The sequence below is a fragment of the Euleptes europaea genome, chromosome 5, assembly GCF_029931775.1.
Source record: "Euleptes europaea isolate rEulEur1 chromosome 5, rEulEur1.hap1, whole genome shotgun sequence".
Lineage (NCBI taxonomy): Eukaryota > Metazoa > Chordata > Lepidosauria > Squamata > Sphaerodactylidae > Euleptes > Euleptes europaea.
In genome coordinates this window covers 28,268,810-28,412,988 of record NC_079316.1, presented here as the reverse complement: position 1 = coordinate 28,412,988, position 144,179 = coordinate 28,268,810, and the positions used below count along the sequence as shown (strand labels likewise).

Here is a 144,179-nt window from a genome sequence, read left to right as displayed (position 1 = left end):
ATACCAAATGAGAGCATAGACAGGAAAATTCTGTGCGCGGAAATACCAATTAGACATGATGCTGTTTGGTGGAAACATGTTTGGTTAGTCATAGGGTTGTGCCAAAAAAAAAAAATTCAGTAAATTTCGGGTTTGGGTTTATTGGGCCCAATTTTTTTTTGGTAAACCTGGAATAAGCCGAATACCTATACCGGTAAAGGGGTATTTCAGCTTTATTTCTGGGTTTACAAAATAAAAATAAAAATGGGTCCATTATAGTCTATGGGGATATTTTTAAAGCTCCTGTGGGGGCATTTTTGGAGGTAGAGTTCTGAAATTTTCGGGGTAGCTTTAGGGGACTCTCTTTGCACGAACCCTGGAGTTTGGTGAAGATTGGGTCAGGGGTCTGATTTTATGGGATCCAGAAGGGGTTGCTCCCCTCCTCCATAGAAATGTATGGTAAAGTTCACAATGTTTTTCTATGGGGAATGGAGGCTACCTCTTTGGGACCCCATAACATTAGACCCCCTGTGTCAAACTTTACCAAAGTTTGGGGTTCATGCAAGGAGAGTCCCTTGAAGCAACGCTGCAAATTTGATGACTCTACCTCAAAAAATGCCTCCCCCGGGAAAATTTTAAAAGTACTTACTTTTCACAGTCTGTAATGGCAGCATCCATACCCAAGAGTCATGGGAAAACTCTGTTTCCCATGAATGCTTGCAATGGGCCCACACAAAGCTATTAAGCACACTGGGCTTGAGAAGAGGATCTTAACTGGCAATACAGGAAGACAGTCCTAAAAGTATCCCGGCCTCAAGCCATCTAGGGTCTTATAGGAAAGAACCAGCACTTCGAACTGTGCCCAGAAGATGTAGATCTTTCAACTCATGGGTAATGCAATCCCTGTATCCAGTTCCTGGCAGAAAACTCGTTCCCATATTCTGGACCAACTAAAGTTTCCAAACAATTTTTAAAGGCAGCTCCATGGGCTAGAGTGCCTTATAATCATCCAACATGGATGTGATCAAAGAACGGCTCACCATGGCCAGATCACGCTTTTCAAAGAGGGACTGTAGCCAATGTATCAGCCAAAGCTGATAAAAAGAGCTACATGCCATGGACAAAACCAGTGCCTCCTACTGTAGGCCAGGATCCAACAGCACCCTTATTGGTTGTGAAACAGTTCTCAGTAAAAGAGGGAACCACACAAAAAACAAAATGGAGACAAAAAGCAATGATTGGTGCAAGGGAACAGAATTTAAAATGTAATCATTAAAGTACCCCTACGGGTTTTGCATGAGCTTCTTCAGGGGAATATGACAAAACAAAAATTAAGACAAAATATTAACATATATATCCATATAAGTTAAAGAAAAACACATCTTTGGAAATACCTAGGACTTAGGGTTGCCCGGTGCCCGCTGGTGGCGGGCAAACCCCCGGTAATGTACCCCTCTGCCTGCCGACCAGCTGTTTGAGTGGTCTAAGGCTCCTTGCAAGGCGGCACTTCCAGTTGTAAACCGAGAGTGCCGCGTCGGCGTGCATGCATGCACACACACGCGCACACGAGATCTGCAGAGAAACCTCCTGCCAAAGGTGAGTGAGGACCTGGCAACCCTACTAGGACTGTTCTCTAAGCATAAGCAAAGTGCAATGTCACAATTAAAGGATATATATGTTAATACAATTTGACATTGCACTTTGCTTATGCTCTGAGAACAGTCATGTTATGTCAAAATATTATGGAGGATCACATCTTGGAATGTTCCACTATGTTAACTCCCTGTGGACAGAAATCAGCAAAAAGAAGGGCGTAGAGTCTTTCTACTTGCTGTGGTATTTTTCTGTTTGTGTGGATCTGCTGAATTTGTAGACCTCATTCCTCTCCACAACAACAGTGATATTGGAGACATCTGAAGGGGTTCGTTGATATCATTAAAAGCTTAAATTGGTAATCCCTCTCTACAGAAATGTATAATATAGTAAAATAAACAAAATAAAGTAGAATAAAGTGGGCCTGGATACAGGATATATGGAGTGCTTCCTTGTTCCTTTTTAAAAAATTTATATGTTTTATTAATGAGAAATATTTTGTACCATCTGGACTGAGATTGTTTCTCCCCTGTAGCACATGTTTAGCCTGGGTGGGACCAAAAGCATGAACTGAAGGGCAGAAGGAAAGCTATGTTATCTGGCTGGCCAAGCAATTTTAGGATGTGCTTGTGATAACACGCATATGAAGTCCCAGAGGCCTTTTTGTGCACTTTGACATCAGGAGTAGGCAGAACTATAACAGACAAGACCCACCCACAGTCCCTCTGTTCATGATAGTAACTAAGCATAGAATTGCATAGGACCTGAGGGAATCCTGATAGCCTCTCTCACTTCTTTTTCTTTCCTTAATGCCTTATCCCTTTCTTGAAGCCATCTCTCTCTGTGCATGTCTCTCTCTCTTATATTTCCCTCAGATTTCTTTGTCATTGCCTTTGCCTCAAACTTTCTTCAAAACTCTGGTAATTATATTTGCAAATATTACTCTAAATTTTTTATCTGTCATAAATACCTGACATCTTTTATCTTTATTCTTTAAAAAAAAATCCCATCATTTGGTACATCATATGATTCGCCTCAGTACGCTTCTTTCTGGTATATTCAGCATATCAGACCTACAGCTTCTATGTCATTATTTCTGTTTTTTTTATTAATCAGTAAATTCCACTTTGGCAATTGGACTCTATGGCATTGAAAAGTGTAATCCCAAATCCCGCCCTCCTCAGGCTCTGCCCCAAAAATCTTCAGGTATTTCCCTACCCAGAGCTGGCAACCCTATCTATCAAGGTCAGTATCATCTACTCAGATAGAGGTAGAGATCTTTCACATCACCTAACACCTAATTCCTTTAACTGGAGATGGGGATTGAACCGTGGACCTTCGGCATGCCAAACAGATGCTCCGCCATGCTGTAGCCCCTCCCTGAAAGCAGGTTTGGGAAGTTAATCCATGTTTGTATCTCCCCAAGGGGGCAAGAAGAAACATGAGAGAAGGCATTTATGACAAGTGGCAGACAGAGAAACGACTTGTGGTAGAAAGTGCCGTCAAGTCGTAGCCAACTAATGGCAACCCAGCAGGGTTTTCAAGGCAAGAGACATTCAGAGATGGTTTGCCAAAGTCTACTTCTGCATAGCAACCCTGGACTTCCTGGGTGGTGTCCCATCCACATATTAACCAGGCAGGGCCGGATTTAGGTTTGATGAGGCCCTAAGCTATTGAAGGTAATGAGGCCCTTTATATGTCCAGCTGTCCTTTGTCAACAACAAATTGTCGCTGTTTTTTGTGTTGAATATATGCTATATGGTAATTTATGGACCTAATAGGTATCTAAAGCCATTTGCACATAACAAAATATGCAGACGGGGCCCATTACTTACATCATAGGAGCCTACACAATACAAAACACTGTTGCTGTATGTAGGTTTTGTTTTATTTGTTTTTTATCTTATATTTTGGAAATGTACATCCAGTTTTTTTCCTTTAATTTTTTTGGGGGCCCCCAAGAGAGTGGGGCCCTAAGCTATAGCTTGTTTAGCTTATACGTAAATCCGGCACTGTGAGGGCCGACCCTGCTTAGCTTCTGAGATATAATGAGATCCAGGTCAGGGCTAGAGAAAGGTCTAGGCGTCCCCCGCCCGCCGCAATACACACATTCTCTGCTTTGGGGGCCCAAATCATCCCCTTCTGAAGTTATGGTTAAGTTAAATGTAGTTGACCATAGTGTATATTTAGACCTTCAGACATGCTCTGAATGAAGAAAGATTATAAGAGGGGGGATGAATTATATTTTGAAAGCTCAACACTGTGTTTACTTCTTATTTGGAAGAAATCATGAAAAAGAATTGTCATTTTTCCACGGAAACAACATCAGTAAATCACTATATTGTGGAATTTCTCTTGTGTTCATTTGGTTAATCCTATGATAATTACACCTTTTGGAGAAGGGTATTTATATGGTCGCTCATTAAATCTTGTATGTACAGCACAGCATACTTAAATGCAAGCCACAGCGGAACCCACATTTTTTTTTGAAAAAGTACAATTGCTTTTCCAAACCACATTAATTATGCTGTTGGACTTTTCTGTGCTGATTAGTCTAGTTCCAACTAAAATACTGACTGGCATCCATAGAATTGAGAACTTCGGAGATCTATCAGCACCGAATGATTTAAGGAAACAACAATAGTGAAAAGTTGACTTTGGAATCAGTGTTGGACAGAGCACATAACCAAATAAGAATGTCAACCCCTGACATAGTTATGCAACAGAAATATGCCACATGTAATAGTTGTCTTGGTGCCGAGAAGCAAAATGAGCATTAGTTCATTCATTTAATCCAAAGCTAATGAAATAATTAAAAGACTGATGTTACTGATGGGAGAAGAAGAGGGGTTAAAAGCTCTCACAAACTGGGCTGGCAATTCAAGGCCACATAGAATTTTGGAATGCAGATAAGAAAACAAATTTACAGCAGAGGTAGACAAAATACTCAAGGCGATAAATCCAGCTGTAGCATTCAAGAAAGCAGCTTAGATGTAAAAAAGCAAGCTTTGGACAGAGAAAAGGCAGATTCTCTGTCTGTTAGGTCAAACCGTTGCACACACTTCTCAAACCATTTTTCCTGCACAAACATGGAAGAATATAAATCCCCTACATGGATGCTGGATTTTATCATCGCAGTGCAAGTGTGCAATCCTTTAAAAATCCAGTTTAAGTCGAAATGAGGGATAGAGCTTGGTGTCATCCAGCTGTTACAGGGATTTAGCTGTCAACATGTTTGCTTTAAAATTATTTAAAACATTTGTATCCCTTTTTTTCTCTCCTAAAAAGGACTCAAAGCTGTTCCAAAGTATCACTAAAGGACAATTTATTACATTTAATTATGATTTATTGTATATATTATGCAACATGAGATCTAAAGCACATTAGAATTATCCCTTCAACATTATAACTAATGTTTCTTCTACACTAGTAACCTACAACTCCATTCTGCTGATGTCAGAGCTTAATCTGGTACAAAGGGCCAGGATGCGAGGGACCATTTAGTCCAACAGACTGATTTAATTCATTTAATGCAGAAGACTCCTTACACTAGAAGAAAGCTCAAGAGTGGGATGGAATTACAAGATATGACCTATTGAATCAAAGTTACGTTCTTTTTGTGACCTTTCTGTTACTGACTCCAAGCTGGTTCACATATGAGTCAATTCCAGTGTGATGGGCTTGTATGGAGGCACATAAACACATGAACCGGCCTTATGCTCAGTCTGCCTAGAGGTCTATCAAGGTCAGTATCATCTACTCTGACTGGTAGGGTCTAAGACAGAGGTCTTTCGCATTACCTGCTGTGTACATAAGTGTCGTGAAGTCACAACCAATTTATGGCAGTCCCAGCAAGAGGCTTTGAAGCCAAGTGAAAAATAGAGGATGTTTGCCATTACTTTTCCCTGCAGAGTTTTTTCTTGGTGGTCTCCCATCCAAGTTCTGATCCTGCTTAGCTTCTGAGATCTGACGAGCAGTCTATACAGTGCCACCTTCCCTTCCATCACCTAATACCTTATCCTTTTAACTGGATACACTGGATAGTGACCCAGGTCCTTCTGCATGCCAAGCATGTGTTCTACCACTGAGCCATAGCCCTTCCCTGTTTCCTTGAATGGGCATCTACATGTGGATAGGATATAAATGTGTGTGTAAAGTGCCATCAAGTCACAGCCGACTTATGGCAACCCCTTTTTTGGGGGGGGGGTTCATGGCAAGAGACTGAGGTGGTTTGCCAGTGCCTTCCTCTGCACAGCAACCCTGGTATTTCCTGGTGGTCTCCCATCCAAATACTAATCAGGGCTGACCATGCTTAGCTTCCGAGATCTGATGAGATCAGGCTAGCATAGTACCCACATTTATGTGATGACCCAGGGGAGAAATAATGTACTCTTTAAGCAATAATCTAGGAACCATCTCATGTGTTAACCAGCATCCCCTCTTCTGCCATAACAGTTAATTTTATTTTGTGAAATCTACACAAACACACCACCATCCTCTGTTTTGTCTCTCTGCAGTTTCATTTTCCAGGAATTTGTCATGGTGCTCCTTATGCCCTAGGGTTGCCAACCTCCAGGTAATAGCTGGAGATCTCCTGCTATTACAACTGATCTCCAGCCGATAGAGATCAGTTCCCCTTGAGAAAATGGCCACTTTAGCAATTGGACTCTATGGCATTGAAGTCCCTCCCCTCCTCCTCAGGCTCTGCCCCAAAAACCTCCTGCCAGTGGTGAAAAGGGACCTGGCAACACTATTATGCTGAAAGCCTTCCCCAAGCCCTTTGTCCATTGCAATGAGAATTATCCCCACCAAAAATTGTTTCATCATGAACAACATCCTTTCAGTTTGCGGTGTAATATATTCACAATGTAGTATATGAACAGTGGGATTCACACCACAGAGTGCTGTAATTCCATTACAAAAGCTTATTCATACAATCTTCCTCTAACAAATTAGTATATGGAATTCAAGGGCACATGGAATTTGGAATAAAGATTATTGCAGTTTGTAGTAAACAACTGAGGTTAAAATTCCTTACAAAATTTTGAGGTTGAATTTAGTTTGTATTGGTGGAAGAAAAGGGTAGGTACAGTCATTTTTGTAAGATGCAAGCTGCATAACATGTGAATGTTCAATAGTATCATGGACATAATGAACAAGAAATAAGAATGTTGTTTGATTGTCTGAAATAAAATCATGTATATTGGAATAAACACCACATTAATCAAGGGAAGGGTGAAATAATAGTAGTACCTGGGGGAGAACATTGTTCTTGTGTCAGTGTTTCTCAAATGTATTTGATACATATTTATTAATTTATTAACAGCTGCTCTGTTGCATATTTCTACTCAGGAGACTTCCAAAAATAGAAAAAAACCATCAAGAAAGAAAGAAAGAAAGAAAGAAAGAAAGAAAGAAAGAAAGAAAGAAAGAAAGAAAGAAAGAAAGAAAGAAAGAAAGAAAGAAAGAAAGAAAGAAAGAAAAGAAAAGAAAGGCCTACACACAAAAATCCTTAATAAAATATACAGGCAGAATACTAGATAAAATGTTGGGAGATCTGTGAATGACTTGGCTCAGCACCTTTAAAGGAAAACGGTAGACATGAAAGACTCCAGTATGGTATTGGAAAAGAATGGTTTAACCTTTTCTGCTTACATGTGATTTTACCAAAACCAAGATTCCTGTGCTTAGGGCTGCCAGGTCCCTCTTTGCCACTGGTGGGAGGTTTTGGGGGTGGAACCTGAGGAGCGCGGGGTTTGGGGCGGGAGGGACTTTAATACCATTTTCTCCAGGTGAACTGATCACTATCGGCTGGAAGCAGGAGATCTCCAGCTAGTACCTGAAGGTTAATGGAACAAAAATCAAGCACTGATGGCACAGTGTGTATGCAATGAGATTTCCTTTTATCTAAATAATAAATATAACAACTTGAAAATCAACCCGACACTCTGTCATAATTACAGAACATGAAATACACAATAGGCGAGGCGGCTGCAAACCGGAGATCAAACAGCTTCTCCTAAGAGAGCACAAAAATCCGGAGTGGATTTCGGGATCCAAGTCGTTCTAACGATGTTTGGACTCTTCCAAATTAGGATATTGTAGAAAGACTAGTACAGTCTCAGGCCGCACAAATTAGTAGGAATTACTTTATCCCGAGATGGGAGACCGGTAAGACCCATTTCGCCGTGGCTTTATCCATCGGGAAAGTAACAGCATGAGATGGCGCCTATCTCTATAAAGTGATACAACATAATTACAAAGGTTGACAATATATACACAATTATTCCAAAATAAAACAAGGAAAAAGAATGTTACATACCATTGCTGAAAAGCTTTTAGCATACAGATTGTAGGATGGCTTCTAGCAATCTTACAGTAACGTAAAACTAACCCCGTTTTATGCACAGTAATTGGCAACAGGTGCTGATGCAAGAAATCACAGAAAACAGTCTTAAAGAAACATACTTAAAAGAACATACTGTTTACTGCTTGAAGTATATTCTTTTATGAAACTTAACAAACAAAGCGCAAGCCAACGGTCAATAACGGTTAAAGCTACAATGTTATAAAAAACAACTTAAATCAGAAGCAGAATTTAAACCGTTAGGAATAATGGTGTTAAAAAGAAATATGAAGCGTGATTCAGCTTGAGAAAGAATTCTATCAATGTTTTGTTTGGTGTAAGGTCTGGGTTTGTATTGCCAAATCACAAAAAATTGTATATCATTCTCAGAATGATGTAATGCTTGATAATGGGAAACAAGCGGAGCCTCAACTACGTTATTTTTTATTCTAGATTTGTGCTCACCTATTCTGAGGCGAATTGGACGTCTTGTTTTGCCCACGTACAAAAATCCACAGGGGCACCGGACGAGGTAAATAACATTCTTGCTGGCACAATTAGAAAACTGCTTAAGTTTGAAAACGAAATTGGTGTTGGTATTTTTAAATTCTTTTACAGGCATGGAGTATTGACACATGTTACATTCTCCACATCGGAAATGACCTGGAGGTAAGTTAGAAGTAGGTAATGATAAAACATCCGTGTGAGTAAGGTAGTCCCTGAGGGATCTAGTTTTACGGTAACCAAAACGGGGTGCTATCTGACATCCTGGTAACTCACGTACTAAATGCCAATGTTTGGCTATTATGGTTTGTATATCTCTTGTATATTGATTATATTCCAAAGAGGAGGTGATGCCAGTGTGTGTGGACTTATACTTATCTGAAAGTAATTGTGAACGGTCCTTTGCATCAGCTCTGATTCTAGCATTGTGTATGATTTGCTGCGGGTATCCTCTAGTCAAAAGTGTCTGAGAAAGACCAATTGCAGCCGAAGCATAGTGAGAATGTGAGGTGGAATTCCTTTTTAGTCTTAAGAACTGCCCATAAGGTAAGTTCTTACGCAAATGTAATGGGTGGAATGATTGGAAATGTAAGAGTGCCCCTTTGTCTGTAGCTTTTTTGTATGGAGTGACTGAAAGTTTTTTGTGGTCATCAATGACCACAGTCAGATCCAGAAAATTAACCTGAGTTGAGTGGCTGGCGCCTGTGAAAGTAATGTTAGAGTTCCGGGTGTTCAGCCACACAAGAAATTCTTGAAAGACAGTAGCGTCATCAGGCACCATGAAGGCATCATCAATAAATCTTTTATACATCAAAATATGCCGTGAGTATGGATTATTATTGTAAATATATTGTTGCTCAAAAGCTATCATGAAAATGTTCGCAATTGACGGGGCGCATGCGCACCCCATGGCAACGCCTCGAGTCTGAAGGTTGGCAACCCTGCCTGTGCTGCTAATAGTCCTGGATGTGAGTAAGACAGGCCAAGAGAAGATGTATGTGTGTGTAAAGTGCCATCAAGTCACAGCTGACCTATGGCAACCCAGCAGGGTTTTCAAGGCAAGAGACGAACAGTGTTTGCCGTTGCCTGCCTCTGCCTTGGTATTCCTTGGTGGTCTCCCATCCAATTACTAACCAGGGCTGAACATGCTTAGCTTCTGAGATCTGACAAGATCAGGCTAGCCTGTGCCATCCAGGTCAGGGCCAAGAGAAGATATCCACCTTTTTGTACAGTTTTGTACAGTGGAAGAACATGGGAGGTGTTCCATGTACACTGTTCTTCCACTGTCAAGCCTCCTGTTTCTCATATGCTGTGGACCCAGTCTAAACATAATTTCTGAAGGAGATTAGGATGCTAACTGAAACCAGCAAAATAAACTAAAGCCAAATCAACCATCAAAAACCTGTGAGAATAATAATAAAAAAAAAAACCTCTGTGATGCAGAAGCTAAAACAAAACAGAGTTGGAGCCTTGTAAATGTCTTGGCGGTGGGAGAGATTATTCCACAATGAGGTTACCATCCCAAAAGTGGCCTTGTCCTCAGCCAGCAACATTCTTAAATCAAAGCAAGACAGGAGCTAATCCTTATAACTGGATATGCTGGGGACTACAATCAAATTGTAATCTCCTGGATTACAATTGGATGTTACACGCTTCACCCTTACACTCAAGAAGATATTTCTTGATCAGCTCTCAAAAAAATTGGACAGGCATCCTCTTAGCAATTCCAGCACAGCCCAAATCGTGCTGCCTTCTAGCATCTCTTCCCTTTGTCACACAAAGCTCAGCCATGGGGCTCTGCTTTCCGGATAATAGCAACGCTTCTAGGATTCTCTTTTAGAATTCGTCATGCTCCTTAATCAAGAACTCGTTCTGTGATTACGGAATCACCCACACCCTGGCCATGATGAACAGCTGGCATATATTTGCAAGAAAATAGCTCAGCTTTCCATTCCACTCAAGAGAATCCCTCACCATATCAACCTGCTTGGAAACCTAATGAAGTCATTAATCAGCAAGATAATTCCATCTCCTTACCCACTAGCATCCTCCTCAAAATAACTTCAGTACCCCGAGTTTCCATTTTCCACCACTGCCAGAAAATTCCCCAGTTTTAAGTGTAAAAGCGACCACTTTGTCCCCGGCATTTTAACTTCCTACCAGCACCAACAAAACCATGTGCACTCTTCAGGACCAGCAGAGTATAACGTAACTTCCCCCTTTTCTCCACCTTCATGCTCACCATGCTTCTAGCTTCCCATGGTCTTCGTTGGTCTGCTCTGTTGATACAATTCCCAGGTCCTGCCATAGACTCTTCCTCTGACTCCTCCTTCCAGACCCCTGGATCCTTGGCTTCTGTCAGACACCCCCCCATAAGTTAGGGGGTTTCAGCCTCCCCCCCCCAATAAGTGGGTTCCCTCTTGGACTAACCATGGGCGAGACACAACTGGGTAATATAATTTGGAACTGACTGATTCAAATTTTTCACAGGCGTTTATTGTGATTTACTAATTAAATGTTCCCAAATATTTCATAAACCATTGCCAATTGAAATTGCATACCTTTCTTTCCTGTACTCAACCTAACTTTAGTCAATAACATCAACTTGTTGAAATACAAGTGTCTCTTTCTTTTCTTGGGAGAAATATCACCCCAATTTCTATCTGTGTATTCAAATACAGATTTGGGAAGTTCTTTGATGCAGGATGAACAAATGCTATGTAAAGATACTAGGAGAGGTTACTGAGATACTATTACCTTCCTGGAGGTACTAAGGGTTTAACAAAGCCAAAAACCCTTCCTTGATTGCAAAGGAATCATTTGCATGTGCAGAGATTCCTCACCCTATTCCCGAATATAAGGAGCTCTTCAGCAAACAGACAACTTCCAGTTTTAGCCCGCCAGATCCCAAAAGCCTTGAAGACATCTCCTTAGGAAGTTAGGCAAACAGCAGCACTTTCAAAACTGTGAAACAGAAAATCCTACGGAGGCACGTTCTACATGCTAGCCAAACACTTATCATGGACTCTCGCCAGATACATGCTCATTTTTTAAGTTGATAAGTAGGAAATCAAACTTGGCTAGCATGGAGAGCTTTAGTTACCTTATAAATTAAGTAAGATACCATCTTCAGTCAAAATGTCTACAGTATAGCCAGATGTTTACACCAGACAGTCATTAAAAATTATTTGTTTCTAAATAATACAATGTTTAAAGATGGTGTTCAGGAAACCTTGGCAGGCACATTGACCTGCTAAACAGTATATGATCAAATTGACCCAAAACAATATTGTATACATAATGACAAATGCACTGTGAGGATTACAGAGTGATTAAGCCTGACATTACCTACTGCTACTATAACTTGTTGTTGTTACTGCTATTATTTATAAAGAATAATAGTGCATCGCCCACTGTGAGAGCCACTGCTTTTCAACTGGTTCTCCTGTTGCTAGATGGTATCCTGGTGAAGAAAGCAAAGGATCAATTAAAGGGGCAAAGGTGACCAGTTGAGGCGGGAGTATTACGGAGAAAAATAGGTTGCTAAAGTATAATTCATAAATACGGAGCATTCCCAAGTGTAAACCACTGGGCTACTATTGAGTCAAAACAATAAAATCTGACTGGGCAATATTAAAAACACTTAAATTAAAAGGTTAGTCCTTTGATTGCCTTAGGGGACAAGTATGTCTATGCTCAGCTCCCATTCATTTCAATACAGCATGTGCAGGAGAACTAGCCAGTGGGTTATGTCCAGGATCATTTACACAGCCTATTCCATATCAAAATCTTATAAGCATAATGCCTTTCCCCCATCATTTCCCTAGCTATGCAGAGCACTGTGGTGACTTCATTTGTTTTCACAATCTTTTAATTTTTTTGTACTTATTTTCTTGGGAGCAAGTGCAGGTGGTATACTGAACGTAGACCACAAAGATCAGTTCCAATGCCACAAAATGGATTTCCCCACCATGTTTTCCTACCAAGCAGTGGCAAGGGTTAGAGGCTGCCCAGTGGGAGGTCTCCCACTATAGACGGAGACTTGGCAGCCCTTCACTGCCCCGAAAATTCACAGCATTTGATTTAATATCCTTATCTGATTGCATAGTTAAATTGTGGAACTCCCTGCCCCAGGATGTGGTGATGGCTGCCAACTTGGAAGGCTTTAATGGGGGAGTGGACATGTTCATGGAGTAGAGGGGTATTCATGGCTACTAATAAAAAAGGATACTAGTCATGATGCATACCTATTCTCGCCAGGATCAGAGGAGCATGCCTATTATATTAGGTGCTGTGGAACACTGGCAGGACAATGCTGCTGCAGTTGTTTGTGGGCTTCCTAGAGGCACTTGGTTGACCACTGTGTGAACACACTGCTGGACTTGATGGACCTTGGTCTGATCCAGCAGAGCCTTTCTTATGTTCTTAACTAAATTGATACTACCTCACCATTGCCTTTGTGACTATTCAGTTTAGAATCTCAATTAAACTTTATGAGATCACGGGTGAAGCAACTTTCCATAGGAGTCCAACCACACATTTGTTTTTTTCTGTGTATCCTTCCTTATGAAAGGACACATCACAGATGGCCATTTAGAAAAGGGATAACTGAAAGTCAATGAGTGGTATAATTATTTCGACTTCCACGGAAAACCCTGTTTTCAATTTTATTTGAACTTTCAATATTCAAACTCCAATGTGAACAACACAGATGCTCTCAGGATTCAATATTCTCTAGATTCAGAATGCAGCCTAAGCTGTTTCCTTCTTTCCAAAGCATAGTTTTAAATCTGAGAAACGGTCCTTTTTCTAAATCTGTATTATCAGTTTCTGTGGTTTTGTGAAAAAGAGGAAGAATGGAAAGAAAGGGGCTTTATTTTACTTCTGTCCTCTCATTCAGGCATCTATGCTTAAATGGTCATGGAGTCACTGCAAAACAAAAGCTAACGAAAAGCACAGTGGAGCAGTGTTAAAGTAAACACCAAACGTCCAAAGGGATTTCACATTATGATCCCAGCTGAAAGAAGAAGTGTCTGAACATAGAGTGGGGGGAAGGAGTTTCATGGGGGAACAAATACAAGAAGTCCGAATGCATCATATCATGTTCGAGGACACACTAGCAACATCTAGCCATATTGAGTTCCTGGAGCACAAGCTCATCACAATTCTAATTAGTAAGGCACAATGATCAAGAGGCTTCACCTAATAAGAAATTCTACCGAAAGCAGCTGTTAGGGTTAAGATCCTATTCACCAGCAGTGGATACTGAGGTGATTCATTGTTTTGGAGCACCAGCAGTCCCTATGTCGCACCAGAAGTGGAATTCACACCCTTTGCAAGAACAGGCGGTGGAGACCAGGGGGAAAACACTCAGAACCAAACAAGCATATGGTTGGTGAATGGAGAGTTTCCTCTGGTACAGGAGCAGATTGCAGTTGCCAACTAAAGGAGGGGCCTCCAGGTACTAGCTGAAGACCTCCTGCTATTACAACTGATCTCCAGCCAATTTTCTTCACCTGGAGAAAATGGCCGCTTTGGCAATTGGACTCCATGGCATTGAAGTCCTTCCTCTCCCCAACCCCCAACCCCCAGGCTCTTCCCCAAAAATCTCCAGGTATTTCCCAACCCTAACCCTGACTGAGGTGTCTCCAGCCTTCACTACCACCCCACTGTCTCGTTTCTAGATAAGTGTTGGAATTTTCCTCCACTCCTTGATCTTTCAGCAATGGTAGTTGGTGGTACTTAGGGTTGCCAGGTACCTCTTTGCCACTGGCGGAGGTTTTGGGGGCAGAGCCTGTGGTTTGGGGAGGGGAGGTTTGGGGAGGGGTTTGGGGAGGGGAGGGACTTAAATGCCATAGAGTCCAGTTGCTAAAGCGGCCATTTTCTCCAGGTGAGCTGATCTCTATCGGCTGGAGATCAGTTGTAATAGCAGGAGATCTCCAGCTACTATCTGGAGGTTGGCAACCCTATTGGTAATTCTGAAACTAGTGAACTGCCTCATTAGCTACTACTGGTCTTTGGAAACTTTGCAAATAAAATTTGACTGGGATATCTGGTGTTTAAGGGAGACATAACTTCTTTGCTGGCCTACTTAAAGGAATATGGTAGTTGAGCAGATAACTAAATATCAAATGGATCATAAACACACTCCTAAAACATGGCAGGTTGCTTAACATACAGTTGTTTACCCATCTCAGTGGTACCTACAGTGAGCATGTTGTAATTAGGGACATCTTTGTGATTCTGTTGTCTGTCAATGCAGTCCCAGAAGCCTTGTGATACCAATTCATCTGACTTGCTTTCAGAACTCCATTCCTGATACTGTTCAATAAATCTTTGGATTTATTGGTCTCTGTTTTAATTGAGTCTGTTATTCAGGGATCTATCCTATACCCTGTTCATTACTAATCTCAGCTGTCTTCAGTGTGGGACTTACACAGGGAAGATTCTGAGAGAGTCCTCCAATGCTGTGTTCTTGTAAGGGGAAAGGGCAAGTTCACAATATCCCTGATCACTCTTGCTGTGTTATAAACCATGCAGGTTACATGATGGTGATAGGAGATGGAACAAGGATAGCTAGGATGAATACCAGCAGGTAGCAGTAAAGAACTTCATGAATTCAGAAGAGGGATAGCTACATGGGAAGACACTAAGCAAAACGACTGGAGTGTAGGGCAGCCGAACAGAGAGCCAGCATGGTGTAGTGGTTAAGAGTGGTGGTTTGGAGCAGTGGACTCTGATCTGGAGAACCAGGTTTGATTCCCCACTCCTCCACATGAAGCTAGCTGGGTGACCTTGGGCTAATCACACTCTCTCAGCAGCACCTACCTCACAGGGTGTCTGTAAGTGATTGTAAACTGGTTCGATTCTTCCTTAAGTGGTAGAGAAAGTCGGCATATATAAAAAAAACTCTTCTTCAACACTCTTCTTATGTGCAACCTATCTTCAGGGACATTGGCATCCCACTTCATGATTGGTGGGTATTGATGGTATTGCTAGGTACTCCAGTACAGTTGTTGTGCTCTCATCTCCTTGAGACTGTTTTTGATGTTTATTTGCTGAGAAAGTATAGTGCTGACTAGCTACACTGGGATCACTCCAGCATCAGTGTCATGGGGATTTAGGAGTGAGCCTGAGTGATACCTGTGTCATGGGGATTTAGGAGTGAGCCTGAGACTTAAGTACAAATCAGCCAGCCCCCATTCTAAACCTTGTTTCTGCCATGAACCAACAAGATGATTTAGTGATCCCCAGTGTCACACCCATGAGCCACATTGGGAAACAATGGATTTCCTGACATCCATTTGCTTTTCAGCTTCTCTTCTCCAAGGCAAAGAGCCAGTCCTGGCTTTCCTCCTCCTTATTGGAGACATCCCGGAAATCCTGTGAAAGCTTTATTGAGGTTGTGAGGCTCTCCTGTCCCTAGGGTTGCCAACCTCCAGGTACTAGCTGGAGATCTCCTGCTATTACAACTGATCTCCAGCCAATAGAGATCAGTTCCCCTGGAGAAAATGGCAGCTTTGGCAATTGAACTCTATGGCATTGAAATATCTCCCCTCCCCAAACCCTGTCCTCCTCAGGCTCTGCCCCAAAAACCTCCCACCAGTGGTGAAGAGGGACCTGGCAACCCTACTAGGGTCTCAGACCTCTATTGTTTCCCCAGATGAAAGGAGGGTGAGGAGGAGGCCCTCACTCTGGCCTCAGAATTGGGAGGGAGAGGGGGTTCTGGAACCCTGGTCCTCTTCCTTCCCTGGGTTGGCTCTCTCTGGCCTTCTTTTTTCCCCTTCTAGGAGCTCAGTCCCTTCCATCCTCCCTTGCCTATGAAGATGAAGTCCATCATAGGTATCTAGTCTTTGAGATGCCACAATGATCTTAGGCCCTGATCCAGACAGAAGAGCATACTGTAGAGGTACGGTTGCCAACCTCCAGGTACTAGCTGAAGATCTCATGCTATTACAACTGATCTCCAGTGGATAGAGATGAGTTCACCTGGATAAAACGGCTGCTTTGGCAATTGGACTCTATGGCATTGAAGTCCCTCCCCTCTGCAAACCTTGCCCTCCTCAGGCTCTGCCCCAAAACCTCCTGCCAGTGGAGAAGAGGGACCTGGCAACCCTAAGTAGAGGGCTGCCTACACCCTGTTGCACAAGTATGTTTATTTACACTCCTCTTCCATAACCATTGTAGCTGCCAGGTTCTTTCATGCAAGTTTTCACTGAACCCAAACACACACAAAAAACATAACTAGGTTTTTAGCAGCTATGGGAGGGAGGAGAAGAGGCTGCAGAAATGGGAGTTGGGAATACATGCCATGTAGTTGTTTGTGACCCTCATAAGGGAAATAAACAGCCCAATCTTTTAAAAAGCTAGCATTACTACGTGTTTTGCCAGCAACCACACCTTTTACTGGTGTAATGATTCATTCCATGAAAATATGGAAAAATCGATAAGCAAAACACCAGAGTAAATTCCCAAGGACTACATGTTATAGCCAGAGAACCATGCAGTTTCCAAAACTAAAACAATAAAAAAGGCAACATCTGAGCCTGTTCTGCTTTTGATCTTTATTCATAAAATAGCTTACTGGATACATTTCAGCCAACGGTGTAATTAACAATGCTTAAAGCACTTTTTTGACCATGACGTCACCCTGTCAGTAGATATGCAAACACACTTTCCAACCATTCTCTGGATGCTAGAGCTCCAAAGCCAACCCGTATTTTCTAGATAACAGAATTTAATAATATAATATGATTTGTAGCACAGCGACATTATCTTTCGCCGAAAGCTGATTAAAACTTAAAGCTGCCAAATTCAGCAGAGCCCGACGGAAATGAGACAAACAATCTCGAGCCCTACTTGCTCGGCCTTATCTTTTAAGATTCATGAGTCTCGCGAACTCTTTGCTGCACCTCCCATGGCTTAATCATCTTTTTGGCTTCACATAATGATGGTCTTTGGGGGAGTCTGAATGCAAATGATAATTGTTTCGTACTCAACCTATCCCTTTTAAGTTAATTACTTGTTTAGCTTGGCTGCGGCGGATGTTAAATTCATGGCGGGAGTGAGGGAAACAATGAGCTCTTACGGACATAAACCAAAGCTGTGTGGGTGAAACAAGAATGACTCACTCAGACCACATGCTGCAAAAGGTCATATTGGACCAGTTTTGATGGGTTTGATATATACGGTACTTTGATTCTTAAGGTCTCTCTGCAATTTTTAAAAGTCTTTAGTTAGTTGCTCTCCTTAGAATTCTCTTTTTTATGTATAAAAAAGAAGCACACACATTAATGGACATTTGCTTTGTTTCCTAAATGGCCATGTTTCGTGTTTCAGGCAAGCTATGTGGGAACGAGCAGCCTAAATAGCCCAGACTGAAGCCAAGCAGAGTCAGCCCTGGTTAGTATTTGGATGGGAGACCACTAAGGAAGTCCAGGGTTGCCTCGCAGAGGAAGGCAATGGCAAACCACCTCTGAACGTCTCTTGCCTTGAAAACCCCAGGATAGGATTACCATAAATCAGTAGTGACTTGATGGCACACTTTACCTTATATGGGAACAATACTTGTTTAGCTTGACAAAATAGCTTGTACGATGTAAAACGGTTGTATATTAATCAAATCACTTTTGGGGGATGAAGTTGCAGATCGGATGATGTTGTGTGTGTGTAAAGCGCCGTCAAGTCGCAGCCGACTTATGGCGATCTCTTTTGGGGTTTTCATGGCAAGAGACTAACAGAGGTGGTTTGCCAGTGCCTTCCTCTGCACAGCAACCCTGGTATTCCTTGGTGTTCTTCTATCCAAATACTAACCAGGGCTGACCCTGCTTAGCTTCTGAGATCTAACGAGATCAGGCTAGCCTGGGCCATCCAGGATGGTGTTACTACAATTAAATTTGGGACTGGTACAGTATGTAGCTGCCAGTGCAATCCTAAACAGAGTTACAGCCTTCTAAGACCTTTGAGGTCAACTGACGATGAGGGTTTTCAGCAGCTGACTGGCTGATCCCCCACCCCCAAAGTAGGGCCAGTACAAATGTGCTATCAATCCAACTGAAAGGCCAACACTTCCCATAGCCTGTTGTTAATGCTGCATAAATAACACTACTCTCCTTAAAGTCAGGCTTCTGATTATCAAAATACATTTCGTGCTCCAGTACAATTAGGGTTGCCAGGTCTCTCTTCACCACCGCTGGGAGGTTTTTGGGTCGGAGCCTGAGGAGAGCAGGGTTTGGGGAGGGGAAGGACTTCAATGCCATAGTGTCCAGTGGCCAAAGTAGCCATTTTCTCCAGGTGAACTGATCTTTATTGGCTGGAGATCGGTTGTAATAGCAGGAGGTCTCCAGCTACTACCTGGAGGTTACAATTTCAAAAAGGAGGCACCTCTGTGCCTATACCTAAAGGTTTGGAAATCAGCACTGGAGATCCAATGTACAAAAATATCAAAGTGCTTGTATTGTGCTTAATCAACAATGACATACAAAAGTGAAATACATAAACAATGACGTCTTACAAATACATACACTATATACAATACAACATAGTTGGATGCAGTCTCTGTGCAACAGAATGATGCAGTCTTCTTGGTATATACTTGTTGCTAATAATGGTTTAAAAAGTCCATAAGGTACACATTTTAATAATCCCAAAGATTCACTTAATGGGAGTTGATGGGGGATGGCCGTTTCAAGGTCTTTTCTTCAGCCCCAAATCCATTCCTATATCAGACATAATGTTTACTAATATAATATTCAAAATCTCATGTGCAACCAAGAAAAAATATGGATACAAATCATACTTACAAGTTTATGTTTTCGAGTTAATTTTCTTTTCTGTCTAGTACATCATCAAAACTGGTTTTCTAGTTCCCTGAGGGATACTCCAAAGTGTTTCAGTAAGCTATGTTCGTCCTTTACAAACTCAATGCAAAGCAGCTGTGGATATAAGATCTCCATGCTCGTATATCCATGGAGAACTACCGTATTCTATCTACTAGCAGCAAAAATGTTTACCATATTTTCTCCAGGTGAACTGATCTTTATTGGCTGGAGATCAGTTGTAATAGCAGGAGATCTCCAGCTACTACCTGGAGGTTGGCAACCTTAATTTACAATAGTTTACAGTTAACACTCTGTGAATCAAATGTGCTATAGTGAACTGAATCTTGGCCCTCATATATTTGGGTCTAGATCTCTTTTAAAACTTGTGGGTTAGCCTTAGGCAAATTATTCCCTCACTCAGCTTGCTAAACCCCTTTGTGAAATGAGAATGTTAATGACCTACATCAGAGAGACTGAAGCTTGAAATAAAGATTCATAAAGAGTGCCATGTTTGGTGATCATAAACTATACTGGGCACATGGACATTAATTTCCCCCCCGACATTGGTTACTGATTTGTGAGTCATGGATGGGGTTTAAACATGTCTAAGTCCCTAAATTTGATCGCAACAGAAGTTGGTTTCAGGTAGCCGGCTCAAGGTTGACTCAGCCTTCCATCCTTCCGAGGTTGGTAAAATGAGTACCCAGCTTGCTGGGGGTAAAGGGAAGATGACTGGGGAAGGCACTGGCAAACCACCCCGTACACACAGTCTGCCTAGAAAACATTGGGACGTGACATCACCCCACGAGTCAGGAATGACCCGGTGCTTGCACAGGGGATCTTTACCTTTACCTTTTTTTAAGTCCCTTTCATTTTCATATTTTTTTATACACCGTTTATTGACAAATGAGTCTTGGGATGTGAAGCAGTGAGGTAAATTTTTAAATACAGTTGCTTTCACTGACTGCTCATCATTTTTAGATATAATTTTCAAGAGAGGTCTGTTTTTGTGACTCTGGGTGTTCAACAGTGGCTGTTTTCGGAAAACTGTTTCAGTAAAACCAGATATGCTCACAGTTGCTGGCCACAAATAATAAAAAAAGAGGTGAGAAGTATGCGTCCTTGAAAGGCAGCCCTCAACTGTTTGCTGTACCAGATCACTTGTCTGTTGCTTTGTCTGAGAGGAATGGGAGAAAAATTCCTTTGATTTTTTTTAAATACATTTTTTAAAATCTATCCATCAGGTACATTTTTATGCTGCCATTCATCCAGTTTTATTGATTTAGATATTTTTTCCTCCCCGTGGGAACCCAAAAAAGTTTAACATTGTTCTCCCCTTCACATAGGTGAAGCAGAGAAAGAGAGACTGGTCTTAGATCACTCAGGCAGCTTGTGGCATTCTTAGATTGTGTGTGTGCATGTATGCATGTGCGTGCGTGTGTGTGTGTGTAAAGTACCATCAAGTCACAGCCACTTTATGGCAACCCCATAGAGTTTTCAAGGCAAGAGACATTCAGATGTGGTTTGCCATTGCCTTCTTCTGCATGACAACCCTGATATTCCTTGGTGGCCTCCCATCTAAATACTAAGCAAGCTGACCCTGCTTAGCTTCTGAGATCTGATGAGATCAGGCTAGCCTGGGCCATCCAGGTCAGGGCCTTAGATAAAGTAGTAGCTATTAACAACAGGCTCTGGCCTTTATGGTCTAGGCTAGCCCAATCACATCAAATGTTGGAAGTAAAGCAGGGTCAGCCCTGGTTAGTACTTGGATGGGAGACCAGAAAGGAATTCCAGGGTCGCTATTAGGGTTGTGTATATCAATATACCTGAACTGAAAATAAACCCCCAAATTAGCCTTTTTGGCAATATTCGGGTTTTGGGTAGACTGAATACCAAAACCTGGGCATTTGTCCGAAGCCAAATAGGTGATTCCCGAAAAAGCTGAATAGATTTTTTTTTTTGCACTACCCTAGTCGCTATGCAGATGAGGGCAGTGGCATACTACCTCTGTTAATCTCTTGCCTTGAAAACCCTATGGTTCAGCCACATGATTCACAAATGGAAAACAAAGGGAAAGAAGGAAAGAAGATAACAGCAACATAGCCAACGAAAGTAGCCCCTTTTTCAGGCATGTTAGAATACTATCAAAGTCGCCAAGTTTACTTCTGGTTAAAGAAAAGCTACTTAGTAAGGTATGAATAATTGTTTCTGTGTCTACCATGGAAAAAATCAAATGAAGTGCATTTCCTAATACTGATGTAGCAAAAGATTTTGGAACTTTTGATGTCAGTTCTGAAACCTGGACATCATGAAGAGTATTTGAAAGAGTTCTGATGAAGTATGTTCTACCAGGAACAGAATAAATCATTAGCATAGTGTGTAATCCTTCTGTTTTCTAGTTTACTATGGTCACAGACAAGATACAATACATGTAACCCAATTTTTTGGAAGAAACTGAAATGTTAAGTGAATAACTTATTTCAAACAGCAAAGCTTAAAGACAGAAACATACCCTTTAGATCCACAATAATAGGAGTGCACAGAATGAACAGCAGGAAGAGTATGGTAAGTCATCTTGGTCAGATGATCAGCAGAGAAAAATCCTATTAGTGGGTGGGTGTGGCTGGGTGGTAAATTGCAGGAAACGGTTGCAACCGCACTTCCTCTTTGGAAGTTGAAATGGAAAGTGATGTTAAATATAAAAGTGATTCACTGCAAGGGATCATAGCCCCGGGAAATAATGCTTGTTAATAGATGTTGCAATTGTTTTACTTCCTTATAAGCAAAACATAGTTTTCTGGCATCTCAGATTTATTATAGTACAAATAACTGCTCAATTACAACGTATCAATACATTTAATAGCATTAACTAGGGCTTGTACAGAGACAATGCATATCTCAACCATTGTGTGTGTGTGTGTGTGTCTATGTATAAAGGGCCATTAAGTCACAGCTGCGACTTGAAGGCACTACACACACACACACACACAGCTTATGGTGACCCCGGCAAGGGGCTTTCAAGGTAGGTGAGAAGCAGAGGTGGTTTGCCATTGCAGAGTCTTCCTTGGTGGTCTCCCATTCGAGTACCAACCCTGTTTAGCTTCCAATGTCTGACAAGAGCAGGCTATACCATGCCACCTTCCCTCCCCTCTCACCCATTACCAGTGTCAAATTGTGTGTGTTTGTGTGCCGTCACGCCACAGCTGAGTTATGGTGACCCCGTAGGGTTTTCTGGGCAAGAGACATTCAGAGGTGGTTTGCCATTGCCTGCTTCAGTGCAGGCTGAAAGAGTTCTGAGAGAACCACAACTAGCCCAAGATCACCCAGCAGGCTGCATGTGGAGGAGTAGGGAAATCAACCCGGTTCTCCAGATTAGAGTCCGCCGCTCTCAACCACTACACTACACTGTTCCAGGGGAAAGAGTTAATTGCCGCACTATGACTTCAATCCAAATCCCCCCCTTTCTGTAGTTGCATTTAAGTAGAATTAAAGTGACTGGGAGCCCCGTGGTGCAGAGTGGTATGCTGCAATACTGCAGTCCAAGCTCTGCTCACGACCTGAGTTGGATCCCGACGGAAGTTGGTTTCAGGTAACCGGCTCAAGGTTGACTCAGCCTTCCATCCTTCTGAGGTCGGTAAAATGAGTGCCCAGCTTGCTGGGGGTAAAGAGAAGATGACTGGGGAAGGCACTGGCAAACCACCCCGTAAACAAAGTCTGCCTAGTAAATGTCGGGATGTGACATCACCCCATGGGTCAGGAATGACCCGGCGCTTGCACAGGGGACCTTTACCTTTAACGTGATTCAGGCATCTGCTCACAGATCTTCCATATCTTGTCTGATTAAGCCCTGTGCCTGCTTTTTGAAAGAATCCTGTGGCTGAAGATTGCGAAAGCAGAGGGCCCTAAACTATGAGAACATCCCTCTATGACATTGCGAGTAAATTGTGTTCCAAAGTTCAATAACACACTTGTTGATTCCTTACCCTTTTTTTCCTGAGCTACACTGCTTTCCCCAAGCAATTAAGGAAAGTGAATGTCTAGTGGCTAGGGAACACTTCCTACAATAACCATATAAAAACTGTAGAGGAATTTTTGTATTGCTAAAAATATTTGGAGGTTTGAGAGTCTCCTCGAATGTTTTCTTATACTGTAGAGCTCTGAACCACAGGCAGTTAACGTTTTACGTTAAAATGATTAGTATCCTTATCAATATGAACACCCACAATGGTAATATTTTTTTTAGGTTGAGAACACTTACAAAGATACATCAATAAACACCTGGTCTTGTAGTATACCATGAACACATGAAATTGCCTTGGTCCATCCAAGTTATTATTGTCTACTCAGACTGGCAACAGCTTTCCAGCCTTCACACTGGAGATGTCAAGAATTGAACCTGGGACCTTCTACATGCCAAGCAGATCCTCTACAACTGAGCTATGGCCTCTCCTGCCAATTTTTGCCTCTTAATATATAATCAAACTGCACAGGAGGTGCTTGAAAATGTTAGAGCATGATTCTAGCATATTTATGCACTATTGAATCCCATAAATTGTGCAGTATTATACACAATTTATACACGGTATTTCATCACACATGTGTATAATATATTGTATTCTTAACAAAATTATTTTATAATTTTAATTATTTTTATTGCTGAAATTTTTTTATGTTTTATGTTATATTTGTGTTTGCCACCTTGTGGACCCTGATTGGGTGGAAAGGTACCACAAAAATGTTTTAAATAAAATAATAACTTGAAAAAAAATGTGTACATTTTATAGAAAACCTTTAGTGCAAGGAAATAGAACATGGCACAAAAATGAGACTCACCAGTTCAATGCACATAAGTAGGAAAATCAAAACAGGTGTTTCCAGGGATGAGAAATTTGAAACCATCCCTAGAGAGAACTCAGTTTAAGCTAATGATCAACACCTAATCCATACTGAGACATCCTTTGCTCTGCATGCAGAACCACCAAGGGGGGGGGGAATCTGGGGGACAATATTCGGGGCGGGGGGGGAAGTCAGCTGGAGAGCCCCTGAAGCCAGTGACAGGCTGCATCCTGCAACCACAGGCAGGATGGTGCTGCTGCAGTCGTTTTATTTGTGGCTTCCTAGAGGCCCCTGGTTGGCCACTGTGTGAACAGACTGCTGGACTTGATCGACCTGGGTCTGATCCAGCAGGGCCTTTCTTATGTTCTTATCCAGCCGAATGCCTTTCCCAGCATTTTCCTTTCGATGCAGTTCCATCTGAAGCCACTAGGGGCGCAGGACAGTCTGAACACAGTTAAAAGGCACTCTGGGCTACACTTGCCTTTCTGCATGACTGAAACAAACCCCTAGCTAATGGGTTGTAGCAAGATTTTGAAAAATTACCTTCTCTTTTCCTTAATTTATCTCCCACTTATCCATTCTGTTCTCGTTCATTTTCCTCTCCCTCCCCCCCACCCCGCCCTGCCATTTATTTTCAAGGTTTGGTCTCAGCCTGGTGACAGAATATTCTTAAAAGTAGTTTAGTAGCAAACCTTTGTTAATATTATGAACAGAAGGGGGAGAGGTAATATTTCCCCATGATCTAATAGGGTTCTCAGGTCCTTCTTCGCCACTGGCGGGAGGTTTTTGGGGCAGAGCCTGAGGAGGGCGGGGTTTGGGGAGGGACTGCAATGCCATAGAGACCTGTTGCCAAAGCGGCCATTTCCTCCAAGTTGTAATAGCAGATCTCCAGCTACTACCTGGAGGTTGGCAACCCTATGATCTAAAAGTAGTAGAAGGATGCTTCCCCCCTCCTCCCCCCCTTTACATGTATTCTAATGGAACATATTCATCTGTTTTAGTGGTTATATGAGTGAAACAGAAGCTAGAACTCCCAGTTCATGCACTGGGAGGGGGAGCATGTGGCATCTTTGTCAAGGGGCCCATCGTGGCTTCTGGCAGACCTATCTGCAGGCAATCAAGGTGTTAATCTCCTGTTATCAAATAACTTATGAATTTTGGTTGAAGCTTGCCTCAGATTTGCCTGGTGAAGCTAAAGACCAGCTGTGGCATTCTGTATTATCTGTTTTGGTGACCCAAAAGGGTTTAAAATCATTCAGTGTGGCTTGCCAACTGGATTTGTCATGAAAATCATGGGATGCAGTGCTTTTGGAAATACAGGCCTTCACTTCGTCCTGAATTACTCGCTCTTCTCACTCTTCACCTTCCCCTCAGTAGGAGATCTGATTATTTTGGCTAGGAAGTTAAAGTTGCACAGTTGGTACCACCTGCTGTATATTCTTTAGTCCTTGTTATCTCTGCAGCAGCCCTTGGCCTTTTAAAAACCAATTCAGTTGAAGAAAGAGGAAGGGAGATGCGGCGCTTGATGATCAAACAGAATTGAGCAACTCTTCCAATTCAGAGATGAAAACCACATAGGAGACTTCTCAGTGAGATGCAATCAGCTGCTATAGCTATTAAAATATAATATGGGTCAAATTTTACTCTGTTACAGATAAGGTGGGTAAAATTGACAGGCGGTAAAATGGGGGCGGGGGGAAGAGATTGCCTTTATTCATTGGATTAGCAAAGTTTTTGAAAATCTTTAGATACATGAAAGTCTACCAAAACTCACACAGTAGAAGCACAGGAGAATAAATGGAAATTATATAGTACAATATTTATAGCAGCAACAAAACAGCAAGAAAATGGTTTTTATAAGATCAGATATTACATGAAGGCTCTAAGTAATATTTCATGTGCACCTGCTGTTAAATTGTTAATTCAGAATGCAGAGATTTGTGCCTATATTCTTGATTTTATGTATGGTTTCTCCTTTCTTTTATTCTATTTCTATATTTACTTTAAAGTTAGGACTCCCACTGCATGATCAGCTGCATAATGGCCCAAGGAAACTCTTCAGATGAGTTACATTTGCATACTACATTATTGTTGTGCACAATAGTGGCGGGGAGAATTAGTGAGATGCATAGGGGAGGGGATGTGGCTCAGTGGTAAAGCATCTGCTTGGAATGCAGAGGTTCCCGGGTTCAATCCCCAGCATCTCCAGTTAAAGGGTCTAGTCAAGTAGGCGATGTGAAAGACCTCTACCTGAGACCCTGGACAGCCGATGCCAGTATGAGTAGACAATACTGACTTTGATGGACCAAGGGTCTGATTCAGTATAAGGTAGCTTCATGTTTCCATCTATACTTCAGAACTGCTGGAATGCACATCTACAACCATATCCTGCAATGAGAAAGACAATTACATTAGGTGCTTTGCGTTCAAATGCACATTACTATGCTGATGTGAGCCCAAGTCAAACATCTGCACCCAATATGGATGCACAGTTTTCAAGCAAGCAAGGAACTGCACTTATAGACCCTTATGAACCAGCATGTTCAGCTATACCTCTGGTGGCTTTGTACCTTGGGCAACATCTGGACAGGCTACATATAAAATCTGTTGACACCTGTTTGACTTGTTCAGCATGGTGCATGCATCTTTATTTACAGGCAAACATTTTATTTACATGCAAGCTTCCTAATACTGAACTCTGATTGATAGTAGGGTTGCCAGGTTCCTCTTCACCGTTGGTGGGAAGTTTTGGAGCTGAGCCTGAGAAGGGCAGGGTTTGAGGAGGTAAGGGACTTCAATGCCATAGAGTCCAATTGCCAAAGCATCCATTTTCTCCAGGTGAACTGATCTGTATCAGCTGGAGATCAGTCATAATAGCAAGAGATCTCCAGCTAGTACCTGGATGTTGGCAACCCTAATTGGTAGACATGCAACACTTGGTTTTACATTTTTGGAAGAATTATTATTCCTATAGCTGTTGAATAACAAAAAACAATTGACATAATCCAGCCTAAGGTAAGATTTTGAAACGTTTGAAATGAGAAGTTTAGGCTATAACCCTTTTCTGAAAGTAAAACCCATTGAAGAAAATGAGACTTGCTTAGTAGACTTGTTTAGAGCCAGTGGTGTAGTGGTTAAGAGCGGTGGACTCTAATCTGGAGAACCAGTTTGGTTTCCCCACTCCACAAGAAGCCTGCTGGGTGACCTTGGGCCAGTCAGAGTTCTCTCTGAACTCTCTCAGCTCCACCTACCCCACAAGGTGTCTGCTGTGGGGAGAGGAAGGGAAGGCGATTGTAAGCCGCTTTGAGTCTCTTTAAAAGATAGAGAAAATTGGGCTATAAAAACCAACTCTTCTTCTTCTAGGATTAAATGTATACACTTAATTCGCCCTTTGAAATCAATGGGACGTGGAGCTTTCCTTTGGCTGCCTCATGCTCAAATATATTTGGGGCTGTTTTTCTATCTTTCCGTCCTTTGGAAGAACTTTTTCTGGAAGGGCTAGACAAATCCATCTGATGCCATCAGGCTTAATTTTGAACTGTGAGAAGAGGATTGCTCAGCTGCCTCAAATATCACTTGCTCATTTTTCTCTTATTACTTCATCTAGAGCTAGAATGAGAAGGAAGGTAGCAAATATTTCCCTTCAGCTGACATTTTGGCCAGAACTGAAGTATTCAGCAGCTCTATTGCCCATTAACTTTCATAATATTGATAGCCTGTTTTGTTGTGGCTGGAATGTAATGCTTATGCCCTTCTATGGGACTAGCCCCAACTGGAACATAGTTCTCAAGTCTCAACAGGAAGTAGTGCAAAGTCAGCCTAGCTCCTTATTATATTGATTTTGTTCTATAATTGATGTCTTCTGTCCTTTGCTGGGCCCTCAAGGTGGATCACAGCATTAAAATATCACACAAGAAAACACAAACAAATAAACAGCAGATGATGGAAGCAGAAAAATCACCTGTGTAAAGAATAATGAAATGAAAGAGTTGGCAATAAAAGACTTATGGCTCTATCCCCAAATTAACCCCAATTTTTCTGAATTTAAACATTAAATTGGCTAAAAGTCCACAATGAATGGGCCAGAATCAGCTTCCCTGGGGGCAAAGATTTTAAAGGTACTTATGGCTTGAAGAATTGGTTATGGCAACCCTATTCATGGCAAACCTGCTGCATATAACTGCATATAACTGGAGTAGGGATGGCAGAATCTGATCTTCTGCCTGTATTCCCCTCAGTCTGACCTTCTGACTCTATCTGCTCCCTATCTTCAAAGCAGTTGAGATGCCCATCATGGGGAAAGGAACCTTGGGTTCCACCTCTTCAGCTCATAGCTTTGCTAGGTGTGCTTTTCTAAAAAAAAAATGTATTCCTCCCTTTCTTCATCTCATACTTCTTCCATTGGTAATGTTCACTTGCTTTCAGCTTCTTAAGATCTATGTTCTTCCTGTTCACTTTCCCCTTCTTTAGCTCATTCCTTACTTTTATTTCAGTCAGATTATCATAGTCCTTTGTTTGTTGATTTCCCTTATCTCATTTTAGGCCTCATTTTTGTTTTTCATTCTTCTGCTCGTTTTTTCAGCCTGGAAATGTGATCATGCCATTTCTTGGCGGCATCTGTTCATACCCAGTTCAAGTTTTTATTATTAACCTTTAAGTGCATCCATTTCATGGCTCCTTCAGAGCTATCTGGCTTTGCTTTTACTTTATTCCATTCCATGATCTCTTTGTTCCTTAAGTCCTTTTCTGCTATCTAAGCCAAGCAATTCAACCTCTTTGTCACTTTGCATCTATTTTCTTTGATTTCTTCCTTTGTAATGTGCTGCTTATTGCAATCCAGGTCACTCCAACCATTAAGAAATATTTTAAAATACATTGTCTTCCAGTCAGCATATACTTGATTTTACCATCTGCCTCCTTTTCTTTACTTTTCTTTCTTTTCCTTTTCTCTCTCAGTTGTATTATGTTAATTTTCCATATTGTACATTTTCAGGCAGGGGTATTGTTAAAAATAATGTTGTATAACACCAAGTTTGTACTGGTGATACTATTAAATGAAGAACAGAGAAGTTCACTTGTCTTGTAGCCACTGAGGGAATCAGTGGTTGTAGTAGAATTTGAATCCACGTCCACCAGCATACTAGAGCAAGAAAAGTGTGGCAAAGAGAAAGTATTACTAGCATTGCTACTTGAAGAGCTCCAAAATAAGGAATCCATTGCGAGACATATTTCATCTGTCAGAATATTAACAACGTTTTATGAAATACCATCCTTGCACTATATTAAACTAGAGCTGCTTTTGCAGTTGTGGTATTTGTTGTTGACTTCATTGGACTTAAAAGGGTATAACTCATCTTAGGAGTAAAGGCACAGGCACCAATAGCACTGTATCACAGATGTTGCTCCAGCAAAGGTAGAAGGTGGAATGAGGCCTTAAATACCACTGCAAGGAGCTGGGGATATGGGCCCCTCCCACAAGAGCAGGCACCAGTATTTAAAGGTGCCATGTCCCATTACATCAGCGAAGACTGCAACAGGACTGGGATGATTTGGGGCCTTTGAGAGAACTGAGGGATGATGATGATGATGATGATGATGATGATGATGATGATGATGATGATGATGATGATGATGATGATGATGATGATGATGATGATGATGATGATGATGATGATGATGATGATGATGATGATGTTTTTATATGCTGACTTTCTTTACCACTTAAGGAAGAATCAAACCGGCTTACAATCACCTTCCCTTCCCCTCCTCAAAACAGACACCCTGTGAGGTAGGTGAAGCTGAGAGAGCTCTAAGAGCTGGGACTAGCCCCAAGGTCACCTAGCTGACTTCATACGTTGGAGTGGGGAAACAAATCCAGTTCACCAGATTAGAATACAACACTCATGTGGAGGAGTGGGGAATCAAACCTGGTTCTCCAGATCAGAGTCCACCACTCTTAACCACTACACCATGCTGGAAAGATCTCTGGTGCAGCAGCAGATTCTGGGGTAGAGGGTTCAAGTTTGAATCGGAAGGCAGGGCTGTTTCCCAGGGAGAACAAGCTGATTCTGATTCTTGGGGCTGCTCTTTAACATCACAGGAGGCTGCTGGATGTGTCCCAGCTGCCTCCTTCTGCTGTGTTAAATGCTCAGCTGCCTCCTCCTCTGAGACTTTGGCCTCTCTGTCTGACAAGGAGGAGCCTGTACTCTCTGGTCCATGACACCCATAGGCCATCATCCCACCAGAACTTTTCCCAGTGGCCATAAAGACCAATCTGCCCCTGCTGTCATAATGATATACCACAAGCACATTTAGCTTGATATTTTCTATGCTGACTGGTAACAGCTCTTCAGAGTCTTGGGCTAAGAAAGATCTTGCCACTTACTCTCTGAGATCCTTTACATGTTCATGTGTATTGGAGATCTCAGGAATTGAACCTAGGACCCGATGCATGCAAAGCATGTCACTAAGTCATGCTCTCTCCCAAGTGACTAACAGTGCAGTCCTTCAGTGCATTTACCGTACTTCATTGGACTTTGAAGGGTATAACTCCTTCCTGTGTGCATTTGTTTTGGAGTAAGCCCCTCTGAACATAGTAGGACTTATTTCCAAGCAAACATGCATAAGATTGGGTTGCATACGTGGCAGCCAGGAAACCCCTGGTCCAAGTCAAAGCTCAGTCACAGGCAAGCCATTCCAAGATTAAGCTATTGTAAAAATAAAGATATCATATATGAAACATTTTAAAATGCTTAGGAAAAGCATTGTTTAAATATGCTAGTCCTGGGTCCCTAGCTTATTCTACTGGACCTTATTGGCTCTGTTTTAAACAATCCCTCGCTTCCAACAATTTTAACAATACTTAGCAGGGGAAGAGACAGTTTATCACAGGAAATAAATCCATGCAACATGGTACTAACCTATAGTTAGGGTTGCCAGCTTTGTGTTGGGAAACACCTGGAGATTTGGGGGGAGGGGTTTGGAGCCTGAGGAGGGCAGGGTTTGGGGAAGGGAGAGACTTCAATTGGGTGTAATGCCATAAAATCTACCTTCCAAAGTGTCCATTTTCTCCAGGTGGACTGATCTCTGTAGCCTGGTGATCAGTTGTAATCCCAGGAGATCTCCAGCCACCACCTGGGGATTGGCAATCCTACCAACAGTCTGTAGGAAGCATGTTACAAGTTGGGTTGCTGTTCCTGTCAATCCACAAATCTAACTCGACACATATTGATGTTGCCAAACTCCCGCTGATGTTTATTATGAAATTCACAAGCAGAACAATGAGTTTGGATTGGCATTTGTATGTTTAAGCTCGTACAGTTTATTTGATTCTTTGAGAGAGGAAAGGAAAAAATACAATTGCACCTTGTCTGAATATCTCTTTTTTACATCTGTACGATGTTAAAAGAAGACTGGGTTTTTTTGCTTATTTGTTTTTGCAGTATATATTTACAATGGAATTGAGCCCTTTGCCGTTCTGCTGTTCTTGATAGACTTTGGCAGATTAAAAGAGATCTGGAAGGTTTCCACAATAATGTCAGAGACTAAGACAGCCTGACAACTGAGAAACATAATGCGCTTTAGCCTGAACATTCAAAATGTCTTTAACTGCTCCATTCCAGTACCTGAAAATGTTGGAGAAGTTTTTTGTTTAACCTCTAACTTCCAAAAATCTTCTACTAGGAAAACAGGGAAGATGAAGAAGTATAATTTCTAGTGCCATCTTAAGCAGTGTTAACACCCAGCTAAACCCATTGACTTCAATGGACTTAGAAGAATGTAACTCTGCTTCAGGCAGCACTGTTAAAGCTTCTAATATTTCTTTTTGAATAGTTCAGAGTGTTGTTTTTTAGCTCAGGAAATGTTTGGCTCCTTCTGCCTTACTTTTCTGTGTTATGTACAACTCTCATGATAATCAGCGTGGTGGGGCAGTGGGTTTCTCAAGGATGTAAGGTCAAAGAGAAGCACAGCTTACTCAAATATAATGTGCAGGCTGTAAAACTTTCAATGAACTTTAGAGCTTGGATGGAATCCACGTGATAAGGTGAGGTGGGGCACAGGAATTCTAAGAACAGTTCATATGCAGTAAAGTGTTTGTGGCAGGTTTATTACAAGCAGCGATTGTTTATCAGGAAGAAGGAAAGAATAACCAGTACCTTTTCATGAAATGATATGCAACATTGATGTTCTTGTATACATAGATTAATGCTTATGTCAGATTTTAACAAGCCTTTTCCCATCACCAGTGGTGGATCTACTATGAATAGGGTTGCCAACCTCCAGGTACTAGCTGGAGATCTCCTGCTATTACAACTGATCTCCAGCCAATAGAGATCAGTTCACCTGGAGAAAATGGCCACTTTGGCAATTGGACTCTATGGCATTGAAGTCCCTCCCCAAACCCTGCCCTCCTCAGGCTCCGCCCCAAAAAGTGGCAAAGAGGGACCTGGCAACCCTAATTATAAAACTAATGAAGCTTAAGCTTTAGGGCCTCTAATCCCAGAGGGGCCCTGAAGCAACTTTTTTTTTTAAATGAGTGAATTTTTCAACAAAATCAATGGAGTTTTTTTTAAGTGTTTGTTATTAAAATAAGGCTATTTTAGTGATAGAATCATAAGCCAATGGGTTGAAGTACTTAATATTGACCTTAGAATATGCTCTAATACCCATTTCATATGGCCTCAAAATGTCCCTGTAATTGGTCAAATATCAAAATTTTCTCAGGGGCTTGCAGCGCCCGAACCCCCAGCTGTATGGGCTCGCTGAGCTTGCCAGAATCTATTCATAGCCTACATTTTCACAGCTGGATCCTCAAATCCTTCGTTGGTGCGCGGCTTAATAGTTCTATAGCTCAGCCCATAGGCCAGAGCCAATCAGAATTCTCAATTCAGGCTGCACTCGTTTTGCTTGTACATTTTAGCACCGAAAATCAGATTTTCACCTCTTTCTCCTAATGAGCCCCCTCTGATAACCTTCTACCTCTCTATTACAGAATGAACCAATACATCTGCCATAGAACAACCCCATTGAAGAAGATAACAGCAGTTACACCCAAACCTCATTGCTGGTTGAGAAGGGGCTCCCATATCAGTTCAAGCTTCAGGGTCCCAAAAATGTAGGCCCACCTCTGCCTGTCACTTCAACAATGAGAGTGCTTCTGCACAGACATTCTAAGCATAGAAACAAAAGTGAATGCGGAAGCGTGCACACAGATGTAATATTCTTTGTTACTAGTCAAAGATCACATGGAACTTGGCCCTGACCTGGATGGCCCAGGCTAGCCTAATCTCGTCAGATCTTGGAGGCTAAGCAGGTGAACCCTGGTTAGTATGTGGATGGGAGACCACCAAGGCAGTCCGAGTTTGCTCTGCAGAGGCAGGCGATGGTAAAGGACCTCTGTTCATCTCTTGCCTTGAAAACTCTACTGGGTCACCATAAGTTAGCTGTGACTTGTCAGCCCTTTCTACCGCCATGGAACTTTGAGGTGGAGACATGACCTTCTAATGTTAACATTTAGATGGAAGGTGCTAAACATTTCTGAACCAAAATTCCATCCATCCTTATGTTAGTAACCTAATTGTGATATCTCTTAGAGCAATTATATGTGAATATAAGAGCTGTTTCTAATTTGTGAGCCACAAGAGAAAGTACTAATGTAGAAATGGAGTCTGCCATTACACAATAAGGGGAGAAAATGAATTCCTCACATGCTACTCACAAAAAATAGTATCTGGACCACTGGGACATTAACATTGTCATAGAGTACTTAATTGTCATGAGTACAAAACCAGCTCCGTAAAAATTAACACATTGGGGGGAGGGGGAGGATTGTGTTTATTATACGCAAACAAATTGCAGTTAAGATCCTGATTTTTAAAGGGGAGAATTTAAAATTAGAGCAAATTATGGCCTATATATCTTACAGCATGAATCAGTAACTATAAATAATGTCTCAGTACCTGAGGTCTGGTGCAGAGGCATAGTATGTGTGAGCCTTTCTGGACAGTGTGCAAACATGTACTGGCAAATGCCAGGTAGAAGAAATGTAAATGATCTCATGTATAATGCTAGATACCCTGACCAAGGGTAGAGCACATATTGTGTAAGCCATAAGAGCCCTCAGCATCATAGTCAACAATTGTTATCCAACCTATTCTCTTCAAACTGCAAAACTACCCTTGATGACAGCGGTTCCTGCTCACCCACACTCACCTGCAGCACCACCACCTCATTGGTGGGAGATAGGGTTGCCAGGTCCCTCTTCGCAACCGGCAGATTTTGGGGGTGGAGCCTGAAGAGGGTGGGGTTTGGGGAGGGGAGGGACTTCAATGCCATAGAGTTCAATTGCCAAAGCGGCCATTTTTCTCCAGGTGATCTGATTTCTATTGGCTGGAGATCAGTTGAATTAGCAGGAGATCTCCAGCTACTACCTGGCAGTTGGCAACCCTAGTGGGAGGGGAATGGCACCCACTCCTCCTTCCCACCTGCCACCTAGCTGCCAGAGGACAGGTGGGAGGGTTAGCTGCATCAGGGCATGTGGAGGTGCCTGGCTGCTCCATCCCTCCCCGACACTGGTAAGTTGGCATGTACACTTGTGTAATTGTATTCCTCTGTTTTGGGGGGTTGTATACCCTCCTCCTTCTTCTTGACTTTGCACTTTTCCTCTATTTCATCCCAAACAAGCCAACAGCGTGCTTACCGGGTGCGATTTGCTCCCTGGAGGTGGCAATGACCAGTTTTCAAGAGAGGAATCAGTGTTGGGATGAGGCTCTAGCATCCATTTCTCCCTGTCAGTTTCTACTCCTTGCAGCCCCCTCTACCTGAAGGCGGCCTCGCCCAGTCAAGACACCTGGCAGCGTCTTTTTTCCTTTCCAATTATGTTCCTGCTTCCTGATTTTATCAACATTGGGTGGATTTAAATAAATATTCATTGGAAATCTCACAAGCTGTGTGGCATTTTCACAACTCAGTCGCCTCTCAGGATTATAAATTGTGTTGGAACTTTACAAATTATCACCTTTAAATCGTGTTGGAACTGTACAATTCTGTGGTGTGTGGTTTTCTCCTCCGTGGAACTTGTTGGAGCCCTGTTTGATCTTTCTTCATGGACTCCTGCCTCTGGATTTGCATACCTTTCTACTTTAAAAAAACAACAACAACCAAGTTTGCTATAAAAAAAATTTTTCTTTCTTTCTCCATGTCCCCAATCTTCATATTTATGTATCCACAGGTGGGGCCATGTTGAGAGTTAGATATATTGATAACAATCCATGTATCAGGGGAAAGGCATAGAGACTTCTTTTTAATGAAAGCTAAGAATGTTATTTAATAAGCTGTTGCTGTTTAATATGTGATATATCATGATGGGTAGCCGTGTTTGTCTGTAGCAGTAGAAAAGAGCAAGAGTCTAGTAGCACCTTCAAGACTAACAAAATTTTTGGCAGGGTATGAGCTTTTGTAAGTCACAGCTTATACTGAAGAAGTGAGCTGTGACTCACAAAAGCTCATACCCCACCAGAAATTTTGTTAGTCTTGAAGGTGTTACTGGACTCTTGCTCTTTTCTACTAATATGTGATATGACTGACATTGAATTTTTGGTGTTCCAATTGTCCTAAACTTCTTCTTCCCTGTTAACATGGATCACCAAGGTAGAAAGGAACTGGACTGTCAATCAAGTAATCCAGATAGCTCTTGTATGTCCCACTGGTGATTAATTTCACAATGTGTATCTTTTTTAAAAGTTCTTGAGTGTTTAGGGGCTATTTGCTCTTGGATTAGATGTCATTTTGAGAATGTTCCATTTATTCTGGATCCATTTCACAATTGCTTTAAAAAATGTGCTCAAACAATGAGAACTGTTACGGCATCAAATTACCTAGCCACAAAATGTGAGTGTGATGTCCTTATTTACGTCACAGGAGATTTGATCAACTTTTCCTGGAGCTTATAAGCACAGAGCATCTTGATGCTGGCAAAGAGACAAAGCCCAGTCTAAAATATATCATGCAGAACAATAAGGATGTCCTTTTTCAGAGCAATGCATTACATTGACCACAGCCCCTCTCTTGTTTCTGAAATGTTGTTCTTCCCCATGAAACGCAATTAGTGTCTGCCTGGATTTGATGTTGGCATGAATTTCAGGAAGTGGCACAACAGTTTGCACATTTGTTAAGTCGTATGATATTTCTCATGATGAGCCTTCTGCGTGTCACAGACCTGGTTGACTGAGTCAGTTACAGCAGAAGCAAAAAAGAAATCTTGTGCCCCTTTCATGGCTAACAGATTGATTGTGAAATAAGGCATAAAAGTTATGTTGATAGAAAATCAGTGCTTAAGGAAGAGTCCACAAGACCCCAGATTGTTTTTGATTGACCAGTCCGTCTTTTTAAACACTCTCTGTGGTTCAAACGAGGAAAGCAGCAGGCCCCAAACTAGAGATCCTTAACAGCCAGCTTCAAGAACTCTGTGATGCCCAAGATTTCCCCTGCCAAACTAGCAGCCAGTGCTTTGAATGTTGACAATACTGAATACAGAATAAAGAAGAAGAGTTGGTTTCCTCTACCACTTAAGAATCAAACCGGTTTACAATCACCTTCCCCTCCCCACAACAGACACCCTGTGAGGTAGGTAGGGATGAGAGAGTGTGACTAGCCCAAGGTCACCCAGCTGGCTTTGTGTGTAGGAGTGGGAAAACAAATCCAGTTCTCCAGATTAGCTTCCACCACTCATGTAGTGGAGTGGGGAATCAAACCCGGTTCTCCAGATCAGAGTTCCTATGACATCCCAATGTCACTCCTAGTTACAAATCAAAAGTGATGTTATGATGTAGTTCCCCATCCCCCGCTTTTTGCTTTTGCTGGAGCAAATTGCCCCAGCAGGGCCTGGAGGCTGGGGCAGGAGCTTGTCCAGAGCCCCCAGGCAAATGGCAAGCCAAACACACATGTATGCATGGTACCTTTTATGCATTTATTGGTATATTATCCTGCTCTTACTGCACAATTTTCTACTTTTGTAATTCCATTTTCTGCATTGTTTGACATATTGTGTCTGATACTTTTTTTGCATTGTTTCTAATTTTTCACAGTGGGTAGCCGTGTTAGTCTGTTTGCAGTAGTCAAAAAGGGCAAGAGTCCAGTAGCACCTTAAAGACCAACAAAAATATTTTCTGGTAGGGTATGAGCTTTCGTGAGCCACAGCTCACTTCTTCAGAAAGCTCATACCCTACCAGAAAATATTTTTGTTAGTCTTTAAGGTGCTACTGGACTCTTGCCCTTTTTGACTATTTCTAATTTTTGTAATCCTAGTTCTCTTGCACTGTTTATTAGACGTCTCATGCTGCTTGATTGTATTGTTTTATGCTGTGTAATCCGCCTTGCATCTCACTGAGGAAGGCGGACTATAATAAAGTATACACACACAAATAATTGTCGATATGTCACTTTATGCATCTCAGACTTCAGCTGAAACCTCCCACCACAATAAATATATGAGTCTTGAAAATGCCACAGACCTCTTGGCTGTTTTTACTGTTAATCATGCTACTATTATTATACTGTGGTTGCAACAGGGCCCTCTTGATGTTATACTTAACTTTGCCCCACAGAGGTAATGAATGGTTGGACTGTCCATAATTTGCCAGATCTAAAATACCGACATTGCCTAGGATGGTGCGTTATTGTTTGTAAGATCATCTTAAGTTCACTGATGTAAACTGATTTCATGTTAGCTAACCTTGCGATGAAACTTAAAAACAGAAGGTGATAACATATGGCCAGTTTGGTGTGTAGTTCTTTTTTGTTGTTGTTTTACTGCGTGGACAAAAATGTGTGGAAGACCTTACATTATGAGTGGTAAATGTTAAGGTCTTTACCAAGTGATGAGATTTCTCTATATTTCTCACGTGGTTGAATGTATATATACTGTAGCTGAACTATTTTAAACAGATCAGCAAGGTAGAAAACATGTAAATAAAGTAAAACCATAATTCCTGGCTGGTGATATTGTACTCCCTGGACCGGCAGAATTTCAGATCTACCTTCTTAGGTCTAAGCTAGTCTTCTTTGCTTTTTCTCATGTATTCCAAATTTCACAGTTCTAAGGGCTCATACAGATGTGAAAATCATGCATAGGGTGGCCAGCTCTAGGTTGGGAAATACCTGGAGATTTTAGGATGGAGACTAGGGAGGGTGGGGTTTGGGGAGGGGAGAGACCTCATCAGAGTATAATGCCATAGAGTCCACCCTCCAAAGCAGCCATTTTTTCCAGTGGAACTGATTTTGGTTGCCTGGAGATCAATTGTAATAGCAGTTGTAAAATGTGCCAGCTGGTGATTGGCAACTCTATACATCTTAGTCCTTGATAAAATGCAAACTGTAGACCCATGCAGCCTCAATTTTCCTCAAGGCCATGCAAAGAGGAGAGTTTAACCACTCTTTCTCCTTAATCTGATGAAGGGATCTTTGGCTGTCAAAAACTTATATCCTAAAAACCTTGTTCGTCTGTAAGAAGCTACTGCAGACTAATATGGCTACCCACCCGAAAGTATATTTCACCTTTAAAATACTGAAAGCGGAGCCAGAGAGAATCGAACAAGAAAACGAAGGGGATGTTGAAAGTTTTATTCCCTGCATGGCCCTGAGACAAATGGAGGCCAAACAACATATATTTCATGAAGTTATACTGAAGTGTATTGTGTAAAGAGCCCTGACCTGGATAGCCCAGGCTAGCCTGATCTCGTCAGATCTCAGAAGCTAAGCAGGGTCAGCCCTGGTTAGTATTTGGATGGGAGACCACCAAGGAAGTCCAGGGTTGCTATGCAGAGGAAGGCACTGGCAAACCACCTCTGTTAGCCTCTTGCCATGAAAACCCCCAAAAAGGGGTCGCCATAAGTCGGCTGTGACTTGACGGCACTTTACACACACACATTGTGTAAAGAATGGGTGGGGGTGGGGGGGTTATATGCCATTCATCATTTTCAGTATGCATGGTTGCAGTTGTATAATTTTAAAACACATTTTTTCGCATTGTGGGATTAGTACACAGGTAAGTGTTAATAATATATTTTACAACGCTTTTTGATAAATTACAGTGAGTTGCGTCTGTTGCAGCTGGAGTCTTGTGGCACCTTAAAAGACTAATAGATTTATTGAAGCTTAAGCTTTTGGGATGACAGCCTCTTCATTCAATGCAGATAGAGAGCCCCTGGAGGGCAAATGGCAACTCTGTGAGGCAATTTACACCACAAAAATGGTACAGAGGGGAAGGATTAACTTCCCCTTGCCCGATGCTTGATCTGCATGTGTCCATCACACAACAGCTTGTCAACTCCCAAGCCAGCTTAAAGAAGTAAACTGGGAAAGTGTGTATACATTCCTAACTCCTAATTAAGAACTATTATCTGAAGAAGCTTATATGTATGACACAAAGCAATGACTGCCAAGAGAGATCAACCTCAGTACATAATAAACGTATTGATGCTTTTAAGAGAAACACCTTAGTTACATCTTGAAATACATAATATCTCTTGGATGTATCTACAAGAAATTCCTCATCCTTGTTTTTCTGATACCATCCCCTAAGCGGAGACAAACAAAACTTTTTAAAGTTTTACTTTAAACAGCCTCTCGTGTGCCACACAAAACCCTGAACCTTTTTTTTTTTTTTTACTTTTCATATTTTTTTCCTGAAGACCTGGAGGTTATCCCAGGGAGTATTTATTCATTATTTACTTAAAATATTTGTGGTCTCATGTTTCCCCAGGCAACTGAATCACAGAAACATATATCGAAGCCAGGGTGCCCCCCCCATGCAGATTTTTTAATCCATACAGGAGGACCACCCATAACTGTTAGATATGTGATAAGCCTCTGAACTCATTCAGCAGCTTTTCAGAGAGTTTCCTTCAGGCTGAGATATTAACAAGCCTGAAGAGATTAAATCAAGGCTTTTTCTAAATCTCAAAATAGACAATGTTCTGTTGATGGTGTTTCCATTTCCTATGAGTCATTGGGGCAAATTACCTTACAATATCAATATCAATCATTTATTGCGGTCAAAAGACTAGTTCAGCACAGACTTTAAAACTCTACAACATTCAATTTTCCCCCACATAAAATGTACAAATCCAGTATTATTTAAAATTCACACACTGCATAACAAACAGATATTAGTTCTGAAAAGGACTGACTAGTAAAATCATAAATCCCTGTCCTGCTCTGGGGTAAAAGTATGATTCAATTTGGACTTTCTGGTCAAATTACCTTACATGATAGTTCTATAAAGTGTTTCTGTAAAGCAAATAATATTAAGATATATACCCCCCATGGTATGCTGTAAGTTGCCTTTGAAAGCCTACTCAAGTGAAACAGAAGTGTGTTCTGGGGCATGGGAGGTGTTGGTCAAGACAGTGTCTTAGATCCACTAGAATTTTTCCAAGGATGGAAAATTGCTGCCTGTAGAATATTAATTCCTCACCTTCCCTTTCCCATGGTAGCCCAAAATATCCCCTGAAATCCTGTTCCTAGGGGACAGGAGACCCACTGTCACAGGATTTCATGGGGGGGATTTTGGGCAGCCAAGGGAAGTGAGAAGCATGAGAGTCATATTATCTAGGCAAAAATCCTTGTGATTATGGAAAAACTCTGGTAGATTTAAACTAGACAATCCCACAAGCCCCTGAGACACATGGAGAGCCCATTCCTGAAGGGGTGGCAGATCCGCAGCGACCACCTCCTCAGAGGCTTCCCGGCTGCCGTGGAGACAAAAAAAGACTTTAAAAAAAATAGAACAATGGGGGAAATGCCCCATTGCATAAAGCGAGGCTGTGTCACCAAATTTTTTTTAAAAAAGGCACAGCCATGCTGCTGTTTGAGGGCGTGTTCCTGGGGCAAACGGGGTTAGGAAGCTTCCCAAAGGCAGCTCCACCCCTGGGAATGCCCCCCACACTGGCATGGAAGCTGGCGGATCCTGGATGCTGGCATGTTTGCCCCCGTACCGGCACCTAATGAGCTTCCCGCCTTCAGGAATGGGCTGGGAATCACCTGTGTGGCTTTGGTTCTTGTAGGTTATCCGGGCTGTGTGACCGTGGTCTTGGTATTTTCTTGACGTTTCGCCAGCAGCTGTGGCAGGCATCTTCAGAGGAGTAACACTGAAGGACAGTGTCTCTCTGAAGGACCTGTGTGGCTCTTGTGTGGCCCACGTTGCACATTGCTTGACATTAAAATATGTGCTAGAGCTGTCATGATATTATTTCTGGTGTGCATTTGAGCAGACAGGCAAATTATGACAATTGTAACAAGGAAAAAGGGGAAATTACAAAAAAAAATGCTATTACTTGCTTTGCTTTATGGACAGCTGCAAATCTGTTGGTATTATTTATAAGTTGTGGGCCCTAACTAGCTTTCAGCTAGCCATTGTCTCTCAGCCTAATGTGCATCACAAGACAGATAAAATGAACCAAGGCTATGTTAAAATCTATCCTGAATGTTTGATTTGGAGAAGGAAAATGTAAAATAAAATATACCTGACTACATTAAGTTTTCAGACCCTGAACTCCTAACTACCTTGGGAATGGAAGCTGAGACTGCAGGGTAAATATTTCAAACAAGTACGTTTACAGAGACTAGCAACACAGAAAATTAACAGCCTAAAGCCATATTTATTTATTTATTTATTTATCTATTTATTTATTTAAGGAATGTATATGCTGCCTCTCCAGGATCTTGCTCAAAGCTTACAAGTAACAACAGTATCATAGAATCATCATAAATTATTGATATTAAAACAAGCCATTAAAAACAGGTCAGGGTGCATGAAAGTCCAGGGCAAATGAGTCACATGTAAAAATTAGTAGATCCCAGATGGGGGTAAGCATATTGGATTATATGAAAGGCATCCTGACAGCTAACAGGGACATCATTATTAAGAAACCAAAGATAATATATGGCAGCGGAGAGCAGATCAGTGAAATAAGTTCAGTTACAGTGCCTCCTTCCAGTTATGCAAAGACTTTTTTCAAGAGATGTCCCTTTACATATTCACCTAAATGCCAGCAAGGAGAAATATGGGCTCACATACTGGGGGAGCTTATCATTGAAAGGTAGAGAAGAAAATAAAAGAATCAAGGTAGAATGGTGTTGCAGGGTACACCAAAAAGAGAATTGTTAAGTACTAACACATAGCTCTAGGTCTTTTAGAGCATACATGTCCATTCATACACTGATATAGACCCAATGTGGTGATGGTGTTAGATGATGATTAAGGAGACTTTGGTTCAAATCTGCCTTTTACTATGAAGGTCACTGGGCAGCCTGGGGCTACCTGCTCTCTCCTATCTCACAGGGTTGTTGTAAGGAGAAACCAGTGTGGTATAGAGACCTGGGGCTAGTTGCTCCCTCAAAGCCTTACCCTACTTCACAGGGTTGTCGTGAAGAGAAACCAGTGTTGTGTAGCAGTTAGAATATCATACTAGGATCTGGGAGACCCAGCTTTGAATCTCCACTCTGCCATGTGTGATCTTGGGCCAATCTAGGGTTGCCAACCTCCAGGTACTAGCTGGAGATCTCCTGGTATTACAACTGATCTCCAGCCGATAGAGATCAGTTCCCATGGAGAAAATGGCCGCTTTGGCAATTGGAATCTATGGCATTGAAGTCCCTCCCCTCCCCAAACCCCACCCTCCTCAGGCTCTGCCCCAAAAACCTCCCGCCAGGGGCGAAGAAAGACCCAGCAACCCTAGGCCAATCAGCCTAACCTACCTCATAGGGCTTTTCTGAGGATAAAATGGAGGAAAGGAACATAAGAACATAAGAAAGGCCCTGCTGGATCAGACCAAGGCCCATCAAGTCCAGCAGTCTGTTCACACAGTGGCCAACCAGGTGCCTCTAGGAAGCCACTAACAAGACGAGTGGAGAACAATGTGAACCACCAAGGCAGCCACTTTCTCCAGGAGAACTGATCTCTGTATTATGGACATCAACTGTCAAATCTGGGAGATCTCCACCCCATCCAGCAGTTGTCAACCCTACCAAGTGGCCATTTTCAAGCAGGTTGCTTTGTTACATTTTCCATGCAGAAAAGTGTTTCTTTTATCATATCAATGTTTATCTTTGTGTGCAAAGTGCCAACAAGTTGCAACTGACTTATGGCAGTCCCAGCAAGGGGCTTTCAAGGCAAGTGAGAAGCAAACGTGGTTTTGCCATTGCCTTCTTCTGCACAGTCTTCCTTCACTATCTCCCTTCCAAGTACTGACCCTGCTTAGCTTCCAAGATCATGCTACAACATCCCACCTTCTCTCCCATAAATGTATATAGCTTGTCTCATAACTGTAAGCAGCTACAGGTTTGTGGAAATACTTACTTTATAAGTGTGTTGATGGGCTATATGGCTTTTAGGAGTAATCTTTTTCTCATGTACTTCCTTATATTGTAACAAGCATGCATATATACACATATATACATATATACACATAAGCACACATATACAACCCATAAAGAAACATTAATTAAAAAATTAAAACAAGAAGGAGGGATAATCGAGGGAATAGCAGGCAAAAGAAAAAAGTTCACCCGCTGACATAAGTCACTGATATAAGGGGATAGATGACTTCCATGGGGAGGGAGTTCCATAATCTTGGTGCCATGACCAAAAAGACCCTTTCTCAGATTGCCGACTACCTAATCTCAGAAGGTGGGAGAACCCAAAGCAGGGCCTTGAATGATTACCATAGTGGTCAGGTAGATTCATAAGGAAGTAGGCAGTCCTTCAGGTATGCTGGTCCCAATCAATATAGGGATTTAAAGGTCAACACCAGTGCCTTGAAATTGGCCCAGAAACGAATTGGGCACTAGTGTAGATGGGCCAAGGCTGACATGATATTGTCCCTATGACCCAATCCAATCAACATCCTAGCTGCAGCATTTTACATCGATTGACATTTCTGAACAATTTTAAGGACAATTTTTAATTGCAGCAATCTAATCTAGATGTTACCAGGGTATGCATCACAGTGGTTAGACCTTACCTGTTCAGGAAAGACCACAGCTGCCTAACCACTTGAAGCTGCTAAAAAGCACTTCTGGCCACAGCTACAACTTGCTTATCCAGCAGTAGGTTTGGGTCCAAGAACACCCTCAAGCTATGGACACCCTCTTTCAAGGGGTGTTTGACCTCTTCAGAACAGGTGACACCTTAGGCTTGTGTCAGACATTCCACTTACCAGTAGCACTTCCATCTTGTTGGGATAAACAACAGTTTATAAACTCACGTCCACTCAAAAACTGCCTCGAGAAACCAATTCAGGGTTTTTACAGCCTCCCTGGGATCAGCCAGAAGCAAGAGATAGAGCTGAATGTCATCTTGCATAGTTGTGACAATCCAGCCCAGATCTCCAGATGACATCACCCAGTGATTTTATGTAGATGTTAAAGAGCATAAAGGACTGAACGGAACCCTCCAGTATTCCTTAGGTCAAAGAAGAAGAAGAAGAGTTGCTTTTTATATGCCGACTTTCTCTACCACTTAAGCGAGACTCAAACCAGCTTACAATTACCTTCCCTTTCCCTCCCTATAACAGACACCCTGTGAGATAGGTGGGGCTGAGAGAGTGTGACTAGCCCAAGATCACCCAGCTGGCTTCATGTGTAGGAGCTGGGAAACAAATCCAGTTCACCAGATTAGCCTCCACCACTCATGTGGAGGAGTGGGGAATCAAACCACCGCTCTTAACCACTACACCAATCTGGCCAAGGAGGTGAACAGAAGTCCCCCCAGCACCCTCTTCTGAAACTTATTTTCTAGGTAGGACAGAAACCAACTCAAAATGGTACCTCCCAGTCCCAACTCCAAAAGGCGGTCCAGAAGGATACCATGATCGATAGAATCAAAATCCACTGAGAATCAGGAGAATCAATAGGGTTGCATCCCTCTCCTTGAGCAGGTCATCCACCAGGGTGATCAAAGATGTTTCAGTCCACATCTAGGCCTGAAGCCAGACTGGAAAGGATCCAAATAATTCACTCCATCCATGAAATCCTGGAGTTCCACCACCAGTTCCATCCGCCACCTGCCCAATTACCATGGTCAAGAATGGAACATTCCAGATTGGTTGATAATTATTTAAATCTCCCAAGTACATGGTAGGTGTCTGTAGCAATTAACACACCACCATCTACAAGAACCAACACCGGGGGCTACCACCCCCTCTCTCAAGAAGGCATTTGCTACCTCTAAGACTCAGTCAGCTGCCACCACCCCAGCAGATTTAAGCAACCAGGAAGGGCAAGGGTCATAGGAGGTGGTGGGCCTCAAGCATCCAAGGATGATCATTTATGTATTTTCTATGCACAATATTGTAATTTAATATATTTGGGGGTTGTTTAGTTTTTGCTCAAAGCAAGTATACTCTGTGTATTATTGTTTAGACTATAAGACAGTAACCAAGTTTGGTAATGGTGGTGGTGAAAAATGCTACCAACCTCATAGGGTTTTCAAGGCAAAAGACGTTCACAGGTGGTTTGCCATTGCCTGCCTCTGCATAGCGACCCTGGACTTCCTTGGTGGTCTCCCTTCCAAATACTAACCAGGGCCAACCCTGCTCAGCTTCTGAGATCAGATGAGATCAGGCTACCCTGGGCTATACAGGTCAGCTCTTGGTAACAGTAGTCAGGTAAATACTGCAAGTAGTTTAAGTTTCTCATAAAAATAATTCCAGGGGGAAGTTTTTGCATGCCTTCCAGTGCTTTAAGCATTTGCATCCCTGGATCTGTTCCCAGGCACAGTCTCCTCTAAAATGTTCTTATTTACCCTCGCCCTAAGGCCAGTGTTCCTCCAACTTTTGATAATCGAGTCACATTTCACAATCTAAAAATGGGAGGCACTCTTTGTTCTTACAACTGAGAGCCACACACAACTTGTGTTCCTGTGTTCAGTCAGGTTTCAAAGGGGTAAAAGAAGACTTTTGTTATTTAATTATTGTGGCGCATTAGAAGTTGTCTCATGCATGTCTTAAGCATAGACCAGTGGGGGGGGGGGGATGGAAGTGATACATCTAAAAATAAGAATGACATCCAAATAAATGAATAAACAGCAGTGAAAGAAGAAGTACCCGACAAAATCAGGCACTGAATTCAGAGGCAATATAAAAACACTGAACTGTGCATTATAATGTCAGTGATTTCAGTATGACTTTTTCTTTACTTTGCAATGGATTTGCATTGGGGCTCTGTGCAAGAGCAATCGATTCCTCAGACAAATTTGCTTATATCTGCTTGGACCCTAGAATGGAGTTACATTACTTTAAGTCCTACAGATCCCATTGTGTATGGATCACAAATGCTGTTATGGTTCCTTAGGCACACATCAGAAGATCTATATGGTAATAACAAGGTGGACTGATCTCTATCGCCTGTAGATCAGATGTAATAGTGGGATATCACCAGCCATAACCTGGTGATAACCTGGTGATAACCAAAAGTAAAGCAACTCAGGCTAATCTATTTAATCTATTAAATCTTATTTTTCAATGATGACAAACAAGCCTCTACAATAACTGTGGTTCATACACAAACAAACCAAGGTCACATGTGACAAAATAATACAAACTTGTGACCTTGGTTTGTTTGTGTATGAACCACAGTTATTGTAGAGGCTTGTTTGTCATAACTGAAAAATAAGATTTGATAGGTTAAATAGATTAGCCCAAGTTGCTTTATTTTTGGTTGTACTATATATGAAGCAACTATAGTTCCACCTCTTTCAATTTTGTATAATTTGGAGGTTGGCAACCCTAGTTCGGGTGGGCAGTCATATTAGTCTGCAGTAGAAGAGCAGGAGTTGAGTCCAGTAGCCTTAAAGACCAAAAAGATTTCCAGGCATAAGCTTTTGATAGGCAAGATGTTCTTCAGACATCTTGTTGGTCTTTAAGGTACCGTTGGACTCAAATCTTGCTCTCCATAGATAGTCTCAGTTTCAAAGTGAGAAGAAGAAGAAGAAGAAGAGTTGTTTTTATATGTCAACCTTCTCTACCACTTAAGGAAGAATCAAACCGGCTTACAATCACCTTACCTTCCCCCTCCCAACAGACACCCTGTGAGATAGGTGGGGCTGAGAGAGCTCAGAGAGTCCAAAAGAAGTGGAAGTAATCTCAACAAAGTTTCTTATTTTTCTCATTAGGAATCTGCCTTGTTTCTTCTAAGGCTAATTCTGTGAGACCACATGCTTTACCGCTGCACCACCCTGTTTTATATTAATAAAATATTCAATCATTTCAACAACAAAGCATGGTGTTTCATAGCTCAGTGCAGTCCTAACACTTGCAACATAGGTGAGAACCGGCAACAGGACCAGCAATTCAGTGCTTGGCACTTCAAATCAACAACGTTTCATAACTATCAAGGATGGGCAAATGGCATCCACCCTTCCTTATCCTTTCTACCCTAAGGGCAGGGCACCAGACGTGGCTAATTGGCAAATTGCCTCAGTTGACTCATACTCTGTCTCCTCTTTTATGCTGTGGCAGCAAAAAGCCAGAATCTTGGCCAGATTGACAAGGTGAAATGAATGAAGACATTAAAAAGAAAAGTAAATCAAGGGTTTAACTCACCAATCATTGTCTTAAGACACTCACCATTGTTTTTGGTCACTATCATCCAGGGGTCACTGAGGCCAATGGATTTTACTTCACCTATACAAGTTTGACTAGCTCAACAGCTGTCCTCCATTGTCAGCCTGCAAGAACAACCTGATCTCTTCTGCAACTGGTTTTTCTTTAATGAACCTGTCATACAGAGATCAGTTGTAATAGTGGGAGATCTCCAGCCACAGCCTGGAGGCTGAAAACCCTAGCTATCACCTTCCTTCATAGAAAGGTTCATCAGGCTCTTGATCTTCTCAGTGGCCTTTCTTGATCCTTTTCAGTTCCCTGTTGTGTTGATGAGATGATCACAACTCCACCCAGTATTGTCACTGTGGCCACACCATTAATTTGCATTATGAAAATTATTCATGTTTTACTACTAGAGCAGGCAAAATATTTTAGAAAAGCTAAAATTGTTTTTCTTATTCCTCTCTTTCTTCTTCGCAAATGGATCTAAGGTCTTTTATGCATGGCTGCTTTTTCCTCTCGCAGTCAGCCCTCCGATGGACTTCGGGTCTTTGTGTTGATTGTGTGTGTAAAGTGCTGTCAAGTCGCAGTCGACTTATGGTGACCCCTTTTTGGGGTTTTCATGGCAAGAGACTAACAGAGGTGGTTTGCCAGTGTCTTCCTCTGCAACCCTGATATTCCTTGGTGGTCTCCCGTCCAAATACTAACCAGGGCTGACCCTGCTTAGCTTCTGAGATCTGACGAGATCAGGCTAGCCTGGGCCATCCAGGTCAGGGCTTGTGTTGATTATGCATGCCATTTCCGACCATCAGAAGTCACCTCGCTCTCCCTCTGCATTTCCCCGAGTTTTGCCCATGTTTTCAGAGACCTTTTTTATCTTGAATTTGAAAATGTAGGCAAAATGCGTGGAAAAGCAGGGGGAGAGTGAGCTGACCTCTGACGGTCGTAACCAGCATGAATAAACAAAACAAAGACCCGAAGTCATCCAAGGGGTGACCATGGGGGAAACAGCCATGCATAAAAGACCTAAGAAAGAAATTCGTCATATCCTGTCAGAATGATTGACAGAATTCTTCAGGATGCGGCATTAGCACATGTAAACTGAAAACATGCTTTCCCCAAATTACTTATTTATCTTGGTTTCCCCATTTATCTATGGAGAGCCAGCATGATGTAGTGGTTAAGAGTAGTGGTTTGGAGCGGTGGACTCTGATCTGGAGAACAGGGTTTGATTCCCCACTCCTCCACATGAAGCCAGGTGGGTGACCTTGGGCTAGTCACACACTCTCAGCCCTACCTACCTCACAGGGTCTCTGTGGTGGGGAGGGGAAGGGAAGGTGATTGTAAGCCGGTTTGATTCTTCTTTAAGTGGTAGAGAAAGTTGGCATATAAAAACCAACTCTTGTTCTTCTTGGTACAGTTTTTACCAGTGCAGCCTGACAATGGGGAGAGTTTTTAATATTTTGGTCTTGGTCTGCCAAGATAGATGCAGACAACCAACCATATTTTAAATCTCATGATTTGGCTATTTATGTGAGATGTCAAAAACAATGAGGCATCTAAAGCACGTGGGAGGCTACAATACCTTTGCTGGAGTCATGCTTTCAGACTGGTGGGCAATTAATTGTTCAGAAATCTCAGTTACTAAACCATTTTAGAGCTAATGGCAGAAACTGGTTGAATCGGAAAGTTGAAAAATGAACCTAAATAGAATCCAAATTTATAATAGATTGACTCACTGATATCACATTTGAAAATGAACAAATCATTCCCTGGAACCAAAGCGATTCTACCTCTTGGGGCTTGTTGAAACCTGAGCATTATTTGGCATCCTTGAAGACCTGTCTGGGCGGGCGGGCGGGCTTTGGGGTGGGGACCAGGTTGACACAATGTCAAGAGGATTAACATGATTATATATTTAGTGTCCTGACCTGGATGACCCAGCCTATCCTGATCTTGTCAGAAGCTAAACAGGTTCAGTTCTGATTAATACTTAGATGGGAGACCACCAGGGATGTCTAGGACTGCTATTCAGAAGTGGGCAACAGCAAACCATCTCTGTTCATCTTTCACCTTGAAAAAGCTACAGGGTTGCCATAAGTCAACTGTGACTTGATGGCACTTCCCACCACCATTTATTCAGCTATTGCTTTATGACTAGGGCTGCTAGTCTCCAGGTGGGGACTGGAGTTCTCCTGGAATTACACCTGGACTCCAGACTGGAGAGATCACTTACCTGGGAGAAAACAGCAGCTTCAAAGGGGGGCATTATACCCTGCTGAGGTCCCTCCCTCCCCTAAATCCACTTTCCCCAGGCAACATATATCTCCAAGAATTTCCTAACCCACTGTTGGTAGCCCTGTTTATGACTAATGTCATTCACTATGAGATTTTGGGACAGGGTGGGTTATTACGGGCACTGGTGGACAAATAAATAAATAAATGATGATGCCAGTTCTTTTGTATGCAACAATGGGGGGAAATTATTAGATGCCCTAAAGTGAAATTATCTTTTAGTGGAGTTGATTTTATGGTCAAAGGAACTGCTTCATAGATCCTCAGTATCACTGAGACGTCATATTGATTTAGTACAGTGATCCCCACTCCTAATGTTTTCAAATGTGCTGCTTTTTCCCATTTGCAGGATCTTTCACTTTATGTACGTATATAATGATCAGCCTCACATATGGTGCAACAAAGGGGTTATTTGATATAGAAGTCCCAGTTGTATCGTCCACCGATACTGGCAATTTTCTTCCCTAATGGGAAAAGATTCACTCCATGCCATGGACAATCACAGCAGATCGCATTCAAACTGGGACGTCCCCCCCTCTGGTTTACTCGTGTATCAGAGCTGAGAAAGAGATCACTCTTTTAGGCTGAATTGGAGCTGATGAACAAGAAAGTGAGCTGCGAATTATATCCCAGTCTGAATCTTTCCCTGAATTTGCTAGGTGGCTTTAGGTGAAAATCCAAAAGATGGTATAGAGAACCATGGCTCACTGAGAAGTCAGCAACTCCAGTCCCCTGGGCCAAATGCTGACTCCCTTCAATAACTTCAGCCTGCCTATAGTTTCCTACCAAGAAGGGAAAGAGGGAAGGGGAATTAGTGCTGCTTTACTAATGGTTATTACCTTTTAACAAGCAGGGAACCCGCTAGGACTTGCAGGGGCTCACTTCATTTCCCCCTGTATCCCCTTCTCCGTACTATTTCCTCTTTCTCTCCTCCTGGCAGCCCCCATATCTTCTCCCCTTTCCCTGCTTCCTCTTCTCCTTCCAACTCACCAATTAACCTTTCTTGTATCTGCCCCCCATATTCAGCTTTATTTACTACTTACTTCATTTATACCCCAACTTTCTCCATAGTGGGGACCCAGTGCTGCTTACATCATTCTCCTCTCCTCCATTTGATCCTCACAACAACCCTGTGAGGTAGGTAAGGCTGAGAGTGTGTGACTGGCCCAAGTTCACCCAGCAAGCTTCCATGGCAGAGCGGGGGTTCGAACCTGGAGTCTTCCAGATCCTAGTCCAACACTCTAACCACTAAACCACACTGGGTCTCCATTACTACTTCTTTCTGACAAGTGAAGCTTTACCTAGTGGAAAGGCAAACTGTCTCTCTTCTATTTTTACCTGTCATGCCACTGTTAAAGGCACGAGGACCCTGCCAGAAAAGTAGCACTTTTGTGCTATTATTCCCAATTTTTTCCCTCTTAGTCTCGGACTTTCCTATGTTTTAAATCAAAGGCTTTATAATGGGAAACTTCTAGTCATATAAATAGATCAAAATGTTTTTCTTGCCATCAAAGTTTTGAGACGAGGTACAATTTAGACTGTCAGCACGGATAATGGGTAAGGCTTGGAGCTGATTTTAAAGCAGATAAAAAAGACATTAGGATGGTCCAGGTTGTTCTAATAACTGAAATATCAGGGCTTCAAAGAATTATGCAGTGAAGGAGTTGAAATTCTGAAGTCTTCATTCATTTGGGCTCTATTTCCAAAAATAAAACTGGTGTCTTTGCTGCCTTGAAACCATTTATAGTAGTATTAGTAGAAGAATATGAAATATGTAGTTTGCCTCATTTTCTTAATTGACACATTTTGATACATTATTGGATGGTTTTCTTCCTTACAGGTCAGTATGTGAAAATGCTGCATGGCTTCCTCCTGTCCTTTTCGGGTCTGTGGCTCCGTATCAAGTTTTTTCTACTTCATAGCTGCCTATCCATCTTCAGTCCATTCATTGCCTCACAATTTTTTTCTTCCTCTATGCCCCCTCCCCAAAAAAACTAGCCCAGAGTTCATTTTCTGTACAACCAAACGAGAGTCCCCAAACACCAGGGATTAGGGAATGATTTCTCTCTGGTGTTTCCAGAGAGAGCTAACGTTGAGTATTTCTCTCCCTTTCTCTCTCTCCAGAACTGAAGCAACGAGAGTGCCTCTGTTTCAGAGAGGCTTTGGGGGAGGCTCTTGAGGAGCGTCTCCTGAGAATATGGTGTGTGTGTCTTTGTGTGTGAGTGTGAGAGAGAGAGAGGAAATGTCATGAAGCGTGTATTTGCTCTTTGAGCCAAATCAGTCATTCGGAAACACAACTGCAGAGTGGATTCTTGACTGAGGCACAGTGGAGAGAATTCTGATGGGACTTGCTATTCCAGCGTCCTTCCAATCTCACCTCATCACTGCCAACTTGGTGTCTATGAGGGTCTTTCACAGCTGCAGCGGCACTGCCTTTGCACTCCTCGCATTCACCTGGCTTCCTGTGACCCTCACTGACTCAGCTAAGAGTCTGGGCATTATACTGACCCCAGTATGATTGTTGGAGCAAGAAGTTAATTTCACTTTTAAAAAAATGCTTGGTTTCAGGTAGCCAGCTCAAAGTTGACTCAGCCTTCCATCCTTCGGAGGTCGGTAAAATGAGTACCCAGCTTGCTGGGGGTAAAGGGAAGATGACTGGGGAAGGCACTGGCAAACCACCCCATAAAACAAAGTCTGCCTAGTAAACGTCGGGATGTGACGTCACCCCATGGGTCAGGGATGACCCGGTGCTAGCACAGGGGACCTTTACCTTTACACATCAAGGCTAGACTATTGCGATCCACTGTACATGGGTCTGCCCTTGAAGACAATGCATGAACTCCAGATAGTGCAGAACTCTGCAGCTAGGCAAAGTGTGGTTATCACAGTTATTCTGCAGTTATTCCATTGGTTACCATGTGGTTCAGTTCAAGGTTCTAGCTACTATCTATAAAGTTCTAGAAAGCCTAGGGCCCACTTATCTACATGTCTGTCTCTCTCAACATGCTCTGCTGAGACAGCTTTGATCATCTGAGCAAAGCCTTCTGAAGGTGCCACCTGTGAAGGGGTAAGCTCAACAGCTGCCCATACCCAAGCATCCTCTGTTGCAGCCCCCGCCTGGTGGAATGGCCCGTCGGCCAAGGTCACGCTTTTTGCAGAATGTGTAAAACAAAACTGTTCAGGAGAGATAAAGAAAAACAGAAATCTGCGAGAAGGGTGTTTTCTACAATAGGGCTATCGTTTTAATTGCCTACAAAAATTCTAGACAGATTTCACTGCACTGCTTATTGGATGCAATATATTTCATTGTCCTCACTGCGAAATCCAGCTGATGGGATGTATTATGCTGTTTTTGTTTTGTTGTTGGTTAATTGTGTGATCCACTTTTATTACATTGTTCATTATATGTATTGTACCCATCTTCATTACATTGATTTTATAACTTTGTAATCCTCTTTGAATCTCAAGGAGAAAGGTGGAGGATAAAGGAAGGAAGAAAATGTTCCTGAATGATCATGAGGGGCTTGACTTTTAGCTGCAGCTATGCAAGAATGAAAACTTGCCTGCTTATACTGATATCAGCCTGCATACAACCCAATCCGAAAACCATGCAAACTTGAATGTTAATTCCACTGAATTTAAAGGGCTTGCTTCTTTGGAATTTAGGAAATTAGGCAGAAGATGACTCAAAAAAACGGGTATAAATTAAGGGCAGAAAGGTACCAGCTGGACATTAGGAAGATTTTTTTTTTACAGTAAGAGTAGTTCAGCAGTGGAATCTGCTGCTCAGGGAGACGGTCAGCTCCCCCTCTCTGGCAGTCTTCAAGCAGCGGCTGGACAAACACTTGTCAGGGATGCTCTAGGCTGATCCTGCATTAAACAGAGGGTTGGACTAGATGGCCTGTATGGCCCCTTCCAACCCAATGATTTGATAAACTGTGTTTTGGGTTGGTAGCAAAGTACCATGGTTGTGTGGCTAAAGTGTTAGATTGGTGGTGGAAAGTGCCGTCAAGCCACAACCAATGTATGGTGACCCGGGAGGGTTTTCAAGGCAAGAAAGGAACAGAGGTGGTTTGCCATTGCCTGCTTGGCGGTCTCCCATCCAAGTACCAACCAGGGCTGACCCTGCTTCTGAGATCTGTCAGGATCAGGCTCAACTGGGGCCGGGTCAGGGCAATATCTGTATCTTAGGTAAGCATATTCAAAAGCAAGTCCCACTGAGTTCCACAAGATTTCAGTCCTAAACGTTCCTAAGAGGAATTATGTTTCCTTGAACTCAGCAGTACTTATGGGCCAATTAATAAGCCTGGACGATTAGTAAAGGTTCTATCCTGCTCAGAGGAAGATTGCCAGGGTTCAGACCTGCAGCTGTGCTTTAGTAGCTTTCTTTGCATCCTGAAAGTGTTCAGGATGAACTTGCGAAACATGCCCTGCGCCCTGCTGACCCGACTCTGTAGCCGAAAGCACCAAGGCAGGAGCCACTTCAGGAGCTGACCGCCGGAGCTCAGACAGACATTCTTGGATGGGGAACAGGATCGAGCAAGAGGTCGGGGGTGGGGGGTGGGGAGCCGCAACCTGAGCTGTTTCCAACGCGCCCCTGCCTTAGCCTCTCAGAGGAGAAACAGCCAAAGGAGCAGGGTAAGGTTGGTCGGCAGGACTGACCCGGGCGTTGCAGGGCAGACCCTCGGGCGCTCGCTGGCCGTCCAGCCCAGCCGGCCTCCCCTTTGGTCCACGCCGGCATGGTGTCTCTGGACCGGACCTGAGCCACTCCTTGCAAGAAGATAATTCACAGTGGGTAGCCCTGTTAGTCTGTCTGCAGTAGGAGAAAAGGGCAAGAGTCCAGTAGCACCTTAAAGACTAACAAAAATATTTTCTGGTAGGGTATGAGCTTTCGTGAGCCACATATTTTTGTTAGTCTTTAAGGTGCTGCTGGACTCTTGCCCTTTTCTACTACTGTGTGAGCTGTGGCTCACAAAGCTCATACCCTACCAGAAGATATTCGTGTTCGTCTTGAAGGTGCTATTGGACTCTTGCCCTTTTCCATCCTTGCTAGAAGGCTCCCTTCGAGCTCATACCCTACCAGAAGATATTTGTGTTCGTTAGCTCACGAAAGCCCCTACCCTACCAGAAGAGATGTTGGTTCGTCTTCAAGGTGCCACTGGCCTCTTGCCCTTTTCCATCCTTGCGGGTAGGCTCCCTTCGAGCGGCAGCCGACCTCGCCTTGGCCTGGCACCGCACGCGCGGCCGAGAGAGGAGGGCATCTCTCCACGGGACGCCGCCACCCCCTTCTGGAGCCCCGCCAGCCTCCTCGGGCTTCTCCCTGGCAGGAGCTGCCCGGTCTCCCGGGGGAGGGGAGGGAGGGGAGGGGAGGGGGGTCGCCCCCTCGGCCGGGCTTCCCCAGCGGCGCGGGCGGGGGCGAGGGGGCGTCCCGGTCCCTGCCCCCCCCCCCCGCCTCGCCGGCGCGCCTTTTAGGAGCCCGGGCGGAGGAGGCTCGGCGTGGCCGGGCATGGCTGGCCGCTTGGCCGCAGGAGCAGCCTGAGCGCGCCGGCAGCTGCACGGGCAGCGCGCCGCGGACCCCCTCTGCGCTCCCCGGGCGGACCCCCGCGCTGCCCCCAGGCGCCTTCTCCCCCCAACCACCCACCCCCGAGCTCCCCCGCCTGCCTCGACGCCTTCCCGCCGCCCCCCCCCCCATCGGCTGGGGATGCGTCTCTCGGCAGCGGCGCCCAACTTCTCCCGGGATCGCCTTGGTAAGTCCGGGGAGCGGGGAGGCGCGGGAGCCGGGGCGGGCGGGCGGGCGGGCGGGCGGCGCTGGGGGGTCGCGACGGGGGGTCTCAGACGGGGAGATGCCCGGCGGAGGAGACCGAAACGCCGGGAGAGGGGCCAAGGAGAGAAGCCCGGGCTCTCTCGGCGAGGCCCGGAAAGGGGGGAGGGGCTCGAGGGAGACGATCCTCTGCACATGCTTAGAGGCAGGCTTCCGGGGTGGAAGGGCGGGATCGCTGCCGAGGGAGCCGCTGCTGGCTTTCCGACGGGGCCCAAAGCGGCTCGCGGAAACTTCTGCAAACATCTCACCCCGGGGGGGGGGGGCGGGGGGGTTCTCGTCCGGCTCTCTTCCACTTGGGAAATGTTTAATAGCGCCGTTGGGGAGTTTTCTCCGTGCGTCGTTTGCTTACTGGAGCTGCTGACTAGGGAGAGTGCCTTCACTGAATTTAAATCTTGCTTAAACTTAAAAAAAAAAAAAAGACATTTTATCTTTCAATCCTGAGCTGCAAGTTCAAGTTAACAAATAAAACTCAAGGAGAAGCTTTCTAAAAGAAAACTCAAAAAGGTTTTCTCTCTCTCTTTCTCATAACTGTGGCCTTGGCAAATTAACAGGCGGGCATGGAGTAAACTCTTTCCTCTGCGGCTGACACTATGAATTATATAGTGTATTTCGATGATGTTGGCTTCATACATGATTTCATTTATGTGAACCTTAAGCGTTGCCTGTTTGGTCCCTCTAGTCCTGAGCTGGCCAGTTGTTTGAGAGTTCTGGAAGAACATGCCTCTGCTCTCTTTGTCCCAGAGAGGATATATAAGTTGATGAGCACAGTTTGTGATGCAGTAGCTAGCTGGAAAGTGCGTGCTCAAGATCTCTTTACACCGATTAGTTACGCTGTTAAACAGGCTTCTCCAACATCACGTTGGCTAAAGCCTGGTAAAAAGGTAGTCTCCCTCCCTACCAAACCACATGCAGCATTTGAATCCTATTTATGGGAGGAGGAAGATTGCTAATGCTACATGAGTGATGGCAAACATAGAATGACGAGGTGGTAGTTACTCCTGGTAGCAGGAGCTCTTGGTTACTCTTGCATACTCTTGAGAGCGCACAAGTGTTTGAATTACTTGAGACAGAAGCGAAGCTATTCTTTCTTCAGTTAACAAAAAAATAAAATCAAACTGCCATGGATAGGGTTGCCAACCTCCAGGCACTGGCTGGCGATCTCCTGCTATTACAACTGATCTCCAGCCGATAAAGATTGGTTCCCCTGGATAAAATGGCCGCTTTGGCAATTGGACTCCATGGCATTGAAGTCCCTCCCCAAACCCCGCCCTCCTCAGGCTCTGCCCCAAAAACCTCCCGCTGGTGGTGAAGAGGGACCTGGCAACCCTAGCCATGGACTATTCTCATACCACTTTGCATTAGATCTCATGTATATCCCATATGCATGCATCCCAAATTTTGTGCAATAGCATATAAAGTTTGACCCCTAATGTTGGGCAATTGCAATTAGATAAATCATAATTTGGTCAATTTTAGTCTATTATAAATTTTTGGAAATTTTAATCAGGAATGTTTTTTTGGTTGAATTGCTGAATTTTTTTTCCCTTTTGTATAAATGACACATGTCGGCTTATACTGTATTAATAAATCTGAATCATGCAAAGGAATGCTTCTTGCTGAAGAGCGATCAGCCACCAGAAGACTGACATCCTTGATTCAGTTAGTGTCCATTCTGGATACAGCCTGAAATCAAAACACAGGAAGAGTACCAGTTGACGTCTCCGTTTTCATCTGTAACAAGTTCAACCCGTACTGTAACAAACTCCTTGAATCTGTGGGCTCCTAGAGTTACCTTTGCTTCTTTGGAAGGTTGCCATGCAACCTGAATGTCAGGGGTTATTCTTTACTGCAGAATATCACTGATCTTTCTGAACACGGAGTGGGTTTTTTTCCCTGATTTATCAACCTCACAACCCGATTGTCCTTACAAAGACACTAGCTTGTTCCCTGAACAAATACACTCTGAACTAGCTTTTTCTTCTAGGGTTTCACCTCTCAGAGAACTAGTCACAGAGCTTGTTACATCCAAGGCAGTTTGCATTTTAGACCCCAGATGTGCTCTCGGGCAATTAAATTGGAAGGTGAATAGTAGCCTATGACTGTTCTAGATTCCCATGTGACAAATCAATAAATGGACATCAATGATAACCCAAATATTTATGCTCCAACCTGCTGCAATCACACTCTTTCTCCTTGGAGGGTTGCTTCTAAAGTTTGCTTTGTTTTTTAGAAAAGCGGTGCACTAAGATTAATGCCAGCGATTTAGAATGCATTTCATTTTTACCTCAGAATGTACAGATCATTCTGCATATCAATGTTGTGTCATTTTCCTCTGGAGACACTCGTTCAACAAACTGTCTGTGCCAGACCTTGATCTCTGGAGTGAAATTGGCACACATCTGCCCAGTCATGGTGCTACTGAAAGATGCTTATTATGTTTTCTATCCAACATATGTCAAAAAATGGCAACCAAGCATCTTTGTAATTTGAAAACTGCCAGACACATTTTAGCATGTCCCACAGGAGTCATTCAGATAAATGAGAGTTAAATGGAAATATTTACCTCAGTTGGAGTTACAGAGATCTTCTTATTTTGTTCTTTTCTCCTCCAGTCTCCTTTGGCTTATTAATTTTGCATATGTAACTTGCAGTCCTGTGCAAAAGCCTATGTAAAATGGTCAGTGTAGAAAGGATTGGTTCTGAGCGACATAGATAGGTGATTGTGGTTAGCACCCTTTGCCCTCCCCAAATCTGATGTTTGCTAGTTCTCTGCCAGATATCATACTAGGACCTGCTGTGGAGGGCAATATATTAGTAGAGGGGGTAGATTATTTTGGTTTAGTGTGGTAATCTAAAGGTTATTTTGAGGGACAGAGGTGGGCAGACGTCAGTTTCTTATATGAGTTGAATCTACACTTATGGGTTGAATAAGGAACTGGCTACTGGGAAGCAACTCCAGCCTCATCTACCAATGTAGCCTGATCTTATAGACATTGGAAGCTAAGCAGGGTCAGCCCTGATTGGTTGCTTGGATGATAGACCATGGAGGAAGTCCAAGGTTTCTACACAGAATCAGGTTGCCAGCTCCAGGTTAGGAAATACCTGGAGATTTTGGGGGTGGAGCCTGAAGAGGGTGGGATTTGGGGAGGGGAGGGACTTCAATTGGGCATAATGCCACAGGGTCCACCTTCCAAATCAGCCATTTTCTCCAGCTGAACTGACCTCTGTCACCTGGAGATCAGTTGTAATAGTGGGAGATCTCCAGCCACCACCTGGAGGCTGGCAACCCTGACATAGAGGCAGGCAATGGCAGACCGCCACGGCTCATCTCTTGCCTTGAAAACCCTACGGGATCACCATGACTGTGGTTTGACAGCACTGTCCACCACTACCAATGCAACATTTCAAGTTATCAGCTCCTAACCATATGCATTTTTATTTATTTATTTAGGAGGATTTTTATGCCACACACCACCTCTCCAAAGATCTTCTCCAGGCTGATCCCAAGTAAAACAATAAAACAAAACAATAAAACACAATCATTAAAAATAAGCTAGGCCATAAAAACTGTCCCTCCCTTCCACTAACCCCGACCTCCTCAGGCTCTGCCCCCAAAACCTCCCACCAGTGGGGAAGAGGGACCTGGCAACCCTATCTGCAACAAGGTGAGCTCCTTGTGATGAAAAAAAAAGTTGTGCTAATTGCACAACTTTTGCATGCCAAAAGAAAATAGTTGTTGTGAATGATAACAATTAAATTACAATTGTATAATTTAAGACCAAGACTGGTGAACATGGTTATCATTCACACATAGTTGGAGTTGCAGGGCTGAGAGAGAAGAGTTCGCCTAAAGTCATCTAGGGAATTTTGGCAGAGGCAAGGCTTGAACTGGGGGCTTCATGATTGATGGATCACTTTTTTAAAAAAATAAATAAGGTGCCAGCAGCAACCCAGAAATGAAAACAATCATGCAGATGTGTTAATTCCATCTGCTTCTTGCATTCATAGTTGGTCAATCTAATTATAGTTGTCCATTTTGTCTGTGCTTTTAGAGGGCCCCGGGAGATTACTGGGGAAATAGACTGAACCTATAATAGCCGAGTTCATACCTGCTTTTGTTATTCCCAGCTCTTTATGTGTCTGCAATTAACAAATAAAGAGACCTTTGCTAGGTGGTCTGTAATGCAGGCTTCACTGGTTTGCTTAAAAGCTATAGGTAAGAACAAATCAGTGGGACATCTTTAAATAACAGGAACTCTCTGGCAGCAAACCTCTCCCCAAACAAAGATTAACTCCCTTGGGGAACAAAGTTATGCCGAATGCACAAAACACATTTACATGCCAAAGAGGGTAAGTCTTATTATGTGAATAAATTGCAACTCAGAAGCATTAAAGCACCCTCCAGATTTAGAAATGGAACCATTTTCTGGTTTTTTGTTTGTTTGTTTTTACTTGAAGCTTTTGTCAAGCTTGAAGACTGGTTCATTTTAGCTACATATAAAAAGAGCCACCTTTTCCCTTGCCAGGTGTGTGATTGGGATGGGCATGATTATTTTTCATCTAGTAATTTAGATTTCCTAGAGTGGCTTTGCACAACAGTCCTCCTTCCCGCCACTAAAGATGCTTGCTTGAACTGGTAGAGTAATCATCTCTAATTGCAAATGTTTAATCAAAGAGGAGAAAATGTGAGAAGAGGAGACAAATCCCAAACTGTAAGGCTAAAAGTGAAAGGCACACTATCTTTTGAAGCAACTGTGACTTCATTTATATTGTTACAATTGGGGAGACAGAAGGAGGCATTTTCTCTGACAAGTTTGCATTTCTCATATTGTAAGTTACCTTTAATTTCATCATCAAGGCAACTCAGTGGCAAATTTATTTGAGGTGAATGGCTTTGTTAGCTTGTTTTTATAATTAAAAGGTAAAAGCAGACCCCTTTGCAAGCACCAGGTCATTACTGACCCATGGGGTGGCGTCACATCATGACATTTACTAGGCAGATGGGGTGGTCTGCCATTGTTTATGGGGTGGTTTGCCATTGCCTTCCCTAGTCGTCAACACTTACCCCCAGCAAGCTGGGTACTCATTTTACTAACCTCGGAAGGATGGAAGGCTGAGTCAGCCTTGAGCCAGCTACCTGAAACCAACTTCCGTCAGGATCAAACTCAGGTCCTGAGCAGAGCTTTGACTGCGGTATTGCAGCTTACCACTCTACGCCGCAGGGCTCAATATTAATAATACTTAGCATTTATCTGGTACTTTGTGAACACATGAAGCTTATGTTTAGGCACTGTGTCTATCAAGGTCAGTACAGTCAACTCTGACTGGAAGGGGCTCTCTAGGATCTCCAATAGAGGTCTTTTTCATGTAATTTCAGCTACAGGTGTTTCATATCATCTATTACCTGATCTTTTTTTTTCAAAGCTGGAGATGTCAGAGATTATACCTGGGACCATCTGCATACAAAGCAGATGCTTTACCACTGATACACAGCCTCCCTCCCAACACACTTTGTGAATGAACAAAATATTCATGGCATAGGGTTACTATCTTCAAGATGGGCCATACTCCCAGAATTACAACTAAGGGAAAGGTCAAACACATGCAACCACTTAACATAGTAATATTTATTGTCCTAAAGTTAGGGACTGTTTTTCCATAGCCATAGTATTTAAATATCCTGTGGCAGCTGCCATAGAGCTAACTTTCCACCACCCCTTAATACTGTATTTATTTATTTAAAACATTTTTATGCCTCTTTTCTACCCAATCACTGTCCCCAAAAGCAGTGGACATAAAAAAACATTAAAACATATGAATAATTAAAAAAATGTGTAAATTTATAAAATAATTCAATAAGAACATGTAAACAAACCACACTAGAATCAGGGAGGAGGGCCAGTAACCATTTTGGGTGTGTGCCAAATGAAACAAAAAATGTCTTCTCCTGTTGGCAGAAGACAATGACTGAGGAAGACAGATGAATCTCCCTGGGGAGGAAGTTCCAAAGTTTTGGTGCCATGACCAAGAAAGCCAAATCTCAGGCTGCTACTCGTCTAGCCTCAGATGGTCAATAGGGAAGAAAAGGTATGCTATAAACTTATCATAAGATAAACACCATCAGCATAAGTCAAGTTAAGAACTTTGAAGGAAACTTAACTCATTCACATTCCCAATATGATACTGCTGGATCTGTGTGAATCCAGCCGAAATCATCATAGCCAACCACTCTCTAAGCAAAGTATACACTTTTCACTGGAGATATAGCTTCTTGCACATGAGCAACTCATAGATTTAGTTAAGTTTTTAAAGCTAGCAGAAAGGTAAAATCCCGTCAGAAGAATGAAAGATATAATTATTCTAATTGTACAGAATTATCTTCTTGTAAATGGAGAAGGCGCATGGATGCCTCCAAAGAATTTGTACGGGTGAGCCAAAAACTCCCATGTGTTCAAGCACAATATCCAAGATAATGTGAGAACACTTTTTTTTCACAATGCAACATTGAAGCAGTAACTGGTTTTTGATAGCTGCCCCATTGCTATGAAGGTTGCTTTCACAGGGAATTCATCAAAGCTTCACCATCCTGCAAAAGTAAACAAGACCCGTTTCAGTCAGCAATGGTTGTCTTATAGTGGCTGGCATTTTTTTAAAAGTAGCAATAGGCTGATTCTGTAATAAAATAACTGTAATATTGCGTGTGTGAAGTGCTGTCAAATCATAGCCTACTTATGGCAACCTCACAGGGTTTTGAAGGCAAGAAACTAACAGAGGTGGTTTGCCATTGCCTGCCTTTGCATGGCGACCCTGGAATTCCTTGGTGGTCTCCCATCCAAATACTAACCAAGGCCAACCCTGCTTAGCTACTGAGATCGGGCTAGCCTGGGCCATCCAGGTCAGGGTAATCTGTAAATGGAAAGTTCACCTCTACATTGCCTCTACAATTGCTGTTAAGAACATAAGAAATTGCCTGTTTGATTAGACCAGTGGTCCATCTAATTCAGTATCCTGTTCCATACAGTGGTCTACTAGGGTTGTCAACTCTGTGTTGGAAAATTCCTGGAGATAAGGGGATGGAGCCTGGGGAGGGACCTCAACAGGGTATTATACCAGAGTTCATGTCCAAAGCAGGCATTTTCTCCAGGGGGAACTGATTTGTATTGTCTGGATACCAGTTGTAATTCCAGGAGATCTCCAGTTTCCACCTGGAGGCCAGCAACCTTGTGGCCAACCAATTACCCTGGAGGACCAACAAACTGGCTTATTCTCTTGATGTACCCTCATAGAACTGATATTCAGAGGTTTACTGTAATAGGATATGGAATTTCCTTTCAGTCATCAAGGCTAGGAGCCTTTGATGAGCCTATCTTCCATGCATTTTCTAAAACTATGCTAATAAGAACATATTAAATTTTGATCCTTTGTTGTCAGGCCATTTAAGCTGGGCGGTCCTTATAGCCTTATAATAGACCTATTGGCTGCTAGTCATGCAAATACCGGTAAGTCTGAAGAGGATAGAGGTTAGTGTGAGGGCTGCTGATACTTGAAGCTCAATGAAGGAAAACCACAATATGCATTTTGTAGTGGGAAGGAACAATGAAGGGGTTCTCTCAACCCTTCAGCAGGTGAAAGATTATTAATTGCCCATTTAATTTATGGGTGAAGGACACCTTTTGGAGTCAGCTCCAATCCTGTCACAATCAGGGAGAAGGAATATGAAGACAGAATACAGAAAAAGCCACTTAATTGACTTTATTTATATCCTGCCTTTTAGCCCAATGGGGACTCAAAGCAGCTTGCATCATTTTCCTCTCCTCTGTTTTATCCTCACAACAACCCTGTGAGGTAGATTAGGCCGAGAGTGTGTGACTAACCCAAGGTCATGCAGCAAGCTTCCAAGGGCACAAGTGGAGATTCGAACCTGGATTTCCCAGATCCTAGTCTAGTACTTTAACCACTACACCACACAGGCTCTCCTGAAGGAAGAAGGAAAAGAACAGCTCCATTGCTTTAATGTTGAAACCAGTCAGGAAGCCTGGCCAAGAAACTTTTATTGGGGTCAAGCAGTACAACAGACTTCCATGGTGAACTGGTCACTTCCCCTTGAATTCTCCTCATTGACAAGAGTTTTGTGGTGGTGGTGCTGTCCTGCCAGATCCAGTTCAGGACCAGTGTGGCTCAAGTTGTGACAATGTTTCACAGAGTGCGTCAGAAATGAATAGTCAGGCATTGTCTGAATGACCAGTAGGCGGTGAATTGGAATGCTGGGTTGGCTGTCAGAACTATCTCAAGCTAGTTTATAGCCAGGCTACTTAAATGAAAAAAGAAGCTGAATTGTGTTAACAGGACCTCCCACCCATGCATGGAATGTGTGGGGTCAGATGACACTATCCTGCTCACAGGGTGTGCCTGTCAAACCTCCACACTTGTATGAGTTGGTGTAACATTTGAATAGGGTACACGTCCATAAAATCAAACACATAGGTTCAAATCATGTAGCTGATGCTTGAATTTATGTTTGGGATATGGTTTGTATTGTTCAGATATACACACAAGGGTACTTTCCATGAGGACATCTTATTCAAACATGACACCCGTGATTTATGGGGCACATGTGCCCAGAAGTCTGGAAGCATGGTTTCTCCCCCACCATTCAGAGAACAATCTGTAAGAGGAAATATTAAACCAAGTAGAAATTTATATTTGAAAAGGACTATTCCTCAACACTGCAATGCTGTCATCTGATAGGATACTCTTTAGAGTGCCCAAAGCCAATAATAAACAAACGATGGACACAGTACCTCTGAAGAAATGGCATAAGTGTTTTCTAAATAAAGAAGTATATATCATAGCTAGTAAACCCAAAAGATGCACTGTTACATCCTATAACACTGTTATATCCTATAACAGAAGGTCAGAAGATTTTACACAGGAGAAGAATGTGCACAAAAATCACAGCATAGTTAAACAATACACCTACTCTTAACTACTGTCATGCAACATTAAAACGAAACCATCGGTGTATGTATAAATTATAAAGAGACATTGAGTGGGGTGGGCAAACAAGAAAGAAAGCATTCTCTTAAATACTGAGTATGGTAGATCCAGCATAATAATTGGAAATTAGGCAATATGACCTTACTATCACTTCTCAGCTGTACTTCTGGGATTCTATAAATTGACATGAACAAGGTTAACTCATCTTAGTTAACCTTTCTTTTCTCCTAAATTTGATAGCTGAAAAAAAACAAACCAGAATACATTCCTATAAATATGAGTCTTCTCTCAAATTATGGAACAAATTATGAACTGATCTCTATAGGCTGGAGATCAGTTGTAATAGCAGGAGATCTCCAGCTAGAACCTGGAGGCTGGCAACCCCACTCAGCATTCATGTACACGAAGTTACTACCTCACATGAAATGCTATTTAATTATTTATTCAAGCATTTTTATGCAGCATTCCTCCCCAAAGGGACCTAATGTGGCTTACAGAAAATTTCAAATAAAACCATTTAAATAAATAAGACAAAGAAAGAAAACAGGCTTATTTGGGTTGGTCTTGGCTCACTGAGCTGCCAACCACAGGCCTCAAGCTGTGAGCCATGGGCTCCAATTCAAGGGTCAAGAACCCTTTTGACTCTTTTGGATTGCTGCTCTGACCACATCCTGGCTAAGTACCTGCAAAGTACCCTAAGTACCTTCTATGTGTGCAATATTAGCACAATGTCTGCTTGGGATTTGGCTCTGGTGCATTGCATATGTAACAGGTCTAAGTGTGAGGTGCAATGCTTCACAGATACCTCTTCCAGCTTACTAGTGTACATTTAAATCAGACCTTAGACCGGGACTAAACATGCAAGAGAATGAAGTGGGAGTCAGGTAGAAGAAGAAGAGTTGGTTTTGATATGCCAATTTTCTCTACCTTTTAAGGAGAATCAAATCAGTTTACAATCTCCTTCCCTTCCTCTCCCCACAACAGACACCTTGTGAGGTAGGTGAGGTTGAGAGAGCTCTAAGAGAACTGTGACTAGCCCAAGGGACCCAGCTGGCTTCATGCGTAGCAGTGGGGAAACCAACCCAGTTCACCAGATTAGAGTCCTCCGCTCATGTGGAGGAGTGGGGAATCAAACCCCTGTTCTCCAGATTAGAGTCCACCACTCCTGACCATTACACCACGCTGGCTCTCTGGTAGTAGAATACTGAAGTGGTAGGATAGGCTGTGCCACTTCAGACTGGAAATTGTGGTGGATTTGGGTTTAGAATGCCCTTCTGTAACAAGCTCTCTATAAATAGAAATGTTGCCCACAAGGGGAAAAGGCAAAGAGTTGGGATGGAATCCTTCAGCGCTGGTTTTCTGTTTGCAGTGAGTTTTTAACATAGGGTAACATAACATAGGGAAACTGTGATCCCTTACCTGTAGTATGAAGTGGTGCAGGCCATTTTATTACCTCAGTATCCTGCCACCTCATCCCACTGCATATATAAACCAGGCCTGGCTTAAATCCGGCAGCTGTATCTAAGTAGGCGTGATAGCGAAACCCACCAATAAGCTACTCGCTCAAGTTATTATAAGGTTAAACCAGTTACAACTTAGTGATAATAGTAATAAGCTGATGTAGCCATTTTTAAATTTCTTTTTGATACCTTAAATTGTTATTGTAATCAGTTTTCATTTGTTGCTGCCACGGATTATTCTTGTCTCTTTTTTATACCCGTTTTACATACACACCATTTCTATTATATTTTAACACTATATATACGTTGTGCACCACTTATAAACCATTGAGACACATTTTATGCAAGAATCACATTTTAAATGTTGCAGTTTTTGTCTGGAAGGAAACAAAACTGACATGAAAACGAAGACCCGCCGTTTCGTTTCTCAAAAAGGAACAGCCAAATCGAAATGGGGGTATTCAACCTGAACCAGCCACGTTTTGAAACTTGCTCCCGTAACTACTTTATAAGGCACTTGGGTTTAAAATGAGATACGCACAAAGGGAATAAGACAAATAAAACCAAATTCCAATGCTAGTGCAATGTATGGTCGTAGCTCACTTCAGATCAGTTACCAGGTATCTTTCTGAGATAAACCAAATATCAGCCGACAACTTTCCGCTTGTCCTCGGCTGTTTCTCCGCCTCCCACTGTTAGAATCCAATTGTTGAGAGAATGCTCAGGTGCTCCAATCAGATTTGCCCATCTGACATCTTTAGCAGCATTTCCCCCCTAGATTAATTTTGTAGCTCACCGTGATGGCCCATAGCAATTATATACAGCTGAGCATTTCATTACAGGAAGGAATGGTTCAACCCTTCCTCTCACAGCACCACAGCCTTGATCTAATCAGCCTGCCCCCCCCTCCCCAACCAGCTGTTTTGAAAAGAAATGTGAAGAGGAGGGATATGTCTATATGGGGCTTTATTCTTTATTTATTATGCTTATGAACACATGATACTTCCTCATTCTGAGAACGGCTCATTCTTTGCTTGCTTGTTTATTTCGTATATTTATTGAGAAAGCAATCCTAAACAGGATCTCACTCTGGTCTATTCACTGGGGTGTACTCCCAAGAAAGTGCTCACAAGATTGCACTGTAGGTATATATATTTTAGCCCACCCCTCCTATAAGGAGCTCAGAGCAGTACATGCATCATACTGTACATACAGTATGTACATCATACTGCACATTCTCTTTTCCTCCATTTTATCCTCACAATATTGCTGTGAGGTAGGCTAGTCTGAGAGACTGACTGATCCAAGATCACCCAATAAGTTTCATGGATTTGAACCAGGGTCTCCCAGATCCTAGGTGGACACTCTAACCATTATATAAGGTTGCCAACCTCCAGGTGGTGGCTGGAGATTTCCTAGGATTATAACTGATCTCCTTAAGGTTGCCAGCACTGGGTTAGAAAATACCTGGAGATTCTGGGGGTAGAGCCTGAGAAAGGTGGAGTTTGGGGAGGAGAGGGACTTCAGTGAGGTATATACCATAGAGTCCAACTTTTAAAGCAGCCATTTTCTCCAGGTGAACTGATCTCTGTCAGTAGCGGGAGATCTCCAGCTACTGCTTGGAGGTTGGCAACCCTAGATCTTCAGGCGATAGGGATCAGTTCACCTGGAGAAAAGGGCCACCTTAGAAGGTGGACTCCAGAGGCATTATACCCCACTGAAGTCCCTCCCCAAACCCTGCACTCCTGAGGCTCTACCCCCAAAATCTCCAGGTATTTCCCTGCCCGGAGCTGGCAACCCTGCCACTATACCAAGCTGTGCTTTCAATGGTACACCTAATTCAGTACTGTCTACTCTGATTTGCTGCAGCTGACTAGGTTCTCAGATAGGAGAGCTTTCCTATCATTTGTTATCTGATTCCTTATCTAGAGAAGGACTGGGAACAACTTGGGCCTTCAGTGATCCCATCCTTCCTAACTAATGTTTTAACTGCTGTTTTTATGTTTTGTATGTATTTTAATGCTGTTTTTTCATTGCTTTAATATGTGTTGGGGGTTGATTGTAATGCTTTTATAATGTGGTTTGATTATATATGTTTAAAATTGTTAGCTGCCTTGGGGCCCTTATAAGGGCAGAAAGGTGGCATACAAATTTTGTAAATTAATAAATAATAATAATAATATACAAAGCACTCTGCCACCGAGACACCTGGATTGCCAGGTCCCTCTTCACCTCTAGTGGGAAGTTTTTAGGGCAGAGCCTGAGTAAAGCAGGGTTTGGGGAGGGAGGGACTTCAGTGTCATAGAGTCCAATTGCCAAAGTGGCTATATTCTCCAGGTGAACTAAACTCTATTGGCTGGAGATCAGTTGTAATAGCAGGAGATCTCCAGCTACTACCTGGAGGTTGGCAACCCTAATTTATTTGCTACTTTTCAACTCTATGGTCCTCAAATTAGTTTGCAACCTTCTAAAACACAAGTGTCACTTCTTACCACCCAGTCTCAATCGCTTAACATCACTGTGGGACATGGTACTGCTGTAGCTTATCTGTCCCCCATAGTGTATTTTTTATTCCTCCCCCACTATTTTGTGACCATGTAAAGGAAGTCCACATCATAATCCAGAGCGCCAAAGCATACTGCTTCCGGTGTGAAGTCTCCCCAAGTAGACATGCCCACAAGAGTGAGGCGCTGTTCTCTCCCTGATGGAATTCCATTGGTGGGAATGGAATGGTTTACTCTCCAAGCCCCTTCATCACAGTATTAGAGATTTTTTAAAAACTTTTCATGAAGGACCCAAGTCCTATTTTGCTTCTGGTGCAGTTCCATCAGTGGGTTCATATTTTAGTTCACTCTTGTTTATTTATTCATTTATTTTACTTTTATGCCACCCTTTCCTGACTCTCACGTCAGGCTCAGAGCAGTTTACAATATTCCGACATTCCAGTTTAAAGCACAACAAATTGCAATTCAAAACCACAATATCTCATTAAAAATGATCAGGGGCGCCCTAAAACCATATAACAAAAAACAATAGTGGGAACCAATTCAGGTAGGGTTGTCAGGTCCCTCTTCGCCACCAGTGAGAGGTTTTGGGGGCGGAGCCTGAGGAGGGCGGGGTTTGGGGAGGAGAGGGACTTCAATGCCATTCAGTCCATTTGCCAAAGCGGCCATTTTCTCCAGGTGAAGTGATCTCTATCGGCTGGAGATCAGTTGTAATAGTAGGAGATTTGCAGCTAGTACCTGGAGGTTGAGTAAACAATAGTACAAGGCTCAAACACTCAAATAACAAAAACATATATTTGAAAGTTACAATAGTGAAAGTGCAGGAAGTGACAAAAAGGAAACTTAACACAAAATCTATTCACTAAGATCTAAAGGTTGATAAATATGATAAAGTCAATAAATATGTCTCGATAGAATCTTTAAAAGTTCATAATAAATATATTCAATCCTAGCGTTGTGGAAACGGAAGTCAGGAGAAGACGGAACGCGGTCCGGATGCCTTGCGTTTTCGCCGCCCTTCAGGGCGGCTTCTTCAGCTCTCCGTTGTAAACAGAAACTGTTCTCCTTAAATATTCATTCAGCAGTATCTTAGATATAAAATCTTAGATATAAAATCTAAGCGAACTCTTCTTGCTCCCAGCTGGGCTGCTCAGTGAAAATGCTTGCACAAGCAAGCATTTTCACTGAGCAGCCCAGCTGGGAGCAAGAAGAGTTCGCTTGAGATTTTATATCTAAGATACTGCTGAATGAATATTTAAGGAGAACGGTTTCTGTTTACAACGGAGAGCTGAAGAAGCCGCCCTGAAGGGCGGCGAAAACGCAAGGCATCCGGACCGCGTTCCGTCTTCTCCTAGGATTGAATATATTTATTATGAACGCTAGGATTGAATATATTTATTATGAACTTTTAAAGATTCTATCGAGACATATTTATTGACTTTATCATATTTATCGACCTTTAGATCTTAGTGAATAGATTTCGTGTTAAGTTTCCTTTTTGTCACTTCCTGCACTTTCACTATTGTAACTTTCAAATATACGTTTTTGTTATTTGAGTGTTTGAGCCTTGTACTATTGTTTACTCAGCCATACTTTGTTGGTACTTGTGCATATTTATCTCAGCAGTACCTGGAGGTTGGCAACCCTAAATTCAGAGGGGAAGAATAAGGGAAAAGAGAACAGTAAATTACTCTCAGTAAAGAAAGAGGATGGGGACTGAAATAATTAAATAATAAAGGGAAGGGAAGGGAATGAGGGAGGGAGGCCAGCAAAATTGAAACCATCTCTGTCCTCAACCATAGGCCTGGAACATCTCAGTCTAACAGACCCTGCAGCTGTAATTGCTGTTTACGATACCGTTTTACTGTTTTATTTTTGTTCTCTTATTGATTCCTTTAATATAATTTGTGGCAATTTTTTTCTTTTCTTTTTTTAAAAAAATTATGAGTCACCATGAGCAGGCATTTGGGTGGAAAATAGGGTTGCCATATCCAGGTTAGGAAATTCCTAGCAATTGGAGAGAGCTGAGTTAGGAGAAGGGAGGGAGCTCAGCAGGATTGTTATCTCCACGGTACACTGCAGAATCTACCTTCCAAAGCTGCCATTTCCTCCAGAGGATCTGATCTCTGAAGTCTGGAGATCCATTATAATTATAGGAGAACTCCGGGCTCTATCTGGAGCTCAGTAACCCTACTGGAAATGTATCATATACACTGCAACAGTCATTCTTGTGGTGAGTCCAACCAACAGACCTTTATAGCACAACATTGCTGTCCTTTAGCAATTTCCAGCAGCAATTTCTTGGTTTAAAAATTCTGATTCAGTTTCCTCTGATATTGACCCTGCGGGTTTAGCCCTGAATATTTACTTGTGTATTTAAGTGTTATGGAAGCCCTAAACTTCAGACTTTAGCCATTATTAATTGCTGGAAGGGTTTGAAAAATGCCAGACAGGCAAAATAGAACACTTTTCGACACTGGCAAAACATCAGAGACTGAAAGGTTAAGTTAATTTTTATTCAAACATTAAGGGCAGCCTTTTACTCCCTTGTGAACTCTTGTACCAGGGAGGGCAATTAAATTAGATATATTTGCTATAAATCCAAGTGTTGGTTTGTTTTCGTTCCCTTTTTTAAGCCTCTCTGCCTGCGTCTAATAACATCCTTGTCCTGCCGATTATAAGTGGCAAAACTGTGAGTTAGCTAACTGTCACGACTGCTTTCTGCTTTTGAGACAATCAGCATTTCCTCTTCTTCAAATGGAAAAAAATCTTAGCTAGGTAGGAGGAACTTAAAATTTCCATCCTTAAGGCATTTGAGTAACTGCTTTTTCTCTACCTCTCTTTTCAGACTCTGGGTTATGGGCAAGTCAGAAAGTCAGATGGATATAACTGAAATGAACTCTCCAAAACCAAAGAAAAAACCACGATGGAGTGCAATGGAAATTGGGCTTGCGGTTGTCGTAGTCCTTCTTGCTATCGTAGGCATCACCATGATAATTCTGTACGCCACCCGTTCTGGTAAGTAAACGCTCACTGCATTATCATTCTGGCAGCAAAAGTTCTTTTGAAACATTATGTTGAAGGGGAAAGGGAGAATGCTAGTGCAAAATATAACTGCACAAAAAGGAGATGATTAGAATTATGGGGTTAAACTTTTTAGTGCCGATAATGTTTCTATATTGTGCATCCTGATTGGCTTGGAGGGTGGCAATACCTGCTATTATTAGTATTCAACTAGAATATCAAAATAGTTTTGCAACCTAAAATCAGATAAGCTCTGTTACTGGAGCATGACCCAGCCAGAAAGGTGGACATGAAGTGTCATAAAGTTCAATGGGACTTTAAAGTGTTTTGCTTTGACTGGATCATGACTATAGATTTTTTAAAAGCCCATTGCTTCTATGCAAATATTTGAAACATTTGTTCCTTGTCTCCAGTTTTAAGACTAGCTCCCAAATCTTCCTGCATATTGAGGCATCTACAGTTGTGGCTTACTGCAACAAATACATGTGCAAGAGGTAAATGAAAGAGGAACAAATCAAAATGATTTACTGTCACATGATATGAGTATTGAAATTGCTCATTTCCATTCTGTGAGAGGGAAGCTGGACCTTTGAGATGTGTATGGAAGTCAGATGTGATTTTTCTCTACCAAAGTGATTCCAAAAAAACCCTCATCTTATAGAATTCTACTGGCAACCCTTTTGAGATCCGGGCAAATAGTGGATCCAGCTAGATAGATGAATAGAAGTAAGAATCACCTTGCACACGGTTGTTTACTGAATGTTGGGCTTACTCCCAGGAAAGCGCTCTTAGGATTGCATTGTTACGTGTGATGCACATGTAGCTTTTGAAAGACCACATCTGATCACTGTTCTGGAGACTTAATCTTGTATCATAGACATAACCTGCTCCTGCGTCCATGTGTTTTGCTAAAATTGTTTTGTATACATCTATATGTGTTTTTAATTTGTTTTTATTCTTCACCACCTTCGGTACCCTACGTTGGGGCGGGGGGGAGCAACCTAAAAATGTTTTAAATAAATAACATTCAGTATGAAATAGTGAATGAATCAGAATTAGTCAAAAAGCTAGGCTGGTGGAAATAGGCACTTAATTCTATAGTACTTTCACCCCTTGATTTAAAATACAACAAAAACTATAATTAAAAGCATACTTGTATCCTAGAATAGTGGAATAATTACTTTGATAATATGATTGTTGGAGACATGGAGTATGCTGCCCTCATCTAAATATATTGGAAATGCAAAGTTGTCCGTCACTTCTGGACTGAAGCCAAACAGCCCTTCAACTGAAATCTACAAACTGTGTTTCCATTTGTCCACTTAGTAGTTGATGTACTGTATACTAATAATCCAGGCCTTAAACAAGTCACGGTAGCCTGGATTAAGAAGAGTAGCGCTAGTGGCTAAACAGATCATCCTCCAGTCTGCCAAATACTGAATACTGGGTTATAGATCTTCCAGATTAAGCACCTAAAGAATTAGTGGTAAATTAATTCAGTAGAGTGTCATTTAATAGCAATATTGGTGGTCCTTTAATGCTTAACAAAAAAAAAAAAGAGTGTGATTTGTCTGTTCAGCCATATTGGCAAAACTGCCCAAGTACTTACTTATGAGGCATCCAGTCCTGGAGGGGGTTGCATTCCCCAAGAAGGAGCATGTGCATAGCTTAAGTACTGCTAGAACCTGGTCTCTGGTTGGAGTAGGGCAACCCACCCTGGAGAATGAACAGCAATCTTCCTACACTGTAGCATAAGGATGCCAGCCTCCAGGTGGGATCCCTTGGAATTGCAGCTCATCTCCAGACTACAGAAATCAGATTCCTGGAGAAAATTGATGCTTTGAATTGTGAACTTTCTCCATTAAGCTCCCTGGCATCCCGAGGCTCCATCCCCAAATCTTCCAGGAGTTTTCCAACCTGAATCTGATAACTCTGCCCCCCATCCCCTGCTGGTGGCCAAGGGTGACCATAGCATCACTTCTGGCTACATAACTAGAAATGATGTCATCATGTTGTGGGATGATCCAGGATTCATCTGAAGCTGTACGGTAAATTGGGTTAGTCCTAGATCATCCCACAACATGGTAATGTTGCTTCTGGTAACAGCCAGAAGAGACATCATAGTGTTGGAAGATCACCATTTCACCACCCCATTATTCTCCCGCCACTCCACTGAATACTGGCCTGGGATGGAGAAGGTCAAATGGCAACCCTAGGTTGCAGGCTGAGGTCTCCTCTGTGGTGAGTAGTACTGTTTATTAGCTTCAGCTGATATACCAGCTATGCTTGTTCCTTGAAAAGCATGATCTGATACATGCTGTGATAACATCTAAGTTAGATTACTACAATGTGCCATATTCAGGGCTATCTTTGACAACTGTCCAATAACTTCTATGGGTCCAAAATGTGGTTAAGAGGCTCATTGTTAGGGCCTGGATATATGTGTCATATTACTAGTTTGATGTAAGAATCTGTGTTAGTTTTCCCCTTGTTTCCAGCAGGCTTGCAAACTCCAGGTTGGGAAATTTCTAGAGATTTGTGGGTGGAGCCTGGGGTAAGGTTGCCAGTTGGTGGCTGGCACCTGGCAGGAGACTGTTGGAGTGGACATGGGGTTACCACTGTGTTGGTGGCATAATCTCACTGCTGGGGTGAACTCTATGGTTTTACCATACAGTTTCTGCTGAATCTGAGAGCAGTGTGACATCACCCTGGAAATGATGTCACACCATTGACACTAGGACATTTTTTGCTTCATTTTCTCCCACTGGCCTATTGCGCAGTGGTGGGGGTTGGGGGAGGGGAGGCAGCATGAGCTTATGGTTAGGGTAGGGGGTACAATCAGAAGGAACACAGAGGGGCTTGCAAGCCCATTCTTCAACAAGATGTACTGTTTGTATATTGTTGCATCTTTTCCGTTCTGTTGGGTAGTTAAGCAAGCATGAGAGAAACTTCTACAAACAATTCCTGTAACTTGACATCATGAGAGGGAGGGCAGGAAGGGATGAGGCAATGCTTGGCTGTTGAGGCCATCTATTACATGCCCAGGGTAATGCCAATTGCCACTTTGGGGTCAGGAAGGAATTTCCCTCCAGGCCAGATTGGCCCAGAGATCCTGGAGGGTTATTGCCTTCTTCTGGGCATAGAGCAGGGGTCACTGGGGGCGTGGGGGCATGGTTGTGAATGTCCCATGTTGTGTACTGCCAGATTTCTGCACCGAGCCTGAGGGCAGGGTTTGGGGAAGGGAAAGACTTCAATGCCATAGAGTCCAATTGCCAAAGCGGCCATTTTCTCCAGGTGAACTGATCTCTATCGGCTGGAGATCAGTTGTAATAGCAGGAGATTACCAGCTATTACCTGGAGGTTGGAAAAAGAAAGGCTCAGTGCTGTATGGATAATGGATAATGGAAGGAATCCAGACAGCACTCACACAATATATATTAAAGTACTAATTTATAAAGGTGAAGGAAGGTGCAAAAGTGAACAATATATACAACAAGTACATCATGCACTTGTCCACTTTGAGACCTACATGAATTTCTTCTGGTCCTATGAGACTGTGTTTTTTCCTTGCACTTTATTGATGAAGCCATGAGCGAAACGTGATTTGGATCTAGACAACACGTCCTAACAGCTTCCCTCCGTGGCTCCTGCCTGGGACTCCGCTTTCCAGCAACTTACAACATCTAAAGAAGTCCATATTTGAGTATAAAAATTTTCTTACCTGTTACTCAGGACACTCAGGAATTGACGTTGACTTACCTGACTCCCAGGATATTTATACATTGAACTTTTTTGCTGCTGGACTGCTATTGATATCTATATGTGTATCTGGTTATTACCTTGTTGTATATATTGTTCACTTTTGTACCTTCCTTCACCTTTATAAATTAGTACTTTAATAAATATTGTGTGAGTGCTGTCTGGATTCCTTCCATTACCTGGAGGTTGGCAACCCATATAGGCCAGGCTCAGGGCGGGTCACATCATTTAAAACATACACCAGTCCACATCAATTTTCAATTTTTTAAAACAATAAAAATAATAACACTCCAGTTAAAACAAGCAAGTTCAAGATGGTACTCTACTTTCCACTGTCGACTGAGCAACCAGGCATGCCACCACTCAGATGGATTCCAGCTAGGGTTGCCAGGTCCCTCTTCACAACCACGAGAGGTTTTTGGGGCAGAGCCTAAGGAGGGTGGGGTTTGGAGACGGGAGGGACTTCAATGCCATAGAGTCCTATTGCCAAAGCGGCCATTTCCTCCAGGGGAACTGATCTCTATCGGCTGGAGATCAGTTGAATTAGCAGGAGATCTCCAGCTAGTACCTGGAGGTTAGCAACCCTAATTCCAGAATATAATACGACCGGGGGGAGGGGAATAGGGAGGCCAGCATGTATAGTATCCGTGGCTGCCCTCAACTGTATACCATTCCTTTGATCGAATGAAGTTCCTAGGTTCTTGCTGATTAAGATAAAAGGCTAAGAGTTTCTCAGCCCTGTATCCACATTTGCAATGGTCCTGTTTTATGCATGCTAATCGGAATGCGGCTTTTATGAGGATACTCTGTGTTTATCTGGCATTGCAAACAAGATAGACCCATAAAGAATATCTTCATGTTACAGTATGGTATACATGTTTTCAAAGTGCTTTGCAATTGTACATTTTAGTCACATTGATTTCAATTATTGATTCCAGTTATTTTTCACAGCAGCCAGTGAGGTACACCATTTGGAGTAGCAAGCTGTGTATTGAAATAACTAAGGTTAACAGTTGTGGCTAATAGTCCTATAATCTCTTTTCAGATGCTGTTTGTATAACTTCAGATTGTGTAACATCAGGTAAGCCTTTTATCGCTTGTCTGCTTATTGCAATAAATGAGTTTGTCTTTTTTTCTGAATGACATTCATTCTGAAAAGCCACCATAAGGAAGCCCTAAGGGCCTTGAATTTCCAGGAATTTCCAGAATTTCCAGGACAGCAGCTCTCCCCCTCCCTTGTTGATTTCTATACATATAGTTCCTTGTTTGGAGGGTATTAATGGGTTCTCCCAAAGGGTTTCACCAGCCATTTTTGCCTTCTAAATGCGAAAACTCGGCAAGATGCTGGAAATATCTGTGACTGGTTCTTCCAGCATTTTAAAACAGAAATAGATGTTGTATGGGACCTCTGGGTTGGAATTACAAGAGGGGGGTTGATGTTCAGTCCCTGCATGGTTTCACCAATTGAAACTGTCCTGATCCTGTGTTATCATTAGAATTACGAGAATAAAATATGGTGAAAATATGGGTATTGTGTTCCCTTTTTCAAGGCTAATGCTGAGCAAGTATTGGTTACAATTGATGAAACTATGTGCAGGAAAAAGATCTATCCCCCCCACACACACACACTTCATTTGGACTAAATCTGAATTGGGGCCCTCAGAGTTGCCATTTCTGTTTTTATACTGTTGGGAAGAGCCAGTCTTTTATAACTTGGGAAAACCCAAGTGTTTTCATCTGTTTAGACCTTCACTCCCATAACATTTTATTAGGAGCCCCGTGGCGCAGAGTGGTAAGCTGCATACTGCAGTCCAAGCTCTGCTCACGACCTGAGTTCAATCCCGACGGAAGTCGGTTTCAGGCAGCCGGCTCAAGGTTGACTCAGCCTTTCATCCTTCCGTGGTCGGTAAAATGAGTACCCAGCTTGCTGGGGGTAAAGTGTAGACAACTGGGGAAGGCACTGGCAAACCACCCCGTAAACAAAGTCTACCTAGTAAACGTCATGATGTGATAAGAACATAAGAACATAAGAAAGGCCTTGCTGGATCAGACCAAGGCTCATCAAGCCCAGCAGTCTGTTCACACAGTGGCCAACCAGGTGCCTCCAGGAAGCCACCAACAAGACAACTGCAGGAGCACCATCCTGCCTGTGTTCACCGCACCCAAAATAATAGGCATGCTCCTCTGATACTAGAGAGAATAGGTATGCAGCATGACTAATATCCATTCTAACTAAAAGCCATGAATACCCCTCTCCTCCATGAATATGTCCACTCCCCTCTTAAAGCCTTCCAAGCTGGCAGCCATCACCACATCCTGGGGCAGGGAGTTCCACAATTTAACTATGCGTTGTGTGAAAAAATACTTCCTTTTATCTGTTTTGAATCTCTCACCCTCCAGCTTTAGCAGATGACCCCGTGTTCTAGTATTATGGGAGAGGGAGAAAAATTTCTCCCTGTCCACTCTCTCCAAACCATGCATAATTTTATAGACCTCTATCATGTCTCCCCTCAGCCGCCTTCTTTCCAAGCTAAACAGCCCTAAGCGTCTTACATTGCTATAGTTCTTCACAGTCCGATTTTGTTTTAACCACCCTAAATAATTTGGTGTCATCTGCAAACTTGGCTACTACACTGTTTAACCCCAACTCCAGGTCATTGATGAACAGGTTGAAAAGCACCGGTCCCAACACAGATCCCTGAGGCACCCCACTGCTCACATCCCGCCATTGGGAGAACTGACCATTGATTCCTACTCTTTGCTTCCTATTTTTCAGCCAGCTCTCAATCCATAAGAGGACTTGTCATCGTATCCTATGACTTTGACGTTTGCTTAGCAGTCTTTGGTGGGGGACTTTGTCAAAAGCTTTTTGGAAATCCAAATACACAATATCCACAGGCTCATTCCTGTCCACATGCTTATTGACTCTTTCAAAAAACTCTAATAGGTTAGTGAGACAGGACCTACCCTTACAGAAGCCATAATTTTATAGACCTCTATCATGTCTCCCCTCAGCCGCCTTCTTTCCAAGCTAAACAGCCCTAAGCATCTTAACCACTCCCCATAGGACAGTTGCTCCAGTCCCCCAATCATTTTGGTTGCTCTTTTCTGCACCTTCTCAAGCTCTGTAATATCTTTTTTTAGGTGTGGTGACCAGAACTGTACACAGTATTCCAAGTGTGGTCTCACCATAGATTTGTACAAGGGCAGTATGATATCAGCAGTTTTATTCTCTATTCCTCGTTTAATTATAGCCAGCATGGAATTTGCCTTTTTTACAGCAGCAGCACACTGGGTTGACATCTTCATTGAGCTATCCACTACCACCCCAAGATCCCTTTCTTGGTCTGTCGCTGCCAGCACAGATCCCATCAGTGTATATGTGAAGTTGGGATTTTTTGCCCCAATATGCATCACTTTACACTTACATTGAATCTCATTTGCCATTTTAATGCCCATTCTTCCAGTATGCAGAACATCCTTCTGGAGAGAGATCCCCATGGGTCAGGAATGACCCTGAGCATGCACAGGGGACCTTTACCTTTTAACATTTTGTACCATGGCATGCATTGGTGATGGAGTGATGCGGCAATGTTTGCTGTTCATGCTGTCTAGTGAGATGTTTTATAACAAAGTCAATGTTGGAGTCTTCATGTTCCAGTCACAAGCAAACACATTCAGGGCAGCACTTGTGGGAACCCTGCTCTGTGTCGCCTTCTCCTGATACATGTGCTAGACAACGAGCTTTTTTGAATTTGCAAGAACATTTTGGATTATATTCTGCAATAAGGCAGTGACATATACAGTCCACTAGTTTTCTTTTCTGTTCTATTCTCACATTGATCAACAGTAGAAATGGGCGGTGCAGAAATCCCTCCAATGTTTAAAATTAAATGATACCAAGCTGTCAAAATTCATAGCATAGTACTGGCTTATATGTAGCATGAAGATCTGCAGAACTTTGGTATCTCTCCTGAGTAGAAGACCGGCTTTTCCTACACTCTTATACTGAATAACAGTTTGTTAGCCATAATTGGTCCACTTAAAAAAAAAAATTATTCATTTTATAAAGAGTACAGAAAAAAAAAGGAAGGGAAAAGGCAAATAAGGAAAATTTGACATCTCCGTGCCTGGATAACCCATCTAAATGACCATACTACAGAATGATTCTCTAAAAACAATTTTACCTCAGTCATCCATAATCTTTCCCAAGTTTGCATTGGGATCATCTCTCTGAGATTCTGCATCCGTTTGATCATGCATGTCTTAACCTGTCCTGAAGCTGTTTCTAGAGTCAATAGTAGTCGATATACTTTTGATAATAAGTGATCCTGTGATTTAGTGATCGTCTGTTCAAAAGCAATTAGTTTCCTATTTCTTCTTGTTAACGGATAATCTTTTCTTAACGCGTGTGTTACTTGTTGATAGGCATCAAAGAAGTCTTGAAATTTTCCATAATTGGTCCACTTGAGCAAAAAAAGAAACACCAGTAATAGTGGGTTCTAATTTGAGCAAACATTGGCAGTGGCGATGAACCTTGAATGGCCAAAGGTTACCTAGCTAGTTGTAATAAGTAAATGGGAAAGAGTTGGTGCTGCTTATGTAAAGCTTGGTAGTTGTTAGTTTTGCTTATCAGGGAGCAGCTTTAATTGATAAAATGGGCTACTGTTCCACTTACATAAATATAGATGTGGGCCATAAACTAACTTAAAAAATGATTAGTTGATAAATACCACATAAATACATATTTATATTACCAGCACTTCAATATACTCTCCTTTCAGAGGCTGCAAGGAAAATAATTTCTTAAATTACAATTTAATGCACAGAAGCCATTGCCAAAAAGAAAGAGAAGCATTCTTTTTTTTAAAATTACAAATTTTAACGAAGGTTACAGTTTATATCACCATGAAAACTAACAAATAATGTTTCCACATATCAGTCTTACATAAATTTACACTAAACTCAATTATATATAAAAGATACAACATAAAGAACAACTTTCATACATTCTGCTTCTTTCCATACAACAACAGTGCGTCAGAACCAAAATGGCCATAAGACATAAGCACTTGTTTCTTCATTTTCAGCTAGTGTGTTTCTTAGTGTTTAATTAGCCATTGTCAATTTGTTAGTTGATTACTAATTAAACTGCTTAATGTTTGCAGCCAGAACTGAGATACATAGAGTAAGTTTATGCCACTCGTTTCACTCTGCTGGAACCCATGAGACTGAAAACATTTCCGATTAATTGGTTAAAATAAATATTGCAAAGAGCAACAGCATTTTGCTGAGTAATTAATTTAATTTTTTTTTTTACTATGGCAATAACAGCAGGTGTTTGGATCATGCTTGTGTTTCTGCAGCTGTGTGGGTTTAAATTGGCTTTCTGGGGGGGGGAAAGCATTTTACTACTAAAGCTGGTCTAGCATAGTGCTTAAGGCTGCAGTCCTGGGGTGGGGCTGAAACTCCTTAGGAGCCGGTGTGACCCCGTGGTGACGTTAAGTGCCCATTTAACCCAAGATAACAGGCACTTATGCCATCCTGGGTGCTGGGGAGCCATGGAGCTACACTGGCCCCACCGCCAGTGCAGCCACGCCAGCAGAGAATTCCCACTCTGGTGTGTGTGTGGGGGGGAGGCATTTCCGGGGCATTCCAGGAATGCCCCCTCACACTGCCACATTGTTGTATCACCATTTTTTGGTGGCTCAGCCTCGTTGTTTTCAATAGGGCCATTTTCTTTTAATCTATTTTAAAACTTTTAAAATGTCTTTTCGGCAACCGGGAAGCCTCTGTGGAGGCAGCGTGGCTGCACTGCTCCTGGCCACCACAGATCGACCCCCTCTTCAGGAATGGGCTGGAAGAGACCTAACAGTGCAATGCTAGACAGAATTATTCTCTTCTAAGCCCACTGACATCAATGGGTTTAGAAGGGAATAATTCTGTTTAGCGTTGCACTGAGAGAAATGCTTCATGAAGGCTCCAGTTCAAAAGGCTTAGTGGGAAGCCTTAGGCAAGCCACTCGCTTTTGGCCTCAGCCTCAGATTTTGAGATGGATTGCAGAGCACAGCCAGCCAGTGGGCTTGGTTGTCTCCAATACCTGAAGTCTGCATGGGCACTACAAGTAGAGGTGTATGCCCCCTCCATGCCCACCACTCTGGCTGCAAGAGTTGGAGTGGGTGGTGGGTGGAACAGGAGAAGGCGACTTTGGATGACAAAGTATGTGGAGCCTCCCCCATCAGTCCTTATTTGTAATTTGTGGATAACGCTACAACCATACAAGATTGTTGCAATCAGTGCCCCATGATAAAGGACATGAAGTGCCTTGAGTACTTGGAAGCTGTCCATAAATGCTAAGTGTTAATTGTTATTTTGCAAACAGGTCCCATGAAGAGTTTGTTGATGTCAGTGAACATTGCCCTGGCTAAGACACAACATGCCCTGACCTGGATGGCCCAGGCTAGCCTAATCTTGTCAGATCTCAGAAGCTAAGCAGGGTCAGCCCTGGTTAGTATTTGGATGGGAGACCACCAAGGAATACCAGGGCTGCTGTGCAGAGGAAGGCACTGGCAAACCACCTCTATTAGTCTCTTGCCATGAAAACCCCAAAAGGGGTCACCATAAGTTGGCTGCGACTTGAAGGCACTTTACACACACACACACACACACACACGACACAACATACTTTAAGCCTTAAAAAGCCTTGTAGAGACTATGCCAAAGATTTGAGTCACATAAGGAAGAAGCAAGGCTGTTAACAATAAGATGTTTTGGAGGTCATTAATTCATGGGGTCGCCATAAGTTGGAAGTGACTTGACAGCGCTTAACACACACACATGCACAAGGAAGAAGTTATTTAGTAGCATTAGCAGGTAACATCAAGTCCTAATCCTTTAAGATGTCACAAGATTTTTTACTGATTCAGTTGTGGACTAGCACAGACTAGCACAGCTAACCTACCAAACACTTGAGAATCTCGGCGCCAGCACCCATCTTTCATATTTAGTTCCCTATCTATAAAAAGAAACAATTCGTTTTATTTATTTTTATTTACTTTAATTATAGTCTGCCTTCCTCACTGAGAATCAAGGTGGATTACAGGATAGAAAACTATTCAGACAGCATAAGGCAACCAATGGACAATGTAATAGGACTAGGATTACATAATTAGAGAATATGGTGAACAGCAAACTGTCTAAGGTGAGGTATACCATAAACAGTACAGAAAATGGATTACAAGGTATAAGATAATGCAGTAAATGCAGGTGATGTGTACATTAATCATTGTAGTGAACTGCCGTCTTATTCCGCTATAAAGGCGCCTTCCTGGACTGATACATTCTAATATAGTTCTAATCTCTTTTTTAAAAATGCCCTTTGAACATCACTGCTTAGCACATTCTGTGGAATGCTGGAAATGTAGGAGCCTTCCTGACCTCCTTAGCCAGGCCATTCTACAAGGTGGGAACCACCAATGAGAATGCACCTGAATGGGCAGCAGATGATCATCTTACCCATTTGCAGTGTGGCATCTGAGTGAAGCTGTTACTGGCTAGCACAATGGGAGAGGTCATCCTACAGGTACAGAATTTTTGCAAATCCTAGAGCATTACTGCATCACTTCTGGTTTTTGATGGAGGTGATGTCAGCACACCAACACAATGGTGGCGCACACCCATATTTTTCATTAATTTCCTCCCATTGGCACTTCAACTGCCTGTGAGCAATAGAGCAGGGCAGCAGGAGATCTCCCACTATTGGTAAGCCTACTTTAAGAACAGACCCATGTAGAGCGCATTACAATAGTCTAGCCTCAAGGTAACCATAGCATGAATCCATGTGGCCAGATCAGCCAAGATAGGAGCCCATCTTCTGAGCTAAATTAGGCTTGTAGAATGCCTTTTTTTTGCAGCTGCATTAACTTGCTTTTCCAGTAATAGTGTTGGATCCAGTATAACCCCTATACTCTTAACTGAGTCTGCAAGCGTCAACTGGACACCATCAGAGGTGGGGGATGCCCAGTCCCTCAAGACCTCAGCCTTCCCAGCCAGCGTTATCTCTGTCTTGTCAAGATTAAGTTTCAACTTCTTCACCCTTAACCATTTAATGACAGCAGTAAGGCACAGGTTGAGGACCTCTACACCTTTAGAAATTTGGATAAAGAAACGTAGAGCTGGGTATCATCAGCATATTGGTGACATCCTGCTCCAAATACATGAATGATTTATCCAAAGGGCTTTACATAGTGATTGAATAGCATGTCATGACTGAACCTTGAGGAGCACTGACGATGGTTGGTCTCCAGCATCAACCCTCTGAGACGTGACCATAAGGAACAATTTGAATCTCTCCAAGGTAGAACCCTTAATCCCTACTTCTACCTCCAAGTGCTTCAACAAGATGGCATGGTCCATGTCAAGCACTGCAGATAGATCCGGTAAGAGTAGCACAGAGGCTACTTGTCCACATTCAAGCAGTCTATGATTCCTAGAGAGGGCTGACTTTTCCATTCAAATCCATCCATATATCTCCATCCCATAGGCCAGCCTGAAGCCAGGCTACGAGGGGTGTAAAGCTGATGAGTCACTCCCTTTAACACTGGTTCCCTCCCTGTAAAATACTGTGATGGCAGACATAAAAATCCCACATGAAACTTAAATACCTTGGCTGACAGATTAATCTTATTTAAGACTATGGGCCCACTTAAATAACTAATGGCTCAGCACAATTTTAATACAGAAAGCCCTGGTACTAGGGTTGTCAAGAATGGCTTTGCGAACAGTAGGAGATGGGGAAGGTGAGGACATGAGGGGCCATTATTGGTGATGTTGTGACATCACTTCTGGAGAAAACCTGGAAGTGATGTCTGGCCTCTCTAGGAATCGGCTATGTTAAAAGTATAGAGTTTCTATGATTCCTAGAGAGGGCTGACTTTTCCATTCAAGTGACATCACACTGTGATGCCAACAACCTTGTTTTGTTTTGTTTTGTTTCTTGCCTCCAATCAGAGCAATTGAGGGAAACAGGAGCCAGGGGTGGGAAATTCCCCAACCCCACCAGGGACTTGGCAGCCATATATAATACAACTGCCCAGTTTGTGAACTGTGTTCAGTCTTCCACTTCACAAGGTTTGAGGGGGGGGTGTTGGTGGGGGGTTTTTTTGGGTTACAAACAGGTTAATCCCAGGTTTTCAGATCATTGTTGAAATGGATTATTAGGTTATATCTCACTAGCAGATAATGGGTAAACAATGTCAGCAGTGAAACTGAATGAAGGAGTCCAATTCAGAGAGTAAATCTAGCCAGATTAAGTGTTCCCTATTATGCAAACATTTCAGCTCTGCCTTTCAAAAGGAAAACTTTAATGGGGATTTTGGCAATTATTTTTCTCCCCTCCCTACAGAATTATTCATGCCATCTCTTGTCAACTTGCATGTGCTTTGACAGTCACCCCATTTGGCCAGTCGTGGTTTCCGATTTCCTCATCCAAAAGATGCCATTTTTTAAAAAAAATGTGGAGGCAGGAACATGAATTTACAGTACAATCCTAAAAATACTTCCCTGGGAATAAGCTTCATTGAATAGACCTGAGTAAGATTTTGAGTAGGCCTGACTATGTGATGTCACTTCCAGGGAAAACCTAGAAGTGATGTCAGTCCTTTCTAGAATCTCTCTAGATTCCTAAAGAGATGTGATGTCACTTCCAGTTTTTCCCTGGAAATGACATCATGCTGCTGATGGCACCCCCCTCTGTCTCCTCCCCCCTGGACTCCCTCTGGTTGCCTGCCACTGGCTGGCATCTGGAAAGCTAGCCATAAACTACCTGTTGGAGACCCTTGCCCTAGATACCTCCCCATCTTCTTTAATCCCTTTATCTTCCAATTCATGAAACCAAGAATCTGTAGCCTCTTTTACTGAACCTCTCTCTTACTGAACTCAAGCTGATGGGATAACTCCACCCAGCTTTTTAACTGAGCCTCACCCAATTCCTCTCCCTACTAAAGCCCCTGTCCCATGTGGCTTTTTTACATGCTGGCTCCATGATCCTCACCAAAGCCTTTTTGATGGTCAAAGAGGACTCCTCCTTCCTTTATTATCGAGAGAAAAGCTGTCTAGATCCAATCTGTTGTCCTGATCCTCAGTAATCACACTTTGACTCATAACAGTCTTCTAAAACTGCTCTTCCCTCATAAAATCTGAATGCCATTTCTCAGACCTCTTCCTTCTTGACCTGTCTGTCTTTGACATTGCTAAATGTATGACATTGCTCTTTGACTCACTGTTGGTTGGAATAGAATATATTTGCTTTATGTACTCAGCGACTGAGGTTTGATGCAAATGTTTATATTTTTGATGCAAATGCTTATATTTTTGCATTCCTTCCTATATATATCTTCCTATTCCAGTGAACGGTTTAAATAAATATGTAAACCGTTTGATTTAAAAAAATTAAAATCCCCATCTTTACGTACTATACATAATTATCCTTATTTTTGTTTTCAATTGCATGTGATTATTTTTTATGTACTTGCATTTTGAGAAAAACAGCTAGAGATGACAGGAGAGTGTAATATTGAGTAGACATCACCACGCTTGACCTGTATTATTCCATATCCAAAGATGAACGTTGTAAGGCACTTTATCCATAGGTACTAAAGCTCATTACATTCCCTTCAAAAGCATTTTGAAGTATCCCTCTATCTTCTGAAAGAAAATTCCAATATAATTTAAATTTTGTTATTTTCATGACTTCCATGAAATAATATAGTACTGAGCTATTATTTCAAAGAATATTGCCATTCAGAAGGTAGATGCTTATCTTGACAATTTGTGTGGGGAATAGGATTCAATAAATTGGCTTTCTACTGAACAAACTTATGCACTTACTGGGAGGGGCAGCTGTTATTTTCCATTTCTGTTTCTGAAAATGAGGTATGGGGTCTTGCAGCCTGCCAGAAGCTACCATCTGCAGAGATCCAGCATAGTGTAGTGGTGAGAATATTGGACTAGGACCAGGAAGGTTAAGGTTCAAACTCCCACTCAACCTTGCCAGATGATCTGCAGCCAATCATTGCTTCTCTGAGTTTCATCTACCTTAACAGAGCTATCATGTGGAAAGATTTTAAGTACACAATAAATGGTTGGCTAACACTATCCATGCTAGCACTGAAACAAGTGGTAGTTTTCATCAGCAGTAAATGAAGTTAGAAAGCACTTAAGGGTATGAGGTCTTGTGGTGGTGGAAAGTGCTGCCAAGACGCAGCTGACTTACAGTGAAGCTTTAGGGTTTTCAAGGCAAAAGATGAACAGAGGTGGTTTGTCATAGTTTGTCTATGTGCAGCAACCCTGGACTTCTTTGGTGGTCTCCCATCTAACTACAAATCAGGGCCAACTAATCTTAGCTTCTGACAAGATTGGGCAAGCCTGGGCCATTCAGGTCAGAGCATGAACCCTTGTACTAATGTAAATAATTGCCATTTATGATTAAAGGGAAATGAACAATCTTTAATGTGCCTGCTATTAATGGATTTTTAAACATGTTTTGCACATTAAACTAAAGTGGCAAAAAAAGGAAGTGTACGTAATTGTCATGAATGAAAGGGGAACTTGTTCATCTACACTGCCCATGTGGGGAGAGATATGATTTCTTTCGGTATGTAGAATTCAGGGGTCCCTCTTCCATAGAGAATTTCCCCTTTCTTCCTTTAAGTGGAACTGCTACTCATTCTTGCTCTTTCATATGCTAATATTGCCTGGTTGCATTTGTGTAGGGCAGTTCTCTTCCCACAACAATTTTGTGTTCATAATTATGCCATACTTTTTGCAAGCAGAACTACTTTGTCATGAAAGCATGAGACCAGTCCTCTTTTCTGCTTGGAAGAAGGAAAAAATAAATATGGGTTCGGGATGACTGATGTTAATTTGTGGCACGTATACGTATTACCTCTAATGAAAAAGGGAAATGATTGGGGCATAAGATCAAATATGGTAACCATTCATGATCTTCTGGTGGTGTCTAGTTTCAAAGCGCAGTGAAACTTGTCTGCATTTACACATCAGTTTGTATTTTCCACTTCGTAAAAGTCAACCAAACATGTAGCGAACACCAGTGGTCTTTTCCATAGCATTTGCTTCATGTATTCTGTCACTTCCCCACCTATGTGAGTTGTGATGGTTCACAGAAGTGTAGTGATCTATGTGCTGAGCCTCTGTAAATGAATGGTTTATCCGCTGATTCCGACAGTTATAAGGAGCAACTTAATAGTAGAAGAAATTCTGTAACTTTGATTCATCTCCTACTTGTACTTGTAACTTTGATTCATCTCCAACTACAGAAAAGGTATAGAATCCTACCTAAGGTAAAGGTAAAGGTCCCCTGTGCAAGCACCGGGTCATTCCTGACCCATGGGGTGATGTCACATTCCAATGTTTCCTAGGCAGACTTTTGTTTTACGGGGTGGTTTGCCAGTGCCTTCCCCAGTCATCTTCCCTTTACCCCCAGCAAGCTGGGTACTCAAAGTCAAAGTCAAAAACCTTTAATGGCATAAAAAGAGCATAGAAAAAGGATGTTAAAATAGTACAATACTTCTCAAGTTCAATATAATACAATAGTAGAGTTCCACTATAGGCACCAAAGAACACAAGCAATTGGCACAGCTATTACTTGTCAGTGTTAAAATCAGTAGCTAAAGTTTTTGCCAAATATTCGGCAACTGCTTCTGTATCCGCTAGGGTACTCATTTTACTGACCTTGGAAGGATGGAAAGCTGAGTCAACCTTGAGCCGGCTACCTGAAACCAGCTTCTGTTGGGATCGAACTCAGGTCGTGAGCAGAGCTTGGACTGCAGTACTACAGCTTACCACTTTGTGCCACAGGGCTCTTCTAGAATCCTACCTACTTGGCAGTAAATTCCATTGATTTCAATGGTCCTGCCCCCAAGTAATGTGGATAGGATTGCTGTTTTAATAGCTAATCTTGCAAGATTTATACTCTGTAATTATGCAGTGCCATGGACTACATTTTCCCTTCTCCTTTGAACCAGTAATTCAGATTGACATGTTTCCCCTAATTTACACACTTTAAAAGCATTTCTTGGTTTGTCTCCCATGACAGCTGCCCATATCCTTGAAAACATGGATCCTACATCAGAACCCTGCAAAGATTTTTACCAGTATGCTTGTGGAGGATGGTTAAAGAAGAACATCATTCCAGAGGCCAGTTCTCGTTATAGTAACTTTGACATTTTAAGAGATGAACTAGAGGTTGTTTTGAAAGGTCAGTAAATACAAAGTTTGTGGACTAAATATCTGGGGCATTTCAGTCTTCTCTTCCATTCGTCTACCTTTTGTGTCAAGAGAGCAAAAAATGGTTGTGTTCTTTTGTTTGTGTTTCTGTCCTCCTGTCGACCCCAAATCAGCTGGGAGTATTTGCTTGGTTATCTGAATGCACGTATGGGTATGAGTCTGCTGTGTCTAGCATAAAAGCAAACAGACTGTGTTGGGCTCAACCCACTCTGAGGAATGAACTCTGTCTCCCATTCTGACAATCACCACAGCTGAAACCACTGCCCATCTGACCCTGGAAGGGTGGACAGCTGTTGCAGAGGAGAAAAAAAGGTGTTTCCCCTTCAGATCAGATCAGCTTGGGAGCAGTGCTAAAAGCATTGGCAGTCAGTATCGGCTAACTTCATATCCTGTATTTAGATTCCATCATGTAATGACTTTCTAAACATAGGCATATCAGAGTCCTGTGAATTCCCATTCATCACCACAGCAACTTGCCACTATCCCTTAAGGAACCAAAGTCAGCTATCCATAAATCAATCATGTTAGCAAAAAAACAGGCACTGATAGCAATGGTCGTTTATGGAAAGCAATAAAGTAGGCAAAACACAACGACAAAATTACAGCGTATTGTCCCGAAATTTTGTGTTGTGTTTTGCCTACTTTATTGCTTTCCATAAACGACCATTGCTATCAGTGCCTGTTTGTTTGTTTTTTGCTGACTATTTGGCACGAGGTTTTTTTGCTTGAATTCCCATAAATCAATCATGGCCTAGGGTTGTGCAAAAAAAAAAAAAATTCGGTAAATTTCGGGTTTGGGTTTATTGGGCCCGATTTCCCCCCCCCCCCAGTAAATCCGAAATAAGGCGAATACCCATACCAGTAAATATGGGTATTTCTGAAAAATTTCTGAAGCTCCTGTGGGGGAATTTTTGGAAGTAGAGTTCCCACATTTTTCGGGATAGCTTCAAGGGACTCTCCTTGCATGAACCCCGGAATTTGGTGAAGATTGGGGCAAGGGGTCCAATTTTATGGGGTCCTGAAGGGGTCACCCCCTCCTCCATAGAAGTGTGTGGTAAAGGTTAACTTTAGTGCTTTCATTTCACTGATGTTATAATATTACATACATCTGATTATATTTCTCTTATTTTCAGATGTCCTCAGTACGCAGAACAGCAGTGACATACCAGCTGTCCAAAAAGCAAAAACTCTCTACAGATCTTGTGTAAATGAAAGTAAGTTTTTTATTTAAAATTGCTGCATGTTGAAGGTTAATCTGTTATACATTGTTGAGGTTCACAAATATACCCAACTATAGCAAAACTCTTGCAGTTACCCCAATGGTAAGATCTATTATGATTCAGTCATGTAGCTAAATATAAAAATTAAATAATACAGCAAAGCCTATATTATAGTAATATTCATAAAAAATTGATCAGCACATATTATTTTCTTCTTGATTTATTTTTAATTTTTTTTCATTGTGCTGATATTGGTTTTTTAGCAGTAAATTTAAAGCTACAGTGTAGATGCTATTTAGGTGACCCCTTGACAGAAGTACAGATGTCTAAACGGTATTCTCCAATTATAACGTCAGTAAAGAAAATGGGTAGTAATCTGGTAGGTTGGGGGAAGAGCACACACGATGGTCATTCATTCTCTCAAGATTATATGAAGGTATTGTTTTGGAATGGTTATCCCAAATGTTGTTTAACCTGCCAAGAATCTCTTAGTGTTCCACTTATGCCAGTTGTTGCTCATTAAGTGGGTCTCTCTCAGGTCACTTGTCAGCAAATTGGTCAGTGATCCCTGGACCGAACAGCAGAAGCTTTTAGTAGTGCACACATGAAGCTGCCGTATACTGAATCAGACCCTTGGTCCATCAAAGTCAGTACTGTCTACTCAGACCGGCAGCGGCTGTCCAGGGTCTCTGGCTGAGGTCTTTCACATCACCTACTTTCCTAGTCCCTTTAACTGGAGATGCCGGGGACTGAACCTGGGACCTTCTGCATGCCAAGCAGATACTCTACAAACTGAGCCACAGCCCCTCTTCTAGGGGACTGCACTCTGGCAAGCAATTTATGTTGGAATCCAGTTTAAATTATCTTTGCGCCAGCAGATCCCAGCAGTAAGGAGAGAGTGACAGATGCCGTTCTTGTCCAACACTGCTGTCTAGGTTGAAAAGAAAAATAAAATAAAATAAAATAAAATAGTGGCAGATAAATGGTGTTTTCCTTCATATGGAAATTGCCACAGGAAATCTGGTTATATCAACTTAAAGTGGTTGGGACACAGCCTCATGTGAATTGTGGACTCAGGGTGGTAATGACTTTCATTGGAATGTGCTGGATCATGTGGATCCATTGCTGGAATATGCAGCTTTAGGCATACAAGAGAAGAACCCACTGCAGAGGACACCAGAGTGGGGAAACCATAGGGATATGGGGGCTATCCTTCTTTATTCTACTAAAAGCTGCTTCATTGATTGTCTTCAGAATTGGTGTTGCCAGCTCTGGGTTGGGAAATACCTGGAGATTTTCGGGGTAGAGCCTGAGGCGGGCAGGGTTTGGGGAGGAAAGGGACTTCAGTGGGGTATAATGCCATAGAGTCCACCTTCCAAAGTGGCCATTTTCTCCAGGGGAACTGATTTCGGTCACCTGAAGTTCAGTTGTAATCCCAGGGGTTCTCCAGCCACCACCTACTCAGAATGCAGTTCTCAGGCTTTCTGCCAGCTTTTCCAGTTTTCTTCTTCCTATCAGCTAGGTAGTTAGAAGCTTAAACCTTTCTAGTAGTGTAATCTCCCTAAATATTACTTAATTGACCTTGGTTTACAGAGCAGTTCTTCATGAACAAAAGCTAACTCTGCCAACATTCATTCTACTAATGGGGGCACTTATCTCAGGCTGGAGGAACATTCTCTTGCATTAGGGGGAAGACGCTTGCCACAGACAGAAGAATGGATCCAAGGAATCCAAGCAGATGTTTTAGCCTTTCTTAGTGGGAAAATATTTTTTTCCAAGGATGTTTGGGCCCTGGAGCAAATTTTTGCAGGGAAGAACTGATCGTGTAAAGTGTATAGAACCATTTTCATCTGTCAGTATTACAACTAAGCACTTTTACGCCTGTAACTCATAGGATTAATCTTGCTCTGTTTTCACAAGCTGCTATTGATCTCAGAGGAGGGAAACCTCTCATCAACATATTGGACACTATTAATGACTGGCCTGTAGCAGCTGACGCCTGGGACCAAATGTATGGTAGGACAGCTATGCCGATTTCTTCACAATCGATTTTTCCCCCAAATAATTGTGAAAAGAGCCGTCTTGGTCAACATGCTGAGTATATGTTTTTCACTGTCCTTAGGTACCAGTTGGACAGCTGAAAAGTCTATTGCACAGCTAAACTCTAAGTATGGGAAAAGGGTTATTATTAACCTGTTTGTTGGCACAGATGATAAAAACTCCACACAACACATACTTCATGTAAGTCTATCACTCGTACAAAAAGCCTATAACTCCTTCAGACTTTCATGGATCCATGACTCATGCAGAGATGCTGGTTCATGCAAGCTATGCTTCGTTGCCATCGCAACTGCACTGTGAGGTTGATGCATACACTCTGCATATACCCGCAGGCAACTGTGTGGTAGCCATAGGGTTGCCAGGTCCCTCTTTGCCACCAGTGGGAGGTTTTTGGGGTGGAGCCTGAGGAGGGGGGGTTGTGGAGGGGGGGGGCTTCAATGCCATAGAGTCCAATTGCCAAAGCGGTCATTTTCTCCAGGGGAACTGATCTCTATAAGCTGGAGATCAGTTGTAATAGCGGGAGATCTCCAGCTAATACCTGGAGGTTGGCAACCCTAGGTAGGCACAGCCTGTGTGACCCACCTTATTATCTGTGAACATGTATCTATCCCATTATGTTGGTTTTCTTCTATACGCATATCTTCTATTGCATTGGTTTGGCCAGCCTAAGCCAAGGTTATATGAAAGCTTCTATGGTAGAAACTCCCTCAAGAATGAAATTGCATTTATGTAACAGCCCAATAGTTATGCTTACACTGTGACTTCATGGGCTGTCTTTTATAATTAAGCTTAATTTAAATGTATCTCAATGTTGATTGGCTACAGAGAGTGTTTGGGGTAGATGGATACCACAGGAAATGGCTTGGGTCCATGTTCCCTGCCCTGTGATTGTTGACGGGCCCAATGACCCTGGTGAGGACTCAGGTCACTGGTGACAACGCCCATGCAGTATGCTGCTAGCCAGTTAACAGTTAGAAGACTGAGCAGTACTGAATGACCCATTCCATGCTTTTAATGTCCTTCACAGCATCCTCTGATAAGGTCATGTGTTTACTCCCTACCATACCCCTCAGTCGTATTCAGTGGCAGCAAACTCTTTGTTCCCTCAGTGACCACCTGTTCTTATTTTTGGAAGCAGAATTTTTAATATATCCCATTATTCTTTCTTCCCATCACAAATTCAGGATTATTCCTTCCTTCCTTCCTTCCCTCCCTCCCTCCCTCCCCCTCTTTCTTTCTTTCTTTCTTTCTTTCTTTCTTTCTTTCTTTCTTTCTTTCTTTCTTTCTTTCTTTCTTTCTTTTTTTCTTTTTTTCTTTCTTTCTTTCTTTCTTTCTTTCTTTCTTTCTTTCTTTCTTTCTTTCTTTCTTTCTTTCTTTCTTTCTTTCTTTCTTTCTTTCTTTCTTTCTTTCTTTCTTCCTGCCTTCTTGCCTTCCTGCCTTCCTTCTTTCCTTCTTTCCTTCTTTCCTTCTTTCCTTCTTTCCTTTCTTTCTTTTGTTGGAAGAGTTCACTTTTTACATGTTCTCTTCCAGTTATTGAACTCTAGACCAGTGGTTCCCAAAGTGGGCAGTACCACCCCCTGGGGAGCGGTGGTATTACCTAGGGGGGCTCTAAGAGGCAAGGGGGCAGCAGGGGGTGCTAGAGGTGGGCCCCTTCAACTGTGTTGTTGAATAGGGTAGGGGGCAATGGGGTTGAGTTTGTGGAACCAAGGGGGGGTGGCCCGAAAAGTTTGGGAACCACTGCTCTAGACTATTCACCATGGGATCCTAAGCAAAGTTACACCTTCCAAGCCCATTGACTTTAATGGTCTTAAAAGGGCATAAGAGTTTGATTAAACAAGATGTTAAAAGGAAGTCATGTTTAACATGTGACTGGTACTCACCATCAAAATGGTGGGGAGGTCATTTAATGTGTGACCCGCATACACCTTCAAAATGATGTGTATGTGGGGAAATGGGCTCCTGAGCATACATGCAAAGGCAGGAGAGGCCTCTTTATTCCCTGCCTCCCACTCAGTGTGCTTTGGCAGACAGAAGAAAGCTTGGGGTGGGTGGGAGGCTGTTTGTCTTATTGTCAGTTCCACATGTCTCCTAGGCAGACATAGGCAAGGGGCAGTAAGATAAACAGCCTACCGCCTATGGCCCTTTTCCTCTCTAAAAGCGCACTGGGTGAAGGCAGGGGATGACGAAGCGTCTTCTTCCTCCCTGCACATTTAATGTCTTGTATAATCAGACACTAACTCTCCTTAGGAGTGCACCATCAGTTGAGGAACATGTATGAGAATGTTTTGTCAATTCTGCATCCAAAGAATTTTGAAGAATATCTTTTGAATATCTTTTGTAGATTGATCAGCCTGGACTTGGACTGCCTTCCCGTGACTACTATGAATGCACTGGATTGTATGAGGAGGTAGGTCTTACCCTATGGATCAGAAAAGGACATCCTACATCTCTTTGTAACAAGCATAAGTCCTGCTCCCAAATTGCCTGCTTCCTTACCTGTTTGGAAGCCTCACTGAGGACAGTATGCTTGTAGTGGGAAGATGACCAAGGATTAATACCCTCAAATATCATATTTTTTAATTGTTCAGGTGTTTTAATGTTTATATATGTGTCACCTTGGAGACCCTGATCGGGTAGAAAGGAGGCATAAAAATGTTTTAAATAAAAAGTAAATATATGAGGAGCTCATACTTGATTTGAAAATGTACCCCGGTTCCATTATGCAAGAGTAAATCATGCTTCTTTATTCCATAGCGAATCTTTTTGCAAGCCATGGTTTCCTCCAACAGAAAATCATATAAATACATGCATACACTTTGTGTAATCTGTCAAATGCCTTTTTGCAATCTGAAGTAGACAATCCTAATGACATTCTTACATGCACACACACTTGTATATGCATACGTACAGTATGTACTGAAATGAACCAGAGGTGCATGAGAGCACACCAACCAGATTGTGCCCTATGTCGGTCTCCTATACTGCAACGTTAATGGTATCTAACATAACTATCTCCCTTGTTCTGATGATGGAGGCACCTGTGATAATGTGTGAACACCTACACTTCATTGCATATACCCATGGTTGGATACTGTAATTAGCTGAAAAATCTTAATGCATGCACGTGGAGTTTTCTTATGGGGAAATCAGTCAATGTTCTCTGGGGTAGACTGTGGTGGAATATGGGTGACAAATGTACAGCTGCCATTAAACCAAAGGGACAGCAAAATCTCTGGTGAGAAGCAAAAACTCCAATCACAAACGTTGTTGCAGACCTCCAGAACGTATACAGAGATTACTTGACTCCACTGCCTGAATCACTGTTTCTGCAACAGTGATTGGTCCCAGATCAACTGTTTAATGCCATAGGCTTGATACAGCATTTACAGAAGCTCTAATTAGGCACGTTAGTTAGGAAATGTGCACTTTAAGTGGTAGGCTTTAAGTACAGACTAGTAATTACCTAATTACACATAATAAAAGCTTGATAGAATGTTGTGGTTGGTCTTGATATAGGCATATAGCAATTTGCCACAAGGGAATACCTAAAAAGTCATTTTTCAGCTGTTTGTTATTATTACAATAATATCAAGATGAATTGTTACGTATTTTTTCTAGCCTGTTATAACTAACCATTCAAGTTCCTCGTCAACAGCAATAATCTAACCAAGCTGTAAGATAATACATAGGTCCAGAACGAAGAGCAGAATGATGTTGCGCTCAGCTTGGGGCTCCCCCTGAAAACTGTATCCATGTGTCAGTTTCTTGCTCACTCTGACTTGGATGACTTACCTTGTACTGTGACATGATCATATTGCGTATTTCCCCACATACCCACCTCCCCACTCCATAGCAGTGGCTGCCTCTCTTGTGCACACGGAAACACCACACAATATCATGGCATCATTACTCAGGAGAAAAGAGCAAGAGTCCAGTAGCACCTTAAAGACTAACAAAATTTCTGGCAGGGTATGAGCTTTTGTGAGCTACATCTCACTTCTTCAGGTATCTGAAGTAGGACCAAAAGAGCTCTTTTCTACTTCTACTGACTAACTAACACAGCTATGCTTCCTGATCTATCATTATACAGGGTAAGTGAACTTCAAATTCTGCAGGAGAAAGGGAGAGAAATTGTGCGTGTATTCCTGTGGCTGTTCTACAAAATGTCCAGAATACATTTGTGAAATAATTGGAGGGTTTTTTTCCCCTTACAGGCATGTTCAGCCTACGTTGATTTCATGATTTCTGTAGCAAAACTGATCCGCACGGAAAGAAATCTCACCATCAATGAGACCCAAATTTCTATGGAAATGAGAAGAGTAATGGAGTTGGAAAAAGAGATTGCAAACGTGAGTCGCTCTCTCCCATTTATGCACCGATTTTTGTATAGAGGTGGTTAATACAGAGCAGTTCATTGGATAACCTGATGGGACACATCTAAGGTGTTAAATCTGTTTCCTCTGACTTCAAGAGAGGTTATATACTGATATTCATGCCAAGATATACCCATTAAGCCAGGGGTGGGGAACCTTTTTTCCGCCAAGGGCCATTTGGATATTTATAACATCATTTGCAGGCCATACAAAATTATCAACTTAAAAATTAGCCAACCAATACGTTTCCCGGGTGGGAAAGGGTTAACACAGTTTCTTGGGCGGTCCTAGCAGCTCCATAGCTAATGACTCTTCTGCAAGGGGGGGGGGAAGGTTCCTTTTCTCGGCAAAAACAAACTCACATCCACCTCGAATAGAGGCTATTCCTGTCCGCTGGAGGGGGCAGATCACCAGTCTTAGATCCTTCTGAGCTAGAGATCTGCCAGGACCCACGAAGGGCCAGACCAAATGATTTCATGGGCCTTAAACGGCCCCCGGGCCCAACTTTCCCCACCCCTGCATTAAGCACACATACTTAAGGCGCCATAACACTTTGTATGCTTTACTTTTGCAACATAATGGGCTGGAGCTTGCAGAGGGTGACCTTCACTGCCTCCCACTTCCACCAGAATTCCCTTGTGAACCCTGAAATAGCCGCACTATGCATCTGTGCCCTCCTGGACAGAATGTGATCAAGCCCTAGGAAGAGGGCTACCATAAAGAGGAGGGTTCATGTGGCATCAGGACCTCCTCCTTCTTCTAGTGAAGAGTTTGCTCTGCTAAGCTTCGTCAGCTAGTGGAAGAGGCTGTGGGGGGTGATTCTGCCTACCCCTTCTCTGTATTGCAGCTCTTTTGCATTTTGTTCAGGAAGGACATTATATTCTTAACATCACCTTTTGGGGTGAGGGGACACAGACAGTTTCTGGAGGAAGGAGAAGGTGAGAGGGATCTGTCCCCATGCACATATGGTTCTTAAGTGCGAACCCAGTGTGGTGATTTTTTTTGGATTTGGAACAGATTGCCAGATTTGCAAGCCATAAACATCATCAACTGTATGACTTCAGAAATTTCATTTCTTTCTATGAAGACTTGTTGAAACATCTCTTTTGTGTTAAGGCTACAACCAAATCTGATGATAGAGTTGACCCTCTTCTGCTATACCACAAAATGACATTTGCTGATGTCCAAAAGAACTTCTCTTTGGAAATCAATAACCAGGTAAAAGATCAATCAGCCATTGTTTTCGGCTTCTACCTAGTAGTGCAATATTTTAAACAACTTAGGGTTGGATTCTCTGACTCCCAATGTTGGATCCTATGAGTCTTTTCTGTTTTCCTTCAAGAGAGAAATACCTTCTCCAATGGAGAATGACTTTTGCTGATGCAGAAAGGCATCCTCTGATGGAGAAAAGTCTTGGTTTGTTAAAGGAAGTCTTCTTCTGTTGGAGCAAAACTTGGTAGAAGAGAGTCATAGAATCCAGCCTTTATTTCTTAATATGACCTTATCATTTTGGGTTGTGTGTGTGATTTTTTTGTCAGACTGTTGTATTCTAAAATGATGGCAGGAAAATGAGAAAAGGGCCTCAACTGAAAGGAGATTGTAGGAAGTCTTAACCCCTGCCCCTGTTTTTTCCCTCCCAAATAGCTGATCACCAGTTTTTAGTTGGGGTGCATGGAAGCGTTCAGTAGCTAAATCAGAGGGAAACTATTCAGAGTCTTTGCCCACACAGATCCTTATTACTTATAGTAATATGTGCACAGTTTTTTCTCCACACAAAATATCTCCCAGCTCAGTCATGATAAAGGAATTCATCCACTTGTTGTTCATGACTGTAAGTCAAACATTCAACAGGTGTATATATAAGTGGTTTCTCCATCATGAATAGCAGAGGTCTTATCATAAACATTTATCTCATGCACATTCAGGAAAAAAGTTAATGTCTCACATTTAAAGAACTATGGTGCAAAGGCTGAGATCTTTGGCACTCATAATCTAGTTATAGCACTGTCAAGTGATTAAGGGAGTAGCCCTAAACAAGCCTACTCCCAAGAAAGTGTAGGATTGCACAGTGAAGGATTTTTTATTGACTTGACTGCATTCTAACCTGTTAATTAATTGATTGATTAAATTTCTCTGCATATGACCAAGTCCTCAATATAACAGTCTTCTTGAGATACTGAATCAAATGTCTCATAATTCACAATTTAATTATGGATGCTCAAACACTTGCTAGTTTGGTTCACTGCTCATTGGTCACAACCAGGAAGCCGTTTTTTTGATGATTGGTTCAACTATGTATCTATGCATTCATGGCTTTCCAGAAGGTTGATTTACTGTATACCTTCCTAACCAGGCTGTAGTCTTAGTGTGCTCTTTGCACATGTGCATTCTCACACAGCTCGATTGTCCTTGTTGCATATAGACGCTTTCACAAAACTGGCCAGAGTGTACCAGGAACCTCTAGATGTGTGCACCCAAGCTGAAAATGAACCAGAAAGTAGCTGTTTCAAGTCAGCTCAGGGATACCTCAAATGACCCAAAACACTTCCAAATTCAGGGAGTAATGAAAATTTATCTCCTGGAATTTGGGGAATGTTTCAGATTTTGGCCCCCAGGAGCCAAGAGGGAGAGAGAGGAAGCTCATGTGTCAAATAGCTGCTTGGTGGCATCTCCCTCCCTTTAAATGTTAAAGGGCCATTATTTTCTATGTGGGTAGACCTGGCGTCTGATTTTAGAGGCCAGGTCTTCCCATAGAAAATAATGGCCCTTTAAAGTTTAAAGGAAGTGAGGCAAGCCCAGCTTCCTCTCTGTCCCTCCCTCCTGTAACTGTTTAAAATGGCCCTGAATTTTTTGAGACCTGGAAAAAACATCTGCAAAAAGTCCCAAAACAGTCAGGAGAGTTCTGAAAGTTCAAATTAAGTGATTATTCTGTAGATAGCTACAGCCTGTATAAATTATATGACAATATTTTATGGCAATTTCAAGCATATGACATCAATTTTTCAGCAGCAGTTGACAGATGACATGCAGCAGCAAACAGTGACATTACAAATTTTTGTGCCAAATTTTGATTCTTAAAGTTGACCATATTTTGATGTCAAATTTCAGTAGCAAAATGATAAAATAAGAATTTTTTAAAAATGTATTTATTTAACGAACTCAAAAGTATTTTTTGGGAATCAAAGCTTTTAATTGTTTTACAATTTACTAAGCTCAAAGTATGTCAAATTCAGCTTACTTTATTGCTTGCTGGCCGAGCATTTCCCACGCTTATGGATAACTGCTGAACAGAGGTTCATTGTTGTTTATGAACTGAGCAATATTTTCTTTGTTAGTTATCAGGAATTTGTTTACAGTAGCAGTCCAGCTGTGGAAAGCCAAGAGGCAGAATGCAAAACAAAATGGCCTTTTTACATAAAATAGGCTGCACTCCCAAAGTCACTTTCATGGGATTAGGCCCCTCTAACAGGACGTACGCCTGTGTGGACCTGTTTAGGATTGTTTCCATACGGTGTCCTCTTAAGCAGAGTGACACTCTTCTAAATCCAGTGACATCCATGGATTTAGAAGGGTATCCCTCTGTTTTAGATTGTACTGATAGATTGGTTGTATGCGTATATAGCTGAATGCCCCCAAACAAGCATTTTTATTGTAAAATATGCTAGCGGAAGGTAACTGTGAAGGTATATTTATGTGACTCAAATATACCTGAAATTCGCACTGAAATTGTTTGTATTCATATCAGTTGTGGGCTAGATCATCCACTTACACTTGAGGACTGTATACATGTTTCATGACATGCAATATACAATGGAAAGATATGCACTGCTTTTCTGCCCTAAATGAAAAGGAAAGGATTATGTGTACACATGTGTGATTTCTGTTTGCATCATCCATTATTGTTTTATTTATTTACAAAGTTTGTATCCCACCTTTCTGCCCTCACAAGGCAGATAACAATTTAAAACATGCATGATAAAATCACATTTTAAAACCATTGAAATTAACACACACACACCAAAAACACGCGTTATTAAACAATGTAAAAATGGTTACGATATATACAAAGATGTAAAAACAGCAATTTAAATATTGGCAAGAAGCGGGGTTCACTGAGGAAATGCCACATGAAATAAAATAGTCTTCACGCACGGGTGGAAGATGGCAAGTCGTTACAGCGTATACATGGTGTATATAAGTTGTTTGTACAAGATCTAGCCAGTGAGCCCTAAGACACTATTCCATTTCCAAAAATGGATAATGGTGGAGTTCAAACTTGTCAGGAACAGAGATCTTGTGATCAACTAAACGAATGCATGAAAGCAGGTTATATTATATGAATGCATGAAAGCAGGCGGTGAGAGAAAGTGTGGACTGATAAAGTGGACTGATAAAGGCCCCTTTCTGTGTTATTATTTGACTGTATTCTCAGTTTCCACAGCTGAGAGTCTTACTGGGCCATGGTGGTGGGATACAAGTTCAGTACAAAAAGAAATGAAAAATAATCAAAGCTGAGAAGGCACCCACCCCCCAAAGGAAGAGAAAACTTGCCAGTATATACAAGCCTTTTGCACAACAAATCATATAGGGCTAATGATTACAAATAAAGTTCTCCCTGTTTCGAGGGTTTTTAGCAAACCTCTGGCAAACCCGTGAAAAAACTATATTCTGGGTTATGTTTGTAACCTAAGCCAAGGTATCTTGGGGTAAACAAAAATGTCCCACACAGTACTGAAATATGCAGAGCATGAAAACACACTGTCACATGAGGCAGAATGTTCCCTTTGAGTGGAGTCACCCTCCCCTTTTACACATTAAATAACTCACATCAGTTCTGTTCTTTTATAAAGTATATTTTTCAACAGCAGCTATGCTTTCAACCGAAGATAATACAAATCTAACCTGCATTTTTATAAAGTATAAAAGAAAAAATATCTAAAGCGAATGATTTCTAACGTTTGTATCTTGGGGTATTTTTCTTCCGCAAGAACATATCTCTGTACTGAGGAAAATGTTCTTCAAGTTATTAGGAAGGGTCATTAAATTGTCAGCAGGGGCAGTAGCTCTTCAGAGTACTTAAATTCCCTGGACCAGTACTTTCTATTTAAAAAATACTCTCAAGTGTATTTTGTACTCCAATAAGTATATGGAATGGAATAAAAATGCACCCCAGAAGTCAAAATCAGTATATTTCTGGGGTTGCTTTGTATGTCGTGCACTTTTCATAACAGAAAGAAAACTGTAAGTAGCACATGGCTGTATTTTGGGGACAGTGTTTACAAATGGACAGGTGATGATGTTCAAATAGGAAAAAGTCCTAGAGCCACTTCTATAGGTCTTCTCCTCAAAAAAAGTGCAACCAGAGTAGGAAATCCATCCCTGAGGCTGTTTTCAGGATTTCGGCAATACACTGTACATATACTTAACCTGTAATCTTTTTTTCTTCCTAGCCATTCAACTGGTTAACATTCGTAAATAATGTAATGACAACTGTTAACATCAGTATTCAAAATACTGAAGATGTGGTTGTTTATGCTCCAGAATATCTAATCAAACTAGAGCCTATTATTACGAAATACAATCCCAGGTAGGTATAGATAATTTTTGTTTCTAAGTTGCTAGTATGTCCCACAGTTCTAGGAACTTAGATAGTTTATTTCTGTCATTTTTATTTTTCAGAGAACTTCAAAACTATATGAGCTGGCGATACATCATGGATTTGGTAAACACTCTAAGCCAAAGCTACAAGGACACAAGGGCTACTTACCGTAAGGTACAGAAACTCACATATTTTTGAGTATGTAACAGTTGAGATTTGTAATACAAAGTCTAAGAATCAGCACAATGACACGTAGCAGCTGAGTAACACAAGAAGCTCTAGATATTTACTAAACTTTCTATTAATATGCAATGCCACAATCCAGCTAAGGAGAACCATAAGCAGATTTCCGAATTTGTATCAGTTGCTGGGTTAGGAAGAAGGGTATATATCAGATGTGCATCCAGATGTGCAGCAGAAGGTACATCTGACTACTCACACTACAATGTTAATTGGATATGCATTCAAATGCATATATCTATCCATACTGAAACCCAATTTATCATGCCTAAATCCCTTTTGTAAATGCAACTTGACCTGGATTGGGATATATGCAGTGTCTATAATATATTCTTCATATTTACATAGCATCTGTGAAAGGATTCAGTATGGTTTTGAGAGGCACGTGTGCCTAAATGTTGGCACCCTTCCAAACCCCCAAACTTTTCTTCTCTCTCTCTCAAAAAAACAAGCCATTTCTTTATCCGGCTTTTCCGCCATGGACCTCCAGGACATTCAGGCCTCAAGGTCAAGTAGATTAGAGTGAGCAATGAAGACTAATTTAGGGTTGCCCAGTGGACTTCATGGTTGAGCATGGAGATGAACTCAGCCTCCAAGTCCAACAGTCTCTAATGCCGTATTGACTCTCCCAAGATGTGAACAGTTTTCAAAGAGGAAGCATTCATCCGCACGATTTCCTTTGCATTCGTGTTTTAAAAGGCTCTCATGCTTAATTGCCGAACCACTTTTTGAACTTGGGGGAACCCAGGGAGCATTAAAAAATTTCTTCAAGAGCAGTGTGAAGGAAAAAAAGGGGGATGTTCCTACACTTTTTTTTTTTTGATCCTGGCCATTTCCTGAGATCTGTAGTTGTATATATGTACAGTGAGGGAAAAAAGTATTTGATCCCCTTTTGAATTTGCCCGTTTTCCCTCTGATGAAGAAATGACCAGTCCATAATTGTAATGGTAGGTTTATTGTAGCTGTGAGAGACAGAATAACAACAGGAAAACCCCCAGAAACCCAAAAGACAAAAGTCAGAGATTGATGTGCATTATAATGAGTGAAATAAGTATTTGATCCCTTTGCAAAAGATGACTTAGTACTTGGTGGCAAAACCCTTGTTGGCAATTACAGAGGTCAGACGTTTCTTGTAGGTGGCCACCAGGTTTGCACACATCTCAGGAGGTATTTTGTCCCACTCCTCTTTGCAGATCCTCTCCAAGTCAGTAAGATTTCGAGGCTGATGTGTAGCTACTCGAATCTTCAGCTCCCTCCACAGATTTTCGATGGGATTAAGGTCTGGAGACTGGCTAGGCCACTCCAGGACCTTAATGTGCTTCTTCTTGAGCCACTCCTTTGTTGCCTTGGCCGTGTGTTTTGGGTCATTGTCATGCTGGAATACCCATCCTTGACCCATTTTCAATGCCCTGGCGGAGGGAAGGAGGTGCTCACCCAAGATTTGACGATACACAGTCCCGTCCATCGTCCCTTCGATGTGGTGAAGGTGTCCTGTCCCCTTAGCAGAAAAACACCCCCAAAGCATAATATGTCCCCTTCCATGTTTGACGGTGGGGATGGTGTTCTTGGGGTCGTAGGCAGCATTCCTCCTCCTCCAAACACGACGAGTTGAGTTGATGCCAAAGAGCTCGATTTTGGTCTCATCTGACCACAACACTTTCACCCAGTTCTCCTCTGGGTCATTCAGATGTGCATTGGCAAACTGCAGACGGGCCTGTACATGTGCTGTCTTGAGCAAGGGGACCTTGCCGGCTCTGCAAGATCTCAATCCTTCATGGCGTAGTGTGTTACCAACTGTTTTCATGGTGATTATGGTCCCAGCTGCCCTGAGATCATTGACAAGTTCCCCCCGTGTAGTTCTGGGCTGCTTCATCACCATTCTCATGATCATTGCAACTCCACGAGATGAGATCTTGCATGGAGCCCCAGACCGAGGGAGGTTGACAGTTAGGGTTAGGGTTAGGGTTGTCATCTTCTCACCAAGCTGCTTGGCAATAGTCTTGTAGCCGAGTCCAGCCTTGTGCAGGTCTACAATCTTGTCCCTGACATCCTTGGACAGCTCTTTAGTCTTGGTCATGGTGGCTAGTTTGGAATCTGATGGATTGATTGCTTCTGTCGACAGCAGAACCCTAACCCTAACCCTAATCTGGCTGGTTGATAGGGGATCAAATACTTATTTTACTCATTATAATGCACATCAATCTCTGACTTTTGTCTTCTGGGTTTCTGGGGTTTTTCCTGTTGTTATTCTGTCTCTCACAGCTACAATAAACCTACCATTACAATTATGGACTGGTCATTTCTTCGTCAGAGGGCAAACGGGCAAATTTAGCAGGGGATCAAATACTTTTTTCCCTCACTGTAAGACAAGATATAATTCATGGTTATTTTATTGCAGAATGGTATCATTCTCTTGCACATAATAATAATCCCTCAACTCCATTTGTCTTTCTACAAGTTTTCCTACATCTGAGAAAATCAAGTCTTAAAGCCAAACCACTGTCAGACATTGTATCCCACTTGCATTTTCACTTGTGCAAGATCTTGTGCAACTAACTTTTTTGTACTACAATATATAGGGAGGAAACCACTGGGTGTCTGATAAGATCTTGCACAAGCGGAACTGTGCTAAATCTGCTTATGTTTCTGCTTGTGCATCACCAGAGGAGGCTTAGTTGTGACCAGTAAAAACAAGGCTGTGGAGAATTATTAGGTTTGTAGAGGTTGGGGGTGCATGTACTTAAGCCCGTCAGTCTTCTGCAGGGGGAAAAGAGAAGTATGCGTGAATAAACAAGAGGTATACCACCAGAAATGGATTGTCAACTCATTGCCTCCATGAGAATTTGGACTAATGTTGTATCCAGCATTCTGCTTTCCCTATTGGGTTTCTGGCCCAGCAAAACTGGATTTGGATTTTCAGCAGAAAATTCATGGAGTTGTTGACATGCGCTTTTGCTAGAGCTTATGTTTTTGTGGCCACAAATGAATCATCAGTAGCATACCAACACTGCTTATACACTGTCTTGTGGTGGAATTCAATTCAGTGCTTCTAAGTCCGATTGATTTCAACAGAAGAGAGCGGAACAGGATCTTGGCAGTGCAATTCTAAACAGAGTTGCTCCCTTCCAAGCCCATCAAAGCCAGTGGGCTTAGAAAGGTGTGACTCTGCTTAGGCTTGCTCTGTAATTCTCCCATTGAAATAAGTAGGACCAAAAGAGCTTAGCTTTGGCGAGATGGCAGCCCACGTTGTCTTTGATCCAGGACATGACACGCCTGTATTTGTGTTGAAGGGGAAACCAATTAGAAAGAGAAAGATGCCCAGCTCTCTTTGGCTGCTCCTCTGCAGCACTAAATCACAGAGAAGTAATAAAAGGAGCTGAAAACAATGCCGTCTTCGAGGGAGTCCGCCTGGCAGCCGGCTGTTGCACACTGTTGTATGCTGATAACGATTCCCAAAAGGCCTTTCCTCGCTGCCTTATTTTTCATGCAGCTTATTAAGTCTTGAAAATCACCCCGCTCCTTTGCAAGGGCGCCAATTCTTTGGAAAGGACGGGATTTGGAAGCAATGGCGTAGAACTTTAGAGGTGAGGTTAAGTTTGGGAAGGGGGGGGAACGACTTCAGAAGCAAAGGCACTTGGAGGGAAGAATTACATTATTTCCCAATCTTCAACATCCTAAATCGCCAGCCAGCGTTGCATAGCAAAGTCTGGATAGTCAAATGCAAGGATGCACAGCAGAGGCTTAATTAAACCAAGGCGCTGAAGGCTTGGCATCAACTGAGCTCCATTATTCACCGATAGCACAGGTTGCTAATAGGCAGTTGTTAAGCCAGTCAGCCTCAGACCTTGTGCCAAGAAAGAACCATGAGAAAGGGAATGATTAATTAAGTTGGGAGTCTGGTAGAACCATCCAGACAGGAGCCCGTCCATTGGATCTCAGCATGCTTTACTGGTTTGGCCTAGTGTAGTTGTTAAGAGCTGGTTTGGCCTGGTGTAGTGGTTAAGAGCTGTGGTTTGGATCAGTGGACTCTGATCTGGAGAGCTGGGTTTGATTCCTCACCTCCTCCCCATGAGTGGTGGAGGCTAATCTGGTGAACTGGATTTGTCTTCCCAATCCTACACATGAAGCCAGCTGGGTGACCCTGGGCAACTTACAGCTCTGTTAGAGCTCTCTCAGCCCCACCTACCTCACAGGGTGTCTGTTGTGGGGAGGGGAAGGGAAGGTTATTGTAAGCCGGTTTGATTCTCCCTTAAGTGGTAGAGAAAGTCAGCATATAAAAAACAACTCTTCTTTTTCTTCAACTTCTTCAACTTTTTGAAGTAGATCCCACTTCCAAACTTTCTGTACTTAGGGGAACTTCTTCTAAAGTGACTGGACCACTTGGGACTCCATGGCAACATATCTCCATGCTATTTCCTCCTTTGCCCTTATGTAGAACATAGTGATCTCATCTCCATTAGTGCTGACCAAGGTTATATTTTATTTGTCGTGTTTAATATTGACACATATATAGTGTCACTGAGCAACAGGCTGAATTTCATGACCATGGCACACGTTACTCAGAGGCAAACCCAAGTTTTCCACTAAGGCTTCCAGAGGCATGGCTAGGCTAGCTTGATCTTGTCAGATCTCAGAAGCTAGGCCAGTTGGCCCCAGTTAGCACTTGGAAAGGAGACCACCAAGAAAGACCAGGGTCGCTACGCAGAGGCAGGCAATGGCAAGCCACTTCTGTTTACCTCTTGCCTTGAAAACCCTCCGAGGTCACCCAAAGTCGGCGGTGACTTGATGGCACTTTCCACCTTCCAGAGCCTCCTCTCCCAATTTATTCTTCTCCTCCCTCCTAATCTCACAACCCATCTATGCAAGAGAGTTGTGATCCACTGGGCCTGACATCGTTCAGATCCTTCCAAACAAAGCATCTACATGCTTCCACCCAAGGGTGGCTTCAGGGCCAGTTCTCCAGCCAAGTCACCCACACAGCTGCTTAGCATGAGGCAATGAGGAGGCTTCAGCTGGCTCCTAGCTTCAATGAAGGTGACAAGCGATTCCTTGGGGGCTTGCTCTGCTACCAGCCAGGTCCTAGCTATGTCCACGCAACAATACTGCAAAAAGTGGCTAGCAGCAATGTGGGCCCAGAGTATATCTTGCTTTGGGGCAACAAAATACTGGCTGTGGGATGGCTTACACTAGGGTGGCATATGAGACATTTAAAGCATCATAATATAGAACAACTCCAAAACAATGGCTGTAGACACTGATTTTTTTTTTAATTACACCACAGTGTGGTAGAGGACAGCTCTACCACTATGACATTGTAGGGGCTCATTTGATCAAACAATGAACTAATTCATTTTTAAGTGATCAGTTAAAACAGTCAGATTTATTTATTTTATTACATTTCTGTCCCGCTTTCTCCAACCCGAAGGTCGGGCTCAGATCTTTCTTTTACCTTCAGGAGCAATGTCTACCTATGGCAACATAATTTTCAAAATGTAGAGCAAGAAAACAAGCAAGGTTTTTTTTGTTTGTTTGTTGCATGTCTTGTCGAGGTAGGCTATGAAGTGGGTTGCTATGAAATGAACAAGACTGCTTGCTGGAGGAGCAATTTGATCTTTACTATGGTCATGGTATCAAACTACATTTCCCTGTTCTCACCCATTGCACCAAGGTTGGTAAAGGTACTGTCTGAGCAGCCCAAGATGCTGGGGATTGAACGTGGGACCTTCTTCATGCAAAGCAGATGCTCTGCCACTGAGCCGCAACCCCTCCCCTCTGCCTCATCTTTACGGAATTACTTCCTGGCCCAGAAAATCCACTGTTGCCCACAATGGGCAGAAAACAGCTTTGAATGAATGATGGTCTCACACTTCTAGGTTCCCCCAGAGGCTGTGGTTGGAATAGAAAGGTACAAATGCATATCTGTACATGGCAGGGAGTGATACAATATTCTATGCAGGTTGTTGGAGCAATGAGGAAGAAGAAGAAGAAGAGTTGGTTTTTATATGCTGACTTACTCTACCACTTAAGGCAGAATCAGACTGGCTTACAATCACCTTCCCTTCCCCTCCCCACAACAGACACCCTGTGAGGTAGGTGAGACTGAGAGAGCTCTAACAGAGCTGTAACTTGCCCAAGGTCACCCAGATTAGCTCATGTGGAGGAGTGGGGAATCAAACCCTGTTCTCCAGATCAGAGTCCACCGCTCTAAACCACTGCTCTTAACCACTACACCATACTGGTTGCAAAGGGGAACAGAGAAGAGAATTTACACATGCTCTCTTAACCAATGTACTTCTTTGAACACTTTGTATTTTCCATTAAAATCAGTAGCAATCAAAAAACACTAATGATATGAAGCTCTCCCCAAATGCCCCAGTCCTTGCTGCCAAGGTGATGAATTCTTCTAATGTTTTTGCTTCACAGGTGCTCTATGGCACAACCTCAGACACCGCTGCATGGCGCCGCTGTGCAAACTACGTCAACGGCAACATGGAGAATGCTGTGGGAAGGCTGTATGTAGAAGCAGCATTTGCTGGAGAGAGCAAACACATGGTAACAGCCTCCGATCGTTCAGCGTGATCTTTGCCAGATAACTAAATAGCTAGGAGTTAGCTCCGGATTGCTGATGGGAAAATCCAATGGCTGCTTAGTTAATACCCAAACAGACACTGTTGTCATTTGTTCAAGAATTCCTGGTTCATCCTCTGTTAAAAAAAATGGGAGGGCAGGAAATGGATCTTTTAGGAATGGTGAGGACATAACATAAAGCAATCCTGGATTGGTGTTATTCCGACCCCCACACTTGTTTCCATTCGCAGTGCCTAGAAGAGCAGAAAAAAGGCTGATTATGGATAATAATAACCGGTGTAGAGTTAAATATACCCCCAAAATGGTCCATTAAAACTGTTTACCCATACCTGGATTCTAGACATGATTCTACTTCAAGATGCCAGAAGTAAGACACATATTTTGGCAGTTAGATAGATTATGAGATTATATAGCTCTTCCAGGACAGTAAACCAAGCCATTAGCTTGAGATGGAGATTAGAAGAAGCATCCTTTGTTTTTGTTTTTAATTAAAATTTTGTTTTATAATTATAGTAAAACAAACAAACATCAAATTAATAACAAAAGAAAACACAGACGATACAATACTTACACAAGGTCTAAAATGTACAAAAACAAACTTAAACTGGGTGAACATACATGGTTTTGATTCTCTCTTGCTGTCTTACCTGAAGAAGCAGCCTTTGTGTGTTGTAGGGGGGAAAGGTGTTAAAGAACAGGAGATTAAAGAGAAGGAAACCCAAGTTGATTGGCTTTGCTGAAATGAAAAATAGTCATACATCAACTGAAATTCATCAAAATCCCTTCCCGTTTGAAGATAGCATTTGAAAATGCAGCATAAAATCAACTTTAGTTGTTTTTTCCCTAATGCTTTGAAATAAACCCTTACGGTGTACAGTTTTCTTTATGATTCATGTCCCTTCCCCCATAAAAAAATGCAAATTGGAATAATGTACTTCATTGCTAACCATAAATCCTTAACTAAGCTCAGTCACCATGGACCAGGAGAAGAGTGGGAGTTGCACAGTCCTGCCTTCTTCCTGCTGATCAGGTAGTCAATGGCAGGTGGAAAGTTCATAGCCACAAATAGAAGGAAATTTCTGTAAGCAGACTGGTGGACATGCCATCAGCTGGCTCGCCTACGAGTCTGCAGCAGGATAGGCTACAACTTCTTTGCTTAATGGAAGCCGTTCCTTCATACATTTTGTGGTTCGTGTGATGGAAATGATCTGAACTGGGGTGTGGACTTAGGAACACCAACATTTCTCATTTCTGGAACTAATCAGATAGCAGCCAGAGCCTCACACACATATACTTCAGTGGACACCAGCTCCAAAGGTTACATACATCAATATACATACAATCTACAGGTTTACCTGCTTTAATAGTTATCCCCTTTCCCCAGCGAACCCTGGGAACTGTATTTCTGTGGGGCCACAACCTCCAGTTCTTAGCAGCTTCCCCAGTCTCCAGGATTCTTTGGTAGAAACCATGAGAATTAAACTGGAAGTAAAATCATTGTAACTCTGTAACATAGATATACTGTCACTTTAGTATGTTTTTTTCAAAAGGTGTAGAAATGTTTTAAAAAACAATGGTTAGCTATTTGCAAAACATTTCTGTCAAGTAACTATTATTTTGCTACTGATTTTTGTTAGTATCTTTAGCCTTCCATTTACATGAAAATTAATATTTCATTCCATGGCACCTGGAATCTAGCCTACCAAAATGAGACCTATCACCCAAACAGAATGATTTAATCTTATTATACTGTCTGTGCCCAGGTACAAGATATGATTACACAAATCCGTGAGGTTTTTGTACAAACCCTGGATGAGCTGAGTTGGATGGACGCAGAAACCAAAAAGAGGGCAGAACAAAAGGCAAGTAAAAAATATTTGAAGAAAGGCTTTGTCATTTGGGGGCAATCTTGATGAATACTCTCTTTTTTCAAAACACGTTGTGAACTGTAACCATGATAGCCACAGTGGCTAACAAACGATACAACCACAGCTAAGTTAGATAGACTGATGCTTTGATTCGGTATGAGGCAGTTTTGAATGTTTGTATTAAGCTTGGAAAAAATAGGAGGCGAAACCCCAGTCCACCTAGTCCCAGCACTGTCTCTTCTCACTGACATCAGTTTATTCCTTATATTGAAGGCCATTAACAGAGCTGAAGGTGACATTGCTGATATTTCCAGGATGAAAAAAAAATATAGGAACTTTGTCTGGCTTCAGATATGGGAAGTCTGAGGCCATGGCTTTTAGTAACTTTCAAAGTGGAGACTCTTCCATCGATCTCCATAAAGGGAGATATTCTGGGAACCATAAGTCCTTTGTGCTCTCCTGTATTTGTGCATAGAATTAACAACCAAAAGCATTGTTTGTAGGAACAGTCCCAAAGATTGTCAGAACTAAACTTCTGTGTTTATTTTGTTATTAATGACAATAATTTTAGACATGGGATGTTCTATAATTATAATAATAAATATGAAAATGAAACAAATGCTCCATCTAAACAGCCTGTAATGAACCCACCATTTGTTTTCCTGTTTCTTTTGTTATTGCAGTATTTCCTCTCTCTAACTCTACAGGTTTAACTTTGTATAAGGCAGCATGTATTTCCCCTAATAAGGCCATAGAAAGAGCCAGGTTGCTTAGGGGGAAGAGGAAGGGATAAGCTCTTGGCTTTTCTGATTGACTGCAAGCTATAGCTACTAGTACTACATACATGTGTGAGGTATTCTAGTCCTGAAGGATATGGGGGGGTTGCTTTCCTCATTCCTCCCAATGCCCGCCCTGCTGTGCCAAATTTCCCCTTGCAGTCTGAGCTCCACTGCCTGCTGCTCTCCAAACCTTATCCCACCTCCAACCAAACCTACCTCAGGGGCCTCCTGCTGTGGCCTGCTTGCCCAAATTCCCTGCCCCTCTTGTGTCACCAAATGTCCTTGCCTTGTGTGCCTGCCTGTTTCATGTGTGACTGTGCTTCAAGCTAAGTGGCTGCTGTGCCAGATTCCCTCAATAAACTCTGCTGTCTGTATTACTTGTGTCTGGAATGTGTCCTATCAATTCTGTCAAAGACGTTAATAATGTTAAACATGGTCTTCTTTCATTACATCAGAAAGGGGGACCCCTGCATTCTATTGGTCTGAAATTTGAAGTGTTAATGTCCTGGAAGAGGACTTCAGTATCACCTGTGTTTTGTCCAATTTGGATAGAAAACCCTGAAGATACAGACCCAAGAAAGGGTGGGGTGTTCCATTGAAACTGATGGGAAATAATTACAAAATGGAATTATGAAAATGAAACAATAATGAAAGGGAGAATAATGAAACAAAACCATACAAAGCAACCCAGTAAGGAAACAGTCCCTTTTAGAATAAATAACAAAAATGAAAGAAACAAAACCAACTCCCATGCACAAGTCTAGTAGAAACATTGAGCGAAACTCCTATTGATTTCTGTGGGACATATTTAAACTCATTTGCCTTTCCTGTTCAAATAAATGATAATTAATCATTGCTAGATTGGACACACTAATGCTTGCTTTTTCTATTTCTTTCTCTATGCATGTGCAAAACCAGAGTCAGAGGATTATTTATCTAGGATAACTGAACTGTCTGTACTGTTAAACATGGCTGTACTGTTAAATTGGTTGTGGCACTTATACGTTGAAAGTGTCAAAAGACATTGTCAAGGAAGTCTTGAGTTTCACACTGCTTATAATAAAACTTTGAAACTGGTATCAAATACAAAGTGTCAGTTTAACAGAAGTATTCACTTTAAAAGGATGTATTCTATGAAATCAGGACAAGAGCTTGAAAGTGCATGAGGCTAAGGCAAATTATGGCCAACCAGATGTCTGAATTTTCACCCAACTCCTGTTCATTTTAGACTTTACAATTTATTTTTAGGCTATAGCCATTACAGAAAGGATTGGCTACCCTGATGAGATCGTTAAAGACGATAATAAGCTGAATAAAGAATACAAAGATGTAAGTACATAAGGGAAATCTTCTAAACAATTAATAGAAAGAGCTTACCTAAGACAGCATATACTGTAAGTCCACATTAGAGTTGTCAAGGAACAATACACAAATAAATTCTCTTGTGCAAGCCTCATTGAAAAACTACTTATGCAGGAGAATTTCTGTGAACTGTACAAGATAGAGAGACTTTGGTCGTACCCCGCTGGCTATGGTTCTGGAAGTTCCACTGGTACATAAGGCTCTTGTTTTCTCAGAGGTGGCAGTGGAGAAGGCCACCTTGCATAAATGGGGTTGCCTCATTGGATCGCAGCCATTGAGTCTAACTAAATAAATTTTGTTGTTTGTTGTGTGTGTGTGTGTGTGTGATTAGAGTTCAGATTGTTCTGCAAACCTGGGGCTTTTGTCAGAGACTCTGGTTTGTTCTGAACACCTGGGGCCTTTTGTAAAAAGATCTGTCTTGTCTATCCATGGCCCCAATTACCAGATTTAAGTATCCACGAATGACACAATGTTGAAAATTAGATATATTGATACTGCAAACCCTACGTTAATATATTGCTTCATGCACAATTTTCTGTACTAACTAATTATGAAGGGTTTCTGCAAGAAAAGACTACCTATATTTATATATATTTTTTATTTTAACAGTAAGTTTAGGTTTTGGAATCCCAAGTTCAAAGTGGGGCCTTCCATTTCACCTTCACTTATTCCAAGAGTTCAGAGCAGTGTACAGGGTGTTATGCCATTTAAACCTGGTATGGTAGGTCATGGTTAAGAAGAAGTCCTACAGTATGGTTGAAAGGCACAAGGCACAGCTATCTTGCCAAAGCTAATAGTCGGGTCAGTGTTGGGTGGAAGATCTCAGAACCCAATGGATGCTACCTTACATTTTATAGAAGAAAGATGGAAAGTAAATGTAATACGATAAGTAAGGGTCTTCCCAAGACCACCTGATATATTCATGGCTTTGTGGGGATCACCAGTGAATACTTCCCAGGATATGTACAATGTTCCGGCCACTGTACCATGCTATGTTTCTATAGCAATGACGCTTCTCTTCCTCTTTTTCCTTTAAGCTGAACTACAAAGAAAATGAATATTTTGAGAACATAATTCAAAATCTAGTGTTTGACCAGAAGCAAAGGCTGAAAAAGCTCAGAGAGAAGGTGGACAAGGAAGAGTACGTACTTCAACTGTATAGTTTGTGAATATAATTTTCTTTTGAAAATAACTCCTGTTGGATACCTTCCATCCTGCCACACTTTAAGCTTTCCTGTCATGCTCAGTTGTGCAAGGATACAGGAGAATGTTGTGTCCCTCCATCTTGCAATAAGGTACAATGGTGCTTGGAAGCATCCTCACAGCAACAGTACCTTAAAGCTACAGGAACAGTTTTCACTCCACACCAGGCATGCTGGTTTTAAGACAGTGCTGGGGAAGGACGGGAGTCCTGGATTTTCTTTCTTCTAAATCAGCGTTCAGGATCAGGAAGTGAATTACCTCATTAGGTTCTTGTATTTCTCTACTATTCTCACTAAACAATTGGAACAGAAATCTATCATGGCCAAAAAAGGTGAGCGCTTAGCTGTGGTTAAGAGCCAGCATGGTTTAGTGATTAAGAGTGGTGGTTTGTTGCGGTGGACTCTGATCTGGAGAACCAGGTTTGATTCCCCCCTCCTCCACATGAGCAGTGGAGGCTAATCTGGTGAACTGGATTTGTTTCCCCACTCTTACAGATGAAGCCATCTGGGTGACCTCGGGCTAGTCACAGCTCATAGAGCTCTCTCAGCTCCACCTACCTCACAGGGTGTCTGTTGTGGGGAGGGGGAGGGAAGGTGATTGTAAGCCAGTTTGAGTCTCCCTTAAGTGGTAGAGAAATTCGGCATATAAAAACCAACTCTTCTTCTTCTTCAAGTTAGTCACAGTATCATGTTCAATTCCCACTCCTTTCTGTTCCCTTCTCCAACTGGCTGGCTTAAGCATGTTGTCAGCACCAGTATTTAATTGTTAAAGCCATGGTTCCCAGGACACGGCCAGCTGCAAATCTCTGAACCTTGTTTACCTGCATATTTGAACTGGAGATAGAATGCTGAGTTAGGTGTAATAGACTGACTCAGCAAGTTCTTTGCTTCCAATAATAATGGACCGAATGACTTATATTTAATGCACCTGTGCTTACTACCAGGAAAGCATTTTTATCATGTAAATCACTTTACTGGGTCATGTGAGAACTGTGCCAGGTGTACAGTTTACCTACATTGGTTTAGCCATTGAATTGCTGTCTGAGCATGGATTTGAAGAATATTCCAGGTCAAAGTCAAATAGCATGCCTGATAAACAGACGTGTTTACTGTTTCAGTGATGGAAATGATATAAGTACCATTATCAATAATGCTGGGTGAAATAAATTGCAGCATTGTAAAATGCATCCAGTGTCTTTTTAGAAATATTCTGAACATTAAATAACATGCAACTCATATGAATAACAAAAAAAAAACCATAAGGAAGACTGTGGTGCAGTCTATGCCTGCAAGAAATGACACTTGGACAACAATGGACAAAAGACTCAATACTATAAGAACATAAGAAGAACCCTGCTGGGTCAGACCAGTGGTCCATCGCATCCAGCATCCTGACTCACACACTGGCCAACCAGTTCCTCTGGAGGTCCACCAACATAGCATAGAGGCCAAGACCTTCCCTGGATGTTGCCTTCTGGCACTGGTGTTCAGAGCTTTACTGCCTCTGAGGTAGAGTTCCGTTTTGGTCACCGTGGCTTGTAGCCACTGGTAGTCCTGTCCTCCATGAATCTGCCTGCATCTTTCTAAATACCTCAAGTCCTACCTAAGCATTATCATCAAACACTCAGAAAAGCTCATTTTTTAAATCAAGATTTTGAAATTGGCTCATAGGTAGAATAGGAGTGCCTACCATCTCATGGAGCTTTAAAAATCATCCCTTGGAGTGTTTGCTTAGCCCTATTGGAGCAGCAACTGGAACCCGTAAGGATGTCAGCTAACACCCTGTGTTGGGTATGCGCAGTATCATCTTTTACATTGTTAGCCAATTTAAACTTTTCAAGCAAATGACATTTAAGGCACAATTGAGCTAGAGAGATTTGTAAGCGGTGCAAGTAATTGCAAAATTTATGATTAAAACTACCTGCAGGGAGCTTTCTCTTTCACCCCTCATCCAAAGCACCCTTCCTTTAACTAAGATAACCAGTGTGACTCCATGCTTTGTTGCTCATTGTCTTTAGTGACTTCCTGGAGCTGGGGGGAGAGAGCATTATGAACCAATATACTTCTATCAGATTCTGGCTGCAAGCAGAAGATGCTTATCCCTTTCTTACTCTCTTTGTGACTTTACCAGGTACATGTAGTTGACTGCCATTGGAGGAGGAATGCTGAACTCCATGGGCATTGGTCTGACCCATCATTAGCAACACTGGTGTTGCCAGGAATTTTCTCAAAAGATACGTGAGCAAGATAAAGCCTCATCGCCTGTCTCAGAACTGAGAGAAGACTGACATAGGCTGCTTTCACACGTTAGATAGTGCACTGTGACACAGGAAAATCCACTTGCAAACAGTCACTAAAGTGCATTGAAAATGCATTATCCAACACGTATGATAGCAGCTATAATATCTGACAGGGATCAACCATGCTGCCAAGCTGCTTTTACAACTGGATTGTCACTGCCAAGTATACCATCTGGATAATGCTATCAGTCTTTCCTGCCCACTTACCTCTTCCCCACTGTTCCCCTGCCATATTTGGACATGGCACAGTGAACAACAAGGACCAGAGGCCCTCTTCTTCAGCCACTCATGAGAGGACTACCCTGCCAGTCCCTCACAGATCAACACATGGAATCCAGGCCACAATCTGCCCAAGGCAGAAAGCAGGCACACTGCAAAAAGAGGCCAGCAGAGCTTATGATGAATCAAGCAAGCAGCTCAACTAATTATAGTGTCCAGATGGCTGAAGTGTCCCTCGCAAGGCACTCTCCTTGATCCTTCCTCCATTTTCATTTTTATTCTTACCAGATCTTGTCAGAGGCCTTCGCATTTCCTGTCTCTGTTCTTTTTTCCTTAAGGGCAAAATCACAAATTAAATCAGGTCAGTGTCTTGATGTCAAAGAGCACAGTACAAGAACATTGAGTGTGCTCTCACACCAGTGTCTTTTCGGTGTCAGATCAGTGGTAGAGCATCTGCTTGGCATGCAGAAAGTCCCAGGTTCAATCCTCAGCATCTCCAGTTAAAGAGACCAGGCAAGTAGGTGATGTGAAAGACCTCAGCCTGAGGTCTTTCACATCACCTGGAAAACCGCTGTCATTCTGAGTAGACAATACTGACTTTGATGGACCAAGGATCTGATTCAGTAGAAGGCAGCTTCATGTGTTCATGTGTTCACTACAGCGCGACTTGAGCAGAAAAAGTACCAGTATGGCCAGTCAGATTTGGCAAGGTTCAACCCTATTCAATATTCTCCTCCTACTGACTATTATTAATACTTCATGTTTGTCTCTTGGATTTTCCATAGGTGGATAAGTGGAGCAGCTGTAGTCAATGCATTTTATTCAGCAAACAGGAATCAGATTGGTAAGTTAAGCCCCTCAAAGAAACCCTACCCTGGGCAGGGTTGCCATCTTCCAAGTATGCCCTGGAGATCTCCCAAAATTACAACTGATCTTCATAAGACAGAGATCAGTTCCCCCGGAGAAAATGGCTGCTTCGGAGGGTAGACTCAATGACATTATACCCTGCTAAGGCCCCTCTCCTCCAGGGCCAGATTTAGGTTTGATGAGGCCCTAAGCTATTGAAGGTAATGGGGTCCTTTATATGTCCAGCTGTCCTTTGTCAACAACAAATTGTTGCTGTTTTTTGGTGTTGAATATATGCTATATGGTAATTTATGGACCTAATAGATATCTAAAGCCATTTGCACATAACAAAATATGTATTTTATCAAAGTAATTGTTGAACTGAAATACAATTAAGAAGAAGTATATTGGGGGGGGGCAAGAGAGTGGGGCCCTAAGCTATAGCTTGTTTAGCTTATACATAAATCCGGCACTGCTCTCCTCCCCAAACCCCACTCTCCTCAGGTTCCACTCCCATACCTCCAAAAACATCCCTACCCAGAAGCTACCAGCCCTAAAACTTGGGGTGGGGAAACTGGTTATGTTGTCACACAGCTTAGCATTTGTGCATGCCTTGATTCGGCCAATTCTCGCTCAGCATATTCATAATTTGCCACTGACCCTACCAAGCCACTGCAAGACCTGCTCATTTAGCCAATTCATGTTCTTGCCTGCAAAACGAGGTCTTGCCACATGGAATGCTGCCCTTGCATGGTGCCGATCTCCTTTCGAAAAGTACATGTCTCATTATTCTGGCTTCCATTGGATACTGTGAAAATATCAACTTCACAGATTCCGCAAAGTGTAAAAAGAGATTAGAAAAAGAATCTTAGAAGCAATTCACAAGAGTGTGCACTCTTCGATGTCAGGTTAACTAACCTAGAGCAGATTCCATCTTGAGATTTGAGTCTGCAGGGACCCTGCCTCTTTTTTCTTGCAAACAACTGATTTTTCGCCAGAGAAGAAAGCGTTCAGTAAGTCCGTCACTCCCTTGCAGGCTCCCCCAGTCTTCTTCAAGTTAAATAGAAAGACCATGGAAGGAAGAGCCACCTTGAGCCACGAGAAAAGGCAGGATAAAAATATTGTAATAAATAAAAAATAATCAATAATAAATACAAATCACAGAACTCCATATAATGGGTTGTATCCTACCATGTTTTCCACTGCTAAAAAAGAGAGAATGTGGTTCCTTTTGGCCACCCAAAGCCTATGCTAAGGATCATAGGACTTGCATGGAGAAAAAGGGCCTTCTGAGACTGAGATCATAGTGAGGAATGGAATTAGATCAGGTTGATGGGAAAAGCTACCTGGATCCAACCTAATGACTAGTTTGAGCTTCAGATATGGCACCAGAGCCCTGCCCTGGAAAATATGTCATAATGAATGCAGAAGAGCATATGCAGAAAGCTTTTCTTTTCTTTTGACTAACTATACCCAAGAGCCCCGTGGTGCAGAGTGGTAAGCTGCAGTACTGCATCAAAGCTCTGCTCATGACCTGAGTTCGATCCCGACGGAGGTTGATTTCAGGTAGCCGGCTCAAGGTTGACTCAGCCTTCCATCCTTCTGAGGTTGGCAAAATGAGGACCCAGCTTGCCGGGGGTAAAGTGTAGATGACTGGAGAAGGCAATGGCAAACCATCCATAGACATAGGGTGCTTTCATATGCTAAATAATGCGCTTTCAATGCACTTTCAATCCACTAATTGCCGTTTGCAAGTGGATTTTGCCATTTCACACAGTAAAGTCCAGCTGCATAGTGCATTGTGAGTGGAGCGAAAGTGCATTATTTGGCATTTGTGAAAGTGCAGATAGTCTGCCTAATAAACGTTGTGATGTGACGTCACCCCCACCCTGCACATATACATTCATCAGAGAATGAAAAACATGCATGTGGCTTCTTGGTAGTCCTGTTACCTTTCAGTTGAGAAGTTAACACTGCATACAAATGCAGTAAGCCACATGTCCATGAGTCAATCTGTTCACATGCATAGACTTTCCGATGTACAGCAGAACTCCTTTCTGAAAGCACATTTGAAAGCAGAAAGTTGCAAGTCTCACCGCTTCCACGGTTCTTCCCAAGGTAGCACACTAGGTAGCATACCTTATTATAGTCTTAGGAGTAATATTTTCAGTATAACCAGCAGCCCTTTTAGCGCCAGCTAAGCAAAAGCCGGCCACATTTTCAGAAGTAATTTCCAAGTGTTAAGACATAACAATAAAATACAGGGTGATGATACTGCAGTCCTTACCCTGCCAAAAAAAAAGGAATAATTTTATGCTTGCACAATAAAATGTGTTGTAAACATCCTATCACCCTTTCTGTAATTGTTAAAAGTATATTCAATTACTTTATTTTTGCAAAGTTGTTGCTACCATTAAGCTAAGCGCTCAGCCTTCCTGGGTAAGAACCAGTTTGCAGTAGCATCTGCTTAACTCCCATCGCACGGGTATAAAAACGATGTCACTTTTTCTACATGATTGATCCCTTCAGCAGCATCTTCAGAAATGAAAGTCTGAAACGGTTTTCCGGGAGGGTGTTGCACAGTTTATTAACACTGCAGAAAGCATAGTTCACCCTGAACTAGCACCTCTTTTCTGGCTGAGATAGATATTGTGTTACATGGCGCTGTCTGTTGTGGTGGTTTTCTCTCTGAGCTGTTAACTTTCAGATTAACTCCACCGAACAGCAATGCAAAGAATTAGACACAGATGACTTTGTGACACCAGGGAGAAGCTAAGGCTACATCAGTAGTACAAACCTATGTTGGCTTAAACCTGTTATGGCTTCTCCTGAACTATCCTAGGAAATGCAGCTGGGTAAGACTGTGATAGAGCACTTGGTTTCCTCAGTAGAGCACTTAGTTTCCTCAGTTGTTCATCAGACAGCCAGGAGGTTAGATTCTTCATACAAAATAATTCCTTAATCCTATCATGGAGCAATACAGGGGAGGGGCTGTAGCTCAGTGGTAAAGCATCTGCTTGGCATGCAGACGGTCCCAGGTTCAATCCCCAGCATCTCCATTTAAAGGGACTAGGCAAGTAGGTGATGTGAAAGACCTCTGCCTGAGACCCTGGAGAGCAGCTGCTGGTCTGAGTAGACAATGTTGACTTTGATGGACCAATGGTCTGATTCAGTATAAGGCAGCTTCATGTGTTCATGTGTTCAACTCTAGATGTATGAGACAAAAGAGATACTTTGCTGAGATAACCAGACCAGGCTGAAAAAGGACATTGGGTGGGGAACCCAACAGACCCAATTCTATAATAACAATCTGGAAAAGGAGCATTGCTCATACAAGTCATTAGAAGGAATGTAATTCACTGTATGTACTATTGACTATTCAATATCTCCTGGTGTGTGTGTGTTTTTTTAAGTATAATGTGTTTTCAAAAGTTTTACCAACCAGGATGATCAAACAGATCGCCAAAATAGTAAAGTTTGGAAGGTCTGGTAACTTATAGTACAATCCTATGCAGAGTTACTCCAGTCTAAGCCCATTTAAAACCATGGTCTTAGACTGGAGTAACTCTGCATAGGATTGCACTGTTAGGGTAGTGTATGTTCAGGGTTGACCTAACATGGAATAATAGACTCATAGAATTGGAAGAGGCCATAAAGGCCATCTAGTCCAACTCCCTGCTTAATGTAGGATCAGCCTAGAGCATCCTTGATAAGTGTTTGTCCAGCCACTGCTTAAAGACTGCCAGTGAGGGAGAACTCACCACCTCCCTAGGCAGCTGATAACAAAACGATCCAAAAATATTTGCTGAAAGATGGCAATGTTCCGTTACAAGATGGCAGCATTAAACATGAGTTTGTGCTTGCTCGTAGCAGAAGGTTACATAAGAGATGGTCTTCAGAGGACAATGAGCCAGAGCTAAGAGGTCAAACTATAGCCAGTGTGTCTTCTCCCGTGGACATTGATGAATATACAATAGCCTTGGTAACCAACATGTACCAAGGGACATGGGGCACCAAGATGGAAGCCTGCTGGGAGTTGCAGTCTGGATTGTTTTACACCACTTTTGATTTTCCTGGGTCCTAGAAACAGCTACAAAAGCTGTCTTGGGTTCTTCTGTGACCTATGTATGTTCTTGAAGGAAAACCAAGCAGAATTTGTTGCTTGTAATCATGAGAGAGTTGTGATAACCTCATCCTTGGCATGGCTGATATCAAGGGAGGCGCCATTGGGGCTCGGGGAGGAGGATACCCAGTGGGGATAAGTAGAAAAACATTAATTATATATTGTCTGTCTGAATGGGGCTGCAAACCTTTATACAGTTGTGAATGATGGGGGGATGGGAACCACGTGAAATGCAAAACCAAGACTAAACAAAGAAACTCACTAGTGAGATTGTTTCTTCTGCCGTTAGCAAACAACTGCTCTCACTGTGCCCACATTCAGTGCATGCACTTCTTGTGGTCACGCTTGAATTGCAAGAATTTAGGACATTTGGATTCTTTTCCTGGCGTGCTTTAAATGGGCAGTCAGGAAAAGACTCTCAATCCCCCAGCCACAACTGTATTTCTTCATTGATACGGGCAAATGTTTTCTAGTCAGGAAGGGCCTGCCTCTTAGGAATAGTTCTGAACTCTCACATTGCCTGAGATTGCTCAATTTTGGTAAATATAATAACTACTGGGGGGGTTATAAAGAGTCACATTTCTTTAACGGGGTTGTCATCACCATGTTTTGACATTTGCAAGGGCTGCAAAACAAAGTGAAGCAATTCATCAAATTGAAAAATGGGCTCTGCCTGTGGATTCATGTATTTGTTTGTATATACACTGTTGCTCCCCAACCCCGTGCGCAGTAGAGGGAGTCCACGACTCAACCTGAACTCATGATTGTTTTACTCCCTAAGAGTATCGTCTTTTCCTGTTCTTTTTCTTGACTGTGCTGTATTTGCCAGTTGCAACAGATTATTTGCGAGGCGTATGAGCAAAGTGATAACACAATATGAAGTCTTCATAGACAGATGCCTTTGTTTCGATGCATCAGCCGACCCCCCCCCCCAACATGGGCAGCCAACTAGAATACAGTCAGATTTGCGGTAGACCTCAGTTCTGCTTATGTACAACTTGAACTTAGGCAAGGGTAATGCGGGCTCAGTGTTGTTAACTGTTACATCTGCTCCTCTGAGAGTTTGGTGGTTATTGGGAAGCAGTCTGGGTCCAGTTGACCGAAACTTGGATGTTTGAGGCTGAAGCCTCAGAAGAAACTCATGGGAACTGAGGGACAGTAGGAGTTCCAGAAAGGAGTGTGGCTGAAAGAAAGAATGAGTGGTCAGTCGACTGAGGATACTGAGGGACAGATGAGTGGAGGACACTGGAGAAGGCTGAAAGACGCTTGGAGCTTAAGGGAAGAAAGGCCAAAGAGAAAATGGAGAACCTCACTCAGGGCATATGAACACAAGAACACATGAAGCTGCCTTATACTCAATCAGACTCTTGGTCCATCAAAGTCAGTATTGTCTACTCAGACTGGCAGCAGCTCTCCAGGGTCTCAGGCAGGGGTCTTTTACATTACCTACTTGCCTAGTCCCTTTAACTGGAGATGCCAGGGATTGAATTTGGGGCCTTCTGCATGCCAAGCAGAGGCTCTACCACTGAGTGATTGTTGTGCTCAGAAGAAATGATCAGTCAGGGGAGTGACATTTGGAAACTGACTTGCCCTTTACACACATAAACACATATAGTAGCGTGGGAGCACTGTGGTGTGGTGTCATGCCATGCTGCAGGGCTGAATGTGCATAATGTGACAATCCGGACAAGGAAGGTTGCATGGGCCTTTCCCACAAAATTGGCAATGCAGGCAAGACCAACACACTCAGCCATACCTTGACATTGCACCATACTGAAGCACATCTACACTGCTCTGTTGTGTGTGTGTGTGTGTGTGTGTGTGTGTGTGTGTGTGTGTACAGTGCCTGAGAAATGGTAACAGTGGTGTGGGATGGAGGCATAAATTTCACATGCTGACCGGAGCTATCAGCCAAATTTTTGGCTTAACTTTTTCAGTGTCATTATTTATTTTATGGCATGTCAAGCATGCAAAATACTGAAGTACTACCTGTGGTATGTCCTCTCTTTTTTGCAGTCTTCCCTGCAGGTATTTTGCAACCACCTTTCTTTAGTGCATCCCAGCCTAACTCCTTGAATTATGGTGGCATTGGCATGGTCATTGGCCACGAAATCACCCATGGCTTTGATGACAACGGTAAGGCAAAGAACTAAGATTTGCCCCTCGGCATTATAGTAGCTATGATGTATAGTACATACATAACTGGGAGTAATGTATGATGCATAGTACATACATATGTATGATGTATAGTACATATGTTCATGATGTATAGTACATACATAGGCAGAAAGAGATATTCAAACTTGATTTTGAGTGTGCATAAATTTAGTGGAGGGAAATGCCATTTAGATTGAGGAATCATAGAGTTAAAAGGGGCCATACAGGCCATCTAGTCCAACCCCCTGCTTAATGCAGGATCAGACTAGAGCATCCCTGACAAGTGCTTGTCCAGTCTCTGCTTAAAGACTGCCAGTGAGGGGGAGCTCACCTCTTCCCTAGGTAGCTGATTCCACTGTTGAACAACTCTTACTGTAAAAATATTTTTCCTAATATCCAGCTGGTACCTTTCCACCCGCAATTTAAACCCATTATTGCAAGTCCTATCTTCTGCTGCCAACAGAAACAGCTCCCTGCCCTATTCTAAGTGACAGCCCTTCAAATACTTAAAGAGAGCAATCATGTCCCCCCTCAATTCTATGATTCTATGATTCTTCCCTTCAAAACCAAGCCAAGATTCAGGAAGCACACACATTTCCCTTGAAAGTGCAAAAGCAGAGTGAATCACTTGCTCATCGGCTTCTTGGAAATTCTTGTTAACTTGAAGTCATGGTAGCATGAGACCACCCTTAAAGTGGTTTCATCAGCCTTGCAAAACCAGCTGTAGCATCCTGGTCCTGCAACCTCTGATTGAAACCTCAGTCCAAGAAATGGTGCCAGATACGTTCCTCTTCTGCTCCCCTGTGAACTTCCGAGAGATTAAGGCTGCTGACACACTTCAGTCCTGGCCAACCCTTGTGCTGAGATCAAGAGATGGGGAAGAAATCAGTGACAGATCCCTGCCAACCACTAGATGCCAATACCTGCCACTTCTTAGCTGAAGAACATGTTTGGATGGTACTAGCAGTACTGTCCTAAGCAGAGTTATACCCTTCTAAGCCCATTTATTTCAGTGAACTTGGAAGGGTATAACTCCCCTTACAATTGCACTGTGAATGGCCCAAATGCTTCTTTCCCTGAAACCATCAAGCAGCTGGCTTCAGATAAAACTAATCCAAAGGAAAGGTACATATCTGTAATCCTTAGTCTGATGTCACTGTGCATTGTGATATGGCAGGAAATGGTGCTGAAGGTAGCCAAAACTTGCTTAAAACACTGGATATTCCACTGAAATATCACTGGCCTAAACCAGAGGTCCCCAATGTGGTACACATGGGCTTCATGGTGCCATCCGACACCTTTTCTTGCATCCACCAACTGTTTTTAGGAAGTGGGTGGGGCCAGTTTGGGCTTTTGCTCAGCAAGGATTCTGATTGATTATTACAGATTTGACTGGCTGTTAAGGTTGCCAGGTCCCTCTTCACCACTGTCGGGAGGTTTTTGGGGCAGAGCCTGAGGAGGGTGTGGTTTGGGGAGGGGAGGGACTTCAGTGTCATAGAGTCCAGTGGCCAAAGCAGCCATTTTCTCCAGGTGAACTGATCTCTATCGGCTGTAGATCAGTTGTAATAACAGGAGATCTCCATCTAGTACCTGGAGGCTAATTCAGAATTCCAAATGTGCCCGCCAGCTCAAAAAGGTTGGGGACCCCTGGCCTAAACCAATGGCATTTCAGTGACATTTCACTTTTAAGTTGTACGAGCACACTTGGAGCAAATTCACCTTTGCGGGCCCAACAGAAAATGGTCTAAATCAGTATAAGACACCTTCATATTTCTAGTGTATTCATAACTATGAATGCATGTACCTTAAGTGCATATGTTATTTCAGGTAGAAATTTTAATGAGAAAGGGGACCTTGTAGACTGGTGGACGGAAGACTCTGCAAAAAAGTTCAAGCAACAGTCTGAGTGCATGGTGAACCAGTATGGAAACTTCAAGTGGGATCTAGCTGGAGGACAACATGTACGTCCCCTTCTTTCTTATCAAAATGATCATTTATCTTTACAGGATTTTTTGTACATGCTTTTATTTTATTAAACATTTTGTGGAAGGCGGTGTTAGGAGATTAAGCATCACCTGTTAACTCTAAATATATACACACCTCTCAGTCTGGGATCCTGCGGAGCCACTGCCAGTCTGAGTAGACAATACTGACTTCTTATTCCAAGTAGGTTAGATTGCCTGTTGACAGCCCACAATAATAAATAGAGTTGCCAGACCCCTGCCTTACCAGCAGCTGAGGCCTAGACCTCTGTTGCCGGCGATGTGTCGACATCACTTCCAGCTCTCACCGGAAGTGATGTCACCATGTCGCCGGTGATGTGTGGATGCTCTGGTATTTGGGCAAAAACTATATGGTAAAAATGGCTCTATGGTAAAAACTCTCTCAGAGTTTTTGCCTAAATACCCAAATGCCCTACGTCACTGGTGACGTGATGACATCACTTCTGGTGCATGCCAGAAGTGACTTTGACATATCTCCGGCAACAGAAACCTAGGCCTCAGTTTGCTGCTGGTAAGCTCCCCACCCCCATCATCTGCAACCCTAATAATAAGGCTTGATTCGGATAGTTCTGTTACCTTTCCACCAAGGAATGAAGTCCTGGTCCACTGATCAGTATTCCACAGGTTTCATATCACAGTGATCTCAATAGACTACTTTGACTTTAACACCATAAAATTGGAGTTTCTTGGAAGCAACAATTTTGTTCTGCAGGGAAATTAGTTTGATGTTTTCATGTATTCCTTTTTCTTTGCAGCTCAATGGAATCAATACCCTTGGAGAAAACATTGCGGATAATGGTGGCATTAGACAAGCATACAAGGTGAGAAATGTCTGCTTTTCTCTGTCTTCACAGTTCAGATTGGTGTTGTTAGAAAATATTCATTAAAATGCTGTCTGGAAAGGTCATAGTTGGTGGGCAGACAAAAGAGAACCACAAGTTGGTATTGTTTTTGCTCGGAGTGTGTGTTTATTAGCAGTGCAGTCTCAAGCAGAATCACACCCTTCGAAACCCAGTGCCGTCAATGGACTTCACAGAATCTCACTTTGTATGGGATGGCCCTGTCAATTTTTAGAACTTTGTTACATGATCTTTGATGACTTTCCAGATACTTTTTTCGCAGCTGGCTGCATTTCATACAGTCCTCTGGGAGGACTGTATGCATTTCATACAGTCCTCTGGGAGGATGGTTAAGGGAATAAGTGTTTTTCAGGCGCATCGAAGGATGGCCATGCAATGAATGCATCCATCCAGAACACAGAGTCTCCCAGCAACCGGTTGCATAGAATATCCTGTACAATGAGCAGCCAGTGTTGCTTCTTCTCCAATGTAACTGCAAGGAATTTCAGTGCAGTTTCTAATGTAAATAGTTTTACTAAGCTTTTTAGAATGGCAATGCCGCAATAAAAACTTGTCTGTCAGTGCAGTTACTCCACTTTTGAGTCCAAATAGCAGGTTCCATTTATTCTTAATTTAACTTTTAGCTGGTGGGGAGGAAAAATTCAAAGAAATTCTTAATTCAGTCATAGATAAGTAACATCTAAGACAACATGTACAAATGTATACATCTTGGGGAAATAATTGGGAGGGTTAATGTTTTTCTTCCTCTACTACATAATGCAGATTGGTTTGACTCCATTCTGTTGGGAATAGCCAAGAAAAAGCAAGTTAAACAGAAAATTAGATACTGCATGTGTGCAAATGTATTCGTGAGATTTTATACATTCTATAGTCTTTGAATGCCCTGACCTGGATGGTCCAGGCTAGCTTAATCTCATCAGATATTGGAAACTAAGCAGAGTCGACTCTGGTTAGTATTTGGATGGAAGACAACCATCCAGGGTCACTATGCAGAGGCAGGCAATGGCAAACCATCCCTGCTCATCTCTTGTCTTGAAAACCCTACGGAGTCACCATAAGTCAGCTGTGTCTTGATGATGCCTTACACACACCCATATCATTTGGAGAAGAACATCAATTAAGAATTGAGCTTAAGCACGTCTGCAGTGCTTTTTAACATAAAAAATGATGCCTTTCCCTAGGTATTATCAGGAAAAGGTAAAATATGGGTAGTACACAAAAGAGCCTCATTGGTTTGACATGACGATAGATTATATCCTGTGACTGTGAGCCTTGTTAGTATCCTGAAGATCCCAGTTATGTTCATTAAATAATTACATTTTTCAATACCATGCTTCCTGTGGTAAATTATAAAATGCAATAGTAAAAGTATAACTGCAAAATGGAAGTCTTGGTACCCTCCCATTGCTGATGGATGGAATGGTATAGGTCCGTGTTGGCGAACCTATGGCACGCGTGCCACTTCCGGCACGCGTTGCCCTCTCTGCCGGCACGCGCGGTTCCTCCCAGCTGCTGGCCTTTCCGACTCTGCCCCGCCCCGGATGGGGGAGACTATAGGCAGGCAGCCACCCAGCTGGGCCGCGGGGGCTTTGAACCGCTTGTTTCAAAGCCCCTCCTTTCCTGGACTCCCCGCCGGATTTTTCCGCCCCGGCCTCAGTCCCGATCCTCCCCTGCCCGGAGCCGACGGGGGTGGAGAACCCCCCCTCCCCGTGGCCTCCCGGACTCCGAGGAGGGGAAAAAGTCCCCCTTCAGAGGCCAGCTCTACCAATTGGCTTCTATGGGCCTCCAGAGGCCAGGTCTGCTGCCAAGAAAGCCAATGGGTAGACCTGGCCTCCCAATGGGACTCCGGACGGGGAGGGGGAAATGGCAGGGACTTACAATTTAATTTTTATCAATAAATAAGATCATTATTAAGTATGATATCAAGTTTTATTCAGTGTACCTACCTATATAGTTTAAGTTTAAGAATTTTGGCTCTCAAAAGAAATCTCAATCATTGTACTGTTGATATTTGGCTCTGTTGACTAATGAGTTTGCTGACCACTGGCCTAGGGCTGTGCCATGTTGCCGTGGTGCGCATTGGCACTCGGAGATAAATAAGTGGGTTTTGGGTTGCAGTTTGGGCACTCGGTCTCTAAAAGGTTCGCCATCACTGGTATAGGTGAATCTGGAATATAGGATTGTTAACAAATTGACTTATTATGAAAAGCAACAAAATAATAATCAAAATAATAATTTGAAAGGAACTGTATACTATTCATTGAATACTGGAACACAAAATGTTGGGATGTTATATAAGCTTATGTATTATTTCCTTTGATAATTAAAAAAAAAGAAATACTAGACAGGCAGAATTAAGAGGCAAGACAAAGGAAGCTAAAGCCATTTTCCCATCATTTTATAATTTCTAAGCCCTTGTGTTGATAAATCAAGAACACAGTATAGTATCCTTCTTCTTACCCTTCTAAGTCTAAAAAAAGAATCATTTTGCAGGATTCTGAACAGGACAAAATGACAAGCAAGATAATGCTGCCTTGGTTGAGTCCAAATAAGAGCACAGTCCCATGACCTGCTTCCCACCAAGCCCTTATATTAAAACCTTTGAAATGTTCTTCATTTCATGAATAAAATGTTGCAGTAGAGGCAATGTTCTATAGGGTGTAGCATATTGGTCTTTTGTGAGGAGGTTGATGGAGTTTTGTGATGAGAGTAAGGGATTATGGGGAGTTTTTACACCAAGTTTGTTCCCCAACTTTCCTTGGGGTGTTTAGCCCCAGAGAACTATGGCAGAGAAGTTCTGTCACTTAAATACAGTTTGATAAAAATTGTGAGTACTCAGAATCTTTCTCAGATGTGGTAGTGGAAAAAAACAGTGCTTTCCAATAGTCTTTTTATCTTAATTAAAAAGCACAGAATGCTGAGTCAACTTAACTGAAGGTCCAGGACAAAGTGTGTTCCAGTAAAGATCATAATGTTTTTGCCGTCCATATGGAGATTAGAGCTCTTTTATCTTCCGCTGAAAATTTCTAAAGAATTTTCCCACCAGCATAAAGTCCAGTAAACTGAGATGAACTATTCTGGCATGAGATACCCAAGAGATTTCCTTCTTCCTTACACCATGTAGTGATTTGTTGTGACTTCTCATACCAACACAAGGTGATTTTAGCGGGTAAAGGAAACAGTTTTTACTAATGGATCCCAATGTTTGTTGAATGATGGTAGCTTTTCCTCAACCCTGTCTGGCTTAGAAATATTGCTTGATACTCTCCCAGAGACACTATATGGTATGTACATCCTACAATGAAATGGACCCAGTGGTTATTTTTCCTATAACAATGGGTTTCCACACCTGCTAGAATCATTTGTGCTTTGCTTGGATTTGTTGTGATGCTGCTGTTTCTAACGATTACATCTGTGATCTCTTCGATTAACCAAGGACACCTTTTGAGTGGCAATATCAGTTGGCCAAGTTAGAGCATCACATGGGTGTACCAAGGTCTTGGAGGTAGCCCTACAACTCTGTTCAAAATTAGCGCTAAGCTTAAACAGAGACAAAAGATCAAACCATGAAAGATGGTGGAGTGTCTATGATCAGATCTCCAGCATATTTTTTAAAATCGGTGAATAGCAGTTGTGGGGAATCTCAATCCAAATCCAGGCAGAGGGCAGGGTGTTGACTCTTTCCCATGTTGCTTTCTTAACCTCAGGCAAAGCTGCTTGCTCAGTTACAGAGAGCATGATTGTTGCCTGTGTGCTTCCCTAATGGGGGAAGCAGCAACCCTGTCCATTGTTTTGACTGCAGAAAAATGGCACATGGGGACGAGGAAGAGTGCTCAACTCTCTCCCTGGCCCACAATCCCAGTCTGAATCATTGTTCCTCACAGCTGCTATTTACCCATAAAAAGACACACCAGAGATCCAATCATGATTTTCCAGCATCTCACCTGGTTTTGCCCAGCCTTTCACTCTGGGTTGGATTCATGGGGACTATCAGCTTCTTGAGAGGGAAGGCAGCATGTAATAGACTGATCTGGTCAGACCTCAGAAACTAAGCAGGGTCGGTACTTGGATGGGAGACCAGCAAGGAAGACTCTGCAGAGGAAGACAATGGCAAACCACCTCTGTATCTCACTTGCCTTAAAAGCACCTCACTGGGGTCACCATAAGTTGGCTGTGACTTGATGGCACCTTGCACACATCCCACAGTTTATTTATGTTTCTAATCTACCCCCAAGAAACTTGGATCAGTGTGTCAGAATTTCTTTCCTCCCTCATAAAAACCCTGCAAGTTTGGTATACTGACTGGCCCAGTGTCACCAAATGAGGTTCATCAAGAGTGAGGATTTGAACTTAGGGCTGGACTGAGGAGACCCAACCACCACACCATACCGGCCCTGTGCCTCCTACTGTGTTTATCACATGCCAGACCAGCTGGACAGCACCATGCCCTCAGTTCTCACCCAAGGTCAAGCTTAATGTGGACATTAGAAAAGTCCTAACCTTTCTCTTCCTCCTCCTTATTTGGCAGGCCTATGAAAACTTTGTAAAGAAGAATGGAAAAGAGAAACTGCTTCCCGGCCTTGACTTCAGCCACAAGCAGCTGTTTTTTCTGAACTTTGCACAGGTATTATACCTCACTTGATTGAAAGCTCTGAAAATTATTTTGAGTTACAATTTCACAGTAAGTTGGAAACAGCAGGCTAGCTTTTCTCCTTTTAATATGAACTGGCAGAATTGCTAAGTCGAGCAGCTTTCGTGGCAGGGCCGAGAGGAGACTGGCCTGTCACATGAAGTTAATCACAGCTAAGCGCATGAATGCATCTAGGAGGTGAATTTGAGAAGCGAAGCTGTGTGTGGCCATGTGCAATTTTTTTTTTTAAAAAAGAAAAGACTTCAAAACTTACAGGAACTGAAATTTGTTTTCCCTTTCTTAGTTTTAGGTGTTTTCTTTTTTTAATGTCACAGCTTTGCGTACACCTCAGTACAATAAAGTAAGCCCTTCTCTTAAATCCTTTTTTGTTTTTTTTGTTTTCAGTAATCCTTTTGGGTTTTATTTTCAGGTATGGTGTGGAACATTCAGACCGGAATACGCTGTCAATGCCATTAAAACGGATTCACACAGTCCGGGCAATTTCAGGTCAGTGTTTTAAATAGTGCAATTCCAATTTAAAGAGAAAACCAAAACAGCACTTACCTACAAAAATCTATGTCACCATAGATTTTTAAAAAATCTTTAAGGTGCTATAGAGCTCTCCAGGAGTACTTATTTCTTTGAATATTACAGTTATACATCAAAAGTCAGCCTGAGGGTTCCTTCTGACCTTACCTGAGTTGTGTGAGAACTAGTGCAGTACATGTTCCATTTTGATAATCCCTCAAATCCTTCAGTGACATTGGATATTCTAGGCCATGTAGAGGCTGTTTGTAAAATGGCTGTTTGTTGGAAGCATGCAGGAACTTTCTACAGTTATACTGTGATTGAGATGTTATATGGAAATGCAGTCTTATGAACAGGCTTCATGTGGAGCAAGCTGAAAAACAAAGTTTTTCATGTGTCTTCGCAAGACCAGATATGTGGAGATAGGTAACCTGTTCTGAGTTATAGGGCGAAAACGCATGGTCGCTTTAGCCTCCTTTATTCCCTGTTTCAGCCAGGATTCAGCCAGGATTGAACACACGTTCGACAAAAATGCATGCGTTCGATCCTGGCTGAATCCTGGCTGAAACAGGGAATAAAGGAGGCTAAAGCAACCATGTGTTTTCGCCCATAGACAGCATTTGAGAAATAATGTTTTCTGTTCTACTAAATCAAAGTGGACTAAAAATATGTTACAAAATTCTGCTAGATTTCTAAATACCTACGCTACATAGAACATTTACAGACTTCTGCTGCCAACTGGCTAGATTGTACTCTGTATTCACACTGTCACTGTCAGATAATAGTTGCTTTTACATAATCAAATATTCCCTGAAAGCAGCAACTGTTCCTGAAGCTGGCATCAAAATGGTATTTCCGTGTGGGCATGTAGTGTTGTGGTTCAGGAGCTGTTAACATAAGAAAAGCCCTGCTGGATCAGACCAAGGCCCATCAAGTCCAGCAGTCTGTTCACACAGTGGCCAACCAGGTGCCTCTAGGAAGCCCACAAACAAGACAACTGCAGCAGCACCATCCTGCCTGTGTTCCAAAGCACCTAATATATTCAGCATGCTCCTCTGATCCTGGAGAGAATAGGTATGCATCATGACTAGTATCCATTTTGACTAGTAGTCATGAATACCCCTGTCCTCCATGAACATGTTCACTCCCCCTCTTAATGCCTTCCAAGTTGGCAGCCATCACCACATCCTGGGGCAGGGAGTTCCACAATTTAACTATGGTAACTATGTTCCTGTTGTTCAGGAAATCTGTGGCTTTTTCAGTGAGGTGGTGATATTCTGGAGTCCTGCAGTCTTCTGGATTCCTACTCATTTGTAAAGCAAACTAGTGATACCAAAATGTTCTTGTCTTCTTTTAAAGGGTCCTAGGAACATTACAGAACACTCCAGAGTTTTCGGAGGCCTTTCAATGCACCAACGCAGACTACATGGATCCTTCGAAAAAGTGCCGTGTTTGGTGATGGAACTACAAACTGTGCAACCCAAAGGACAATATTTCCCAGAAATCTGGGACATTATGGGGATGGCAGGAGTGGACTTGCCACAGAAGGAACAACAGAGGCACCTTGAGAGCACCAAAGCAACGCATCCTCCAGAAGAAAGGAAAGACTGTTAAAGCAGCCAGGGCCAATCGTTATTCTGACAAAACTCGGGAAATTATAAATCACTGCATACATAAAATTCCTTCACTTATGGTGTTATAGTTTGATTCTGAAAACCATCTTGCCTGCAGGTTTTATTTTATGTTCTTTGACACATTTGCTTGACAGCAAGTCTCACAGTTCTCTGTGGAACTTGGTTCCATGGTAGTGTACTTAGCATTCACAGCCTTAACAACCTGCCGCCCTGAGAATGTGTACTGTTTCTAATCAGACAGAAAGGAATACCAAGGAATACGTTGTCTTTGACATGGAAACATAAGAATGAGTCAAGAGTTTACATCCAAGTGTTAGGATGCTCTAATGTCTCTTATCATGGTTTGTGTGCTTTATCAAACCTTTGTTTTACAGAGGTGGACTTAGAAACTGAATGAACAAAGAGAAATCTGTTGGGGGTCTAAACATTCAACACTTATGAGCATTCCAAATTCAGTGCACTAAAAACCTTGTTGACACCTGCATATCCTCGTGCAACGGTGAACACATACATGAAGCTGCCTTATTCTGAATCAGACCCTTGGTCTATATCAAGGTCAGTCTAGTGTACTCTGACTGGCAGTGGCTCTGCTGGATCTCAGGTGGAGGTCATTCACATCACTTATTCTTTGACCCTTGTAACTGGAGATACCAAGGATTGAACCTGAAGCCTAGATGCTCTACCACTGAGCCCTTTCAACCTATGATCCCAATCAAATTGTAAGAGAAGTAGGCATATATGACAAATGGTCATCCTTGATGTGGATGACCATCTCCACTGGCTTCAAGAGATGCACCTAGGCAGCAACAGGGCTCACATTAGTATTCGTGTGTGTGTGTGTGTAAAGTGTAGGGTTGCCAGGTACCAGCAGCGGGTGGGAGGAACTCACCAGCAGTAAACTTAGGCCGAGACCTCCGGCGTCAGAATGTGACGACATAATTTCTGGCGTGCCCCTTAAGTGATGTCATCACATTGCCGACAACCATGGGGACCCTCTGCTATTTGAGCAAAACTTGGGCATGCTAGAAATGATATTGCCACATTCCGATGCTGGAGGCCTGGACCTAAGTTTAATGCTGGCTGGCTGAATGGTGCCAGGGGGCAGGGCGGCAAAGCAGAGGATCCCCCACTGCCAGCGGGGGTCTGGCAACCGTAGTTAAGTGCCATCAAGTTGCAGCCAACCTATGGTGACCCTGGGGAGTTTTCACGACAAGAGACTAACAGAGGTAGTTTGCCACTGCCTACCTCTGGGTTGCTGCCCTGGACTTCCTCAGTGGTCTCCCATCCAAATGCTAACTAGGACCAACCCTGCTTAGTTTCCGAGATTTGACAAGCTCAGGCTAGCCTGGACCATTCAGGTCAGGGCAGTATTGTAGTAGAGATGGTGATTTGCACTAGAGGTAATACTCTTGTGGATGGATCTTTATTGTGAGGTTGGGGCATATATATGGGCCTTGATCTGTCTTTTTTTTTAAATCCTGACCCTTCCTTGCACTACCACATTGCTGAAACAGAGAAGAACCATGAAGCAAACCTTCCTCTTAGCCTTACCAGGTCCTGTAGCTCCATCGGCGGGAACTTCCCTGCAGCCTGCAGCAGGCGCGCGTCCCATGCAACACACCTATGTCACTTCCAGGTTTACTCGGAAGGTTTACTCCAGGTTTACGTCGCTTTTGGGTAAACCCAGAAGCGATGTAGGCGCATCGTGTGGATTGGCAGGATTTTACCCACCACCACCAGGCACTTGGCAACCCTACTTCCTCTTCCTTGTTGCTTCTATTACTTTTGTCTTAACGGGAGATGGGTAGCAGAGCAAAATATTCCTCTTTTCTGTCTTCATTATCCACTAAATAAGGGACCTTTGCCGGCACAAGATGCATGCACTCTGTGCACTCTACGGCCTTTTCTGTTTCTTTTCATTTTTATGTACAACCATTCATATGAGAACAATCCAAAGACAAATGGTAATTTTCTTAAGTGATTATCTATGGACCAAATTTGCTGTTGGCTACTTTTTCAGCGGAAATTATAACTGTACATAATTTTTTTTAGCATTTACTGTAATCACAATGGTTGTAATCAAAGACCTCTTCACATTTTTTCTAAGATTTTCCTGTTTTCTTTCAAAAACTTGCTCTTTTTGGGGGGGAAGATTTGTAATAATATACAGGATCACACTTTTTATATTTAATTCTGACCTACGTGGAACATGGTTCGGGTGCATATTATTGGGGTATCAGAGTACAAACTCTTCAACAACTTTATATTCAATATATAGAGACTGATAACTTTTGATATTAATCCTAGAGGCCAGCTCTACAAACTTTGAGATCTATACACCAAACACAAAAGATGTTCAAAATTCCTCTAAAACTACCATGACCTTTAAAATTTCAGTGATGTTATAAATCTGCTACAACAGATTTGAAATGCCTTCCCTCAGGTAGCCAGGTACATACTGCTTCTGGTATTGCAAAATACTGCGATGTCCAAAATAAATACCAGATACCTCAGATGGCTTTGGGTGGTTTTGTTTCTGAGCATTTCAAGATCTGATGCGCATTTTACTTCTCAAATTTGTCATCTGATGAGACATACTGATAATTAAATTTGAACCACATGCTCTGTATTGACTATAACTCTTGCAATGTGTCTTTGCTTTTCAGATGAGCACATATTATTAACGACTGTTTATTCTACAGTACTGAATTTAGATGTCACTGGCTCCTTGAGCTCATATAGTGCGGCCAGCATATGGGATTGTTGGCTTACAGCAGTCATTTTGGAGCTTTTTGTGCCTGGTCCTTTGTAGTTGCAATTTCTTCCCATGATCAGAAGATGAACTTCTTCATGCCACCACCAAACTCCTCACCTTGAGTAAAAATGGAAGAAGAGCCCTGCTGGATCAGACCAATGGACCATTGAGTCCAGCATTCTGTTCCATACAGCAGCCAACCAGTTGTCCCTGGAGGACCATCAAATGGGAGATAGCAGCCAAGGCCATCTCCAGATGTTGCCTCCTAGCACTGGTATTCAGAGATTTCCTGTGCCTGAATTTGGAGGTTTCCCTTATTGTCCATCAATCTGTCTAACCCCCTTTTAAAGCCATCTATGCTTGTGGCCAGTCCACTGGCAGGGAATTCCATCATTTAACTACTCACTGAATTAAAAAGAATTTCCTGTTGCCTGTCCTGTTGCACTCCCCACCATCCCCTGGTATGCTGTGGCCATCAAACACTTCTGTTATTGAAAGAGATGGTAACCATAATGACCCATGTGTTAAGAACCTGAGCAGAGAGACAGATAAGCAGATTGTGGAAAGCGATGAGGATTTAACAAATGGAACTAAGGAAGGGATATCCCTTCTGGGTCACTTAACACATATGTTGGTTGCCTTGAGATTGAATTGCCTATTAAGGGCTTTAAAAATCCATATTACATAAATGGGATTGGATTGAGGTTGAGAGAGTTATCTTGTATAAGACCACGTAGTGAAGTCATGATTGAGATGAGACTGAAACATGGTCCCATCCTGTGTTTCAGACCACACATGATTAATTTTCAGGAGCAGTCGCTGGTTCTACACATCGAGTGACTTGGTATAAACAATTGTTTGGACTGAATTAATAATACTGCTATAGTGTTTTTTGAGTTATAAAGAAATAATCATAGTGCTGTATTTTTACAATGTGCAGAAGATGGCATTACACCTCCTAGACCATCATTCAATCCAATGTACACAATGTGTACATTGTGAATCATACCCCCAGACCGATGATTAGCTGCTTATACATACTAGTATCATTATCATCCATATGGATCCTTGTGGAGGAGGTAGCGGCACCAGCAACTTTGGATATTGTTGTATTGTAAATCAGAGTCCCACTTACCAGGCACTTACATTGCTTTCAAACACTAGAATTCAGGAATTGTTCAAGCAGTTATAAAAAATAAAATCACTCATGCAGTTCAAATCACAATCCCAGCAGCTGCATACTGTTAAAAATAAACTATCTGCAAAAAAGAATTATAGAATGATGTGTCATGTATAGTTCCCCCCCCTTAATTAACCAGTAAATAGCTAAAATATTCTCTGAAGTTTGTTGGGTAATGTTGTGATATGTTTTGCTTAATTATACTCAGGATTTTGGATCAAGCCTGAAAGAGTCTGATGGAATACTATATTTAATTAACAGATTAGTGACTGTGCTGAAATCATTAAGTGCACATGCAATTAAAGTAATCAGAAGATTTAGCTACATCTGTTGTCCCCATTTTCTTAAGCACCTCAAATGAAAACATATTCTCTAAAAAAAAATGGAAACACTATCGCTGCGTAAGATGCCCTTTTAAATTTTCTCACTATATTTTGATCTCTTCAGACAATAGGAATTACATATTAAACCCCACATACAGAGAGAGAGAGAGAGACAGAGAGAGTTTTCATGAGCTATTGTTTCAAAAAAAAATTCATATGAACTAAGGAGCATGTTTTCTCAGTCATTAGTCTGGATGGGAAAAGAGGAAGACCCAACAAGAGATGGATTGATTCTATAAAGGAAGCCACGGCCGTCAATTTGGAAGAACTGAGCAAGGCTGTTAAGGATAGGACACTTTGGAGGACATTGATTAATTGAGGGGGTTACCGCACTTTGTTTTCCCAGGGATGTGTTAAAGAGTTTGAAAATGTTGTAAAAAACATCACTTTAAAAGGGTTTTTGGATACCACAGCTTATAAATGGTTGGAAGCTAAAGGGGCCAAGCAAAGCGCGAACAGTATTTTTTATAACATTTTCAAACTCTTAATACATCGCTGGGAATACAAGTGCGGTAACCCCCAGGGTCACCATGAGTTGGAAACGACTTGACGGCACTTAACACACACACACAGTCTGGATGGAGTGACTAGTCACCCAATCGTGTGGTTATATCACCAGCAAGAGACAGAACTGTGCCTTCACACTGGAAGAAGAGAAGGTGATGCCGCAGTGGGACAAATGAGAAAAAGGCTGCTGTAACCCTAGAGCAACAGCTGAGCCACCTGCAAACAGGACTTCTGACCAGTCAGGAATGTTATAAACGTCAGGATGAAGTCTGATCAGAGTGTTTTCTTCACAACTTCTGAAGTAGAAGTACAAAATGGTGTTGTTTTTTGAGGGAGAGCAAACTACTGGCGGAAAAACAGAAGGAACATGGTAGTTGCCTCGTGTACTGAGAGTTTCAGCTGTTTGGCCATGTGTGAAAATAAAAAAGCAGGTCTGTTTAGACCCAAGAGACAGATCACACATTAAAGTTCACTTTCTTACTCCATGTAGTCTGTTCCACAAAGACTTGCAAAAATATTCCACTTTGAGCCAGGGTGTCTAAAGGACTACCTTTTCCCATAGGAGGCTTTGGCTTTACTGAGGTGATCCTGAAAACTGTCTTTTGCTGAGAAATGGCTATTTGGCTGAAGAAAAACACCACAATGGAAGCACAATGACTTTGTAGGATCCAAAGCACTAAGAGAATCCACATGGATGAACTGAATGAAAATGTCACCAAAATTGAAAATCCAAGAGACTCTGAAATGTTGACATAACATTTTCTGGATTTTTATAGAGGGTGATATCTGATGAACCCTGTGCAGAAGAAAAATGAGATATCTGGTATTACAGGACACAATCATCATATTCAGAAATGAAAATCATGTATTGAAAGGGAGTCAGCACAGTGTAGTAGGTGGAGTTCTGGACTAAGCAGTACAATCCTAAACAGAGTTAACCCATTCAAATTCTATTGAACTTTTTAAAAATTGGCAGAAACAAAAGAAGAGTTCTGTGGTACCTTAAAGGCTAACTCGTTTATTGTAACATATGCTTTTGTGGGCTTGAGCGGGTACATCTGTCAGGGTGGGGCTCAAGTTCATAAAAGCTTATGCTACAAAGACGTGTTAGCCCTTCAGGTGCCACAAGGCTCTTTTTTAAAAACTTTCCACATGGAGACCAATTTTAAATCCTTTGCTATAGCAGTGCTTATCACATGGTGAGCTAACACTATCACACAGAGCCAAAAAGGAAAAGTCCACAGTGGTGTGGAACTTGCCTCTGATCACACTCCTCACATGGAGCGATTTCAAGCAGCCTCCACATGATAGACGTATGTGTAAATTTACTCTTGGCCAAGACAGCAAGAGACAGAAGATCCGAGAGAATCAAGATGGAAACATCTACGCTTTAAATATTTGCTGGAAATCAGCCATGCAGTTCAACAGAATCTAAAAACAGAAGGGGAGATACAGTCTCGTCAACCGTGCCAAATATTTAGATCAGCCACTTCAGTGTTATTTTTCAGATGACCTCAATATTGGATTTCATCCTTCGCTATTATTTCACTAAGGAAGGCATCCTATATGCACTTCCGTTGGCATACGTTCCATTGAACATGGTGAGATTTACTTATCTGACCAAACATTGGAGTCTATCTCCCTCTTCACAAATCTGTTCTCGGTGCAAAGGATGAATGAAGACGATTCCTTCCCCAACCCTGTCTCCGCATCCATCAGCCTGATTTGTTTCTACCAGTGTCAATATGTTTAAATTTAAATATGTATATATTAGGGGAAAAAACACCTCCAAATAATTCTGATAGGTGATGTCAATATTACCCACCATTCTTACTATTAAGAATAATTGATTGAATTGGAAGTTATGTTAGAAAATGGTTTTGTGAATATGAAAATAAGAACTCCCAGCACTCCACTGGAGTCCTCTCCAGTATTTGCTGGCCCAGAAACAGAATTCCCACTAAACTGCAGAAAGGAGATATCCTGTTAGGTGATCTTCAGATGATCCTGTACAGTCAGTAGGAATGCTCGAACACCCATTGATTCAGCTCATGTCCGGTTTGCTGGTTGCAAACAGGAAGCCAATTTTTCAATGATCGGTTTGACTGTTCATTGATCTGCTCATGGCTGTTTGGCAGGTCGCTTCACTATATTCCTTCCTAAATGTGCAGTACAGCACAATCATATTTTTAACGTGCGTGTGTGTCTTCGCACAGCCTGATTAAGTCCTGTCCCCCACACCCCGGTTGCATGACTGCTCAAGAGGCAGTTTAAACAGACAGTTAAATCAGTCACAAATCATATAAATTAGTCATAAACAAATGCTATGTTTTAATAAAATCTTACCCTTTGGTGTTCATCTAAGTAGTCACTAGTGATGCTAATGGCTGCCGATCAGTTTGAATTGGTGGCATCTTTGTGCACACACAGAGAGCCAGCATGGTGTAGTGGTTAGGAGTGGTGGACTGGAGAGCCATGTTTGATTCCCCACTCCTCCTCATGAGCGGTGGACTCTAATCTGGGGAACCATGTTGGTTTCCCCACTCCCTCACATGAAGCCTGCTGGGTGACCTTGGGCTAGTCAAAGTTCTCTCTGAACTCTTTCAGCCCCACCTACCTCATAAGGTGTCTGTTGTTGGGAGGGGAAGGGAACCCCACCTATAGGGTTGCCAGGTCCTTCTTTGCCACCAGCAGGAGGTTTCTGGGGTGGAGCCTGAGGAGGGTGGGGTTTGGGGAGGGGGGACTTCAATGCCATAGATTCCAATTGCTGAAGTGGCCATTTTCTCCAGGTGAACTGAGATCAGTTGTAATAGCAGGAGATCTCCAGCTAGTACCTGGAGGTTGGCAACCCTCCCAACCTACCTCACAAGGTGTCTGTTTTGAGGAGGGAAAGGGAAGGTGATTGTAAGCCAGTTCGATTTTTCCTTAAGTGGTAGAGAAAGTTGGCATATAAAAAGCAACTCTTCTTCCATCGCTGCCACCAGCAAGTCAAAGGTCCAAGGGCATCCTCAGCCTATAGATTTGCAAGCAGGATCCTGTAGCCAGTAAAGGTTCCATTTAGCAGTCACACTAACCAAGACTGTAAAATTTCCTAGTCCTCACTGGACTTTTCCACTGTCATCCAGTTTCCTCGTTTTCTTAAAAGAAAATTAATGTTAGAGAGTTTGTTGCTACAGGCCTACAGCTTCCATTGGCTTGTAACATGTTCATTGCCAGTCACTGAAGGTCAAGCCAAGACCTGCAGGCAAATTTTATGGTTGGGTAGTTATGTTTTTACTTGCACGAAGATTTGAATTCTTCATTTAGGAACCATTATTGTAGAAAAGTTTAAGAATCTCCAGCTTCCTGATTATCAGCGCAATCTTATGCAGAATTGCTCCAGTCTAACTTATCTGAACATATTAAACCTTACTTCCAAGTAGACATGATTGGTATGTAAAAGATTACATGCAAAAGTCAATGATCAAGGGCAGAATAGCTGACTAGGATGACCTACTACATGTCCCCAAGCTTGCAAATATTAATGCCACTCTTTGATAGTGAGGGGATAAGGTTACCGTGTGGAAGCCCAATAACACATGCCAGATAAGGCAACCCTTTTCTGAGAATCCTTACTCACCAAGATGACGCTTGAATGACAGAATATCTAGCTGCTTCCATGAACCAGTAGCTCTAAATATCTGCACATATATCTGTGGTAGGGCCTAAAGAACTATGCATGAAATATCACCCCATCAGATTGGAATCCCACTGTCTTCTATATAAACAAGAGTCTCAGTCTTCAAAAACTACAGTCTAAAGGGAAAAACTGTTCCTAGACTATACCACTTTTCAGACTGCAGTTGGGGAACAGCGTGACAAATATCTCAACACATTAAAAACTGTTGTGTCAGGAAAAAGGCTAGCCTACCTAAGACCCTTCATCTAGTTGCCTATATGCCCCCAGGGTTTTCATATATGGAGGAACATTCATTCATATTCCTTTGATACTTACAAACGGAAGTGGTATAGTCCAAAACTTCCTGTTTGAGTGGTAAAAGGCCCCTTGCAATTCATCTACACCCAGAAGTGCCGCTTCCCAAGGGGCATTTTACCACTCAAACTGGGAGTTTGAGTGGTAAAAGGCCCCTTGCGGTGAGGCACTTCCGGGTGTATACCAGAAGTGACTCGTGCGCGTTGGCGCGGCGACACACACGCAATCCCCTCAGCTCTACCCCAAAAGCCTCCCACCGGATGTGTGAACTAGCCACTGAGCAGTCCACGTCCTATTCTGAGGAAGATTAATCATCGAAACAGGAAGATTACCGGATCCCTGTATTCCTACACTCTTGATACAGGTCAAGGGAACTCTACAGTAGCTCCTTATGTCCAAGAACTCATGCTATACAGCAAACAAAGTGGATAGCCTTGTAGGCACCTTTACCAGGTTCGCATTGTGAACTAAAAGGATCATATTTCTTGGACATTTTGTATTTTTGTATTTTTGTACTTTTGTATTTCGTATATGATTGTATTTTGAATACAAGCTGTGTCTTGTTACATGTGCTTACACCTTTCTGCACTTTCTTGATATATTTATAACAACGCTCACCCTAGCATATTTATTGTTGTTTGGCCATTCTGTTGTTCCTTATCTACTACCTACACAACAACAGGCTAACTTTATATTGATTCAATCTCCAGGTACTAGCTAGAGATCTGCTATAACAACTGATCTCCAGCCGATAGAGATCAGCATACCTGGAGAAAATGGCCGCTTTGGCAATTGGACTCTATGGCATTGAAGTCCCTCCCCAAACCCCGCCCTCCTCAGCTCCACCCCAAAAACCTCCTGCCGGTTGCGAAGAGGTACCTGGCAACCCTAAAGAGGGCTCTTTGTAGGGTTGCCAGGCCTATCCTTCCTGTAAATTACTTTTCCCTGTTTTCTTCAGCATAAATTTGTGCAGCCTCCAAAACAGCCCCGTGGCGCAGAGTGTTAAGCTGCAGTACTGCAGTCAAAAGCTCTGCTCACGACCTGAGTTCGATCCCGACGGAAGTTGGTTTCAGGTAGCCGGCTCAAGGTTGACTCAGCCTTCCATCCTTCCGAGGTCGGTAAAATGAGGACCCAGGTTGCTGGGGGTAAAGGGAAGACGACTGGGGAAGGCACTGGCAAACCACCCCGCAAACAAAGTCTGCCTTGGAAATGTCAGGATGTGACATCACCCCATGGGTCAGGAATGACCCGGTGCTTGCACAGGGGACCTTTACCTTTTACCAAAACAGAACCGGAATGCTGAAAAAACTACAATTCCCATCAACCCAGGAAATCCTGAACATGCAGTAACAACATCTGTTGGCTGGCTGCCTATGTGATTTTGAGTGCCAGAAACTCCTCAGGCATGAACACACTCACAAGTATTTTAAATCATGAGCAAATGCTCAACTCAAGGGAAAATGGACAGTGCGAGCAAAGGAAATTTGCTTTTCAATCATGTTATTTGTGATCAAGAACCTGAGGATGCCAGGTTCCAGGTGGGACCTGGGATCCCCTGGAATTACTGCTCATCTCCAGACTACAAATATTAGTTCTCCTGGAGAAAATGGTTGCTTTGGAGGGTGGACTCTGTGGCATTGTACCCCACTGAAGTCCCTGACCTTCCCAGGCTAAACCCCCAAATCTCCAAGAGTTTCCCAAACTAGAGGTGGCAACGCTACCCACCACCACCCCAGGGGCCTGGGGGACCTGGCAACCCTATCATGAACCCGAGGATGGATAGGAGGACAAGTGAACAGAAGAGGGAGAGGAAGACAGACTCTTGTACGTGTGCCGTAGCTGTAAGAGCACATATGGCTCTGCAGGTAGAAGAAGAAGAAGAGTTGGTTTTTATATGCTGACTTTCTCTGCCACTTAAGGGGGAATCAAACCGGCTTACAATCACC

The 144,179-nt window shown here is 42.4% G+C and overlaps 1 protein-coding gene and 1 non-coding gene across 2 annotated transcripts; both read left to right on the top strand.

Moving 5' to 3' along the window:
* The first annotated feature begins 26,214 nt into the window (after nucleotides 1–26,214).
* TRNAS-GGA (transfer RNA serine (anticodon GGA)) lies at nucleotides 26,215–26,286 on the top strand. Its single transcript has one exon. It is a non-coding gene; the product is annotated as a tRNA-Ser (tRNA).
* A 29,375-nt stretch (nucleotides 26,287–55,661) lies between these two features.
* On the top strand, nucleotides 55,662–133,260 carry MME (membrane metalloendopeptidase). Its single transcript, XM_056849348.1, has 23 exons — nucleotides 55,662–55,720; nucleotides 71,604–71,773; nucleotides 76,584–76,619; nucleotides 88,653–88,814; nucleotides 89,977–90,057; nucleotides 91,984–92,079; nucleotides 92,186–92,304; nucleotides 94,466–94,531; nucleotides 96,339–96,473; nucleotides 97,614–97,715; nucleotides 101,948–102,084; nucleotides 102,177–102,270; nucleotides 108,760–108,888; nucleotides 110,688–110,786; nucleotides 112,820–112,900; nucleotides 113,971–114,074; nucleotides 117,440–117,498; nucleotides 123,640–123,759; nucleotides 125,608–125,741; nucleotides 126,539–126,604; nucleotides 131,172–131,267; nucleotides 131,704–131,780; nucleotides 133,161–133,260. The coding sequence occupies exons 2-23, from the start codon at nucleotides 71,614–71,616 to the stop codon at nucleotides 133,258–133,260; spliced, it is 2,253 nt and encodes a 750-aa protein (XP_056705326.1). The 5' UTR covers nucleotides 55,662–55,720; nucleotides 71,604–71,613.
* Nucleotides 133,261–144,179: the final 10,919 nt, after the last annotated feature.

Bases quoted from the DNA above. Each gene is read 5' to 3' on its own strand.
- MME (XM_056849348.1), top strand. From the start codon at position 71,614: ATGGGCAAGTCAGAAAGTCAGATGGATATAACTGAAATGAACTCTCCA. The intron at 97,716-101,947 runs GTAAAAGATCAA...TTTTCTTCCTAG, and splicing joins CTTTGGAAATCAATAACCAG to CCATTCAACTGGTTAACATT. The intron at 102,271-108,759 runs GTACAGAAACTC...TTTGCTTCACAG, and splicing joins CAAGGGCTACTTACCGTAAG to GTGCTCTATGGCACAACCTC.